Below are 144,179 nucleotides of genomic sequence, written 5' to 3' on the forward strand. Positions count from 1 at the left end.
TTTTTTTTTTTAACATCTTTATTGGGGTATAATTGCTTTACAATGGTGTGTTAGTTTCTGATTTATAACAAAGTGAATCAGCTATACATATACATGTGCTCCCATGTGTCTTCCCTCTTGCGTCTCCCTCCCTCCCACTCTCCCCCTCCCACCCCTCCAGGCTGTCCCAAAGCCCCGAGCTTATATCCCTGTGCCTTGCGGCTGCTTCCCCCTAGCTATCTACCTTACTACGTTTGTTAGTGTGTATATGTCCATGACTCTCTCTCGCCCTGTCAAAACTCACCCTTCCCCCTCCCCATATCCTCAAGTCCATTCTCCAGTAGGTTTGCGCCTCTATTCCTGTCTTATCCCTAGGTTCTTCATGACATTTTTCCCCCTTAAATTCCATATATATGTGTTAGCATACGGTATTTGTCTTTGTCTTTCTGACTTACTTCACTCTGTATGACAGACTCTAGGTCTATCCATCTCATTACAAATATCTCAATTTCATTTCTTTTTAAGGCTGAGTAATATTCCATTGTGTATATGTGCCACATCTTCTTTATCCATTCGTCCGATGATGGGCGCTTAGGTTCTTTCCATCTCCAGGCTATTGTAAATAGAGCTGCAATGAACATTTTGGTACATGACTCTTTTTGAATTTTGGTTTTCTCAGGGTATATGCCCAGTAGTGGGATTGCTGGGTCATATGGTAATTCTATTTGTAGTTTTTTAAGGAACCTCCATACTGTTCTCCATAGTGGCTGAACCAATTCACATTCCCACCAGCAGTGCAAGAGTGTCCCCTTTTCTCCACACCCTCTCCAGCATTTATTGTTTCTAGATTTTTTGATGATGGCCATTCTGACTGGTGTGAGATGATATCTCATTGTAGTTTTGATTTGCATTTCTCTAATGATTAATGATGTTGAGCATTCTTTCATGTGTTTGTTGGCATTCTGTATATCTTCTTTGGAGAAATGTCTGTTTAGGTTTTCTGCCCATTTTTGGATGGGGTTGTTTGTTTTTTTGTTATTGAGCTGCATGAGCTGCTTGTAAATTTTGGAGATTAATCCTTTGTCAGTTGCTTCATTTGCAAATGTTTTCTCCCATTCTGAGGGTTGTCTTTTGGTCTTGATTATGGTTTCCTTTGCTGTGCAAAAGCTTTGAAGTTTCATTAGGTCCCATTTGTTTATTTTTGTTTTTATTTCCATTACTCTAGGAGGTGGGTCAGAAAGGATCTTGCTGTGATTTATGTCATAGAGTGTTCTTCCTATGTTTTCTTCTAAGAGTTTGATAGTTTCTGGCCTTACATTTAGGTCTTTAATCCATTTTGAGCTTATTTTTGTGTATGGTGTTAGGGAGTGATCTAATCTCATACTTTTACATGTACCTGTCCAGTGGGAAAATGGTTATTATCTCCACAAGACAGTAGCAAGCTGACCCCAAAAGGGACGTGTGAGAACTTGTGTTGTGCATTCTTACACAGCTGTGCCAAGGGCAGCGATATCTGACAGTTTCTTCAAGTCCACATGACAATATTTTCTTATCATGTTTTAATTTTTTGGGTTCGTTTTCTGGTTTTTCTTTTACAAATAGCCTCTCACCAGAACGGGTGGAGGTGGGGGCTATGTGAGATGGCCTAGAATGGTGGGAACCTCTGAGAAGGGTGCTCTCCGCATCTGTCAGGGGTTCAGGAACCCAGAGCCCAGTTTTGAAATGATCCTTTGGATATTTTGTGTATTTTCTTGATGTGGATTTTTCTCGAGCTTCGTCTCTTTCATTTAGTACTTCCTGTTATGGAACATCTCGCTCTGATGCTCGGCCATCTGCTTATCATCACTGGCTCTTCTAGAAAACACTGTGGATGATGAAGCTGCCTCTAGAGACCTGACCGCCTGCCTCACCCACTGGCCACACAGCTGCCACATGCCTTACTTTTGGTCACCTGAGCCCTGCACCTGTTACATTTCCACGCCCCTGTGTGGTGGCCTGTGCAAGTTGTATGCACCACACAGGGTTAGTGGCTTTCAAGGGCCTTAGAAGAAGGACGGAAACTGAAGATTCCTTCCATTTTGAGGCCAGTGACCTCATGAATGTGGCTCCCAGTCCCTCTGTGGATTGAGAGGCTACAGAGTGTCTGGTGGTCCCACCAGCCCTCCTGTAGGAATCCCAGACCACTCTGGACCCAATTCCTTCCCTCCCACAGGGCCCAGGGCCTAACTTTTCTTTCTTTCCCTTTGAAGTGTTCACCAGCCATTTTAAATGAGCTTTTCTCTTCCCTTGACCCTGAATTTGGACCCAGCTCCCTTGTGCCTGCCTGTTCCTGGGCCTCTTTGTTTTCGGGATTTTACTGGTCTTTATTCAGGGGATATAGGCTAGGGACACAAAAGTAGGCAAGGTATAAAGTTCAAGAACCCCTACAGGTGTAACCTGAGGCTTAATAGCTACTGAGAGTTTTTGTGAAAACCTCATGGGCTGCAAGCCCTGGGGTAGCTGCCAACATAAGAAAGGGGAGACCGGTGGGGGTCATGGCCAAAAGTCTCCGGTGTATTTTTTCACCCTTAGTGGGAGCTGGAGATGGGGCAGAGCTTGTCTGCAAGGTGGAAGACAGTAATTACCAAATCACTACAAAGTGATTAGCAAATTACAAAATCACTACATTGGGTTTAGGTTTTAATTTTTAAAAATTCAGAAATTACTTAAAATTTTTTTTGTCGCTGTTGGAAAAGAACAGTGAAATTGTTCCCTTGACACCACAATTATCTTTTCAGCATTAAAAATAAGTCGTTGAATACCATGCACTTTAAAGTTTTGATAACTTTACTGCTGAATTGTTTGTTTCAACCTGTGAACATTTCCAAATCACCTTTTGTTTTTACCCTAATTATTTTTTGTGACTTAAATAACTTATCTAAAAACATTTCCGCACAAACTCATCTAAATGTTAGTAAAGCTCCCCCTGGTGGCGAGTCTGAGTACTGAAGTCCCGCGGTCTATCTTCCGTCACGGGCACCAGCAGTCTACGACCTAAGCTGCCTGAAGAGCAGTCTGTGCCGACTTTTGATGCTGAAGCTCTTATTTGCCACTGATAGGTGTGTGTGTGTGTGTGTGTGTGCGCGCGTGTGTGTGTGTTAGGGGGTGTCTGGGTGCGTGAGCGGAATGTGCATAGAGGCTAAGGATGGACAGAAAGACCATGGGTTGTATTTAGGCGGGAGTTGGGAGCGAACAATCAGATCTACTTGTCCCTCTGCATCCCTGTTCCCCTATCAGCAGCGCTGAATTCGTTGGCCCAGAAAGGACCCTCACCACACAGGGGAGTTGTGTGCTCCCCACTCTCCAACCTGAGGCTGCCCATGTCTGAGGCACCACTGGCTGTGCACAGAATGCCAGCTCCTACTGCTGGCAAAGCCACTGACCTCCAGCTGCTGCCTTCCTCTGTTCTCCTTCCCTATCCAGGCCCCGAGGAGACAGGAGGCAGCTCCCCCAGGTTGTTACGGGGGACTCTGCTCCCAGACCTGGCACCAGCCAGGAAACCAGTGATAACTAGTGGTCACTGGTTGGAACTACAGCTTTACTTTGAATTTTCAGTGTGCCGTAATAACCTCCATACTAAATAGACATATTCATGTGTAAAGAATACATGCTCGTGTTTAAAACTCAAACAATAGATAAAGGCATTCAATTAAAAAAACTAAAGTTTCTCTTCCTTATTGTTCCACATTTACTACTGCAATGAACAATTTCTGAGTCATCTGGTTAATAGCACACAAATGTAAATAACATGGCAATATATGTAAATTCTTGATTTACCAACTTTAGGTAGTATCTATTAACTACCTTGCAGGAAAGGTAAAGAATTTAGGGCATTATATGGGCTTCCTTTCTTCCTGCCCCCTCTCCTTCCTGGTTTCGATCTGTAATGTTACTAGGTTTTCCAGTGGTTAGATATACGATTTAAGAGTGTACTTAAATCTCTATTTCTTGATGTATCATCTTTAGACAAAATCTACTGATTTTCCACTACGCAAAACAAGGAAATCAGTGCATGTAGATGTCCCTCTGCTCTCCTCCTCCAGATTTCTGTCAGCCATACTATCATTTTTATATTGAGCATGTTTATAGCAGTTAAAGGCTAAAGTAACCATAATTAAGTGTTCTATGCTTTGGGTTGGTTCTGAAAACTGAAACCCCTTAAATAGTATTTACGGCATTATGATTATGTAAACACTGCAGAACTAAGTGTTGTGATTAGGCCCACAGAAAAGGAAAGAAAGTAACATGTAATTAAACCTTGGCCACCCAAAGGAGAATATTCTATGAATGAAGTCCTATATCCTTCCACTCTGTTGTTTACTCACAATTATCCCACAGTTTAGTTTGCACCAAATTTCAACAATGACTTTCTTAGACTGGGTTTTTCCCAAGGTTTCTAACTGTCATTTTACTTGTTGTTATTGGAGAATCACATATCTTCATCTTATTGTTTAGAATTAACTACGACCTGCTTAGGATATTTATTTTGAGCTCTTATTCATATAATTTGCATAGTAGAAGTGGCTTGCTTTCTGAACACAATCTTCACAGAGCCCTCTGTCTTTGGACCGGTTACTTTCTAGGGATGCTATGCTGTTGTCAGCTTAGGAGGTTTTCACTGCACACCTGAGTCCCACGTTTTCTTGGATGTGGGTTATTTTCTCTTTTGGATTTATTGTTATTGCTAACGTACAGATTTGCTAGAGCACATACTCCCATATAACATAGCCATTAAGAGTTGGCCTCCTGAGTTTGAAACCTGGCTTCATCGTTTATCATTCCGTGGTCTTGAACAACTGTGTGTGCAGGGTCTTGGTGTCCTCCTCTATAAAATGGGCATAATACAGCTCCCTCACTGGTTATTTTGGGATGGGCTAAGATAATACATGTGGAACTGTTAGGTCAGTCACCAATAAATGATAAAAATTAATATTTGGTGGATTTGGAGAGGGAGAGGAGTATATTACTGTGCTCATTGACCATTCAACCATCCTGAAACATGGCAGCCAAAGCATGTTTCTGAAGCGGTCATGAAGGACCCGCAGGACCCTCTGCCACTGGGCACTCCCTTGATGATGTAGTGCTGTCTTTTATGCCAGGGACTCCCATGTGCGTGTCTCCAGACCTCTCTTCTAAGCCCAGACTTCCATCCCTGACTGTCTACTTGACATCCCCGTTTGCATGTCCAATACACATCTCAAATGCAACTTGTTCAAAACTAAACTCCTCATCTTCTCTCCCAAACTTGTTGCACTCCCACCATTCTCCAGCTCAGGATGGAGTTGCCATCCTTCTACTTGCTCAGGTCAACCATTTCAGAGTCACAATGATTTCTTTTTCTTGTATTCCGCATCTAAGCCATCAGGAAATCCTGTGTACTCTATGTCCAAAATATCCCCAGTATCCTACCCCTTCTGACCACAACCACCGTCTCCATGCTTGTGGGAGCCGTCATCATCTCTCACCTGGACCGTGCACAGCCTCCTAACTGGTCTCTCCGCCTCCACCATTGTTCCCTGCTATCTATCCTCAGACTTGTCAGGTATGATCCTGCCTTGCAGCCTATGCCCTCTTCCCAGGACTCTCCTCCTTCAGAGACCCATTGTCCGTCTGATGAACCTATCATGCCTCTGCTCAGACGTCACCTTCCCAATGAGGACTTCCATGATCACCCTACTTAAAACTGCAGCCTGCCCTGGCCACTCCTGATTCTCCTTACTTTGCTCTACTTCTTCTTCTTCCTCCATGGCACATACCACCCTCTAAATTACTACACATGTTACTTATTTTTCATGTTTATTGTTTAGTATCTTTTCCTCTGCTAGATTGTCAGCTTCTTGAAGGCAGAGTCTTGATCTGTTGTATTCATTGATGTATTCCAAGTGCCTAGCGTAGTGCCTGACTCAGTTGCAGGCACAAAGTAAAATTTGGTGAATGAATGAATGGCAATGAGGAGAGTTGGGGTTCTCCCACACTGGCATACTCCGCTGGCCCAGCTCTTTGAAGGTGACACCAGGAGGAGGCAATATGGTTAATAAGTCCAGGGAGCAGGATCTCCTTAAAGTTAAGAGTTACAGGGCGGTGACTTCCAGAGTGCAAGGCTATCAGGCAGCATGAGGATTTCCCACCCCAGCATTCACTGGACCTGCTGGTCTCAAGGCTTCTTTCCAGCTCCAACCTTCTGTAATTTCAGACCATATGAGGTGCTGAGTTCCCTGGAGGTATTCCAGCATAGGCTGGATGATGGCTCAGGAAGGATAGTGCAAAGGGACCCAAGCATGAGAAAAGCATTAATAGTGGATGACCTTCAAGTTCTCCTCTAATAATAAGATTTGATAATTAGATGACTGACCTCCCCCGATCTCTCCCATCCCTCAAAGCCTGAGTCACAGCCCTAGAATCCCTGGTCCTGCTGGGTCCCTCTGAGCCATTCCCTGACCCTCCCTATACCCCTATTACTCCATAGTTATGGTCACAGCACCTCTTTCCCCTCCCCTACAGAATGTATTCTATTTTTGCCAAGGCAATGTAGTGTCCTCGACTGAGAGAGAGCAGCCTGGACAAATGGAAGGAGGGTAAGTGAGGGACACCTTCCTCTCAACCTTACTCTTTCATCTCTTCTTCTAATTTCCGCCCCTTCTCACTGACATGGCCACATGGCCAGCTCTGGACCAGACTTATCCATCAGGTTTGCACTGTGGTTCTCCACTTGGAGACGCAGGTGGACATGTGAGTTCAGAGGTGTGGAACAAGCACAGGAGAGATCTGGATGAGAATGGCGATGGTCAGGCAGGAAGGGAGGCTGAGGGCTGGAGCCTGGAGAAACAGCCCTGAAGTACCCATCAGCCTAAGCACTCTTATTTTCTCTCTTTCATCCCCACCCCCCGCCCCAGCCCTTGATCTCTTCAGCAGCCTGGTACCAGAAAACCTAGAGCTACAGGATGTGCTGAGCTCTGGCCCAAGGAATTAGAATTTATTCAAAGCCCTCTTGTGAGCAAACGACATGATCTTTTGTCAACAAGAGACCTGGGAGAGTATGTATATCTAGCAAAATCACCCCTTTGCTTTTATTTCTCTGCTAAATGACCAGATAGAACCCAAATTACATACACAGGTCATTCCCTGAAATGCTAATATATGTATTCTCCCACCTCCCACCTAATCATCCCATTCCTTTCACATTAAAAAGGTTAGCAAGTTATTTTCCACTATTTTCTTCTGGAGTATCTTTTTGGCAGTTCAGGAGCTGCTTCACTGTAATGATGGAGCGGGGACCAATAAAGGCAGAGACAGCAGCGCAAACCTGGCAGTGAATGCGGGTACCTCGCCACCTGCTCTGAGGACACCTGCACAGGGTTTATACCAACATTATCTCTTTCAATGAGTACTCCAGGCAAGCAGCTGATATTATTTTCCTGTTTTACAGGTGAGGTGAGCAGAGCTTGGAGAGGCTGGATAGTGGGTGGTAGGGCCATACAGGAGCCAGGCCTCCGGCTTCAGCTCTCATCTGCTCTCTGCTTCTTCACAGATGTCTCTCTCCAAACAGGACTAGTGACCCATGAAACCCCGCAAGGACATTGGGTGAAGAGGCTAAGAGCATGGACTTTGACGCTAGCTCCAACTTACTAATGTGTGCTCTTTTCTTGTTATGGCTAAAATTTATTATTTAAAAAAATTTAAATTGAAGTGTATTTGATTTACAGAGTTGTGTTAGTTTCAGGTGTACAGCAAAGTGATTCAGTTATATGTACATTATATAATATATATACTCAGTTATACATATATATTCTTTTTCAGATTGTTTTCCCTTATAGTTTATTACAAAGTATTGAGTATAGTTTCCTGTGATATACAATAAGTCCTTGTTGGTCATCTATGTTATATATAGTTACATGTATATGTTAATCACAAACTCCTAGTTTATCCCTCTCCCCCTTTCCCCTTTGGTAACCATAAGTTTCTTTTCTATGTCTGTGCATCTGTTTCTATTTTGTAAACAAGTTCATTTGTATCACTATTTAGATTCCACATATAAGTGATATCACATGATATTTGTCTTTGTCTGACTTTCTTCACTTAGTATGACAATCTCTAGGTCCATTCATGTTGCTGTAAAATGGCATTATTTCATTCTTTTTTTATGGCTGACTAGTATTCCATTGTGTATATGTACCACATCTTCTTTCTCCATTCATCTGTTGATGGACATCTAGGTTGCTTCCATATCTAGCATAATGCCTGGCATGCTGCCTTATATTTATTAATTCTTCAATAAATAGTAGCTTTTCTTATGAGTTAGGTCTCTGATGAGGGGGCTGTATTGATCAGAGGAGATTGGACGAGGGGAAAGACAGCAAGGTTGGCTAGTTGACGTCAAAAGAGTTAAATCTGGAGATTTTGTGCAGGCCAGCCAGAGGTCAAAGAGAAAGATGGACCTTGAGGAGGAACAAAGGACAAAACAGAAAGAGAAAACAGGTGTGCCCTTGAAAGGTTTGACATTCATTTAACTACCAAAGTGAGGGAGGCCAGACAGGTACCTCTCCTCTTTGAGGACACCCCCCAAATAACACCACTCTTCCCTGTCAGAGTTCTGAACCAACTGAGAAACAAACCAAAAGATATATTGGAGCCAGTTGACCACCTTATGATTGTGATGATAGATTTTATACGTCAACTTGATTGGGCCATAGGGTGCCCAGACATTTGTACAAACATTAGTCTGGGTATATCTGTGGGGGTGTTTTTGGATGAGATTAACATTTGAATTGATAGACTGAGTAAAGCAGATTGCCTTCCTTTAATGTAGGTGGGCCTCATCCAATCAGTTGAAGGCCTGGTCAAAAAACAAAAGGCTGACCCTCTTCCAAGTGAGAGACAATTTCTCCTGCTTGACTAGCTTCAAGCAAGGACATCGGTTTTCTTCCCTTCTTGGACTCAAATTGAAATCTTGGCTCTTCCTAGGTCTCTAACCTGCTGGCATTTGGACTGGAATTACACCATCAGCTCTTCTGGGTCCGCAGTTTTCCAAATGCAAATCTGGGGACTTGTCAGCCTCCATAATCACATGAGCCAATTCCTTATAATAAATCAATCTTTCTTATAGATAGATAGATAGGTCATCTCTTGGTTCTGTTTATCTGGAGAATCCTAATGTAATTATTAATAAAGCTGAGGTATGAGAACCAAATGGGCTGGCTAACTACCCCTCTCCAGGCTGGAACTTGAGACAACCCACCTGAGGGAAAGTTTCAGTCTTCAGAGAAGACACGTTTATCTAGATTGCAGACTTATACTGGTCCAGAGTAAAGAGGAAGGAGAAAGGGAACAAATCCCCATGTCTCTAACTTGGATAGAATAGATTCACCAGTGAAGATGTGAACAAACATTGTCCATTGTCCACTAAATGGGGAAGAATAAGAGGTGTTTAGGGAAAATTCTAATGTTCCCTAGATTTTTGTGCAGCTCACTGTGCTTATCCCTTAAGCCTGTGGTCGATCACGGGTGTGGGCAGCAGAAAGAATATCTACTGATCCCATCTGTGTGAGGCTGCGTCCCCAAGCCAAATATTCCTCCTCTGTGCAGTCTTCTGGGAACAGAGCTGAGCCGCTCAGGTTTTGTAGAGAGCTCTGAAATGGGTCAGAACAGTGGACTAACTAGAGTCCACTCCAGCTCACAGTGTACTTGAAGCTGAGAGTTTCCTCTCTGTTCTGTTACCCGCCCCTAGTTATTTCATCCGTATTTCCTAACCGTCTATTAGAGGTTCTGCGTTGAGGTCTGATGACATCATTTACTTCTCCAATCATAACACGCCAACACAAAGATACTCTGATGTTGAGAACAAACTCCATTCCATTAGGAAATCCCCAGGGAAGAATGACAGCTCAAAAATTAAATTCCCAAGGAAATTAAAGTAAAATATTTTAAGTTAAAAACCCCAGTCATCATCCTCAATGTCCTGTGTGGCTCTGTCCTTGGCCAGGGTGTCTCAGTGCCTGAGCCAAGCAGGATTCTCGTGACACATGTAGTGGAGAGGGTGGCTCACAGGGCTGGGTGAAGTTCTATCAGCATCTCAGGGCACCTATCAATTCAATGCCAAGTGTCTGAGGTGCTTCTCCCCTACCTGATGCTTTATTTTAAAAGTTTTCAAATCTCAGAAAAGTTGGAAAAGAGAATAGTACAATGAACACTGCCATGCCCTTCCTTGCATTCACCATTTTTTTGCCAAATTTGTTCTCTTTCTCTCTCTCTCTCTCTCTCTCTCTTTCACACACACACACACACACACACACACACACACACAGAATTTTAAAAATATTTACTGAATCAACTGAAAGTATTTTCAAAAATATTTATATAGTAATATCAGCTTATTGATTCAATATTATAATAATATATAGTCCATATGAAATTTTCCCTAATTTCTCCTATGGCTTTTTTTTTTTTTTTGATCAAGAATCCAATCAAGGTTCCTATTAGGTGTGTCTTTTCAGTCTCCCTTTGTCACACTGTCCTTTTGTTTTCATCTTTTGTGACATTGACAGTTTTGGGGAATCTCTCTCAGAATGGCCCACATTCTGAATTTGTCTCCTCATGTAGGTTCTGGGTTAACTTCTTTGATAAGAGCACTCTGAAGGTGAGACTGGACTTCCCACTGCACCACATTAAAGATCACGGAGGGTCAGTGTCCCCCACTACTAGTGATGCCACATTTGATCACTTACTGAAGACTAGCACTGCCAGATCTCTCCGTTATAAAGGTACATTTCCCCTTTTGTACTGTGGGTGGTGATGCACTGACACCCTGTGGATCTCTTGTTGCCTAGCAACCTCTTACCAGTAATTTTAACATCCATGAGCGATCCTTGCCTGAATCAATTGTTACCATGGGATTGCAAAGTGGTGATTTCCTAATGTCAACATTCCTTCTACATTTATTATTTGTTGTCTTCTGTAAATAAGAAATTTTGACTGCTCTTTTTTTTCCTTTGAGAATAATTATCTCATAAATTCTTTTAATGTGTTATCATTTATTACTAGTAATATTATTTTTCATGCTCAAATTATCCCAAGGCAAACTCATAGATGATGTACCTTACTATTTGCTATATACTGAATGTTTGTGTCCCCTCCAAATTCATATGTTGAAACCTAATCCCCAGTGTGATGGTATTAGGAGGTGAGGGTCTTTGGGAGGTGATTAGGTTATGAGGGCAGAAGACGGCTGAGGCCGCAGCTTTTGTTTTGTTTTGTTTTTAGTAAACATACTTTTTATTCATTTTAATTAGATTTTAAGCTGCTTTTGTCTTTGGAGGCTTAAAAAGGAAAGAAAACTGAATTAGGTTCACTTCAATGTCCACTGATTTTCTTTTATGAAACTTGTATGATGCTCGCAGGCCATATCATAGCTCTGCAATAATATCTATCTTGATTTTCCACTCTGCAGCTTTCTTTTGAATATGTTCTCTAGTTGAGGATTTGTGTAAAGAATATACTGCTGTTCTTGCCATTTACAAAGCAGTCTTCAGAAAGGCCATATCTATCCCTTTATTATTTTTGGTCCCAAAGGGAGGATTCATAATTACTGTATCAAATGACTTAGACATTCTGTTAGATAATGAGCACACATCACACTGAACCATGTCAACATTTGTTAACACAAACTCTTCTACATTCCTATTAAATATTTCCAATGCATCTTCATCTATGTCAAATCCAACACACAATCCCTCATAGGGGATTTTGCCCTTATAAAAGAGACCCCAGGGAGCTCCTTTGCCTCTTCTGCCATGTGGGGACATGTCTAAGAACCAGGAAGCAGGCCCTCACCTGACACTAAATTTGCTGGTGCCTTGATTGTGGATGTCCCAGCTTCCAGAACTGTAAGAAGTAAATTTCTGTTGTTTTTAAGCCACTCTGTCTATGGTATTTTTGTTATAGCAGCCTGAGCAGACTAAGACACTATTTAAAAGAATCCAGAGAGTTAATAGGACATGTCAGAGTATCATAGCACGGGCCCTAGACTTACTGCCTTTAGAAAAGAAGCCAATCTCAGGGTCCTAAAACATTTATCCTAACAAAATTATGTCCCCGGAGACCAGCATTTAGCATTGCCAAAGAAACTGGTGTCTGAATCACAGAGGGTAAATGGAAAAGATCTTTTTACCATAATGAAATTGTTATAAAGTCTAGAGTCTGTAATTTTAACTAAAGTGGAAGAAATCTTAAGTTTTGTTTTGCTACTATGAATTCACCATACTGGGAAAGGGGTAGAATTCACCTAAGTGGTACCTTTCTTTTCCACTGAAGAATTTTAAAATTTTCCTTTTCTTTTTGAGCCTGGTGCTACCACCACCTTCTCAGAGCGGCATTGGGTATGAGCTTTGTTGGGTAATGTGGCCTCCATCACAGATGGTGAGCAGATCTTTTCCTTTAGTCCTGAGCTGCTCTCGCTGTTGTCATCTGTGGATTTGCAGTTAGGCCTAAAAACCCCCCTCCTAGGGAATGTGTTCCCCTTGTCTTTATGTTAGTTGCAGTTCTGTAGTGGAGACAAATGTCTCTCCTCTTGCTCTATGAGGCAGCACGGGGCTACAGCTCAGGCTCATATCTCTGGCGTCCTTGTTAAAAGGTTCAGCTGAGGTTGGGTCAGCAGACCCAGCCCTTCCTACCTTGGCAAGGCCCTAACACCTAACAGCTTGCAAAGCTCTGTGACACACATGGAAGTTAGCTGCCTTGCATTGAAAGCAGAAAATATTGCCCTGGCTCCCAATATATCAAAGGCCTTGAATGAAAAGGTTCTGTTTTATGGCTGAAGCTTGGTCACAGCCACAGCTGTTCAAGAAAGCCAATCTGTTGAAGGACAGTGGTCCCTTTTTCAAGGTTGCTGGCTTTGCTGGGGCCCTTGACTCTCACCTAGAAGATAGCCTGAAGTAGAAGCTCATGTGCTAACATACTGTGGGTGAGTATAATCCCAGGGAAGTAGAAGGGAGAGGGAATAGGAGGGAGGCTGGGAAAGAAGAACACATTTAAGAATGTGTAGACCCAACTTGGCCACAGTTTTGCAATAGGTTGATTGCCTGGTCACTCAAGGAGTCCTCGGAGAGGTCATATAAATAAAGCTTTTACATCTCTGAATGGTGCATTTAGGGAGGGGGCTGTGGAGAGGACAAAAGGAGCAACATTTATCCATTGCCTTCAATATCCCAAAGTTAACTTCCCTGCACATTTGCACTTCAGCCCAATAGGGGAGCCTCGGAGTGGAGGTGGAAGTTTCATGGAATGTGTGTGAGGGAGGTGTTGTCAAGTCATGCCCCCAAGTGCCATAAGGAACTGGAACCCTTGACTGGCAGAAGCAACTTCCTGAATACACAGCCATGGGAATAGTGTAGGTGGTGTCCAGGGCCACTGCACCCAGAAGAGCCCAGTGCACTTGCTCCCCATTGCTTAATGGTCAGTGTGTGTATCCCCAGCCCTACAGCCTTCGGTCAAAACCTCGTCTAAGTTCTAGTGCCCTGCCACAAAACACCACAGCCTAAGACTTAAAGCTTCTGTCTCAAGTTCAGCAGCCAAAAGTCAACTCCAATACACTGTCATAAAAAAAACACAGTAAAAAACCCATATGATCTCTGCCTGGTAAGCACCACCAAAGCATAGAGCCATCAGCCCTGCTTCGAGCAGAAGCCTCCATCTCTTGCTATGCATTTTGCTCCTCTGAATTCTCTATTTTTGTTTCTCAGGGTTTGAAGCCTCCTATGCTAAACCTTGAGGTTGGGGTTGTGAAACTGTAAGTATCCCTCTGTAGAGGCAGGTCTTTTAAAACTTAGGACAGAGGGGAACACATGGTCCTGTGGGCTGCTCTTGGCTATGAGAAAAGAAGACAGAGGGGCTAGACCACTAGAGGCCAGGAGTGTGGTGTTAATGGAACTCCCTTCCCATGAGAGGAGTGGGGAATAGTGTGCTCTCTAACACCCCCAAACCCCAGGGCACTTGTGTTAAGATTTCTTAAAAGCTCTCTCACCGGGCTCTGCTCTCTACCTGAGGCTCAACAGTTCCCCTTGAGTGGTGAGATGAGGGGCTGTCTTCCCTTCTTTAAGCCATTATCTAGGAGTCCTGCCTTCCCCTGGCTGGAGTTGGGAGGGAAAGTAAAACACCCAGTGCCCCTCACCAGACCACCGATCTCCTCCATCACCCCTTTCAATGAACTCTGATCTCAGCTGATAGAGGAGGTGTGAGGAACCAGGGAAATACCCAAGGGTCATGTGGCCACTTCTGAGTCAATCCTGTGGGATGTGTCCAGAAGCTCCTCTTCAGAACATGTGAGTTACTATCGACTGTTGAGCTCAGCTTTGGGGCTTAAGCGTTTTTCTGAGGGAAACAGGAAAAGTCCATTCAACACTGTTGCACATTCATTTATTCACTATGAATTGAGCATCTGTGATTCACCAGGCCCTGTGTTGTGTGTGGGGCATGATGCGAGGATGAGGGGAGGGTTATAAAATAGAACTAACCATAACACTCAACCCTAGAGAGGCTTTAAGTAGTCCAGGGAGAGAAGCACGTGGGTGCATGCACTCACACGTGCACACACACACACACACACACTTTTGTAAGGACTACAAGAAACATAGATGCCAAAGGTTATAGAAACCTGTAGAGAGAAATGAGGCCTCACTGAGTATTGACATTTGAACTAAGTGTTGCAGGATGAGTGAGTTTGACCAAACAAAAAGGGGAAAGTTACTAGGAAGAAAGCCATGGCTGCTTGAAAGAAGGTGGTGTGTATAGGAAATGAAAAGAAGTTCGTGTGACAGGAGCACATGGTGTGTGTTCTTGTCTGTTAAAGGGGATATTGGGAGGTGGAGCTGAAAATGTAAGTTGGAACTAAATCCTGAAGACCCTTGTGTCCACTGATAGAGCCTGAAATCTGGATAATTGAAGGATTTCAAGCAGAGGAATAAATAGAGCTGGTTTTTAGAAAGGTCATATTAGCAACTCTGTTGGGAGGTCTAACTGGCAAATCTGTTGGGGATGGTTATGCAAAGAGAGAATCTAGAAGTTGGGAAACCAGTTTCGAGGCTATTATGTAGTGCTGGTGGTAGGTGATAAGGGCCTGTACTAAGGAAGTGGCAGTAGGAACTAAAAGGAGGATGTGATTTGAGAGATATCTCAAAAATAAAGCTGACGGGGAATTCCCTGGTGGTCCAGTGGTTAGGACTACAAGCTTCCACTGCAGGGGGCCCGTGTTTGATCCCTGGTGGTTGGGGAACTAGGATCCCGCATGCTGTGTGGTACAGCTGAAAGAAAGAAAGAAAGAAAGAAAGAAAGAAAGAAAGAAAGAAAGAAAAGAAAGTTGACTGGATTGGCTTGGGTGACCAATTCAATGTAGAGACTCACAGACGGCTATGCATCTTCTGTCTTGGGTGAGTGGGTAGAGTGCTATCTTCAAGTAGAAAAAGAAGAAGAAGAAGGAAAAGAGAGGGAGGGAGGGAGAGAGAGAGAGAGAAAAGAGGAAGAAGGAGAAGAAGGGGGAGGGGAGAGAAGGAAGGAAGGAAGAAAGAGAACACAGTAAGGAGAGCAAGTTTTGTGGGGACAACTGATTGGGTTTTATGTGGTGTTTTAGATACCTGCAGTTCATGCAAGTATCTTGTTCTTGTTTTGAACAATACACAGCATTCATCTCAAACTGACAGGTGGACCTTGTAGCAATGATTTTATTGGGATTATTAAAAACTCTAAGATTGAAGGACATGTGTTGCACTTCTTTGGGTTAAGAGAGAGCAGGTAATGATATAGACAAATTTGTAGAGGTGATGTTTATTCATCAGGGGGATTTAATGGACATCCAATTCGACAACAGTTCATTGAGCACCAATTGAATGCCAGGTACCATGCTGGCTGCTTGGGCTTTGCTTTTAAGGAACTCTCAGTCTTGTTGGAGAAACACAAAAATGCACACGTCTCTGTAGCAGAGGAGCCGTGTAAAGGAAAGAGCACTGTCCTGGGTACCAGGAGTCCTGGGTTTAATTTAGTATGTGCTTTGCCACTAGCTCGTTATTTAATTTTCAGCTAGTTGCTCTTCCTCTTTCGTTCTCAATTTACAACCACAAAATTAAAGAAGTGGCTTAGATAAACTCTAAGTTCCCTCCAAACATCAGCCATTAGTGATTCCATGTCTCACGGTATACAAGTGCTATGGGAGTCCAAAGACAGATCATTTCCGGTAGGGGCTGACATTTGACTTGGGGCTCAATGAATAAGCAGGATTCTAGCATATGCAAATGATGGAAAAGGCTAAGAGGAGGAAGTGCAGAGTGGCTACGTTAGAAAATGGGGAAGATCACCTGGTGATTGAGTGTAGGGTGTGGAGGACAATGACCACGGAAAAAGCTGGAGAGGGAAGTAGGTGGTACTATGTGGAGAAGGGCCCTGAATGCCCCGTCAAGGATTTTATTAATCCAGGCAATGTGGCTTGGAAAAGATTCCCCCTGTACAATCCACCGGAGGGTGGAGATCAAGATGAGGTGTGATGGACATCATAAAAATGGATCAAAACATCCCATGGCTCAGAGGCGAGATAGATCAACTTTGAATGGAGAAGGCTAAGAGGTATATTTATTCACAGTATATTCATTTCCTCTATGGGAAAGTGCGAGGCCTGAGGTGGGGAAACGAAGATGATGGCAGCTGCTTTTTACTGACCTAGGGAGGCTGATGAAACCCAGCATGTTGCTGAGAAGTTCTCTTAGCAGCAGGATCTGATGGTGTTCTAGTGGAAGGATGGTGCAGGGAGTGTGTGATCTACGTGAGTGGCCCCCATGGAGTTGGGCAGTGGGCAGCCAGAGCCCACGCTACTTCTTCATGGGCCTGGGTACTCAGTATGCTCCTAGGATCAGTAGCATCAGCATCACGTGGGAGCTTATTATAGATGCAGGATCTTAGCCTCCACCCAGACTCAATGAATAAGAGTCTGCCTTTTAACAAGATCTCCAGGTGACCCATAAGCACTTTATTTTATTATTTTTTTAACATCTTCATTGGAGTATAATTGCTTTACAATATTGTGTTCGTTTCCGCCGTATAACAAAGTGAATCAGCTACATGTATACATATATCCTCATATCCCCTCCCTCTTGTGTCTCCCTCCCACCCTCCTTACATAAGCACTTTAAAGTTTGAGAAGGCTTCCTGCTTTCTGAACATAGCTTTCCTCACTCAAACTCCTTCTCTTAGTTTATTTCCTACTCAGGGAAGAGAAAAGAGTACTTCTTGGATTTACTAGGGAGCACACTGGATCAGATGCCAGTTTGAGGGTAGGAATACACCATAATGACCCATAATATCTTCCTCATTTATTCATTCATTCAATCAATCAAATAGTAATAGAGCACCTCCTATATTTCAATATGTATTCTATCTGCATCTCTGGTCCTCCTGGCCTTGACTGTCCTGGGTTACTTCTGGCAGGGTGGGAAGGATCTAGGACCTAGGGTGTGAAATCCACTTACTTGGGCAGGTAGATATTGGCACATGGGCAGGAGAGGAGTTATCCTGGTGTCAGATTCTGAGCTTAGAGTTTCAGACAGGGGGAGTGTGGAATGCAGTCCCATCATGGGGAGGTCCATGACGAGCCCAGTGTCCATGTCTCCACGGGTGTGTGCTGTCCCATTTGGCAGAGCCCACTGTAGCCTTACCAGACTGACTGCAACTGAGAAAAGCACCACTGAAAGCAGGTTATCCGTGGCAGATTTTAGGGGCAGTCCTCATGGAGGAATGGTGGGGATGTGTATGGGAGTAGGACTTGGAATAGTGACCAAAGCTGAAGTTCATGAAGGAAGCCAGGCAACATCATGGGCCCTGGGTTGGGAGCACATGGCATTAAGAAAAAGACCACTGGGCCAAGGCTGTCACTTTGGAAATAGGTGGGAATCCTGCGGGGCCCTGTGTTCTGTTCACACTAGGGTGTGGGCACTTGATGCACAGGTTGCTGGGTGTGGCCTTGGGTCTAGGACCCAAGGTTTAAATCTTCCCACTTTGATGTCCCTTCTCCCCCAAGGGTGGCTTTGGGTGCAGAGGCTGAGACAGCAGTCGGGAGCTTCGTGGACTCATCTGTGAGGAGTGGATGCAGCCAAGAGCTGGGGCTTAGGGGCTGCGGTGTAAGCCCCCTTCACCTGGGAGTAGATGACGCAGGAATCCTGGGGGAAGGAGCACATAGGTGACAGCCAGAGGCCAGCAGGCCCTAGGTGGGAGAGTACACAGGTCACGGGACTCACCGTGTTCTTGAGAAGCTCTGGGTCAGAGGCTGCTGTGGAAAGAAAGGAAGCATTCATCTGTGAACTCAGAACTCTCTCCTTGCATCTGTGCCATCAGCCCAGTCACAGCCATCTCCATGTGGCTGCACTGAACCTTTCCTAAGAAATTCAACCTCACAGCTTCGACCAACTCTCTCCTCAGCATCACTCCACTCTTTGTTCCTCATGCTGAGCTCCCCAGGGACTCTCAAAAGAAAGAAATCTACTTTTTATCTTGTTCATGCTTTGATCATAGATTCATAGTGTATATTATGGAGAAGCAGCCTGGCCTGGAGCAGAGGCAGTGCAGTGGTTCAGAGCAGACTTCTGATCCAGACCACCCCAGACTGAGCCCCAGGTCAGCCGTGCCACCTCTGTGGCCTTGGGCAAGTCACTCAGTATCTCCTGCCTCAGGTGTCTCATCTGTATGTTGGGAATAATAATACCTACCTATAGGGTTATGTGTGGGTGTGTGTTTGATTTCTAACATCTGTTATGTGCTGAGCAGTTCCAATGTGCAGGTACACTTCTGAGGGCTATAAACAAACAAACTTTAAATATATGTGTGTACATATTTATGGCATATATATATATATATATTTTTAATGTATTTATTTACAGTACTCAGAACTGTACCAGTCACATAGGAACTGCTCAATACATGTTGAAATGATAATAGAATTTGTTATTATTATTATATTGTCTTAAAGCTGTAATGAAATATGGCATTCATCAAGCAAGGCTTTCTCTTTTTGGCTTGGAATGAGCCTCAAGGCTCCCTGGAACTGCCCTGAGAAGCAGAGCTTGGCCTAAGGCTTGGACTCTAGAGACAGACTCTTCTGTCATTGGTTAGCTCTGTGACTTCAGGCTGGTCATTTAAGGTCTCTCTGCCTCTGTTTTCTCATCTGTGAAATGGGGTAACAACAATACACATCAAAGGAGATTGTAAGTGTGAATGAGTTCATATGTTTTAGAGGTGGGCCACTGAACCAAGAATGGAACAAAATAGAGTTCTTTAAATTTTATACAAGAAGAATCAAAAAACCAGAGAAGGAAGAAGAATGGCTAAAAATCACATCGCACTTTTTACAGAACAAAGTTAGAATAGCCCCAAAGACTTTCCCTTTCCTGCTCTGAGCAGGACAAAACCAGGCTGGGATTCTTCATGGCTGACCATCTACCATGAGTGAGGACTACTGACACAGACAGACAACCTGCATATACTCATTATAAAAGCTGCTTAAACTCTGCTGCTGTAATAGCATCTCCACATCTACTTCCTCGTTTGATCCTCACAATAACCCTATGAGAGAGTGTGATAAGCAGAATAATGTCTCCCACAAAAATGTCTATGTCCTGATACCTGGAACCTGTGAATATGTGACCTAAGATGGAGAAAGGGATTTTGCAGATGTGATTAAGATTAAGGACCTTCAAATGGTGAGATTATTTTAGATTATCCAGGTGGAATTTTTTTTTTTTTTTTTTTTTTTTTTTTTTTTTTTTTTTTTTTTTATGCGTTACGCGGGCCTCTCACTGCTGTGGCCTCTCCCGTTGCGGAGGACAGGCTCCGGACGCGCAGGCTCAGCGGCCATGGCTCACGGGCCCAGCCGCTCCGCGGCACGTGGGATCCTCCCAGACCGGGGCACGAACCCGTGTCCCCCGCATCGGCAGGCGGACCCCCAACCACTGCGCCACCAGGGAAGCCCTATCCAGGTGGAATTTTAAGGAGAACTTTAAAATCTGAGAACTTTTTCTAGTTGTGGTCAAAGGGAGCACTGACTATGGAAGAAATGGTTAGAGAGGTGCCACTTGCTGGTTTTGAAGATGGAGGGATGGGACCATGAGCCCCAGAAAGGAAAAGAGTGTCCTTTAGAAGCTGGAAAAGGCAAGGGAATGCATTCTCCCCTGGAGCTTCCAGAAAGGACCTCTGCAGACACTGATTTTAGCCCAGCGCGACCTGTGTTAGATTTCTGACCTACAGCACAGTAAGATAATAAACGTGTTGTTTAAGCCCTCATGTCATTTGCCACAGCAGCAGTAGAAAACAGGTACAGGTAGGTAGGGAATGATAGACAGTCCTGTCTCATTCCACAGATGGGACACTGAAGCTCTGAGGGGCTGACTGCCCAGGGTGATGACTTTGTTACTCAAGTGATGCTGAGGCCATCCATGGAGAATGGAGAAAGCAGCTCTGCACAGTGAGCTTGGGTTAATCGCAGCAGAGTAGGTGAGCACAAAGTAAGAAGCCCAGTGACCCAGCCTGAGGGGCAGTTCTGTGTCTGGTTGGCCCAGACCCACTGAAGGGGTGGAGACTGAGCCACACATAGCAATAGACCACCAAAATCAAGGGTCCTTGGGTCTTACCTGCCTGTTTGTTCTCCACCTTCACGGTCCGGACGTCCGAGTACACCACGTCTCCTCTGTTAGGATTTACTTGGAGAGAAGTTGAAGTTTGAGAGGACTCTAAGGTTCTTGCCCCTTGTCTTGCTACTTCCTCCTCCCCCAGATAGAGTTTGTTCTCTGGAGGTGGCAGAGCCCTCCAGGCCTCTGTACTGTCCCTTCCTCATTTCTTGTCCCACCACTTCCTGGACCAACCCTGGGGTCCCTGCCCAAATGGAGGGTCCTCTGTCCTCACCATTGCTGTACACTGGTTGCAGTTCTATCCAGCTTGGTACATTGTGGTAGGTGGGCTCTTGCGGGTCTGAAGCTGACGGGTTCCTGTAAAATAGAAGCATTGTTGTTTCCCAGAAATCCTGACGAAGTAGCTATAAGGATCATTCCCTGTTAGTGAGTCTTTACCACAGGATAGTTGCCAAACCTGGAAACATAGATGAGCATATAAAAAATGGTCTATTGTTATGGACTATTATATTATAAATCATAATATTAATCCAGACTTTATGATCACCTGTATGTCACTGTGCTAGTGCCTATAACAATATTAAGTTGATTCTATTATTATCTCTATTTTTTAGATGGAAAAAATGGAGGTTCTGAGAAGTAAAATGACTTGTTCAAGACTATGTAACTAGAAAGGGAAAGAGCCAAGATTCAAACCTGGCTCCAAGGTCTACACTCCCAGGGAGATCAGTATCTGAGTGAAATCCATAATTAGAAAGGCTCAAGTGGGAATTCCCTGGTGGTTCAGAGGTTAGGACTTGGTGCTTTCACTAAGAAGGGCTCGGGTTCAATCCCTGGTGGGGGAACTAAGATCCTGCAACTGTGCAGCATGGCCAAAAAAACAAACAAACAAAAAGGCTCAGAGGAACTCAGGATGGTTTGGATGCTGCTACCATAAGCTTGCCCAGGGATAGTTTGTGAGCTGTGGTGTGACTCCTAAAGTCAGCCTTTGGAATCCAAGATGGCAGCCCTTTCTTCACAGGCACCACCTCCTGTTAGCAGAGAGGTCTCTCGGGGTGGCCAAGTTGCATGACTCCATCTTCTTGGCTGTCATCACAACGATGTTGGTTAGGTTGGGTTGGCCATGAGCAGAGCTTACCAGGCTGATTAAGCTAAGACCATCTTAGGAAACGGATGGATTCAGTGGTCATAGTGTCACTCAAACACTCAAACAACCAAGGCAACATTGGACCAAGGATGTAAGTTAATAAATAAAAAGCAATTAACACTTGCTGCAAGAAAAAGGCCTATTTAGCTAAGCTGATGGGTAAGAAGGTCCTGGGAATTGAGATATCCCAAGGGAGGTGGCAACATGAAATTGGCACAACCCATCTCAGTGACATGAAGCAGTGACCGTGCTCTCAGCAGTAACCAGATTTAATTCCATTTTCATACTTGGTGGGTATTTCATTAACCATACAGCAATATAGGCAGGTCTTACCTGGAGGAATCAAATGTAGGTTTTCTTCCTGCAAAGGAAAGCAGAGAGACATTGAGTCCAGGAGAAGGAAGACTTCACAAGGAGCACAGCTCATAGGAGGCTCACCTAGAACCTTCCAGGAGTCACTGTCTCTAAGATGTGAACCCTCCTTTGCTATGTCCAAGGGAGGTGGCAGATTGGGCAAAAACTACTGATCCTGGATTCCAGAGGGGTATAGTTATAATACAAAAGGGTAGCTCACAATCCATAATCTTTTTTTTTTTTTTTTTTTTTTTTTGTGGTACGTGAGCCTCTCACTGCTGTGGCCTCTCCCATTGCGGAGCACAGGCTCCAGACGCGCAGGCCCAGCGGTCGTGGCTCACGGGCCCAGCCGCTCCGCGGCATGTGGGATCCTCCCGGACCGGGGCACGAACCCGTGTCCCCTGCATCGGCAGGCGGACTCTCAACCACTGCGCCACCAGGGAAGCCCCAATCCATAATCTTTTAACTTCGAGTTTGTAAAGAACAATGGTCAATAGCTGAATGTGGGAAAATAGACTTGATCGGCTACGAAAGTACGATACATTTACAAAATCAGTACGTTATCAAATTACATTTGGTTTCTGTTCTCACTCCTATTTCTCAGAGTTTTTCTTCTCCTCTTCCGTTCCTTGGGGGTCTTGTAAAGGTAGAGAGGGAAAGACACTGTAATTTTTCATGTCAGATAAACTACATCTTGTGAAGACATCTTACACCCAATAGGGCTGTTCTGGAAACTTTGCATTTGATGAAGACAAATCTGGAGGATCTAGAGAGGAAGGTAGGAGCTGTGGAATTGTGCAGAAAGGAGGTTTTGAGAGCTTGGGGTTGGTTCCAAAGGCAACATGGGCCCGAGGGAATGGAGGTGGGAAGGACAGGGACTCAAGCAAAGGTTAACCAGAGAGTTACTCACCTGCTTTTCTCGGGAGCCAGCAGTAGAACAACAGTGCTATGGCAGCGAGACCCATCATGCTGAGCAGCCCCCCGGTGACACTGGTGGCAACAGGGCCACTTCTGCTCCCTGTCAGCCCTGAGGGGGAGACCCCAGGCATGAGCCAGATGGAGAGGCTTGTGGTCTTGAACTGCCCTGATCCCTGAAGCTGATGCCTGGGAGAGAGGATGAACTGAGGGGACCAGGACTCCTGAGGCTAATGAGGTGCAAGTGTGGCACAGGAGATGGAACTTCTCTTGGTGGGGAAGCTCATGTCTGTGGCTGATGCAAGGGTTGAGGGTCAGGATGGATGATGCTAGCTGAAGAGTATTAAATTCGGTGGTCTTCTTTAGCCTCCTTTCCCACCCAAATGACAAGCCTTCAGAAACACTTAATGAAAATAACAGTTTGGAGAACACCTAGTTTTGTGTACCTGTCCCTGAGAAACACTGTCCTGGTCAGGCATTACAAGGATTATCAGAGTATCCTAGGAGGAAATCTTTTGGCCACATCTGTGGCCTGAGAATAGGAAACTTACCTGTGATGGAAAGTGTCACTGCCTCACTACACTGGGGACCCAGGCCATTGTCGGCCTCACAGGAGTAGGTTCCAGAATGATTTGCAGTCAGTGAGAGGTTGAGGGACACTCCTTGTCCAGAGTGGGACATGCTGCTCTCTAGGGTGACATTCTTGTGATAAAACTGGTACAGGATCGGGGGAGAGCCTCTCTGGGCCTCACAGTGAAGCTCCACCACATCCCCCACCACAGCCTGGGCCCTGGGGGCCCTGAGGGTGAGGATAGGGCGAGACACTGGAACTGAGGAAAAAATAAAAAGTCAATAGAAGTTCCTACTTCTAACATATTCAGAAAGGAACAAAAAATAATATAAACAAATAATAAAAGTCATATCTCAATCAAGGAAAATATATTGAAACACATATGACAGGCAAAGTTAGTGACCTGAATCCACAAATAACTTTCAATGCACAAAAATATCCAACAGAATAGTGTGAAAAAGGTATGGATCACTAAAAACTTCAAATAGCCAAAAAATATATAAAGATATTATCTTTGTTACTAATTAAGTATATACAAATAAAAACACCCATCAGACTGGCAAAGCTTAAAAAGGCAGATAATACTGATGGGGTTGTGGATTAAGAGGCACCCTGATATTCTTTCAGTGGGAATGCAAATTTGAGACACTTCCTTGAATGGTGATTTGGAAAAATATATCTAATTTAAAATGCACATAAACTTTGACCCAGCAAATCTACTTCTAAGACTATTTTCTTTAGGGCTGCTAACATAAGTTATGTAAAAAATGGCCAACAGACATGTGAAAAGATGCTCAATATGGCTAATTATTAGAGAAATGCAAATCAAAACTACGGTGAGGTATCACCTCACACCAGTCAGAATGGCCATCATTAAAAAGTCAACAGGTTTGGTACTGTGATGTGTTTACTTATTATATACAGTTCACACTTCATAGAAACTGTTATTTTATTGCTTTTGAATAAATTTTATATTTTGAATAAAAAAAAAGTCAACAGGACTGAGACCTTCAAGATGGCAGAGGAGTAAGACATGGAGATCACTTTCTTCCCCACAAATACATCAGAAAAACAACTACATGTGGAACAACTGCTAGAGAACACCTACTGAAAGCTGGCAGAAGACCTCAGACTTCCCAAAATTGTGGCTCACAGGGTTTTGGTGCTCCATCCAGGTGTCAGGTCCTATGCTCTGAGGTGGGAGAACGGAGTTCACAACATTGGTCCACCAGAGACTTCCCAGCTCCACGTAATAACAAATGGCAAATGTTCTCCCAGAGAACACCATCTCAATGTTAAGACCCAGCTCCACTCAATGACCAGCAAGCTACAGTGCTGGACACCCTATGCCAAACAACTCGCAAGACAGGAACACAACCCCACCCATTAGCAGAGAGGCTGCCTAAAATCAAAATAAGGTCACAGACACCCGAAAAAAACCACCAGACACGGTCTTACCCACCAGAAAGACAAGATTCAGCCTCTCTGATGAAAACACAGGCACCAGTCCCCTCCACCAGGAAACCTACACAACCCACTGAACCAACCTTAGCCACTGGGGGCAGACACCAAAAACAACGGGAAATACGAACCTGCAGCCTGTGAAAAGGAGACCCCAAACACAGTAAGTGAAGCAAAATGAGATGACAGAGAAACAAAAATCAGATGAAGGAGCAAGGTAAAAATGACCAGACCAAACAAATGAAGAAGAAATAGGCAGTCTACCTGAAAAAGAATTCAGAGTAATGAGTGTAAAGATGATCCAAAATCTTGGAAATAGAATGGAGAAAATAGAAGAAACATTTAAGAAGGATCTAGAAGAACTAAAGAGCAAACAAACATGATGACCAACAAAATAAATGAAATTAAAAATTCTCTTGAAGGAATCAATAGCAGAATAACTGAGGCAGAAGAACAGATAGGTAACCTGGAAGATAAAAGGGTAGAAATAACTACCACAGAGCAGAATAAAGAAAAAAGAAAGAAAAGAATTGAGGACAGTCTCAGAGACCACTGGGCAAACATTAAACACACCAACATTCAAATTATAGGGGTCCCAGAGAAGAAGAGAAAAAAAAAAGGAACTGAGAAAATATTTGAAGAGATTATAGTTGAAAACTTCCCTAATATGGGAAAGGAAATAGTCAATCAAATCCAGGAAGGGCAGAGAGTCCCATACAGGATAAACCCAAGGAGAAACAGGCCAAGACACATATTAATCAAACTATCAAAAATTAAATACAGAGAAAAAATATTAAAGGCAGCAAGGGAAAAGCAACAAATAACATACAAGGGCATCCCCATAAGGTTACCAGCTGATCTTTCAGCAGAAACTCTGCAAGCCAGAAGGGAGGGGCAGGACATATTTAAAGTGTTGAAAGAGAAAAACCTACAACCAAGATTACTCTACCCAGCAAGGATCTTATTCAGATTCGACAGAGAAATTAAAACCTTTACAGACAAGCAAAAGCTAAGAGAATTCAGCATTATGAAACCAGATTTACAACAAATGCTAAAGGAACTTCTCTAGACAGGAAACAGAAGACAAGGAAAAGACCTACAAAACAAACCCAAAATAATTAAGAAAATGGTAATAGGAACATACATATTGATAACTACCTTAAATGTAAATGGATTAAATACTCCCACCAAAATACATAGACTGGCTGAATGGATACAAAAACAAGACCCACATATATGCTGTCTACAAGAGACCCACTTTAGACCTAGGGACACATACAGACCGAAAGTGAGGAGATGGAAAAAGATATTCTATGCAAATGGAAGTCAAAAGAAAGCTGGTTAGCAATTCTCATATCAGACAAAATAGACTTTCAAATAAGGACTATTACAAGAGACAAAGAAGGACACTCATAATGATCAATGGATCAATCCAAGAAGAAGATATAACAATTGTAAATATTTATGCACTCAATCAACAGAGGAGCACCTCAATACATTAGGCAAATGCTAACAGCCATAAAAGGAGAAAATGACAGTAACACAATCGTAGTAGGGGACTTTAACACCCCACTTTCACCAATGGACAGATCATCCAAAATGAAAATAAATAATGAAACACAAGCTTTAAATGATACATTAAACAAGATGGACTTAATTAATATTTATAGGACATTCCACCCAAAAACAACAGAATACCCTTTCTTCTCAAGTGCTCATGGAACACTCTCCATGATAGAGCATATCCTGGGTCACAAATCAAGCTTTGGTAAATTTAAGGTAATTGAAATTGCATCAACTAACTTTTCCGACCACAACGCTGAGTCTAGATATTAATTACAGGTAAAAATCTGTAAAAAAACACAAACACATGGAGGATAAACAATACACTACTAAATAACCAAGAGATCACTGAAGAAATCCAAGAGGAAATGAAAAAATACCTAGAAACAAATGACAATGAAAACATGACGACCCAAAATCTATGGGATGCAGCAAAAGCAGTTCTAAGATGTAAGTTTACAGCAGTACAATCCTACCTCAAGAAACAAGAAACATCTCAAATAAACAACCTAACCTTACACCTAAAGCAATTAGAGATAGCAGAAGAACAACAACAAAAACCCCTCACAAAGTTAGCAGAGAGAGAGAAATCATAAATATCAGATCAGAAATAAATGAAAAAGAAATGAAGGAAACAATAGCAAAGATCAATAAATCTTAAAGTTGGTTCTTTGAGAAGATAAACAAAATTGATAAACCATTAGCCAGACTCATCAAGAAAAAAAAGGAGAAGACTCAAATCAATAGAATTAGAAATGAAAAAGGAAAAGTAACAACTGACACTTCAGGAATACAAAGGATCATGAGAGATTACTACAAGCAACTATATGCCAAAAAAATGGACAACCTGAAAGAAATGAACAAATTCTTAGAGAAGCACAACCTTCCAAGGCTGAACCAGGAAGAAATAGAAAATATAAACAGACCAATCATGAGAACTGAAATTGAGACTGTGATTAAAAATCTTCCTAAAAACAAAAGCCCAGGGTCAGATGGTTTCACAGGCAAATTCTATCAAATACTTAGAGAAGAGCTAATACCTATCCTTCTCAAACTCTTCCACAATATAGCAGAGGGAGGAACACTCCCAAACTCATTCTACGAGGCCACCATCACCCTGATACCAAAACCAGACAAAGATGTCACAAAGAAAGAAAAGTACAGGCCAATATCACTGATGAACATAGATGCAAAAATCCTCAACAAAATACTAGCAAACAGAATCCAACTGCACATTAAAAGAATCATACAATATGCTCACGTGGGTTTTATCCCAGGAATGCAAGGATTCCTCAGTATATACAAATCAATCAATGTGATACACCATATTAACAAAGTGAAAGAGAAAAACCATATGATCGTCTCAATAGATGCAGAAAGAGCTTTTGACAAACTCAACACCTATTTATGATAAAACCCTCCAGAAAGTAGGCATAGAGGGAACTTACCTCAACATAATAAAGGCCATATATGACAAACCCACAGCCAACCTCATTCTCAATGGTGAAAAACTGAAACCATTTCCACTAAGATCAGGAATAAGAGAAGGTGGTCCTCTCTCACCATTTTTTTCAACATAGTTTTGGAAGTTTTAGCCACAGCAATCAGAGAAGAAAAAGAAATAAAAGGAATCCATACCAGAAAAGAAGAAGTAAAGCTGTCACTGTTTGCAGATGACATGATACTACACACAGAGAATCCTAAAGATGCTACCCAAAAACTACTAGAGCTAATCAATGAATTTGGTAAAGTAGCAGGATACAAAATTAATGCACAGAAAACTCTTGCATTCTTGAGAGGGCAGACAGCAGAAGCAAGAAGAACTACAATCCTGCAGCCTGTGGAACAGAAACCACATTCACAGAAAGATAGACAAGATGAAAAAGCAGAGGGCTATGTACCAGATGAAGGAACAAGCTAAAGCCCCAGAAAAACAACTAAATGAAGTGGAGATAGGCAACCTTCCAGAAAAAGAATTCAGAATTATGATAGTGAAGATGATTCAGGGCCTCGGAAAAACAATGGAGGCAAAGACGGAGAAGATGCAAGACATGTTTTAAAAAGACCTAGAAGAATTAAAGAACAAACAAACAGAGATGAACAGTACAATAATTGAAATGAAAACTACACTAGAAGGAATCAAGAGCAGGATAACTGAGGCAGAAAAACGGATAAGTGACCTGAAAGACACAATGGAGGAATTCACTGCTGCGGAACAGAATAAAGAAAAAAGAATGAAAAGAAATGAAGACAGCCTACGAGACCTCTGGGACAAGATTAAATGTAACAACATTTGCATTATAGCAGTCCCAGAAGGAGAAGAGAGAGAGGAAGGACCAGAGAAAATATTTGAGGAGATTATACTCGAAGACTTCCCTAACATGGGAAAGGAAATAGCCACCCAAGTCCAGGAAGCGTGGCGAGTCCATACAGGATAAACCCAAGGAGAAACACGCCAAGACACACAGTAATCAAATTGGCAAAAATTAAAGACAAAGAAAAATTATTGAAAGCAGCAAGGGAAAAATGACAAATAACATACAAGGGAACTCCCAAAAGGTTAACAGCTGATTTCTCAGCAGAAACTCTACAAGCCAGAAGGGAGTGGCATGATGTACTTAAAGTGATGAAAGGGAAGAACGTGCCACCAAGATTACTCTACCCAGCAAGGATCTCATTCAGATTTGATGGAGAAATCAAAAGCTTTACAGACAAGCAAAAGCTAAGAGAATTCAACACCACCAAACCATCTCTAAAACAAACGCTAAAGGAACTTCTCTAAGTGGGAAACACAAGAGAAGAAAAGGACCTACAAAAACAAACCCAAAACAATTAAGAAAATGGTCATAGGAACATACATATCAATAATTACCTGAAACGTGAATGGAGTAAATGCTCCAACCAAAAGACACAGGCTCACTGAGTGGATACAAAAACAAGACCCATATATATGCTGTCTATAAGAGACTCACTTCAGACCTAGGCACACATACAGACTGAAAGTGAGGGGATGGAAAAATATATTCCATGCAATTGGAAATCAAAAGAAAGCTGGAGTAGCAATAGTCATATTGGATAAAATACACTTTAAATAAAGAATGTTACAAGAGATAAGGAAAGACACTACATAATGAGCAAGGGATCAATTGAAGAGGAAGATATAACAATTATAAATATATATGCATCCAACATAGGAGCACCTCAATACATAAGGCAATGGCTAACAGTTCTAAAATAGGAAATCGACAGTAACACAATAATAGTGGGGGACTTTAACACCCCACTTACACCAATGGACAGATTATCCAAAATGAAAATAAATAAGGAAACAGAAGCATTAAATGACACAATAGACTAGATAGAGTTAATTGATATTTATAGGACATTCCATCCCCAAACAGCCGATTACACTTTATTCTCACGTGTGCATGGAACATTCTCCAGGATAGATCACATCTTGGGTCACAAATCAAGCCTCAGTAAATTTAAGAGAATTGAAATCATATCAGGCATCTTTTCTGACCACAATGCTATGAGATTAGAAATGAATTGCAGGTAAAAAAAACATTAAAAAACACAAACACACACACATAAAAAAACCAAAAAAAACAAAAAGAAAACCACACAAACACATGGAGGCTAAACAATACATTACTAAATAACGAAGAGATCACTGAAGAAATCCAAGAGGAAATAAAAAAATACCTAGAGACAAATGGGAATGAATACACGATGATCCAAAACCTATGGGATGCAGCAAAAGCAGTTCTAAGAGGGAAGTTTATAGTTATACAAGGCTACCTCAAGAAACAAGAAAAATCTCAAATAAACAATCTAACCTTACACCTAAAGGAACTGGAGAAAGAACAAACAAAACCCAAAGTTAGCAGAAGGAAAGAAACCATAAAGATCAGAGCAGAAATAAATGAAATAGAAACAAAGGAAACAATTGCAAAGATCAATAAAACTAAAAGCTGGTTCTTTGAGAAGGTAAATAAAATTGATAAACCATTAGGCTCACCAAGAAAAAGAGGGAGAGGACTCAAATCAATAAAATTAGAAGTGAAAAAGGAGAGATTACAACAGACACCACAGAAATACAAAGCATCCTAAGAGATTACTACAAGCAACTCTATGCCGATAAAATGAACAACCTGGAAGAAATGGACATTCTTAGAAAGGTATAAACTTCCAAGACTGAACCAGGAGGAAATAGAAAATATGAACAAGCTAGTCACAAGTAATGAAATTGAAACTGTGATTAAAAATCTTCCGACAAACAAAAGTCAAGGACCAGATGGCTTCACAGGTGAATTCTATCAAACATTTAGAGAAGAGCTAACACCCATCCTTCTCAAACGCTTCCAAAATATTGCAGAGGAAGGAACACTCCCAAACTCATTCTATGAGGCCACCATCACCTGACACCAAAACCAGACAAAGATAGTACAAAAAAAGAAAAATACAGAGAAATACCACTGATGCATATAGATGCAAAAATCCTTAACAAAATACTAGCAAACAGAATGAAACAACACATTAAAAGGATCATACACCATGATCAAGTGGGATTTATCCCAGGAATGCAAGGAGTCTTCAATATATGTAAATCAATCAATGTGATACACCATATTAACAACTTGAAGAATTAAAACCATATGACCATCTCAATAGATGCAGAAAAAGCTTTTGACAAAATTCAACACCAATTTATGATAAAAACTCTCCGGAAAGTAGGCACAGAGGGAACGTACCTCAACATAATAAAGGCCATATATGACAAACCCACAGCAAACATCATTCTTTTTTTTTTTTTTTTTTTTTTGCGGTATATGGGCCTCTCACTGTTGTGGCCTCTCCTGTTGCGGAGCACAGGCTCCAGACACGCAGGCTCAGCGGCCATGGCTCACGGGCCCAGCCACTCCAGCGGCATGTGGGATCTTCCCGGATCGGGATACGAACCCGCGTCCCCTGCATCGGCAGGCGGACTCTCAACCACTGCGCCACCAGGGAAGCCCAACATCATTCTTAATGGTGATAAACTGAAAGCATTTCCTCTAAGATCAGGAACAAGACAAGGATGTCCACTCTTACCACTATTATTCAACATAGTTTTGAAAGTCCTAGCCATAGCAATCAGAGAAGAAAAAGAAATAAAAGGAATTCAAATTGGAAAAGAAGAAGTAAAACTGTCACTGTTTGCAGATGACATGATACTATACATAGAGAATGTTAAACATGCCACCAGAAAGCTACTAGAGCTAATCAATGAATTTGGTAAAGTTGCAAGATACAAAATTAATGCACAGAAATCTCTTGCATTCCTATACAATAATGATGAAACATCTGAAAGAGAAATTAAGAAAACACTCCCATTTACCATTACAACAAAAAGAATAAAATACCTAGGAATAAACCTACATAGGGAGACAAAAGGCCTGTATGCAGAAAACTATAAGACACTGATGAAAGAAATTAAAGATGATACCAAAAGATGGAGAGATATACCATGTTCTTGGATTGGTCGAATCAATATTGTGAAAACGACTATACTACCCAAAGCAATCTACAGATTTAATGCAATCCCTATCAAATTACCAATGACATTTTTTATAGAACTAGAACAAAAAATATTAAAATTTGTATGGAGACAAAAAAGACCCTGAATAGCCAAAGCAGTCTTGAGGAAAAAAAAACAGAGCTGGCAGAATCAGACTCCATAACTTCAGACTATACTACAAAGCTACAGTAATCAAGAAAAGATGGTACTGGCACAAAAACAGAAACATAGATCAATGGAACAACATAGAAAGTCCAGAGGCAAACCCACGCACCTATGGTCCACTAATCTATGCCAAAGGAGGCAAGGATATACAATAGAGAAAAGACAGTCTCTTCAATAAGTGGTGCTGAGGAAACTGGACAGCTACATGTAAAAGAATGAAATTAGAACACTCCTTAACACCATACACAAAAATAAAGTCAAAATGGATTCGAGACCTAATGTAAGACCGGACACTATAAAACTCTTAGAGGAAAACATAGGAAGAACACTCTTTGACATAAATCACAGCAAGATCTTTTTTGGTCCACCTCTTAGAGTAATGGAAATAAAAACAAAAATAAACAAATGGGACCTAGTGAAACTTAAAAGCTTTTGCACAGCAAAGGAAACCATAAACAAGATGAAAAGACTACCCTCAGAATGGGGGAAAATATTTGCAAATGAAGCAACTGACAAAGGATTAATCCCCCAAATTTACAAACAGCTCATGCAACTCAATATCAGAAAAAACAAACAAAGCCCAATCCAAAAATGGGCAGAAGACCTAAATAGGCATTTCTCCAAAGAAGATATACAGATTGCCAACAAAGACATGAAAGGATGCTCTAATCATTAGAGTAAAACAAATCAAAACTGCAATGAGGTATCACCTCACACCAGTCAGAATGGCCATCATCAAAACATCTACAAACAATTAATGCTGGAGAGGGTGTGGAGGAATGGTAACCCTCTTCCACTGTTGGTGGGAATGTAAATTGGTACAGCCACTATGGAGAACAGTATGGAGGTTCCTTAAAAAACTAAAAATGGAACTACTATACGGCCCAGCATCCCACTACTGGGCGTATACCCTGAGAAAACCTTAATTCAAAAAGAGTGATGTACCACAATGTTCATTGCAGCTCTATTTATAATAGCCAGGACATGGAAGCAACCTAAGTGTCCATCGACAGATGAAGAGATAAAGAAGATGTGGCACATATATACAATGGAATATTTCTCAGCCATAAAAAGAAACAAAACTGAGTTATTTGTAGTGAGGTGGATGGGCCTAGAGTCTGTCATACGGAGTGAAGTAAGTCAGAAAGAAAAAGCAAATACCGTATGCTAACACATATATATGGAACCTAAAAAAAATAAAAAGGCTATGAAGAACCTAGGAGCAGGACAGGAATAAAGATGCAGATGTAGAGAATGCACTTGAGGACACGGGGGTGGGGAAGGGTAAGCTGGGATGAAGTGAGAGACTGGCATGGACTTATATGTACTACCAAACGTAAAATAGCTAGTGGAAAACAGCTGCATAGCACAAGGAGATCACCTCGGTGCTTTGTGACCACCTAGAGGGGTGGGATAGGGATGGTTGGAGGGAGACACAAGAGGAAGGAGATAGGGAGATATATGTATATGTATAGCTGAGTCACTTTGTTATAAAGCAGAAACTAACACACCATTGTAAAGCAATTACAGTCCACTAAAGATGTTAAAAAACAAAAGTCAAGAAACATTGCTGGAGAGGCTGTGGAAAAAAGGGAGTCCTCCTACACTGTTGGTGGGAATGTAAATTGGTGCAGCCACTATGGAGAATAGTATGGAAATTCCTCAAAAAAGTAAAAATAGAGTTACCATATGATCCTGCAATTCCACTCTTGGGCAAATGCTAGTTCAAAAAGATATATGCACCCCAATGTTTATAGCAGCAATATTTACAATAGCCAAGACATGGCAGCAACCTAAATGTCATCATCAGATGAATGGATAAAGAACATGTGGTACATATACATACGATGGACTATCACTCAGCCATAAAAAAGAATGAAATAATGCCATTGCAGCAACATGGATGGACCTAGAGATTGCCATACTGAGTGAAGTCAGACAGAGAAAGACAAATATCATATGATATCACTTATCACTAAAAAAATGATGCAAATGAACTTATTTATAAAACAGAAATAGACTCACAGACATAGAAAAGAAAATTATGGTTACCAAGGGGGCTAGCGGGCAGCGATGAGATAAATTTGGAGTTTGGGATTAACATGTATACCCTACTATATATAAAATAGATAACCAGCAAGGGCCTACTGTATAGCACAGGGAACTATACTCAATATCTTGTAATAACCTACAATGGAAAGAATCTGATAATGAATATATATATATATATATATATATATACGTATATGAAACGGAATCACTTTGCTGTACACATTGTAACTATACTATTGTAACTATACTTCTATTTAGAAAAGTATTTGCAAATATAGTTGCACAAAGATTTCTATTGTAGAATTTTTATAATAGCTAAAAACTGGAGACAGCCTAGTTGACTTGCTAATAAAACACGAAAGATATCCAAGATATATCAAGTAAAAAATGCAAGTTGCATAGCTATATGTGTAATATGATTGTACTTGTAAAAAATTCTATGCCTTTATGTTTATAATATATTTTAATATTTCTAGAAAAATATACCTGAAAGTACCCTTTTGTTCCATTTGACTTTTTATCGTGAAAGTTTATGTATTCTTCCAGAATAATAAATTATTAAAAAGTTGTGTTAAACCTGGCCACAAAGGATGAGAGATATTATAGTGTAGATTTACATTGAGTTGGATAGGCTCATTTTTCAACCTGGCTTTACTTTTGCTAGCTGTGTCTCTAAGCTGGTTACTTCACCTCTCTAAGCTTCAGTTTCCTCTCCTGCAAACTGAGGATAAAAATGATCTCATTTTTAACCTCAGTGGTTTATTTTAAAGATTAAATGAGATATTGCATGTCAAGTACTAAGCACAAGGCCTGGCACATACAAGGGCTCAGTAAGTATTTATGATGGTGATGATGATGATGGTAGTGACAATGATAATAAGTATTCCTTTTTCTTGTAGTTCTCCATGATGTGTCCTAGTTCTAGGACTCAGACACAATCATCCAGCAAGAAGTCCTTTAGGTGTGATAGCACCAGCATAAATAATAGGCATTTGCACCAGGGATCATAGAAACAAAGGAATGAGGATGTGTATAAAATCACGAATACAGAGTGTGAGGGATATGATGTGCTAGTCCACTGTGTTGTGAAGAGGGAGGGAGTGGCACTTGGTCAGAAGTACATGCCTGTGAGGTGGATCTAAAAGGTGAGTGTATAAACCATGCGGTAAGAGTCCCTGTGAACCTTAGAGGAAAATTGGCTGAGGCAGGTGCTGCCTACCACTGGGGGAAGAAGAATGGACTAGTTGAATGGAAAAAAATCAAATCTGCAATCAGGTAGCCTGCTAGATGCCAAAGAGATGGCTGCCCCAGCCACCTTGATGGGATGATGGCTCCTGGGCTGGTATGCCTAAATCAACCTGCTCATGTGATTTTGTCTGTATTTCTTATGATACTCAGGGACCCAGCCAAAGGAGACTAAGAGTATCAGCCTGTATTTTGCTTTATGTACTTCAGAAAGCATTTGCATGTTATTTCATGGTCTCGTGTTTCTCTGGGTTGTATCCCAGGAGCAGTGACTCCCAGCTCCTCCTTTAGCATGTCTCCTTCCAGGAACCCTTGAGTTTGACATACACCATATTCCCTGTGCACCAAAATAATAGGATTCTAGGGTTGGGGATGACCCTGATATTCATCTAGTTCCATTTTCTCACTTTGTGAATGAGGAAATTGAGGTCAATATAGGGAAATATGCTTGGCCAAGTTCATAGAGCTAGTATCTTCAGAACCAGCACTAGAACATTCATCTCAACACCCCTTAGCATACTTTTGCTCTACCATAAGATTGGCCTGTAGGGGATCATCACAAAGCATATTCAGAGATGACAAGAAGCAGTTTTCCTTTGGTTTTTATACCTAATGGCAAGATGTCAGACAGCTTAGAGAATGAAAGAATTTGATTAATGGGTGACCATTTTCATTCCATGTCATCCTGCTTTCACCTCTGTGTCCCCACTGCTTTAAGAATCACTTTGTAAACTAACTTGGATTGGTTGTGATTGTATACCCTTAAAAGCTATGTACCTAGCTAATATTAATATAGAATTTTTAATATGGAAATATGAGGCATGTTTATATCCCTGGTAGTGAAAGAAGATCAAGAGTAGAAGTTTGTAGGAAGTTTGTTGGAAGTCAAAGACAGAAAAACCACGACCTTTTTTGGGGCAACGAAACCTATACCTAGAATTCGTTATTTTCCCTTTTGTATCATAATTGCAGATCAAAATACAGTCTTGGTTCTAAAAACCCTCTTTGCATTGTTAGTGCGGAGTTTTGATCGCATTCAAGAAGACTTCTTGAACTGTGCTGCTGGGAAGGTCCAGGTTCCTGAAAGCACAGCCACAGGAAGGATCCCAGACTTTCAACTGGAAATTCTATGTGCAGGAAATATGCTGGGTGGTCACACCAGCAAACAGGAGTGCTGGAGCTCCATTTCTGCTGCCGGGGAGAGAAAGCGGTCAGTCCCTGGTTGTGCTGTCTGTGGGCAGGAACAACTCACCTATGACACTGAGTAGCATCATCTCACTCTGCTGGACCCCCAGGCCATTGTCGGCCTTACAGGAGTAGTTTCCAGAATGTTTCGTGGTCAGAGAGAGGTTGAAGGATGCTCCTCCTCCCAAGGGAGCGGAGCGGTTTCCCACGGCGACATCCTTGTGATAAAACTGGTACAGGATCGGGGGAGAGCCTCCCTGGGCCTCACAGTGAAGCTCTACCATGTCCCCCACCACAGCCTGGGCCCTTGGAGCCCTGAGGGTGAGGACAGGCTGAGACACTGGAACTGAAGGAAGAAAGATAGTTAACCATCAGTTCATGCTGTTTAAATATGTTCTTCCATAGAAAAGACATTTCAAACTGGAGAATGTTTTTCTGTTTTTAATGACCTTGTGACATCACTCAGAACTCAGCTATAATTTCTTCATATCTGAAGAAACAAATCATTTGTGTAGTGTTATATATAGTCTGGAATACTTCGATATACAATCGCAAAAGTGTTTGGGGAATCTGAAAACAGAGATTAAATTGAAACCCAAGTATCTGAGAAGTCAGAAGACAATTGGAGAAAAGGAGAAATCAGTTCAATAGAAAATGAGAAACAGGGGAGACTGCTGCTTACATAGCCAGAGATGTAACCGAGCCTTGGCCGCATCAGAAATAAGACCCAAAAGAGAATAAATATTGATCAAGTTATTGGCTCATTTTTATATTTATTCATTCATCAAAAATTAATTGAGCAGTTTAAAAGTCTCAGGAACTACACAATATGCTGGGGATTCAATAGTGAGAAAGACACAGTTCCTGCCCTCATGAAGCCTGCAATCTAGTTGAGATGATAGAGAGCAATTAAATAGAAATACAAATACATAATTAAAACATTTATAATTGATACAAAGTAAAGAATAGGATGCTGTGAAATGTATAATAATGGGGCCTGATCTAGTATGGGTTAGTCAGGTAATGCTTCCTCAGAAAGTGACATCTGAATTAACCAGGTGAGGAAGGGAGTGAAGACTGCACAGGCAGGCAAACAGTGTGCGCAAAGGCCCTGAGCTGGGAAGAAGGTTGGAGCTTTTGAGCTGTTGAAACGAGGTGACAGCAGCAGTAAGAGAAGGGTTTGAAGAGTGCCATGAAATAGGAGGCTGGAGAGCTAGGCAGAGCTTCGCAAGCCATGGTACGGATTTTGATCCTTCTTCACAGAGCAATGGGAAACCTGTAAGTGTCTCTATACAGGGGCATGAGATGATCAAACCTGTCTTTTTTAAAGACAATTTTGATCTCAGTGTGCAAAATGGATTGTAATGGGACAGAAATGGAATGGAGAGGTTATTAGGGGTGGAGTGGTGGCGTTGCAGTAATTGAAATGGTGGTAGCTTTGACTATGATAGTGGCAGTAAAGATAGAAAGAAAAGATCCAAGGACTATTTTGGAAATAAAATCAATAGGAGTCGATGTTTAACTGGCTATGGAGACCAAGGGAGAGAAATGGCAAGGAAGACTCCTGGGATTTTGCCTTGTATATATGGGTGAATGGATGTGTCTTTCACAGAGCTAGGGACACTTGGAGGAGGACCAGATATGGGGGGAGTTCCATGAGTTCAGTTTTAGAGATGTTCAAATTCATGAGCCTTTAAGAGATATGGCATAGGCAGGTGCTCAGGTAGGAGGTCTCTTCTGGAGATAAAAGTTTAAGAATCATTTATAGGTGACACCCCCAGGATTATCCAGAGAAAGAACATATATAAGAGAAGAGGGTACATGCAGGACAAAGCTCTGGGACACACCAATGCTTTTAAAGTTTGTCTATAAAAGGAGGAGCTAGTAAAGGGAACTGCGAAGGAGTGGCAGAGAAAGGAGATCCAGGAGAAGGTGAAGTCATTGAAGCCAAGGAAGGGAGGGTTTCAAGAAGAAAGAAATACTATTTCTGAGAGACCAAGTAAGGTGAGGATTGGAAAATGGCCATTGCATCTAAAGCCATGGGGGTCGTTTGTGACCTTTGTGAGAATCATTTTTTATATAAAGGTCGGAAGAAACCAAGTGTTAAATCCAAGAAGGTAAGGAGGAAATGGAGACAATCTGTGCAAGTGACTCTTTTTTGGAAGTTTAGCCGTAATAGAGCCGTGGCTGGAGACATAAGTGGGACCAAGTTAGGGTTTTTTCTTAGACATGGGAGAGACATAGCACGTTAAATGTCAATGGGAAGGATCCTATAAAGCAGGAGAGAAAGTTGTTCAAAGTGTCTGAGAATGCAAGGAAAGATGGACTCTAGAGGTGAGATGGAGATGTCCACCTTTCATAGGAAGCAGTCTTCTATACCTTAGGAAGGGGAGGGATGAGTTACTGGATGGACACAGAGACAAACATTCAAATGGTGGTGGGAGTCGAGGGTGTGATTGTCTGGGAGGAAGTAAAGGTGTTAATGAACTGGGGGTTCTGTTGAGGTCTGAGAAAAATAATGATTGGAGGATTTTATTTTTTTTAATTCCTGTATTCTTTTATTTTTTTTAAACATCTTTATTGGAGTATAATTGCTTTACAACGGTGCGTTAGTTTCTGCTTTATAACAAAGCGAATCAGCTGTGCATATACATATATCTCCGTATCTCCTCCCTCTTGCGTCTCCCTCTCTCCCTCCCTATCCCACCCCTCTAGGTGGCCACAAAGTACCGAGCTGATCTCCCTGTGCTATGTGACTGCTTCCCACTAGCTATCTATTTTACATTTGGTAGTGTATATATGTCCATACCACCCTCTCATTTCATCCCAGCTTACCCTTCCCAATCCCCGTGTCCTCAAGTCCATTCTCTACATCTGCGTCTTTATTCCTGTCCTGCCCCTAGTGATTGGAGGATTTGAAGAAACAAGTAGAGGGATAGGAGGTTGTGATCCGATGATTGGAATAGTGTACGTACGTGTCAGTGGGTGGCGGAAAGAATGACAAGCCATGGTGTCAAGTGGGTCATCCATGTGGACGAGTTATGGAATGATGACAGAGTGTAGGGTAGAGAGGAAGACTATGAGTGAGGTGTCAAGCCTGCACTGAAAGTGGGCATGACTAGGAGGTCAGCCCATGAGAGGCCAGGTAGGAGAGAGAGTACTATAGCTGAATGAGAGGTAAGATGTCAGGAGAATGATGTTGAAAGGTCCTTTAGCAGGAGTTCTGGCTGGAGGTCTGAGTTGCTCTGGGACAGGGTCAGGGGAAGCTAGAGAGAAATTCGTGAGCCAGTGAAAGGATGAGTTGGCCTTTTTATTGATTGACTGACAAAGGAAACTCCAACTAAATCTCTTCTGAGGTGAGACATGTTGAACTTTATAATTTCCTTTCTTGCTGATCATTGTTGGCCAGGATGCAATTTGTGTTTTAAAAGCCTTTATTCGTACGTTAGGAAACTTTTAGTCACAATGCCTTGTACTGCTGCTACCAAGAGAGGCAAAGCAAGCAAAGGGAAGGTGCAAGTTCCTGAAAATGTAGAATACAGAACTCTCAGTTGGAGGCTGTGTAGCAATGATGTCACACAGCAAATGGCCCTGGGGTACCTCCAATCGTGGCTACAGGTGAAGGTGGGGGAGATGGTCTGTCTCTGGCTGTGCTGTAGTTGGTTCCACTTACCTCTGACAGTGAGTAACACTGTGTTACTGCGCTGGGCCCCCTGGCCATTGTCGGCCTCACAGAAATAGTTCCCAGAATGCTCTGCTGTCAGAAGGAGGTTGCAGGAAGCTCCCATTCCAGAGGGGCTTGAGCAGCTCTCCAGGCTGACATCCTCATGATAAAACCGGTACAAGATCGGGGGAGAGCCTCTCCATGCCTCACAGTGAAGCTCCATCATGTCCCCCACCACAGCCTGGGCCCTTGGAGCACTGAGTGTGAGGACAGGCTGAGACACTGGAACTGAAGGAAGAAAGATAGTTAACCATCAGTTCATGTTTAAATATGTTCTTCCATAGAAAAGACATTTCAAGCTGGAGAATGTTTTTCTGTTTTTAATGACCTTGTGACATCACTCAGAACTCAGCTATAATTTCTTCATATCTGAAGAAACAAATCATTTGTGTAGTGTTATATATAGTCTGGAATACTTCGATATACAATCGCAAAAGTGTTTGGGGAATCTGAAAACAGAGATTAAATTGAAACCCAAGTATCTGAGAAGTCAGAAGACAATTGGAGAAAAGGAGAAATCAGTTCAATAGAAAATGAGAAACAGGGGAGACTGCTGCTTACATAGCCAGAGATGTAACCGAGCCTTGGCCGCATCAGAAATAAGACCCAAAAGAGAATAAATATTGATCAAGTTATTGGCTCATTTTTATATTTATTCATTCATCAAAAATTAATTGAGCAGTTTAAAAGTCTCAGGAACTACACAATATGCTGGGGATTCAATAGTGAGAAAGACACAGTTCCTGCCCTCATGAAGCCTGCAATCTAGTTGAGATGATAGAGAGCAATTAAATAGAAATACAAATACATAATTAAAACATTTATAATTGATACAAAGTAAAGAATAGGATGCTGTGAAATGTATAATAATGGGGCCTGATCTAGTATGGGTTAGTCAGGTAATGCTTCCTCAGAAAGTGACATCTGAATTAACCAGGTGAGGAAGGGAGTGAAGACTGCACAGGCAGGCAAACAGTGTGCGCAAAGGCCCTGAGCTGGGAAGAAGGTTGGAGCTTTTGAGCTGTTGAAACGAGGTGACAGCAGCAGTAAGAGAAGGGTTTGAAGAGTGCCATGAAATAGGAGGCTGGAGAGCTAGGCAGAGCTTCGCAAGCCATGGTACGGATTTTGATCCTTCTTCACAGAGCAATGGGAAACCTGTAAGTGTCTCTATACAGGGGCATGAGATGATCAAACCTGTCTTTTTTAAAGACAATTTTGATCTCAGTGTGCAAAATGGATTGTAATGGGACAGAAATGGAATGGAGAGGTTATTAGGGGTGGAGTGGTGGCGTTGCAGTAATTGAAATGGTGGTAGCTTTGACTATGATAGTGGCAGTAAAGATAGAAAGAAAAGATCCAAGGACTATTTTGGAAATAAAATCAATAGGAGTCGATGTTTAACTGGCTATGGAGACCAAGGGAGAGAAATGGCAAGGAAGACTCCTGGGATTTTGCCTTGTATATATGGGTGAATGGATGTGTCTTTCACAGAGCTAGGGACACTTGGAGGAGGACCAGATATGGGGGGAGTTCCATGAGTTCAGTTTTAGAGATGTTCAAATTCATGAGCCTTTAAGAGATATGGCATAGGCAGGTGCTCAGGTAGGAGGTCTCTTCTGGAGATAAAAGTTTAAGAATCATTTATAGGTGACACCCCCAGGATTATCCAGAGAAAGAACATATATAAGAGAAGAGGGTACATGCAGGACAAAGCTCTGGGACACACCAATGCTTTTAAAGTTTGTCTATAAAAGGAGGAGCTAGTAAAGGGAACTGCGAAGGAGTGGCAGAGAAAGGAGATCCAGGAGAAGGTGAAGTCATTGAAGCCAAGGAAGGGAGGGTTTCAAGAAGAAAGAAATACTATTTCTGAGAGACCAAGTAAGGTGAGGATTGGAAAATGGCCATTGCATCTAAAGCCATGGGGGTCGTTTGTGACCTTTGTGAGAATCATTTTTTATATAAAGGTCGGAAGAAACCAAGTGTTAAATCCAAGAAGGTAAAGAGGAAATGGAGACAATCTGTGCAAGTGACTCTTTTTTGGAAGTTTAGCCGTAATAGAGCCGTGGCTGGAGACATAAGTGGGACCAAGTTAGGGTTTTTTCTTAGACATGGGAGAGACATAGCACGTTAAATGTCAATGGGAAGGATCCTATAAAGCAGGAGAGAAAGTTGTTCAAAGTGTCTGAGAATGCAAGGAAGGATGGACTCTAGAGGTGAGATGGAGATGTTCACCTTTCATAGGAAGCAGTCTTCTATACCTTAGGAAGAGGAGGGATGAGTTACTGGATGGATACAGAGACAAACACTCAAATGGTGGTGGGAGTTGAGGGTGTGATTGTCTGGGAGGAAGTAAAGGTGTTAATGAACTGGGGGTTCTGTTGAGGTCTGAGAAAAATAATGATTGGAGGATTTTATTTTTTTTAATTCCTGTATTCTTTTATTTTTTTTAAACATCTTTATTGGAGTATAATTGCTTTACAATGGTGCGTTAGTTTCTGCTTTATAATAAAGCGAATCAGCTGTGCATATACATATATCTCCGTATCTCCTCCCTCTTGCGTCTCCCTCTCTCCCTCCCTATCCCACCCCTCTAGGTGGTCACAAAGTACTGAGCTGATCTCCCTGTGCTATGTAGCTGCTTCCCACTAGCTATCTATTTTACATTTGGTAGTGTATATATGTCCATGCCACCCTCTCACTTCATCCCAGCTTACCCTTCCCAATCCCCGTGTCCTCAAGTCCATTCTCTACATCTGCGTCTTTATCCTGTCCTGCCCCTAGTGATTGGAGGATTTGAAGAAACAAGTAGAGGGATAGGAGGTTGTGCTCCGGTGATTGGCGCAGTGTACGTACGTGTCAGTGGGTGGCGGAAAGAATGACAAGCCATGGTGTCGAGTGGGTCATCCATGTGGACGAGTTATGAAATGATGACAGAATGTAGGGTAGAGAGGAAGACTATGAGTGAGGTGTCAAGCCTGCACTGAAAGTGGGCATGACTAGGAGGTCAGCCCATGAGAGGCCAGGTAGGAGAGAGAGTACTATAGCTGAATGAGAGGTAAGATGTCAGGAGAATGATGTTGAAAGGTCTTTTAGCAGGAGTTCTGGCTGGAGGTCTGAGTTGCTCTGGGACAGGGTCAGGAGAAGCTAGAGAGAAATTCGTGAGCCAGTGAAAGGATGAGTTGGCCTTTTTATTGATTGACTGACAAAGGAAACTCCAACTAAATCTCTTCTGAGGTGAGACATGTTGAACTTTATAATTTCCTTTCTTGCTGATCATTGTTGGCCAGAATGCAATTTGTGTTTTAAAAGCCTTTATTCGTACGTTAGGAAACTTTTAGTCACAATGCCTTGCACTGCTGCTACCAAGAGAGGCAAAGCAAGCAAAGGGAAGGTGTGAGTTTCTGAAAATGTAGAATACAGAACTCTCAGTAGGAGGCTGTGTAGCAATGATGTCACACAGCAAATGGCCCTGGGGTACCTCCAATCGTGGCTACAGGTGAAGGTGTGGGAAATAGTCTGTCCCTGGCTGTGCTGTAGTTGGGTCCACTTACCTCTGACAGTGAGTGACACTGTGTTACTGCGCTGGGCCCCCTGGCCATTGTTGGCCTCACAGAAATAGTTCCCAGAATGCTCTGCTGTCAGAAGGAGGTTGCAGGAACCTCCCATTCCAGAGGGGCTTGAGCAGCTCTCCAGGCTGATATCCTCATGATAAAACCGGTACAAGATCGGGGGAGAGCCTCTCCATGCCTCACAGTGAAGCTCCATCATGTCCCCCACCACAGCCTGGGCCCTTGGAGCACTGAGTGTGAGGACAGGCTGAGACACTGGAACTGAAGGAAGAAAGATAGTTAACCATCAGTTCATGTTTAAATATGTTCTTCCATAGAAAAGACATTTCAAGCTGGAGAATGTTTTTCTGTTTTTAATGACCTTGTGACATCACTCAGAACTCAGCTATAATTTCTTCATATCTGAAGAAACAAATCATTTGTGTAGTGTTATATATAGTCTGGAATACTTCGATATACAATCGCAAAAGAGGGGAATCTGAAACCAGAGATTAAATTGAAACCCAAGTATCTGAGAAGTCAGAAGACAATTGGAGAAAAGGAGAAATCAGTTCAATAGAAAATGAGAAACAGGGGAGACTGCTGCTTACATAGCCAGAGATGTAACCGAGCCTTGGCCGCATCAGAAATAAGACCCAAAAGAGAATAAATATTGATCAAGTTATTGGCTCATTTTTATATTTATTCATTCATCAAAAATTAATTGAGCAGTTTAAAAGTCTCAGGAACTACACAATATGCTGGGGATTCAATAGTGAGAAAGACACAGTTCCTGCCCTCATGAAGCCTGCAATCTAGTTGAGGTGATAGAGAGCAATTAAATAGAAATACAAATACATAATTAAAACATTTATAATTGATACAAAGTAAAGAATAGGATGCTGTGAAATGTATAATAATGGGGCCTGATCTAGTATGGGTTAGTCAGGTAATGCTTCCTCAGAAAGTGACATCTGAATTAACCAGGTGAGGAAGGGAGTGAAGACTGCACAGGCAGGCAAACAGTGTGCGCAAAGGCCCTGAGCTGGGAAGAAGGTTGGAGCTTTTGAGCTGTTGAAACGAGGTGACAGCAGCAGTAAGAGAAGGGTTTGAAGAGTGCCATGAAATAGGAGGCTGGAGAGCTAGGCAGAGCTTCGCAAGCCATGGTACGGATTTTGATCCTTCTTCACAGAGCAATGGGAAACCTGTAAGTGTCTCTATACAGGGGCATGAGATGATCAAACCTGTCTTTTTTAAAGACAATTTTGATCTCAGTGTGCAAAATGGATTGTAATGGGACAGAAATGGAATGGAGAGGTTATTAGGGGTGGAGTGGTGGCGTTGCAGTAATTGAAATGGTGGTAGATTTGACTATGATAGTGGCAGTAAAGATAGAAAGAAAAGATCCAAGGACTATTTTGGAAATAAAATCAATAGGAGTCGATGTTTAACTGGCTATGGAGACCAAGGGAGAGAAATGGCAAGGAAGACTCCTGGGATTTTGCCTTGTATATATGGGTGAATGGATGTGTCTTTCACAGAGCTAGGGACACTTGGAGGAGGACCAGATATGGGGGGAGTTCCATGAGTTCAGTTTTAGAGATGTTCAAATTCATGAGCCTTTAAGAGATATGGCATAGGCAGGTGCTCAGGTAGGAGGTCTCTTCTGGAGATAAAAGTTTAAGAATCATTTATAGGTGACACCCCCAGGATTATCCAGAGAAAGAACATATATAAGAGAAGAGGGTACATGCAGGACAAAGCTCTGGGACACACCAATGCTTTTAAAGTTTGTCTATAAAAGGAGGAGCTAGTAAAGGGAACTGCGAAGGAGTGGCAGAGAAAGGAGATCCAGGAGAAGGTGAAGTCATTGAAGCCAAGGAAGGGAGGGTTTCAAGAAGAAAGAAATACTATTTCTGAGAGACCAAGTAAGGTGAGGATTGGAAAATGGCCATTGCATCTAAAGCCATGGGGGTCATTTGTGACCTTTGTGAGAATCATTTTTTATATAAAGGTCGGAAGAAACCAAGTGTTAAATCCAAGAAGGTAAGGAGGAAATGGAGACAATCTGTGCAAGTAACTCTTTTTTGGAAGTTTAGCCGTAATAGAGCCATGGCTGGAGACATAAGTGGGACCAAGTTAGGGTTTTTTCTTAGACATGGGAGAGACATAGCACGTTAAATGTCAATGGGAAGGATCCTATAAAGCAGGAGAGAAAGTTGTTCAAAGTGTCTGAGAATGCAAGGAAGGATGGACTCTAGAGGTGAGATGGAGATGTTCACCTTTCATAGGAAGCAGTCTTCTATACCTTAGGAAGAGGAGGGATGAGTTACTGGATGGATACAGAGACAAACACTCAAATGGTGGTGGGAGTCGAGGGTGTGATTGTCTGGGAGGAAGTAAAGGTGTTAATGAACTGGGGGTTCTGTTGAGGTCTGAGAAAAATAATGATTGGAGGATTTTATTTTTTTTAATTCCTGTATTCTTTTATTTTTTTTAAACATCTTTATTGGAGTATAATTGCTTTACAACGGTGCGTTAGTTTCTGCTTTATAACAAAGCGAATCAGCTGTGCATATACATATATCTCCGTATCTCCTCCCTCTTGCGTCTCCCTCTCTCCCTCCCTACCCCACCCCTCTAGGTGGCTACAAAGTACCGAGCTGATCTCCCTGTGCTATGTGACTGCTTCCCACTAGCTATCTATTTTACATTTGGTAGTGTATATATGTCCATGCCACCCTCTCACTTCATCCCAGCTTACCCTTCCCAATCCCCGTGTCCTCAAGTCCATTCTCTACATCTGCGTCTTTATTCCTGTCCTGCCCCTAGTGATTGGAGGATTTGAAGAAACAAGTAGAGGGATAAGAGGTTGTGATCCGATGATTGGAATAGTGTACGTACGTGTCAGTGGGTGGCGGAAAGAATGACAAGCCATGGTGTCGAGTGGGTCATCCATGTGGACGAGTTATGGAAAGATGACAGAGTGTAGGGTAGAGAGGAAGACTATGAGTGAGGTGCCAAGCCTGCACTGAAAGTGGACATGACTAGGAGGTCAGCCCATGAGAGGCCAGGTAGGAAAGAGAGTGCTATAGCTGAATGAGAGGTAAGATGTCAGGAGAATGATGTTGAAAGGTCTTTTAGCAGGAGTTCTGGCTGGAGGTCTGAGTTGCTCTGGGACAGGGTCAGGAGAAGCTAGAGAGAAATTCATGAGCCAGTGAAAGGATGAGTTGGCCTTTTTATTGATTGACTGACAAAGGAAACTCCAACTAAATCTCTTCTGAGGTGAGACATGTTGAACTTTATAATTTCCTTTCTTGCTGATCATTGTTGGCCAGGATGCAATTTGTGTTTTAAAAGCCTTTATTCGTACGTTAGGAAACTTTTAGTCACAATGCCTTGCACTGCTGCTACCAAGAGAGGCAAAGCAAGCAAAGAGAAGGTGCGAGTTCCTGAAAATGTAGAATACAGAACTCTCAGTAGGAGGCTGTATAGCAATGATGTCACACAGCAAATGGCCCTGGGGTACCTCCAATCGTGGCTACAGGTGAAGGTGGGGGAGATGGTCTGTTCCTGGCTGTGCTGTAGTTGGGTCCACTTACCTCTGACAGTGAGTGACACTGTGTTACTGCGCTGGAACCCCTGGCCATTGTCGGCCTCACAGAAATAGTTCCCAGAATGCTCTGCTGTCAGAAGGAGGTTGCAGGAACCTCCCCTTTCAGAGGGGCTTGAGCAGCTCTCCAGGCTGACATCCTCATGATAAAACCGGTACAAGATCGGGGGAGAGCCTCTCCATGCCTCACAGTGAAGCTCCATCACGTCCCCCACCACAGCCTGGGCCCTGGGAGCCCTGAGGGTGAGGACGGGGTGAGATACTGGAACTGAGAGCAAAAATGAGTTAGTTGATACCAGGATCTTTTCCCATTGACTCTATTTTTATTTTTCAGAAGTTACCTCTGATGATTATTTGGTGACACTTTCTAGATCTTTTCTATGTGTAAGAACTCTTATTCTTATCAACACATAAACAAATGCATAAAAAACCCACATACATGCATGGGATCACAGTATACATACTGGTCTATGACCTGATTTTTCCCCTTAGCAAAATATCATGAGCATCATTCTGTGTTATTACCTAAAGATCTATCTCAGTCACTTAAAAAATCAGCTTTATTGAGGTATAATTTACATGCATAAAATGCAACTCCTCTAAATTTAAAATTTGATAATTTAGGGTAAATATTGCTTGATTATTTTTAACAACAGCAAAGCATTCAATGGTATGAATTTACTGTAATACACTGAAGCAATTCCTCATTATGGAACTTTAGGTTGTTATTGTTTTCTAATTTTGAATAAGGCTGCATTACACACTTCTGTATATATATCATTGTATTTTGTCAATGCATTTCTTAGGATAAATTCTTCGAAGTGGGATTTCTGGGATTGGGATATGGGCATTTCAAATAATGATACATAATGCTAAATTTTTCTTCAAAAAGTTTCAACCAATTTACACTTGCACTAATAGTATGTAAGAGTTTCCTTTCCCCACTCTCTGATCAATTATAGTCATATAAATGCACAGGCTTATTTTTCTTATCATTTCTCTTTTCCTAGTTTTAAACTCTACAGTTGTTCCATCTGAAGAATTGACTTATTCTATCCTATGGGACCTTACAGTTTATTATTTGAATTTTTATGGACTGCTAGTGAACTATAATACATTAATGATGAGTTGTTCTCTATAAAGTATCCAGAAATTATTTACAAAATGAAAACTTTGAAATCTGTCATTAATTTTTCTAAATTATCAAGTCAATTTTTGTTCTCCATTATGAAATAATAATAATCATGAGAACATTGGTTTTTTAATTTCCTCTTCTCCCTCTGACTGATTTTCCTTTGTTACATATATTCTTTACATTTTCAGCATTTATAATAGTTGCTTTCTCTTCTGTAACCATAACTCTCATGTTGCTTAGCCTTTGTGTTTATGTCTGAATCAGTGATTTTCAACCATATCTGTATAATATTTTCAACTGAAGATGCGTTAAAAAATATGGATTCTGAGACCCCATCTGAGAGATTCTGAATTTAATTGGTCTGGAGAGAGCTTAGTAAAAAGTCTTTTTTTCAAAATTCCTAGGTGATTCTAATATGCAGCCAAGGCTGAGAACTACTGATCTGAATAGATTCTTCACTTTTCATATCATAGTTTCCTCATTTGGAGCCTTTTATATTGATTCATACCTTGGCTGGCTAGAGTTTTTCATCAAGTAATTTTTCAAGAAGCGTTAATTGGTACTAAGTTCCCTGAATTCTTGCACGTTTGAAAATGTTTTTTTGATTTGATATAAAATTCTCAGTTCTCATTTCTCCTCTGAAAGTCCAAGTCTGAATACCATTCCTCTCTCTTTTAGCATTGACTTCTGTGTAAAGACTAAGACCAACTGCATATTTTTTCTTTTTGAGATGACTGCTATTTTTTCTTTTTTTTTGCTGTTATCACACACACATGGGCACGTGCACACACACACACATGTATATTTTTAGCCTTGAAAGTCAATAACCTCATCAGGATATGTCTTTTGATATACATATTCAAGTTTTCTTCACTTCAGGAAACTTTTTTATTATGTCTTTGAGTTTTGTTTCTCTCTTTAGACACTTAATTATCCACACTTGTGGGCTTCGTTGTCTGATCTCCATATTTTACTTTCTTTTTGCCTTTTTCTGTGTCTTTCTACCTTGTGTTCTGTATTATTTTCTCAAACCAATTCTCCATTCCAGTAACAGATTTTGGAAGTATGCATTCTCTTCTTACTGCTTCAAATTTGGATTTTATTTTTTTTTTTTTTTTTTTTTTTTTTTTTTTGCGGTACGCGGGCCTCTCACCGTTGTGGCCTCTCCCGTTGCAGAACACAGGCTCCGGACGCGCAGGCTCAGCGGCCATGGCTCACGGGCCCAGCCACTCCGTGGCATGTGGGATCTTCCCGGACCGGGGCACGAACCCGTGTCCCCTGCGTCGGCAGGCAGACTCTCAACCACTGCGCCACCAGGGAAGCCCTGGATTTTATTTTTAACATAGGTTTGGTTTTTCTCCTGAGCTCTGTTATATATATATTTTTTTCTTTTCTGTTATAATCTCTCTTTTTTTCTTACCATCTTTATTGGAGTATAATTGCTTTACAATGGTGTGTTAGTAGCTGCTTTATAACAAAGTGAATCAGCTATACATATAAGATTCTCATATTGGACTTGTTTTCTTTATGGCTTTTACGTCAATGAATAAAATTATATTCTGAGTTTTGTATTTGCTTGAGAAAGCTGTGTGTGTGTATGGGGGGCGTGTAGTGATTTAGTGACCCAGGGATGTTGATAGATTCAAAATGGGTATATCTTATTAGCTCACATTCCCAAGAAATTTCTGTGTCTTCTCTTTGGGGTATATTCCCTTGGGGAAAAAAAACAACCCAGATTATTCTGCCAGAAAGTCTGCATGGCTCACAGTGAAGCTTCTCAACTTGTTTGCTAATTTAGGGCTCATTTACTTCTGTTCCATTGATATAAACAGTTGCAAAGATCAATGTTTTCTCCCTGCTCTTTTTTTCCTCATCTCATCTCAAAGCCTTTTTGTTCATGGAGTTACAAATGCTGACTGAGGACCTACTCTATGCCAGACACCAAGTAGGCACAGGGATGAGGTGCAGACCAAAACTGATAAGGTTCCATTCTCATGAAGCTTATACTCTGGTATTGAGGAAGACAGACACGAAATGGGAAATAAAGGGGTTTCAGATATTGCTAAATTTGAGAAGAAAATACAGCATCATAATGAGAAAGAGGATGTCTTAGGGCTTGGGACTTTCCTAGGTAGATTGGCTTCAGGCTTTGGAGTCTGGGCCTCAGATCATTTACAATTTTAAAATAATCTCTTTACTCAACAATTTATATTGGGATAATGTCTTCCTCTGGCCATGTTTTATTTCTATGATCTGAAACAGCTATCGAGGAGCAAGAGGTCCTTCAGATCCATATGTTCCAAGATAGGACCATAGTAATAAGAACTCCAAGTGGACTCATGGGTTCCTAAGACCACAGACTATAACAGAAACTTGCCTAATTTACAAATTCTGACCAAACCACACTTGCAGTTACAATCACACTCTGACCAATTCCTGCTCCCAAAGCCCTAAAAGTGCCTCACCTAACTCCCTGCTGTGAGAGATGATGAGACTCTGTGAAACTGATGCTCTCCCTTGCTTTGCCAGGTAAACAAGCCCAGCTCTGGGGCACCCACAGATTTCCCTGGTTGTCTTGTCTGGGGCTTTGACGAGTGCCGCTCAGCCTCTCCCTCACTCTGTTTCTTCCAGAGCTTCATGAATTCATGGCCTCTGGGTTCCTATTCCAACTCAAATCACAGAATTCTGGGGTTCTAAGGGACGCTAATTACTGTTTTATCTAACTTTCAATAGAAGGTGAAAACAGCAAGACAAAGAAAATTTAAAAGTTTTGCCCAAATTATGAGCTATTTTCATATTCAGGGCTAGAATTCAGATTTTCTGACCCACGCTGACATCAGACAACCCGAGCAAGGTGTTTTTCATGTACACTGGCTCTTTCTAGGAAACCTCAGAGGTCCTGCTGTGCATATCGTTCCTAGAAAAAGTATTTTCTTAAACGTAGTTCATTACATGTCATGTTGTCCCAAGTGACCCTGCTCTCTTGGCCATCATTTGTTGAATTAGAGGTGAGCAGTTGGTTTAAGAACATTCTACGTATAGACTTGCCAGTGACCTATGAGGTGTCTTAGAGCTGGGCTGCTTGACTAGTTAGACTAGTTGGAAGCACCGCTTTGGCTGTTGGGGCAGACGCTGAAATACAGAGCAGGACATCATACCTAGAAGTCCAAGGCAGTCAATGCTGAAATTAACAGGAGTTTTGAGTAAAGATAAGTTATAAGATAGAGTCATAAGAATGAGGGTGGAAAGCACTTAGGAGCAGTAAGAACAATGGGTCAGAAGGACATAGAAAGGAAATAGCTGATGGGCCTAGGAGTAGAGAATAATGAAAGCTTCTAGATCCTCAGACATCAGTATAATCTGTTTTTGAGAAATAAGTTGAATTCTGAGAGATCTCCCAGTTCTTATTCCATGAATCTGAATATAATGTCTTTCCTGTTTTTTGTTTTGTTGTTGTTGATTTTTTTTTTTAATCTCTGGATATCCTTAAGAAACCCTCACCCACGGGAGACATCAGGGTTTTTTTCTTCTGACCTAAAATGATCTGATATACCAGATTCAAGATTTTTTTATTTATATTTCTCTTCTCTGAAAAGAAAACTGAACTTTCACTCTCTACTAAACAAAGATTCCAAGTGAAAACAGAAGCAATTTTGCTCCTAAAATGACACTTTTTCATGGTTCCATGGGAAACCATGATCTGTACAACTATGGTTCATATACCTTTATAAATGTATGTCATACTGCAACAAAAAATTTAAAAACATAATACAATGAAATGACACTTATTTTACTGGGTTAAGTCAAAGGATCACGGAAACCCCAGAAAACAAATGAGCTGGTTTCCAGGAAACAATTTCCTCCCTTCCCTTCACCTTCAGCCCTCTTTAAACCTATCGGAAGAGCTTGAACTGCTTGAGAACACTTTGGAGAAAGTAATGTCTTGCCTGCTATATGCCCGTATGACTGTGCTTGTAGCTAAATTAATATGTAAGTGTTATTGGGGAAACATGAGATGCTTCTGTGCATGGAGTTAAGAGAAATTGGCTTGGAGATTGAACATACAGGGCCTGAGAAGATAATTTGAGAAAACAAATTCATTTGGTAAAAGCTGGGGGAGGTGCTGAGCTATCATAGGGGTCTGGCTGAGCCAGGGATGGGTGAGGATTAAGGCCCACAGATAGCTGGTTCTATAAGAAGGGAACCAAGACAGGCATGAGGTTGACTGGGGTAGGAAACTGGAAGATCCATGCAGACCTCTGAAAAGGTTGGTGTGAGAGGGTCAGGGATGGGTCACTGACAGGAATCCAGAGCTTACTGGTGACAGAGAGTCTCAAGGTCTCACTGCTCTGGAGGCCAAGGCCATTGTCAGCTGTGCAGTAGTAGTTCCCAGAATGCTCTTCAGTCAGAGAGAATCTATAGGACATTGTTCTCCATAAAGTAGCTTCTATCTTCATGAGCAGCACACCTTCATGAAAAAAGTGATACCAGATGGGCAGAGAACCTCTCTGAGCTTCACAGTCAAAGCTCACCTCATCTCCCACAAAAGTCCAGGTCCCAGGAGGGCTGAGGGTGAGGACAGGTTGAGACTGAGGGAAAGAAACAGTCAACAAGTGCATCTGACACTTCTTGGAGCTTTCAATCAGTGGCTAGTGAGATGTCCAGTCTGAAGTCCACTGGCCCTCAGGGCAGCCCAGTGCCTCCCAGGCTTTTCTCCCCAGCTCTCTCCTGTTTTCCATGCTGGTCTTCTCCTTTCCCATCAGACCTGGCCCTTCTCTTCTCCTGTCTCCCTTTGTTAGGTGACCCTCATTCTTGTTTTCCAGAGGAAATGATGTTCTCTGGGAAGAAGTCCCTTATTTTGCTTCCACCAGACTGAGAGATTTACCTTGTCCCTTCCTTTTGCCATATGACCATGGAAGATCTGTTCCCTCACCTGCCACGCCTCTCTGAGTCTCCTTATCAGTCCCTGCTCTACACTTCTCCCTTGGCTGGGATTGGCCTCAGGCCTCTGCCCTTGGCCCATTTCTGTTCCAGATTCACATACTCTTCCAGGACGCTCTCCTCTGTTCCTACACTCTCCCTGCATCCAGCCTGACCCTCTCTATTTACAGGTGAGAAAACTGAGTCAGGAAAAGGTTAGGAGATCCACCTGTAGTCCCTCAGCAGGCTGTTTTCAGGGCCAGATAGGACCTGAGTCTGTCTCCTTACTCATGGTCTAATGCTGAATCATATCATCTCCTTGAAAGTGGAACTGCAGTTTGCCACCAATGATGGAAACAGCATAGGGCTCTACAGAAGCTATTTTCCTCTCACTACCACAACTACCTTAATAGCTTTCAGCATAAGATGGCATCAGATACTGGTAAAGTAGGTGGTGTAGTTTGGGGTGGTGTAGTAACCATAGTTACATGGTTGGAGTAACTGTGATGTTGCTACATGGATTTGCACATTGGTTATTGCCAATAATTAATTGTTGATTGGAACAACAGATATCTCCACAACTCTGGGATAGAGAAATGATTTGAGAACTATTAAGATTGATTGGAAATTCAAGCATCTGGGGATTTGAAGGATAAAGAAAGAAAAGAGAAAAACAGTGAATTCTGTAGATGCCAGGGACCAAGGAGGGGGAGAGAGACAGATGCTACAGACTTATTAAGGGGTGTGATGGTATCTGAACTTGTTGAAAGATGAGGCCACAAGATAGAGACAGTTGTTCAAAGGCCTGGGAACCAATGGGGATATTAGAATGGTGTTATGGACTGAACTGTGTCCCTTCCAAATACATATGTTGAAGTCCTAATCTCCAATATGACTGTATTTGGAGATAGGGCCTTTAAGGAAATAAATGTCAAATGAGGTCATAAGGGTGGGGCCCTAATCAGATGGGACTGGTGTCCTCATAGAAGAGGAAGAGAGAGGCCTCTCTCTCTCCCAGGGCACAGAGGAAAGGTCATGTTAGGACACAGAGATGAAGTGGCCTACCACAAACCAGAAAGAGAGCCCTGATTAAATACCAATCTTACTGGCACCTGATCTTGGACTTTTAACATCCAGAACTGTGAGGAAATAAATTTCTGTTGTTAAACCACCCAGTCTGTGGTATTATGTTATGGCAGCCTGAGCAAACTAATATAGATAAATTGGGGAAGAAGCAGGAAGTAGGTAAGGGAGTAGAGATTTGTTGGGATTCAGTAAGAGGAAGATTAGACCCAGGAATCGCTGGACTATTTTTTTTTTTTGATTGACAGAAAAATCAAAGACTGCGTATCATCTAAACCAAATAATGGTGAACTCTGACAGCATCTGGACCCTGAAAAGTTTTCACAGCTATGTTAGGAGAGTTTTGGTCAGACTGTGTATTTTACTGTTGATGATTCACTGTAAGGAATTCCTGAGAGTGTGGTCACAGGAAGGAGCTCAGATCTGCCAAGCAGAGGCAATGAACCTGCCGTGGTGCCATGTGAACCAAAAGCCTGTGAATTTCTGAAGCTGCAGTCTTTAGATTGTGGGGTAACAAACAACCTGATCCTGTGACTTCTGGTGGTCAGACTTAACTCACTTCTGATGGAGAGTGGCCTCTCCTCACTGCCTGGGTCCCCAGGTCATTGTCTGAGTACAGGAGTCATTCCCAGAATGTTCTGTGGGCAGAGAGATTTAGGGAAGTTCCTCTACTATAGGGGTCTGGGGTCCTCAGGATTTCAGCCTCATGATAAAACTGATACAGAATTGAAAGAGAGGCTCCCTTGGTTTCACAGGAGAGATCTGGAACTCTATCTCATTCTTCCCAATATCCTGTGCCCTAGGAGCCCTGAGGGTGGTGAAAGGATGTGTCATTTGGAACTAAAAGAGACAACGAGGTAGTGGGAGGGAGGGAATCCCTGCACATCCTTAAATCAATGAGGCTTATGAAGACACATGGTCTCAGATTGTTCCAGTTCTAAAATTCTGTTTGTTCTGGCTTTATCCCAGGAGCCACTGCATTTAAGCTAAAAGTAATTTGTAAATATGAAGAGTCAGACATATGCCAATCACTGAGTACTTTCTCTGACCTCCCTTTCTAGGAGTTTCCAAAAAGCTCCCATAACTCCTTCTATCCCTAAATCCCACTCCTGTTAGTCTCTAACTTCTGGTAGATTATTCAGAGTAGTAAATTATTGGCAACTATCAACATTAACTCCACCCAACCACCTTGTGGTTTTCACGAAGTTTGAAAAAGCCATCCCCTCAGACAATATCTGGCAGACACACCTTTCACATTGATGGTTCACTGGGTCACTGCGGAAGAAGGAGCGACTATTGCTGGCAACACAATAATACTCTCCATCATGGCTGTTTTGCACCACAGGGATCTTGAATTCTGTTTTTTGAGGAAGGATGAAGCTTTCTTTTGTCTGTCTTCAGCTTGAATTTTCTGTACCAAGAAACTGTTGATGGGGCCTGGAACTCCATTTACTGAGCAGATGAGCACCAGCTCCTGCCCTTCAAACACCAACTTTGGGCGAGGGTATATACGGATGTCAGGAACAACTTCTAAATGAATAAAATGACATGTGGGATTCTTGGTATTGGGATGTGCACAGAATGAGTCATAGAAGAAGAGTCTCAGAATGGGGAAGGGCTAAGTCAGCTGACCCGATGGGAAGTTGGCCTGGAGTAGAATTGGGCTTGTTCCTTGGGACAAGGGAGAAAGTGGTGGAGCGACTGTGGTCCATCCATAGTTGGGAGAACAACTCCCTAATGAAATGGTGGAGCATCTGGCACAAGAAAAAGAGGCAACCCTGCCCACCCTCCCCTCATGCCCTACCTGTTAGAACATGGACTAATCATTCTAGAAATTACACCCGGTGCCAACAGTGGTGTTGCTTGGGGGGGAAGTGGTGGATGGTGAAGGGACAGGAAGACCTGCCATCAGAGGTGCTTGTTCTGAAGCTGTGACAACTGCAATGGCTAGTTGGAAATCAATCATTGGCATATACAGAAAGCTTGCCCTGGAATAAGCACTTCTTAACGCCTCTGCCAGTCAGTTAGATGGTCAGAGGAGGTGGACACATAACAGTCCTCCTAAACTGGGAAAATCTGTGATGAAAGCGTTCTATACTCCAGGTGGTTGTGGTTTTACACTAGGATGTTGGCTTAGGGCAGTGCCTTTCTGAGTCATCCTGGGGGCTTAAAGAACAAGGGAAGATACCTGGGAACAGAGAGGGAGTAGGGTTTGAGACTGGGGTTCCATCAATTATGCTAGGGGAGATCCTATGCTAGAAATTACTATTTTGCAACTGTTGGGTAACACCCTCTCCATTTCCTCTGAATTTTCCAGTCCAAACCAGGGACCTAAGAAAAACCTGTTGCCTGTGACTGGAGAACAAAGATTAATAAATTCTGGACAGTTTAGAAGAAACATAGAACCTTCTTTTTTGCTTAGGAATGGGAGTGAATTTATGGAGAATGCTACCGCTTTCACCCCTTCCTCATTCGGGAAAGCATGCACCCCAGATCTGCATCTTTCCTAATGCTCAAACACGTCTCCTATGAGATGGGTCAAATTTAATCGGAAGAGGCATTTGACAATTGGTTAGCAGTAATGCATGAGGACCTACACAGTTTCAGAGACGTAGGGAAAAGTAATCGTGGGTAAAACACCATTCTTAAAGACAGCAAGTTGAAACTATTTACTCCCCAATCTCTTGTCCTTTGTTTTTTTATTCTTAAGTGCTCTGCTCCAGGGATCTAGCATTCTAGAAATCTGTCCATCTGGCTGAGCAGAGTCCATCCAGCCCAGTCAGAGGGCTCTGCCATATCCCATGGCTTATGCCTATAGGTCTACCAGGAAAATAAAAATGGTGTCAAGGAAGAGAAACTTCAGAAGAAAAAGAAAGAGTTGTATCTCATGGGATTGAAAGAAAAAAATAAACAACTGTTGTGCCACTCTGCCCGGCTCTTCCCAGCCCCAGCCTTAGCAAGTCTTACCTCACTAACACTTACTTTTCACCTGTATCTGTAATCTCTGGCTCTGTTTCTGGACAGAGGGATTCATGCTCTGTGCCTGGCACCAGTAAGACCCTGAGTTTTCTCTCCATATGGTGTGGATCCAGAATTCTGGGGAGCTTCTCCAGCCTGACCCCAGGGACCGTCTGTCTCTGAAGAAGTGAAACTGGAGCTGGACATCTGGCCTCTGTGGAGAGAGCTGGGTCTCACAGGTCAGAGTCACTGCTCCTCCTTCAGTGGGCTGGGTGGAGCTGGCTCTCAGCACAGGACGTGGAAACAGCTCTAGAGAGAAGAATCAAAACAGTCCCTGGAGCAGTAAGGCTTGTAGCTGCTCTGGAGAAAAACACAGTTCATCCTCAGCACGAGCAAGCAGAGCATACAAAAGCAGGCAGAAGAGATGCCACCTTTGATTACTAATATCCTTCAGCCCAAAGCACAATAGTACTTTTCTGTTCCTTGTAGGACTGTGCCCTGAGGTTCAATGGTATTACAGTCCACCCTCTTTATCCTCTACAATCTCAGGGGTCCTCCTTTAGACTAACCTATTTCACAAAATAATGAAGGCTTTACCTTGGACTTCGATTTTGACCGAGTTTGAAGAAACCAACTCATTATCTTCCTTAACTCCAGTACAGTGATATTTGCCATTGTCCTTCAGACTTGCCTGATGAATATGGAAGTCAGTCAACATTCCCACTGGTATCTCCACAGTGTGATCTTCCAGGACTTTTCCATTCTTGTACAGCTTTATAGTTTTCAGTACTGTGTTTGCCTTTGCTCGGCATCTCAGAATAACAGATTCTTTTTCAAACACATCAAGTGGAGACTGCAGGATCAGGTTGGCTGTAGGAAACACATGGGCAGTTATTTGTTTCATCTGATTGTTTCTCCCTTCTTTTCATTATTATTCCAATAGATTTTATAAGAGAGGGACTAGGAAAAAGGATTCTTAAAATAATTATCATTTCTTTTTTTCTGGTCTTATCGACCTATCTATCTATTTCGTATTTTATTTTTTGGCCATGATGCGCAGCTTGCGGGATCTTAGTTCCCCAGCCAGAGATAAAACCCGTGCCCCTGAAATGGAAGTGCAGAGTCCAAACCACTGGACCACCTGGGAATCCCTCTTTTTTTCTGGTTTTAAAAGGAACACATACGTTTGAGAAAATTTTGTAAACGGAAATGTAAATTAATCTTATCATCTCACCACCCAGATTTTTTCAAGTTCTTTTTTCTATGTGCACGTATATGAGAGTCTGTGTGTATTTCTTTTCTTTTTATGAAATTAAAATATTTATCTACTTGATAACTTGCTTTTCACTTACTTTGCTATGAACACTTTCCTATGTCATAAATATCATTCCCTAATCTGGTTTTCAATGACCACAAAGTTTTCCTACAATGGCAGTAAGGTAATTTATTTAATGAGTTTTCTTTTCTTGACCATTTAATGTTCTTCAATTTTGGTTGTATATATCTATGATTATTTCAGTAGGTAAATTCTTAAGAGGGGAATTGTCAGGTCAAAGAAGGTCTTAGCTCTTTGCTACTATACTGCTTCCTTGTTCACTAAATTAAAGAGCATTATAACTAGAAAGATACTGCTTCAACTCAAAACAGGTGGCTTTAGGACAGAAATGGAAATTTCTATCTATCTATCTATCTATCTATCTATCTGTCAAATATTAACAAATCCTCATGTAGATTATTATTCCTAATAAATTTTATAAGCCTCAAACTATACATAGTTTCAGAAACCATTCAGATAAATTGCTTCTCAAATTTCCTTTTTCCTGAGCAGCTTGTAAAATATATAAATTCCTGGGCCCTATTTCTATAGCTTTTGAATTAGTAAATCTAGCTGAGTTCTGGGTAATTTTATTATTTCTAAACTTTGTTCTTTCATTTCTTTCCCACCTGGAGAAAAGAGCAAGCCCACACGATTACTCAGGGGTGAGTCCTGGGCCTGGCATCTGTAATCTCCAGATTCATGGACCTCATGGGTGTTTCCTGAGGTTTCACTTTGTGTTTTTTCCAGAAGATACCAACGATACCATTTTATTTTCTCTGATGCATCCAAGTGAAATGCTTTGCAAGTCAGTGTCACATTCTCTCCTTGGAAGACAGTGGTCCATGGAGAATGGAGGAAAATTACAGATTTTGGTTCAGTTGCTGTGGATGAAAGAGAAAGAATCTGAGGTAGAGTGGCCTGCACTCCCCATCACAGTGGTTTGTGAGGCCCAGACTGGAGGTCCTGGCTTTGGAGAATCCCTAAGAAATCCCCCTGGGAAGGTCACTGATTGCTCAAGTCTGTGTTTCAACCAAAGCACTCACCCAGCAGAAAGTGATTGCTGAGGGGATGACAATGAGCAAAATGATTTCAAGAGGGTGACACCAGGCAAGGTTCACTGCCAAATGTCAATGGGAAAAAAATGGTAGGTTAGTCTGTTATGGAATTTGATCCTGGGAAATGTCATCCCCTGCCCCTGCCACTTCATCATGTTCATAAACTCATAAGAACTTCCCAGGGAGTTGTTAAAATCACAGTTTTGTACTTTTCAAAAAAGGATAAATCATATTAAGATTTTGGCACTGGAAAAAGCTTGAGAGATTAACTTGTCTAACACCTTCATCTTATAGATCATGTCCAGGAAATGCCCAGAAAAATCCCATCATAGCTAATTGTGGTAGAGCAAGGAATGGACAAGTTGTTAGTTAGAATCCAGAGGTGATCTAATTAAGGATGAAACACTGGGCAGCTGATTTTGGACAGGAGAGAGGTGGTAGTGAATTCTTGCTATTTATGAGTCCTCAAATAGCCAAAATACTCTGACCCAGAAGATTGGCAATTAAGTGTTAGAACTTAAAAAAAATGTGGGATACAGACAATTTGTCTTCTCCCTCAATCTCCTCTTTTTGTGTATTTCTTCCTTTTAAGGGACCATTTGTTGGATGTTCTTATGCTCCCCACACATTTCCTGGAGGATTTTACTCCTAAAACTTCAGAGAAGGCAACATTCCCACTGGTATCTCCACAGTGTGATGTTTTCAGAGAAGTTTTGCAGGCTTGCTGATTGGAGAACGTCTTATCCCAAGTCCTGCACATTTGATATGGAATTAAGATGTCCTGCCTTGTTATCTGGGGTCCATTTGCAATAGGAGTAAGTGCAGGACCTAGTGAAGGCCAGGAGTTGCTTGTACATTTGCTGCTGCTTCCAGGGAGGGTCAGAGGATGACCACATGGCTATCCTGGCTCTTAGGCAATGCCAATAGACCAGGTGACACTTTCACATCTTTGCCGACCTCAGCAAGAGAAACAGGAGATATTAGAGATCCTCAGGCAATCATCACAAATATTTCATATTTATTAGGGAGACACTCTTATCCAGGGACACTGAAGTACATAAGAAAGGAGAACTCACCAAATTGTCCACTGACAGGAGCTGTAAAAATATAAAGAGCCAGAGATGAGCACAGAGCAAGGAATCTTTGGCTTTTCAAAGGGAATGCTTGTTTTTTTTTCATTCATTTATTATTTCTTTCATTAAAATTTATTTTTTGATATAATAGTCATTTGTCAAATGTCTATTTATACTGGTCATTGGACTAAAGCGTGAATAAAAAAGATGAATAAAAAATGGTATCTGATAAAAGAAGTTGATTGGTGGGATAAACAGAAACCCTAAGCAAAATAATATAATTATAATACAGGGTATAAGTGCAGTAACAGAAATACACATGGGCATCTTGAAGGCAGAAGGGTCACCCATCCCAGTATGTAGGGTCTGTGTATGTGAGTCAGTGTGTGGCAAAGAGGGTGGGTGGGCGATGAAAGATACCTGAAGGAAGTGATGCTTGAGAAGACTGAATGAGAACATAGGAGTCAGCCAGGCAAAGGTGTTTGTGTGTGGCAAGAGCTGATGGGGGGTGTAATTAAGACAGAAAAGGCACAGATGTGAAGAAATAGCACTGGTGTTTAGAAGTTGAATGCAGCAGTGGTTCTGGAAGGTAGAGAGTTTAGGGGAAATCAAATTAGACAGATAGGCAGGGCCTAAGTTATGGATAGTATGTAGCTATGGTTTCATCATAAAAGTAACAGGGAGCCATGGCAACGTTTCAAGTAGGAAAGTGACAAGATTAAAAGTTGTAACTTATTGGAGCACTCTGGCAGATATAAAGCAGAAGGACTGGAGGGAAGGCAGAGCAACAGATGATGATATTTAATTTTCTTCAGAATGTTTATCTGAAATTATCTTATTTGCTTGTTTACTTGGTTTGTTTACTTTCCCTTCTCTAGAATAGAAGCTATGAGAAAGCAGGGACTTCTCATGTTCACCAAATATCATGCAGAATTTATAACAGTGCCTGGCTTATAAGAGACATTTCATAAACATTTATTGAGTAATGAATTAATTAAAGTACTAAGTTAGTAAGTATCTCTACTTGGGAGAATACAGGTTTGAGAAAGGGGTATTGGAGAGGCAGAGGAGGCAAAATTGACTAGTTTGTAAACTGATTACACATTCCAGATGAGGGACAGATGTGATTCATTCATTCAACAGAAATTTGTGGAATGCCAACTGTATCTAGGAACTGGACAAGACAATGGAAATCCAGCAGTGAGCAAAAGGGATATTATCCCTGTCCACATGGGGATGATGAGAAATAATCCAAACCTAAGTGTTATAATCAGAGCAATGGATTATTTGCCATTTTCTAAATATCTTGGCACCATGGATTTGTATTGTTTTATAAGTAGCTAATATTTTTCTGAGTGTATTCTCTGTGGTAGATATTCACATACATTATTTCATGTAATCTTCCTAACTATCCCTATGAGGAAAGTTCTATGATTATCCCCATTTTACAGACCAGAAACTGTTTAAGTAGCTGTTAAGGGCAGAATTGAGTTTTTAACCCATTTATTTGAACCCATCCTGTTTGACCCCAAAGCACATGTTCCTGGCCTTTACCCTATCCTGCTCCTTTGTTTTGGTGCCACACTAGGATGTGCTTCCTATTTCTGGAGTATTCCATGCAGCTTCCAACTATGGGGTCTTTTTTTCTCACATTGTGCTGCACCTCATCCCTGTCCCCTTCATCTCCTACTGTCTATCTGTTTCATGAAGTCATTACCAGCTACTTGGCATATAGTTTGTTAACCACTTATACGATCATTGGTAATTTTGCTTGGACAATTGTTTAACTGAGATCTTGTTACATAGATATTTCTTGTACATTGGCCTTGTTGAAGGTCCTTCTATATTATGAGCTTCCTAAGCACAGAAATGCTGCCTCCTGTGTCTTCCCATCATTCTCAGCACCTAGCATAGTGCTGTGTATTAATGTTACTAAATAATTTGTTGAACAAATGAATAAATATGTTTTATTCTAATATTTTCAACTTTGGTAAAAAACAAACCAGGTGATATGTGTGAATTGATAGACTTATACACACCCACAGGCACAAAGAGAATGTCACATGTTGGGAGTGACATGAACAAGATGGTAGAAGAGGAGGTCTCTAGTCTTTGTCTCCACCCTCTACAGAAACAAAGTTTTGGCAGCCATCTACAAACAAAAACTTAGAGCTTTGAGATCTAGAGATTGTGAAACCCCATTGGAGCCTGAGACCAAGGAGGGCCACTTTGAGAAGACAAACACATGCACTGGTAGAAGACTCACTGACTATGATCCCAGCTACAGACTGAAAGCTGCCTTATTCTCCTGTAAACTCAACTCTAGCTCCACTTGTCCATGGTCCTGCCACAGCCTTTTCTGCCGAGGAATCCATGCTCATCCATGCCCTTGGTACCACTCTACTGAAGTTCAGGGAAGTCCTGACTTCCCAGGGACCAGCCAAACAACCCAATGAGAGAATGCTCAGGGACCTAGCAGAAATCACACCCATCCATGCCCTTGGTAACAGGCTTGCCAACTTCAGACCCAAATGCAGACCCAGCAATAACCATGAGATCCAGCTCCAGCCAAGCTCAACCATGATCCTGGAGGCAGTCCTATAAGTTCATGGAAGAAGCAAGAGTATTTAACAGTTCAAACAAGTAAATACCAGAAAGAGTGTCTGCTTTTCTAAATTCACAGACACCAATGCAGAGCTACACAGATCATATTTGTCAGGCAAATATGACAACATCAAAGGAAACTAATAAAGCTCCAGTAACTCCTCTAATGATCCATGAACTGCTTGACTAACATTTCAAAATAATAGTCTTAAAGAAGCTCGATGAACTATAAGAAAAAGCAGACAAGTAAATTAATCCACAAACAATAGATAAACAAAATGAGAAGTTTAACAAAGAAATAGAAAACATAAAAAAGAACCAAAACAGAAATCTTGGAGCTAAAGAATACAATGACTAAGCTGAAAAATTCAATAGACACCTTCAATAGCAGAAGTGATCATGCAGGAGAAAGAATCAGTAAATTCAAAGACAAGCCATTTCATATTACCCAGTTAGAGGAACAAAAAGAAAGAAGACCAAAAAAGAGTGAAGACGACCTAGGTGGTTTATGGGATAACATTAAACCAATCAATATATGCATTTTTGAAGTCCCAGAAGGGGCAGAGAATAAGAGCGAAAGATTGTTTAAAGAAATAATTAAAAACTTCCCAAATCTGGGGAGGGAATTGAACATCTAGATCCATGATTCCCAAAGGTTCCCAAATAAGCTAGACATCAAAAGTCCAAGACATATTATAATCAAACTCTCAAAAGTCAAAGACAAAGAGAAAGTTTTGAAATCAGCAGAAGAAAAGCAACTCATCACACACAAGGGAACCCTAATAAACGTACAGTGGATTTATCAGTAGAAAAATTTCAGATCATGAGAGAGTGGGATAATTAAAATATTGAAAGAAAAAAACCCTGCCAACCCAAAGTACGATACATGGCAAATCTGTCCTTTGAAAATGAAGGCGAGATAAAGACTTCCCAAGATAAACAAAAGCTGGGAAAGTTAACTACCATAAAACCTGTTGTAAAGAAAAGCTAAAGGAAGTTCGTTAAGTTGAAATTAAAGGACACTAACTAGCAACATGAAAACACATGAAATTATAAAATTCACTGTTAAAGGTGAGTATATATATGGTTCGACTTATGATTTTTCAGCTTTGTGATGGTGCAAAAGCAATACACATTTGGTAGAAACCATACTTTGAACTTTGATATTTTCTTGGGCCAGCAATTTGTGGTATGATACTCTCTTGTGATGCTGGGCAGCAGCAGTGTGCCAGAGCTCCCAGTCAGCCACACAGTCAAAAGGGTAAACTTACAACAATTCTGTATCTATACAGTCATTCTGTTTTTCACTTTCAGTACAGTGTTCAATAAATTACATGAACTATTCAATACTTTACTATAAAATAGGATTTGTGTTAGATGATTTTGCCCAACTGTAGGCTAATGTAATTGTTCTGAGCATGCTTAAAGCAGTTTAGGTTAGGCTATGATATTCAGTAGGCTGAGTGTATTAAATGCATTTTAGATTTATGGTATTTTCTACTTATAATGAGTCTATCAAGACATAACCTCATCATGAATTGAGGAAGATCAGTATAGTTATATTCAAACTACTCTGAATACTGGATCTTATTCTATTCAGTCTGCTATGAAAAAAATGCCATACTGGGTAGCTTATAAACAGCAGTAATTTATTTCTCAAAGCTCTGGAGCCTGGAAAGTCCGATATCAAAGCACTGGCAGACTCATCTCCAGTACAGTGCACTTCATCATAGACAGCTATATTTTCACTATAATCTCTTATGGAAGAAAGCATAAGAGGGCTCTCTTTGGCCTCTTTTACAAGGGCACTAATCTCTTTCATGGTGGTTCTGCCCTCATGACATAATCATCTCCCAAACGTCCCACCATCTCCTAATACTATCACCTTCGGTGTCAAATTTTTAACATATAAAGTTTGAGGGGAAACAAACATTCAGACCATAGCATCCTATATAGTGGTATATAAATCACTTTTAATTCTAGTGAAAAGAGTTTAAAAAGACAAAAGTATTAAAAATAACTATAGCTAAAACAATTTGTTAATATATATACAATATAAAATATGTAAATTGTGATATCCATAACAAAATAGGGGGAGAACTAAAAGTGTAGAGTTTTAATATGTGATTGAAATACATTTCTTAACTTAAATTGTCTGTTATATTTTATAAGGTCCCATAGTAATCACAAAGAAAAAAACTGAAATAGGTACACAAAGACCCCCAAAAGCTAAAACTATCTTGAACCAGAAGAACAAAACTGGAGGCATTATACTCCCTGACTTCAAATTTTATTACAAAGCTATGGTAATCAAAGCTAGCATAAAAATAGACATATAGATCAATGGATCAAGAACAGAGAGCCCAGAAATAAGTCCACACTTTTACAGTCAACTGATCTTCAAAAGGGGTGCCAAAAACACACAAGGGGGAAAGAATAGTTCTTCCTGTAAATCATTCTGCAAACACTGAATATCCACGTGAAAAAAAAAATTGGATCTTTATATATCACCATGTACAAAAATCAATTCAAAGTAGATTAATGACTTAAATATATGACCTGAAACTGTAAAACTACTAAAAGAGAACATAGGGAGAAAGCTTCTTGGCATTGATCTGGGACATGAGTTTTGGATATAACCCCAAAAGCATAGGCAACAAAAGTAATAACTAAAACAAATGGGATTGCATCAAAAGTAAAAGCTTTTGCACAACAAAGGAAACAATAATATAAAGAGTAACCTATGAAATGGGAGAAAATATATGCAAACCATATATCCAATAAGGAGTTAATATATAAAATGTCTAAGGAACTCTAACAAATCAACAGCAAAATACAAACAACCTGATTAAAAAACAGTTAAGGACATGAATAGATATTAATAGAAGACATAAAAGTGTCCAAAAGTATATAAAAAGATGCTCAACATTAATAATCATCAGAGAAGTGCAAATCAAAACCAGGAGATAACACCTCACACCAGTTAGAATGGCTATTACCAAATAGACAAAAGATAACAAGTGTTGATGAAGAAACCTTGTACACTGTTGGTAAGAATATAAATTCACACAGTCATTATGCAGAAACAGTATGGAAGTTTCTAAAAAAAATAAAAGTAAAACTATCATATGATCTAGCAATCCCACTTCTGGGTATGTATCTGAAGGAAATAAAATAAGTATCTTGATGAGATTCCTGCATTCCCATATTCATTGCAGCATTATTCACAGTAGCTAAAATATTGAAACAATCTAAGTGTCTGTCAACTGAATAATGGATGAAGAAAATGTGGTGTATAATAATATTCCGTTGCATATATATATATATATATATGTGCAATGGAATGTTATTCAGCTTTAAGAAAAAGAAAATCCTGTCATTGTGAAAACATAGATAAACCTACAGGACATTATGCTAAATGAAATAAGCCAGAAAAAGACTAATACTGCATGATCTCACTTACATGTAGAATCTGAAAAAGTTGAGCTCACAAAAGCAGAGAATAAAATGGTGTTTGCCAGGCAGTGAGTAAGATGTAGGGGAACTGGGGAGATGTTGGTCAGAGGAAATGAACTTTCAGTTGTAAGACGAAGCAGTACTGGATATCTAATGTAGAGTATGGTGACTAATAATGTTTTGTTGAAATTTGCTGAGAGTTCATCCTGAGTGTTCTTACCATACACACACACACACACACACACACACACACACACACACACACACGGTAATTATGTGAAGTGAGAGAAATGTTAACTAGCTGATTGTGGTTATTACTGCATAATATATGTATATCAAAACATCTCGTACATCTTAAATATATACAATTTTTATTTGTCAACTATACTTCAATAAACCTGGAGGGAAAAAGAAAGAATGTCATGAATTTTAGGTTTTTCCCTTGCCTTGCCCACTTCTCCTTATGAGTCTCGGTCTTTGTCTCCCCCTCCCTGTGTTCTTTATCTGACAATCACAGCTGTGGTTTGCATTTGTGTGCAAAAGAAGGAGACATCTTTTGTATTAGAAAACTTTCCCTCCCATGTCCAGCACCATGTTCTGGCATTGTCATACAAGGGATAAACACTCTTCCTCTGCAGAGAGAAAACTAAGGTCTTCTCTGAATGAGACAATATGAACAAGCAAACATAATACATTTTCTGGACTTTATCAAGTAACATTTGTTGTAGAAAAAAATGAATAAACCCTTAAGTGTTGTGGTCACTGTGGTTTCCTTCTTTGTAAAGTTGAAGCTCTGACCACGCTTTCAGCCTCAAGGGAGAAATCTCTGAGCTATACAGTGAAGCCAGAGAATATAATCTCCCCAGGCAGAAAAGAATCTCTGAGCAGGGGCTGAGCCCCAAGAAAAGGCCAGGTCCATGGTAGAGAGGTGCTGTCCCAAACCCACCCAGGGCCCACGTTGAGCTGTTCTACTTACCCAGGACCAGCAGTGATACCCACAGCAGCATGAAGACTTGGCCTGCCCAGGGCTGAGAACAAAAGAGAGGTTTTCTCAGGAATACCAGGTTTGGCCTTGATCTTACAGTTGTACACTGTCACAGTAGCCCCAAGGAAGACATCTGAGAAACAGCTTTTTCAAAGAGCAGGATGCATTAGTAAATTAGAAAAAAGGAAGTGGAAGTACCCATCCTCAACTACTAATCAAAGTTTCCTGCCCAGTGATCAAAGTGAAAAAATAAATGTTAGGGTTTTTAAAAAGCTCATATCCTTGACCCCACATTTCTATTGCTTGGAAAATACCTTAAGGAAAGTATGGAAAATAGCTCTAAAATAATGTTTTTGTGACATTATTTATAATAGCCAAAACACTTGAAGCAACATAATAGGACAGCTTAAGAATATTCTGATACATCTAAACAATGACATAAAATGCAGACATTAAGAATGAGATAAAGTTGCACATATAAGAAGGCAAGACAAACTTGATTAATGTGAAGAGAAAAAAGTGAGGAGTAGATTGGTATTTGTAGTATTAACACATTGGGGTAGATGTAAAAAATAGAGTACATGTGTATATAAACTGACAAAGTATCCTTTTTTATTTCCTGGAAAGTATACCTAAAATAGTGGTTATATTTGAAGAACTGCGGATGGAAAGGAGACATTTTATTTTATGTCTTTCTATACTGTTTAACTTTTTAAAAATTACTATGTTTGTGAATTGATTTTATAACTTTTTAAAACTCAAGTTTCCATCCTGGTATACTGACAGCAAAGATCACTAAGACATTAGCTGCCATGAGAAATGCCAGTTCCTTATTTTCAAATAGTTTTCCCCACCCTTTCTTTCTGAGTCTATACCTTGGTCTTCTTAAGGGGACATTTAATCTCATATCTGCAAATGCATATCACCTTACATATATTATGTTATATCCTACCTACTTCATTCTGAGACAAGAAAAGCATATAAGGGTAAATAGAGATTATTCCATCTCAGTACAGCAGGAGGACCTCCAGGGAACAAAGAGCTTTTACTTGCTTTTGAAGCTAATACAAATAGCTCTGCTACATATATTCTTGTATAGGTCTCTTGGTGCATGTGGGCACGCATATCTGTTGAATATATACCTGGGAGTAGAATTCCTGGCTCTTAAAATTATTTTAGAAGGCTCAGTTTAGAAGGTACTGCTAAATTATTTTGGAGAGTGGTTGTGCTAATTCCTACCTTATCAACCAGTGTGTGAGAGTTCTTGTTGCTGTAAAATATTTACTGATATTGGTATTATAATCTTGTAAACTTTAGCCACTGTGCTAGGATTATCTTAATGCAGTTTTAATTTTCATGTCCCTGGTGAATTATGCAATTGAGCATCTTTTCATATTCTAATTGGTGAATTGGATATTCTTTTAATCTCACTGGTCATTTTTTCTTTTCTTGCCTTAAAATACAAATTTTATTTCATCTGGCTTGCAATTTTTCTTTTGTGATACCATTGTCTGGTTTTGGTAGTGTGATGTTGGTCTCATAAAATGACTTCAGAAGTGTTCTTTCCTCTGCAATTTTTTGGAATAGTTTGAGAAGGATAGGTGTTAATTCTTCTCTAAATGTTTGGTAGAATTCACCTGTGAAGCCATCTGGTCCTGGACTTTTGTTTTTTGGGAAATTTTAAATTACTGATTCAACTTTCTTACTGGTAATTGGTCTGTTCATATTTTCTATTTCTTCCTGGTTCAGTCTTGGGAGATTTTATCTTTCTAAGAATTTGTTCATTTCTTCTAGGTTGTCTATTTTATTGGCATATAGTTTTTTGCAGATGAAATGATACTACAGATAGAAAATCCTAAAGATGCCACCAGAAAACTACTAGAGCTCATTAATGAATTCAGTAAAGTTGCAGGATACAAAATTAATATACAGAAGTCTGTTGCATTTCTATATACTAACAACAGACTATCAGAAGAAAAATTAAGGAAACAATCCCATTTACCATCAAATCAAAAAGAATAAAATACCTAGGAATAAACCTACCTAAAGAGGTAAAAAGCCTGTATACAGAAAATTATAAAACACTGATGAAACAAATTGAAGATGACACAAATGGATGGAAAGCTATACCATGTTCCTGGATTGGAAGAATTAATATTGTTAAAATGACCATACTAGCCCAAGGCAATCTACAGATTTAATGCAATTCCTATCAAAATACCAATGGCATTTTTTTCCCAGACCACAACAAACAATTTTAAAATTTGTATGGAAAGACAGTAAACCTTGAAGAGGCAAAACAATTTTAAGAAAAAAGAACAGAATTTCCAAACAGCTTGAAACTAGGTATTGAGATACTCCTCTTAGGAACTCTGAGAGTTTTTGGCATATCCTCAAATACTGGGAGCATTTAAAAATATAATAGTCTGTTTGAAGAAGCACAAAGATTTGAGAGATGACAAAGAGCTGGAGCAGGGTTGAATAATAAGTTTTATCTCCTACATGAGGCCACTCTTCAATATTGGAAGAAGCCTTCATTTCATCTACTGTATACAAACCATAAGAGAGTCAAGCAAAATAAAGAAACAGAGGAATATATTCCAACTAAAAGAACAAGATAAAACCTAGAAAGAAAAAAAACCTTAATGAAATAGAGATAAGTAATTTACCTGATAAAATGTTCAAAGTAATGGTCATAATGATGCTCACTGACCTGGGGAGAAGAATGGATGGACACAGGAAAACTTCAATAAAAAGAGGGAAAATATGAGAAAGTACCAAATAGAAATCACTGCTGAAGAATACAATAATTGAACTGAAAAATACACTAGACACATTCAACAGCAGACTAGATGAAGCATAAAAGAGGATGAGTCAACTTTAAGACAAGGCCGTAGAACTCACCCAATCAGAGCAGCAAAAAATAAATTGAGTAATTTTTTTTTAAAGTAAAGATAGCTTAAGGAGCTTATGAGGCAAAACCCAATGGACATACATTCAACTTATAGGTGTCCCAGAAGGAGAGGAGAGAGAGAAAATAGCAGAAATCTTGAAGAAATAATGGATGAAAACTTCCCTAACCTGGATAAAGAAATAAACATCCAGATCCACGAAGTTCCGAGTTTAAATAAGATGAATCCAAAGAAACCTACACCAAGACACATTATAATTAAAATGTCAAAGTTAAAGACAGAGAGAGAATATTAAAGAGCAGCAAGAGTGAAATATTTTGTTATATATAAAGGAACACTCATAAGACTAACAGTAGATTTTTCAGCAGAAGCTTTGCAGGCCAGAAAGGAGTGGAATGATATATTCAAAGTATTGAAACAAAAAATAAAAAATCCAACAAATAATACTCTACCCAGAAAAGTTATCTGGTAGAATTTAAGGAGAGAGAAGGAGTTTTCCATACAAGCAAATGCTAAAGGAGTTTTCACCACTAAACTGGCCTAACAAGAAGTGTTAGGAGGACTTATTTAAAATGAAAAAAAAGTTTAATTTCTAACAAGAAAACATATGAGAGAAAATATTTCACTGGAAAGGTAAATATATAGTAAATTTAGTGGTTTAATCACATAAAGCTAGTATAAAGATTAAAAGACAAAAGCAGTAAAAACAACTATTACAATCATTAGTTAAGGGATATACAAGACATAAAGATATAAACTGTGAGGTGGAAAGTAAAAATTTTGAGATATAGGGATCAAACTTATGTTGTTATCAATTTAAAATAGAATGTTATGTTATTAAACAAAAGCCTCCTGGTAACCACAAAACAATCCTTTAGTAAATACCGAGAGAGAGAGAGAGAGAGAGAGAGAGAGAGAGAGCTATATAAGCATAACAGTAAAAAAAAAATTCATCAAACTACAAAGGAAGAGAACAAGATTCAATAAGTGGTGCTGGGAAACTGGAGAGCTACATGTAAAAGGATGAAATTAGTACATTTTCTCACACCATATACAAAAATAGACTCAAGATAGATTAAAGACTTAAATGTAGTACGTGAAAAAGCTCTTAGGAGAGAACAGAGGCAAAACACTCTTTGACATCAATTGCAGCAATATTTTTATGGATCAGTCTCCTAAGGGAAAAGAACCAATAGCAAAAATAAACAATGGGACCTAATTAAATTTAAAAGTTTTTGCAAAGCAAAGGAAACCATCAACAAAATGAAAAGATAACCTACTGAATGGGAGAAAATATTTGCAATAAGCTCATACAACTCAACATCAAAAACAAACAAACCAACAAAAAACAGAATTAAAAATGCACAGAAGAATTCAATACACATTTTTCCAAAGAGTAAATGCAGATGATCAACAGACACACCACTAATCATCAGGAAAATTAAAATCAAAACTACAATGAGATATCACCTCACACATGTCAGAATGGCTATCATCAAAAAGAAGACAAATAACAAATGTTGGCGAGGATATGGAGAAAAGGGAACACTTGTACACAGTTGGTAGAAATGTAAATTGGTGCAGCCACTGTAGAAAACAGTATGGAGGTTCCTCAGAAAATTAAAAATTGAACTACCATGTGATCCAGTAATTCCACTCCTGGGTATACATCTAAAAAAACCAAAAACACTAATTCAAAAAGATACATGTACCCCAATGTTCATAGCAGCATTATTTACAATAGGCAAGATATGGAAGCAAACTATGAATAAATAAAGATGTGGTATATATATTGAAAATATATATATATATATATATATATATATATATAATGGAATATTACTCAACCAAAAAAAAGGATGAAATTCTGCCTTTGCAGCAACATGGATGAACCTAGAGGGTACTATGCTTAGTGAAATAAGTCAAACAGAGAAAGATAAATACTGTATGTCATCACTTATATGTGGAATCTAAAAACAAAACAAGTGAATATAACAAAACAGAAAAAGACTCACAGCTATAGAGAACAAAGTAGTGACTACCAGTGAGGAGAGGGAAGGGGGAGGGGCAAGATAGGGGTAGGGAATTAAGAGATACAAACTACTATGTATAAAATAAATAATTATATTCTACAGCATAGGAAATGTAGCCATTATTTTGTAATAACTGTAAATGGAGTATAATCTATAACAATATTGAATAAGTATGTTGTATACCAGAAACCAATATAATATTGTAAGTCAACTATGCTTCAATTAAAAATAATTATAATTTAAACTGGTACACTCTTACAGAGACACCAGGGTGATTTTAAAATTTATCTGAAAGATAACATTTAAATTTCTAAAACATTATGAAGATTGTTTAGGATGAAAAACTAACACTTGTAAATTTGGTGTGATAAATTCAAAAGAACAAACATGTTTGGAAACACATCACTGATTGTAATTTAATTTTGTTGAACATATAATTTCACTTGCTTGTATATTTAAATATTTTGTAGCTAAAATAATTATTCACTTAATGAATAAAAATAATATAAAATTTGGAAAGCTATTAAAAAAAGAAGAGTGCAAGAGAAGAAAAAAAGGAACACAGAAGAACTACAAACACAAGTAGAAAAGAATTAACAAAGTGGCAATATGTACATACCTATCAATAGTTACTTTAAATGTAAATGGACTGAATCCTCCAACCAAAATACACAGAGTGACTGACTGATAAGAAAACAAGACCCATATATATATACTGTCTACAAGAGAGTAAGAACACACACAGACTCAAAGTGAAAGGATGAAATAAGACAGTCTATGCAAACGGAACCAAAAGAAAGCTGGAGTAGCTATATTTATATCAGAAAAAAATAGGCTTTAAAACAAAGATGGTAGTAAGAGACAAAGAAGGGCATTACATAATGATAAAGGAGTCAATCCAACAAGAGAATACATTTATAAATATTTGTGCATCCAACATAGGAGCATCTAAATATATAAAGCAAATTTTAACAGACCTAAAGGGAGAAATAGACAGTAATAGTTGTAGGGGATTTTAATGCCCCACTTACATAAATGAATAGATCAACCAGAAAGAAAATTAATAAGGAAACATCTGCCTTAAAGGATGTGTTAGCCAGATGGACTTAACAGATATATACAGAACGTTACACTCAAAAATAACAAAATGCACATTCTTCTCTAGGGCTCATGGAATATTTTCCAGGATAGATCATATGTTAGGCTACAAAACAAGTTTTAATAAATTTATGATAATTAAAATCATATCAAGTGTCTTTCTGAACACAATATTAAACTAGAAATTAATTACATGAAGATAACAAAAATTTACATATGTTGGAGATTAAACAACATACTACTGTGCTTGCTTCGGCAGCACATATACTAAAATTGGAATGGTACAGAGAAGATTAGCATGACCCCTGTGCAAGGATGACATGCAAATTCGTGAAGCATTCCATATTTTTAAAACAAAAAAAAAACAATCCAAAAATGGGCAGAAGACCTAAATAGACATTTCTCCAAAGAAGATATACAGATTGCCAACAAACACATGAAGGGATGCTCAACATCACTAATCATTAGAGAAATGCAAATCAAAACTACAAGGAGGTATCAACTCACACCATTTAGAATGGCCATCATCAAAACATCTACAAACAATAAATGCTGGAGAGGGTGTGGAGAAAAGAGAACCCTCTTGCACTGTTAGTGGGAATGTAAATTGATACCACCATTATGGAGAACAGTACGGTGGTTCCTTAGAAAACTAAAAATAGAACTACCATACGAGCCAGCACTCCTACTACTGTGCATATACCCTGAGAAAACCATAATTCAAAAAGAGTCATGTACCACAATGTTCACTGCAGCTCTATTTACAATAGCCAGGCCATGGAAGCAATCTAAGTGTCCATCGACTGATGAATGTATAAAGAAGATGTGGCACATATATATAATGGAATATTACTGAGCCATAAAAAGAAACAAAATTGAGTTATCTGTAATGAGGTGGATGGACCTAGAGTCTGTCATACAGAGTAAAGTAAGTCAGAAAGAGAAAAACAAATATTGTATGCTAACACATATATATGGAAACTAAAAAAAGAGAAAAAAAGATTCTGAAGAACCTAAGGGCAGGACAGGAATAAAGACACAGATGTAGGGAATGGATTTGAGGACAAGGGGAGGGGGAAGGGTAAGCTGAGACAAAGTGAGAGAGTGGCAAGTACATATATACACTACTAAATGTAAAATAGATAGCTAGTGGGAAGCAGCTGCATAGCACAGGGAGATCAGCTCTGTGCTTGTGGTCACCTAGAGGGGTGGGATAGGGAGGATGGGAGGGAGATGCAAGAAGGAGGAGATATGGGGATATATGTATATGTATAGCCGATTCATTTTGTTATAAAGCAGAAACTAACACACCATTGTAAAGCAGTTATACTCTAATAAAGATGTTAAAAACAACAACAACAAAACAACAAAACCCACAACTTACTACTGAGCAATCAATGGCTCAGAGGGAAGTCAAAAGAGAAATAAAAAACTCTGAAATGAACAAAAATTGAAATGTACCAAAATTTGTGGGATACAGCTGTTCCAAGTTCTACATCCACAATTCAGTCATGTGATATACCACATTAACAAAATGAAGGTTAATAATCTCAATAAATGAAGAAAAAGCTTTTGAAATAATTCAACATTCATTTATGATAAAAACTGTCAACAAAGTTGGCATGGAAACAGTACCTCAACATAATCAAGGTCATATATGACAAGCCCACAGCTAACATCATACTCAACACTGAAAAGCTGAAAGCCTTCCTCTATGATCAGGAGCTAGATAAGTACGTCCACTCTCTCCACTTTTATTCAACATGGTATTGGAAGTCCTAGCCAGAACAAACAGGCAATAAAAAGAAATAAAATGCGTCCAAACTGGAAAGAAAGAAGTAAATCTTTTACTATTTGCAGATGACACGATATTATGTATAGAAAATCCTAAAGACTTAATAAAAAAAACTGTTAGAAATAATAAATGAATTCAGTAAAGTTTCAGGATACAAAATCAATATACAAAAATCTGCTGCATTTCTATACCCTAATAAACTAAACTATCAGAAAGAGAAATAAAGAAAACAGTCCTGGGGCTTCCCTGGTGGCACAGTGGTTGAGAGTCCGCCTGCCGATTCAGGGGACACGGGTTCGTGCCCTGGTCTGGGAAGATCCCACATGCCGCAGACAGGCTGGGCCCGTGAGCCATGGCCCCTGAGCCTGCGCGTCCAGAGCCTGTGCTCCACAACGGGAGAGCCCACAACAGTGAGAGGCCCGCATACCGCAAAAAAAAAAGAAAAGAAAGAAAACAATCCCATTTACAACTGCATCAAAAATAAAATACTCAGGAATAAATTTAACCAATTAGGTGAAAGACCTGTATATTTAAAAGTTCAAGTACTAATGAAGGAAATTGAAAATGAAACAAACATATGGAAATATATACCATATTCATGTACTGGCAGAATCAGTATTTTTATTTTATTTTAAATTTGTATTGGAGTATAGTTGATTTACAATGCTGTGTTAGTTTCACCTGTACAGCAAAGTGAATCAGTTTTATATATATATATATATATATATATATATATATATATATATATACGATACTTGTCTTTCTGTGTCTGACATACTTCATTCAATATGACAATCTCTAGGTCCATCCATGTTGCTGCTAATGGCATTATTTTGTCCTTTTTCATGGCTGAGTAATATTCCATTGTGTGTGTGTGTATACACACACACACACACTATATATATATATATATATATATATATATATATATATATATATATCACATCTTCTTTATCCATTCATATGTTGATGGATATCTAGGTTACTTCCATGTCCTGGCTATTGTAAATAGTGATGCAATGAATATTGGGGTGCATGTATCTTTTCAAATTATGGTTTTCTCTGGGTATATGCTTAGGAGTGGGATTGCTGGGTCATATGGTAGTTCTATTTTTAGTTTTTAAGGAACCTCCATACTGTTGTCCATAGTGGCTATACAAATTTACATTCCCACTAAACAAAGTAGGAAAGATCGCTTTTTTCCACACTCTCTCCAGCATTTGTTGTTTGTAGAGTTTCTGATGATGCCCATTCTAACTGGTGTAAGGTGATACCTCATTGTAGTTTTGATTTGCATTTCTCTAATTTTTAGTGATGTTGAGCAGCTTTTCATGTGCCTCTGGCAATCTCTATGCCTTCTTTGGAGAAATGTCTATTTAGGTTTTCTGCCCATTTTTTGATTGGGTTGTTGTTTTTTTGATATTGAGCTGTATGACCTGTTTGTATATTTTGGAGATCAATCCTTTGTCTGTTGATTCATTTGCAAATATTTTCTCCCATTCTGAGGGTTGTCTTTTTGTTTTGCTTATGGTTTCCTTTGCTGTGGAAAAGCTTTTAAGTTTAATTAGATCCCATTTGTTTATTTTTGTTTTTATTTTCATTACTCTAGGAGGTGGATCAAAAAAGATCCTGCTGTGATTTATGTCAAAGAATGTTCTGCCAGTATTTTTAAAATGTTCATACCACCCAAAGCAATCTATAGATTCAATGCAATCCCCATCAAAATTCCAATGGCATTTTCATAGAAATTGAACAGATAATCCCAAAATTTGTATGGAACCATCAAAAACCCTGAATAGCCAAAGCAACCTTGAGAAAGAAGAACAAAACTAGAGGTATTACACTCCCTGATATCAGATTATATTGTGGAGCTACAGTAATTAAAACAGTATGGTTTTGAAGTGGGACTTCATCATAATGAAAGGTTTCTGTGCAGCAAAGGAAACCATCAACAAAACGGGAAAGTAATCTACAGAGTGGGAGACAATATTTTCAAATCATATATCTGATAAGGAGCTAATATCCAAAATGTATAAAGAATTCATACAACTTAACAGCAAAAAATAAACAATCCAATTTAAAAATGGGCAGAAGATCAGAATAGACATTTTTCCAAAGAAGACACACAAATGGCCAATAGGTATCTGAAAAAGTGCTGAACATCACTGATCATCAGGGAAACATAAATAAAAACAACAATGAGATATCACCTCACACCTATCAGGATAGGTATTATCAAAAAGACAAGAAAAAACATGTTGGTGAGGATGTGGAGAAAAGGGTAGAACTACCATATGATTCAGCAATTACACTTCTGGGCATTTATTTGAAGGAAATAGAAACACTACCTCAAAAATATATGCACCCGTATGTTCACTGCAGTATTATTTACAATAGCCAAGATATGAAAACAACCTAAGTGTCCATCGATGGATAAAAAGACAAAGAACTTGTGGTACATATGTACAGTGGAATATTATTCAGCCACAAAAAAGGCGAAATCTTGCCATTTGTGACAACATGTGTAGACCTCAAGGGCATTATACTAAGTGATATAAGTCAGACAGGGAAAGACAAACACCATGTGACCTCTCTTAGGTGCGGAATCTGAAAGAGGCAGGGGGTTTGGGGTGGTAGAAATAAGGGAATGAAAAGAAAAAAGGAAAATAATGTACAAGTCTTTTTGTAAGCAGCCTTTGGCAGGAAAGAGCTCTTCGCAGGAGGCCCCTTTTGTCTTGTCACAAAACTTAAACCAGGCACCCCTATGCTGTACTCATCTCTAGCCCTAGCACAACTTTCAAATCTTTTGATCACACAATACCTTGTTTAACCTGTTGGTTTTTTCTGTAGATCAAAGAAGTAGAAATGAAGAATAAGTAATTAACAGATGACCAGATCTCTTCCTTAGCATCCTTTTCAGTAATCTCACGAACAAACTGTGTGAACAAGACAATATCAAAAGAAAGATCACAAGAATTTGACAAGCCTGCACACAAACCTGCATGCAGGGGGGGATGGCAACGACTCTGACCCCCTATCTCAATGATTAACTGAGATAACTTCCCCTTTTCCCTTTAAAACTTTCAAGGCTGAGCAGAATCTTGGGAGGCGGTTTTTGGGGAACACTGAGTCCACCATCTCCCCAGACTGCCGGCATTCTGATTAAAAGCAACTTTCCTTTCTACCAACATTTGCCTCTCTTGAGTATTGATTTTTGAGTGATGAGCAGCTGGACCTGATTTGGTAATACTTTAAGAAAATTGTAAAATTTATTGACATGAAAAAGCTGGATAAATGGAGAGTTATATCATATTTGTGGATAGCAACACAATAACATAATGACCTTAAATCTTACCACATTAATCAACAAATTCAAGATAAAAAAAAGGAAGAAGAGAAGTAAAAGAAGTTTAAGGAGGGTGGAAGGAAGTGACCTGGACACCCAATAACACTTCTCTAGTAACATCCTGATGAGTTAAGTATAAATGAATCAGAAAGAAATGGATTTTTTTTCCTTGAAATACACATGAGTTTAAATACCAAGGAAAAATATGCTTGGAAAAAATGTTTTGTTAAAACTCCTCCTCCCCCAAAAAGTTTCATTGAAGATGGAGTTTTGTTTTTCACTCTTTTAGTCATTTGTGGTTTGTCTCAGAAAGTAAAATGTGGTAGATATGCTTTTATTCTGAACTGAAAGTGATGTTTATCCTGATAGCTTACCATATATTGGATGCTTACTGTAATACAACATCACATCAGGTACTATGTATATATTATTTTATTTAATCTTTGCTTCAACACTAAAACAGTTAAACAGTGAAATAACACAGGCAATGTTCTGTCAGGTGGGTATTATTGTCCTCATTTTACAGATGAGGAAAACTGAAGCTCAAAGAAATTAAGTACCTTAATTTCAAGTACCTTGTAAGTCCAAAGACTCAAAGACAGTAAGTAGTAGAGCCAGGTCTGGAACCCAGATCTGTCTGAGAATGAGCATAACCAATTCAATACAGAGATTCCACAGTCGTTAACATTTGAATAGGAATCTAGGTAAAGCACTGTTCTAAAGCCATCTGTAGCAGCAACAGTTTCCATGGTTAAATGGTTATCTCAAGGGCAATATTAAGGACCTATTCTGGGTTCCTGATGGCAGGAAATGGAAACTTGGTATTCTGAAGTTTATAAGTAAGCATGGTACTATCTATAACAGTACAAATTAGAATGAAAGGCTTTTGGAGGACAAAGGGAGAGACATATTTAAAGTAGGACGTGAGGAATTAACCACGGTAGTCTCATGATCACTGGATAAACTTTTCAGTTCAAGGGCTCTGTCAATCAATATGGAAAAGGGTTGGAACCTCTCAGGTGCTCTGGCTATAGGCAGCTGGAGGAAAAACTGTCAGATACAGTGATGAGAGAGGATTGACAGAGATGAAGAGGGAGTGTTGACAGCATAAACAAATCGGGACAAAGGGAGAATTTAAATATTACCATCCGGTCATTTTCCTGAAGGAAAATATAACCGGCAATGTTCTGTCATGACAGAGAGGTAAAGGAGCACAGGCTCTGTTACCAGAGAGACTCCAAGCTCTGCCACTTACCAGAGGGATGACCATGAGCAAATTATCAAACTTGATCCCAAGTTTCTTCGTCTTTATAGACAACACCACCCATCTTATTAGGTTGGTGCCAGCCTATTCAAAACCCAGACCTGCATGAAACCAAAATCTGCTGTTCTTTCAAACTTCTATTCACTTTCTACACTACAGCCTTTTTACCAAATTGCCTTTATTTGTGATAATTAATGCTTATTAAAAATCACTGGGTGAATGCATATATATTTAATAACTCTGTTGAAGTATAATTTTCAATGATAAAATCCATTTGTTTTATCACCACAGTCTGATTTTTTTTAAATTTCCACTACCCCAAATAGAAACTTGGCACCCATTTGTACTCTCCATTCCCACCCACAGCCCCAGGCAACAGATTACTAATTTACTTTCTTTCTCTATAGATTTGCCTATTCTGAGCATAGAAATTGATTCAGACAATATGTGGTCACTTAGTATGCTTCCAAGGCTCATCAGTGTTTTAGCATTCATCAGTACTTTGTGAATGTATGCTTTGTTTTTTGAACCTTCTTGGCTAGGATAACAAGGTTTGTTAAGAATCTCCTTGAATATTTCAGTTTCCTTGAAGGTACTGTCTACATCAACCTGAGTTTGATAAACAAGAGCACCAGCCAGAGATAATAAGGAAAGAACATGTCTGATATCCCCCGTTAAACTTTCTAGGGTTCTGAGGTGAGATACCCATGCCTGTGGGTCACTTTGCATACTTGCTACCATTTTCCCGACCATGTCCAGAAGGGATATTAGGTCAGATTAGGCTGCTCTTGACTTCTGTCTTTGAATGCTGGACATTCTTTTTGTGTGCTGTGGCTTTGCTACCTTGAACAGGTAGCAAAGAACAAAAGCTCCCCAGCTTTCCAACTTTTTGCTAGTTCTCCAATCTATGTCCATTCCTCCACCTAATTCAACTTCTGAATACCCTCTATTCATTACTTCATATTGATTTTTATTTCTTATTAATTTATCTACCTGGTTACATTTAGAAAAAGTAATCAAAACAAAACAGGCACCCATCATTGGGTTTGTCAAGCAAATCTCTCCCCATCTTAAGATACATGCTGGACCTGCCAAGGTGACTCTCTACACAAAGACCCTTCTCCTTTCGTGGTTATTTCCAACTTGGACATCCCAATACACCAACTGCCTTGTGTATTCAGACTCTGATCATTGGCCAGGGAGGAAGTTTGTTGTATGGGAAGAACATTGGTATTCGAATTGGATAGACATGAAACTGAATCTTAGCTCTGTCAGTTACCCTCTGGGGAACTTTGGGCAAACAATGCAAGATTTTGAGTCCCAGTTTTCTCATTTATAAAGCAGGTATAAATTATACTTTCCTTCTAGTTGTTGTCAGCATTAAATGTTTGCAAAGTATATGTCACAAGAACACAGTAGACGCTGCATAAATGGCAGTTATGAAGTTTATTAGCCTGCCACCCTGAACTCAGCTCTTTTTTCCATTCACGTAACTGAGCAGCACCCTATGGGGCTTTCCCATGACAGACCCCTCCCCCATATCCTCGGCTTTAACTCCTCTCCACAGTACCCAGATAATAGTATCTCATGCATATTTCCTGAGTTTTTCAGATGCTAAAAACCACCACCAAATGGAAGAAATTAACTACTTGGTGATCATGAGCACATAGCACACAGACCTACTGGCGCCCAAGGGCTGGTAAAGTTAACCGCCCTGTTACTTCAACATCAACCAATCAGAGAATTTTGCACGAGCTGATCACATACCCTGTTACCACCCCCATCCCCCAACCTGGACTTTAAAAATGCTTTGCTGAAGCCCTTTGCGGAGTTCAGGTTTTGGGGTGGGGCATGAGCCACCCGTCTCCTTGCGTGGCCCTGCAATAAACATTTCACTGCTCCAAACTCTGACGTTTCAGTTTGTTTGGCCTCACTGTGTGTTGGGCACATGAACTTGTGTTAGGTAACATTCTCCAAGGCTGCCCTCAGCCCGGGGCTTTCAGATCCAATTGCCTTCTAATCCCAGCACTAGCACAAACACAAATTCCAATGCCAGGTTCAAATATTTAGTTAGAAAGCATTTAGAAAAAGAGAGAACTTGTTTTGGGCCTGTTTGATTCTGGAAGATCCATTGGAGAAGACCTCTGACTAGCCACTTACTTACGACTTGCTGGAAGCATCACAACTACATCTGGTTTCATGAACATATGACCTGTACAGTCACACAGGACCCTACATTTATTTATAAAGGCCCTGAGCTTGGTCTAACACTCTGCTGTTGCCGTCTTGAAATTTCTAATAATTTTATCTTTAAATTGTGTTTTGTAAATGAAGTCTGACGGAACAATGGAGTCAGCACATGAGCAGAGAAGGTACTTGCTATAGGTGTGTCCACTTTCCTTGCTGCCCAAATGCAAATAGCATTCAAATACCCCAGGAACACAGAATTCCTGTTGGATCCACAGTATGTGTGAGTCTGCAAGACTCAAAGGGAGTACAGAGTAAACATATTACATCAATGACTAACAGCCCTGAGAAGCCATGCTTTCCATTTGAACCAGAACTGGCTTTAAACATAGTAAGAAGGCAATCGTGTTCTAAGAAACTTCAACAACCAAGGAACCCTAATATAAGGTACTTCCCTATATTAGCTAATCAAGTTAGCTGAAAATAACATAAAAGGAAAAGGAAAGATAAGACAATCTCTATATTTCAATCTTTCCTTACTTGTCAGTAATCTAAAGATAGAAAGTGTTGGCATAACGTGCTCATATTAAGAAATGAAATTTTAAAAGTTGAGAGGTTTTTTTTTTGCAGAATTTCCACTGGTCTCAAAAGAACAAAATACATATGATGAGTGAACTATGAAATACAAATTGTCTAATTTCTGTGGTTCTACATATGAGTGAAATACTCTCACATTTGCAGTTAAAGCTGGCATTGCAAAATATAAAGGTGAAACATAAAATTCATGCTAATGATTTAAAATTTTGTTTTTTCTTTTCTTATAATGACCTTAAATAGCAAATAAAAAGCACCATGACAAGAAGAGGTAGAGACCATGGAAAAAAGAAAAAAAAAAAAGCTTTATATTTTAGTACATTTAGCATCACTTTTATTCTCTTGGTTTTTGAACAGAGGGTCTTGCATTTTCACTGGGCCACAAAATTTATGTAACATCCTGCATCTAACTCTGCTCTCTTCTTGGTGGTCCTGAATAACTTCCTGGGGAGAACTTGGGCTACTTGTGCTCTAAGGGAAGGAGACCCTATGTAAATGAACTGACTTCTTTTCATAATGAAAATTCTCATTTTTTTAGTCAGAAAAGAGTAGAAGCCAACTGGTTTGAGGCTTTACCCCTCCAGCTTATGTAAATTTCTGAGGTGTTATTTTTCCATGCCTCTGGGAAGTCCGAAGACACAACACATTTTTGCATAAACATAAATGATATATTTATCTTGGGGTTCCTCTTTCTGATACTCTTGAACTGACGTTTGGGTGGGGGCTGTTTTCACATCTTATCTCAAGGTCATGCTTAGCTTTAGAGATTTTATTAAATATAATAAGCAAGAAACTGGGATGGAGCTAATGAAAACTGAAGGCTGATGGTGTGCACAGCAGAATCACCAAATATACAAGATTGAAGTATTGTAGAGATTATCTAGGTAAACATTTTACTGACTCAAGAGTGAAGGCAGGGAATTTCAAATTGTTTAAAAAAAAAAAAATGTCTAGGCCACAAAGTGATTGGCCAGGAGGAGAGAAATCTAAATGTGAATCTCAAATTTTCTTCAAGTTTTTTTGGTAAATAAAATCTTGGCACGTAAAATGCAACACTGAGAGGAGCTGGGTGAGACTGCACTTATGCCAAGGAGTTTTTGTTTGTTTGTTTGTGGTATACGGGCCTCTCACTGTTGTGGCCTCTCCCGTTGCAGAGCACGGGCTCCGGACGCGCAGACCCAGTGGCCATGGCTCACGGGCCTAGCCGCTCCGCGGCATGTGGGATCTTCCCGGACCGGGGCACGAACCGTGTCCCCTGCATCGGCAGGTGGACTCTCAACCACTGTGCCACCAGGGAAGCCCCCAAGGGGTTTTTGAACGATACTTCAGTCTGTCTTCATCTATGGCATCGTCATTCACTTGGTTGCCTAAGCCAAATTCCTGGGACTTGTCCTAGATGCCTTCCTTCACCTCTAATCAATAACTGCTTTTACTGAGTTTCCTACAAAACAAGGTGTGTGCCCCTCCCCTCTACTACATCTGTGGCTCTGCCCTGTTCATCTAACCTTGATGACAGTAACAGTACCTAACCACTCTCCCTGTCACCAGGCTCTCCGACCATGAAGCTGTCTTTGACACAGCCACTAGAAAGATCTCTCTGGAGGACAAATCTGAGACACATGGTTTGACTAAAACATCTGTGGTTCCCTGCGGTTACAAGATAAAGCTCTTTATGGCACCAAGGCTACTGGGGGCTCTCCCTTTCCAGACTGACCCAATTTTCCAGTAAACAGAGTTTTATTTTGCAAATGTACTAAACTGCTTGTAAGTTCCTAAACACATTTTTCTGTTTTATGCCTGTGCACATTTTCTATGTCTGCTTAAGTCCTTTTCTTCATTCCCTAGCCCATCCTTTCTGTGTCTAGTTTTCCAACTCAGTTCCCTTTTCCTCTTCTTCTTTCTATTCTTCCTTCCTCCTCCTCCGACAGCTAACATTGATTAAATGTTTACTATGTCTAGGCACTATGCTTAAGACTCCACACTTTTAATCCTCACAGCAAGTTTATGAACTAGATTCTACAGTTATTCCCATTTTTAATCTCTAAGGAGTTATTTGAGTAACTTAACTAAGGTTACATAGCTATGAACTGTGACCTGGGTCTGAACTCAGATCTGGTTGGCTCCCACATGTTAATACTCTCTTAATCACTGTGTACTATCTCTTCCAGAAAAATTTCCCTTGGTTGAGTCGGGCAGTGGCTGGCTGGGATGTTCAACAGATCTGTGTCTTCTGCTTCCCAGGCCACAGCTGGATTGCTTTTCCCACCCCTAAGTTAGGCAAGGAAACTGTGGCTAAGTTCTGGTCAATGGGCTATGGGAGGAATGAGTGCATGCCACTTTCAGGGCTGGCCCCTAAAGTTTCTCTGGTGACCTTCCACACTCTCTCTCTTTTTGCAAAGAAATTGGAAGCCCAGAAGATGACAGTATCATGAGATGTAAGCAGCCTAGTTTCCTAAATGACTGGATGGAGCACAGCTTTGCCCTTCATCCTGGGAGCAAGTGATGCTTTATTTGGAAAGCTCCTAAGACTTCTAGGGTCATCAGTTACAACTGTTTTTTGTTTTTATTTATTTATTTATTTTTGCTGCATTGGGTCTTTGTTACTGTGTGCCACAACTCTAGTTGTGGTGAGCAGGGTTACTCTTCATTGTGGTGCACAGGCTTCTCATTGCGGTGGCTTCTCTTGTTGCGGAGCACAGGCTCTAGGCTGTGGGCTCAGTAGTTGCAGCATGTGGGCTCAGTACTTGCAGCTCATGGGCTCTAGGCCGTGAGGGCTTCAGTAGTCATGTGCATGGGCTCAGTAGTTGTGGCTTGCAGGCTCTAGAGTGCAGGCTCTGTTGTTGTGATACATGGGCTTAGTTGCTCTGAGGCATGTGGGATCTTCCTGGACCAGGGATTGAACCTGTGTCCCTTGCATTGGCGGGCAGATTCTTAACCACTCCACCACCAGGGAAGTGCTGTTAACACTGTTAATGTTACTTTCCCTAGCACATGGGCTAAGTGCTCCATCTAATGTTACTTTCATATTATATGGGAATTATCTCTTTATGTATCTATCTCTTCCAATAAGATGTTTGGAAACATCTTAAGGGGAAACACTTTTTCTGATCAATCTTTATGTTTGGTACATTAAGTACACAATAAATATTTGTTGACCTAGAAAATATATCAATGGCTTACTAAATACTAATATTGATAATATGTTTTGAATGCTTATATGCAAAAGGCACATTATCAAGCACATATTCATTGCTTTATATAATTCTAATAATTCACAAATGTTAATTAAGTGGTTACCATGTATTGTGTATTGGGCTCTGAAAGAGGCCCTGGGGATACATTAGTAAACAAAACAAAGTCCCTGTTTGCATAGAGCATAAATTATACTTTGTGTAGTCAGATAATAAACAAATAAGAAAAAACTCTTAGAATGTCAGATGGCAAAAGTGCTTTGGAGAAATATGAAGTAGCATAAGAAGAAGAGGAATTAATGGGGGTTAGGAGATGTGGCTATCTTAAATGGGTGATAAGGGAAGACCTTGTGGGGATTATAACATTTGAGTAAGGTTGAGAGGAAACAAGTAGTGGTTATCAGGAGGAAATCATTACAAACAGAGGGAACTGCAAGGACAAAAGCCTTAAGTAGGAATGTGCTCACAATGGCCGTACAAGGTAGCTACATAGTATCTTCATTTTGCATAGAAAGAAACTGAACCCAGAAAATTTAAGTAACTTATCAAAGAACTTATAAGTGGCACATTCGAGGCTTGAACTGAAATCTTTTGGATTTAAAAGCCCATATTCATTCTGATACACTCTCCAGCCTGTGACTTTTACTTTTAGTTACACTAAAAGTACACACACACACCAACCTAAAAGAACTGTCATGGGAGGTCATGATGAATGGCTTTCTTAATACCAATGCTTTCTATGTGACTTCTTACTCAATAGAGACTAGAAGGGTGAAGCTAGGGTTTCTGCATGTAGCCTCTCCTTCACTAAACAGATCACCTGCCAGACTTAGAAATGGACTTTGGTGTAATGAAATTGCAGCTGTGAGCTCTTCTGGAAGCTGCATGGTAGAGCTGGATGTTTTGATTTTTCTGAGCTGAAGAAGGAGAGGCTTTTGTGTTGAATGGAAGTTATAGCAGCTTCTCAGTTTTGAAACTTTGCCAGTAGCAGCTGAGACCCTGTGGATCTTGCAGTGGCTGCTCTCTTGCCAGGCCAGATTGGCAGTTTTATTCTGGGAGTTGCCCTTGGAGGCTCAGCCTAGAGCCTCATTCTCCAGCCTGTCCCTTAATACCCTATATTAAATCCCTTTCAGGCGTCCAGTTTGTTTTACATATGTACAAGTTGTACATATGTAAGGTACATATGTACATACATTTTATATATGTACAAGTTGTACATATATAGCTTGCTCATCTATTTTGGTACCACGATTCAAAGTCCTTTTCAGCCATAGTATTCTAATTACCATTCTGACCTTGCCTCCTATTATAGTAGACACGCCTTCCTTGGACTCTGCTACACTGAACTCCATCACTATCAGGGAGCTTATTTCAGAAGTGGTATCTTCACCTTTGCCTATTTCTATTATGCTTCACAAAGATGCTTGAGCTTTTATCACTCATGTATTTTTCACTGCTATGTGTGGAAAGGGGTGTCCTCCAGGCCCTTTTGGGAGATATAGTCAGAGTGTATGCGAGTGGGTCATATGTGATAAATCCACTTCAGCAATCTCATTTATATTAATCTTTGAATCTTTCCACTACATTATACCAATAAATAGTTGCTATCTCAACCTCATTTAACCCAGGCCACTGCTGAGTATAATTTTTGATCCTCCAAGAGAGCAACTATTTAGGACCACTCCTAGCTGCTTGTGTTCATACACTGAATCCAGGATCTCTACCAATTGAAACTATATCAATTAATTTAGCCCCAAAGAAAATTACCTTCCTCCATCCCTAGTCTATTATCCTCAGCAAAATATCCAGGTTTTTGCTATTATAAATTCATAAATGTAAAAAATTCTCTTAATATGTTATCCTTCTTTTTCTGGGTTTTGCAGTATTATTGGCCCTCTACAACATATTGAGATAGTCCTCTCAAAATAAGATTAGTTATTACTGCATTCTGCTAAGAAAGAAGCCCAACCCAGACCTCTGGATATTGGAAGCAACATATATCACACTGGTTGCCCTGTTCTGACTCAATAACTGAACTGCCCATAAAGCTGTTACCTTTGAGAGAGTCCCTGAGGAAGGAAGAGTTCTTCAGCTGGTCTAGGCTAGAGTACAATCAGTTCTGTCCTTGGTTTTTATGACCTAGTATACCCAAGGGGTCCAAAAGTGCTGAGGCTGATTAGATGTTTTGTGGATGCTGTAGCAAGCCTAGACAGGAGAATCACAGTCAATGACCCTAGGGTTTTGGAGCAAACCTATGCCCTCTTCAGGTAACTACCATCTTTTTGCAAGGGCTCTTGGGTAGCCTTGCTCAGGTAGTCACTGAACACTTGAACATGACACACCAGAGACCTGAGCTGTTCATCATTAGCCGGAAGATGTCTGATCCACTAATCAAGAACTCATACCATCACCAAATGGAAGTGATTACAGAAGATCTGACACCTGAAGATATGAGTAAGTTGAATAAATAATAACTGGCTCATATTCGTCTCTCCAACTTCTCTCTCAACTAACAACTATGGCCTGGTGGTGAGTTCCCTATGACCAGTTGACAGAGGAGGAAAAAGTCTATCTTGGCTTAAATATGCCAGTGTCAGCTGGAGGTGACTGTTGTAACACTGTAGCCCCATCTGGGGAGTACTTGAAGGACTGTGAAGAAGAGTTTTGCCAGTGACAGAACTTTTAGTGGCACATATAGAGATCCACTTTGACTGGAAGATAAGATATCCAGAGATGGATGTCTACTCTGATTCATGAGCAGGGGCCATATGGTCTGGGGGTTGGAAATAAAAAAGTTAGGAGATTAGGAAAAAGTTACATGGGTGGACCTCTCTGATTGGACCCAGAGCATGAGAGTATTTGTGTCTCATATGAATGCTCACCAAAGGCCTTGCTGCAGAAGAGGATCTCAATAATCTGAGGGACATGATAACTTGCTCTAGGTGAACGTCAGTCAGCTCTTTACCCGGCTTCTCTGCTGCTTACTCTAAGGGTTCATGTAAAAAGTGGCATCGGTGGAAGATGCAGAGGTTAAGTGTGTACTCAGTTATATAAGCATGTGCTCACCATGGCCAGTCTGGCCACTCTTAAGTGCCCAGCCTGACAGATACAGAGGCCAGATGGAGTTTGATAAAGTGCCAGATCCATGGGGGAGCCAGCTTGTTACATGGTAGTAGAGTGTTTACATTAGATCTCTTCCATTCTGGAGAGGGTGGTTATTCTCCTCAATGAAATAGGTAATTCATTCATTCAAAAGTATTTATTAAGCACCTACAGTGTACCAGGCACTGTTCTAGGTGCTTGGGATATATCAGTGAACAAAAGAGACAAAGGTTGTTGCCCTGAACTTACTTTCTAGAGGGCTGACATACAATAAGCATAATAAATAAGAAAATTGTATAGTATATTTTAAAGTGATAAGTGCTGTGGAGAAAAAAAGTAAAGCAGAGTAAGGGAGATTGGGAGTGCTTAACTTTTTATCATGGAAATTTGAAACATACAAAAGCAGAGACCAGTATAAACCCTCCTTCCTCCTGTAATGTACCTACCACCCAGCTTCAGAAGCGGTGCTCACATGACCAAACTTGTTTCATCTATACCCTTATCCACTTCTTGCCCACCCTCTCATTACTGGATTATTTCAAACAAAAGCATATCATTTAATCTACAAATACTTCAGTATGAAGTAAAAAATGAATATTTTTTAATAAAAACATAGCCACAATACTATCATTTATATCCAAAACACATAAATTCTTCAAACACATAAATTATCCAAACATAATTTCTTTATATTAATGTAAAAATTTCATTTAGTATTCCATAAGTAATTCCTTTTTAACTTAATTTGTTTGAGTCCAACCTCACTTATTCTTTTTGACTGACATGTCTCAAGTCTCATTTAATTTATAGGTCTTCCCTCTTTCCTTCCTTCCTTCTTTCCTTCAGTCATTTGTTTGTTGAAGAAACCAGGTCATTTGTCCTGTAGGATTTTTCCATAGTTTAGATTTTTCTGATTGCAATCCCATGGTGCTATTTAACATAGTCCTTTGTCCCATTTATTTCCTGTAAACTGGGTAGTTAGACCTAGCGACTTGAGTGGATTCAGTTTCGATATTTCAGGCATAAATACTTTGTAGGCGGTATTGGATACTTCCATCAGGAGGCACATAATATTAGGCTGGTTTTTGTATGTCAACTTGATCAGTAGCATGAAACGTTCACACAAAATAGTCGTTTTCTGTTTCTTTCAGTCTTTCTTCATCCATTGGAAGAATTATTCTAACATCACCTTTTTGATAACTCAAAGATACAGCTCCTACAAGAAAGGCAGCTCTGTATCCTTTGAGTAGGGAATAGTATTTAGAGACTACAACATGTGCAATGGGTGCTCATTGTTATTGAGTTGTTAATTATTTCTAGACATTTCCAGTGGACAGAACTAGGAAATAAATAATTTTTTTAAAAGGCAGGGTTTGAAAAAAAAAAGACAGGGTTTGTCATCAGTTTGTACTAACATTTCCAATTCAAATTTAGGTTTTGGGGGTTACTTAAAGTTACCTACTTAACTTTTTAATTTTATATTTCTTGTCTCCAATGTTAAAAATCTTTGTCCCTAATAACATTAACGTAATTAGCTTTTGCTTTTGGAAACTCAGTCTAGAGCCTGCTTCTTCAGGTCTTCTAATGATTTTTCAAAGTAGTTAATATAAACTTAAATTCCTTTATCAGTAAACCACTTGGAATGGATTCTTCTGCCTGCAACTGAATCTTGACAGTGTAAACAGTGTAAGCAGGAGGGATGGGGTTATGCATTACCTGTAAAGTACACATGCAGCCACTCATAGTGAAACTAATTGATGCAGCTGATTCCCCAGTGGGAGAATTGTTGAAGATGTATTAAACAGAGACCTGAGTCACTTGGTCCTTTCTGTCTAGATGCAAATCCCAGTTCTCCAAAATTTATGCTTCTGTTTTTCAGCAGCAGTCCTTCTCCCCCCTTATTCCTTTCCCCTAAATCACACCCTAGGGAACACATTAGGTTAGGCTCAGAGCAGGTACACAGGCTCTTTTTTTAACCATGGACCCTGGTCATTTCAGTGACGTCTTTGAGGGGCTTTCCCATCACGGCATCAGAGTGGGTGAATCAGAAGTCCTGGGAGTGAATGCACATGGGCAAGAAGAACCGGAAAGTTGGAACTAGTTGGTCACTCTAGAGACCTCAAGGACTGCACTCAGCTGGGTCTTGGGATCATGGACAAGTCACATGAGTAGGACATCCTTGTAATTTTCCACGATATCTTCATCTTTAGAGCCGACCTTTACAGCTGAATCATCTCGGAGCTGTGTCTTCACCTCAGAGTAGACAATTGAGGCATGCTGGGGTGGAAAAAAGGTAGAAGAAGAACTGGAAGGAGAAGGAGTATGGGGTTATAAGCAGTAGTGAGAGAGAAAACAGTCAGGAAATGAAACTCACCTGGTCCTCTAGAGATGTTCTGAAGGTATTTCCTGTGGAAGAAAAGGAAACCACTGAACTATGAGTATTGGATCCACTCAGTACTCAGTCTTATAGCTTATTTCCCAGAATCTGGGAGTCACTAGGCCTTTTGCATTGATCGTCATGTTTTCTCCTCCCCGACCCCCAACATGTCCGACAACACGTGTGACTTTGTTTTACCATTTCTTTTTTTTTTTTTTTGCGGTACGCGGGCCTCTCACTGTTGTGGCCTCTCCCGTTGCGGAGCACAGGCTCCGGACATGCAGGCCCAGCGGCCATGGCTCAAGGGCCCAGCCGCTCTGCAGCATGTGGGATCTTCCCGGACCGGGGCACGAACCCGTGTCCCCTGCATCGGCAGGTGGACTCTCAACCCCTGCGCCACCAGGGAAGCCCTGTTTTACCATTTCTTAACCCAGCCCTCTGCATGTCCTTTTCAGGCTCCCTTAATACCACAGAAAGAAATCTCACTCCCTTCCTTTACCAGATGTTAAGAGATAATTTCTCTCTTAGCTACAATTCTTGCCTCTCTTAACTTCCATCTTAACAACCTTGAAGTCCAACCCCTGCTTGTTCTGCAAGTTCCCACTAGACCTCTTCAAATGTCTGCCCTGTGAGAAAAATTCTCTTGCATTAGCATGTTCTGGTTATTGATTTTATTGCCAAAGTTTCTTAGAGATGGAGCCATAGTGAGAGAAGAGTTTAGCAGGTATGATTTGTCATATCCTGCATATTAGAAATTAAGAATCTCAGAGAAGGTAGAATCATGAGAGCTATATATAGTAATTTTATGGAGAGATAGAGCTTGGGAAAAAAGATACATCCTGGAACTCTTTTGTTTTCATTATATTTTTACCATAGACCTTCTGGATTTACAGATCTTTTTAATGACCTGATAGAAGCTATGTACTCCCTCCCCAGAACAATAGACATATGCATGGAAATTTGCATAAAATTTCAGGGGCTTCATGCAAACACTGAGGCACTGGTGAAGAAATCTTGCTACAGATCATCAACACATAAAGTGCCTAAAATATAACTCGTCCACCAACAGAGTGCTCAGCTTCAGTGGTGTTTTGACAAATATGTCAAGGACAGAGTGTGAAGAGCAGCAACTGATCAAGGTGACGCTATAAGATGTACCCAATTAACCCAATCAAATTGGTGGCAGTTCTATCATTCAAAAGGTCCTGATTAGTGGGGATGGCTGAGAAACCAAAGCAACAGACAAAGCAGGTGTTCAGGTGACGCATGTTAGTCAAATAGAGCAATAGGCACTATATGAAGCAAATATTATAGCAAAACAGAAGACTTAGTCTTTTACTGGCTTGTGACCTTGTAAAAGTCCTTAACCTCATTTGTAAACCATGTTCAGGATCACGTTACAACTGAAATTTCTACTAGGCACAAAAATACTGGAGAGGTGCTACAGGTAGAAAAGGCAGCTTACAAAATGGAAGAAAATACTTGCAAACCATATATCAGATAAGGGATTCATATGCAAAATATATAAGGAATTCGTAGGACTCAATAGCTAAAATAACAACAATAACAATAACCCAGTTTTATAATGGGCAAAGGTTCTGAATAGATGTTTCTCTAAAGAAGACATACAAATGGCCAACAGTTATTGAAGAGGTTCTCAACATCAAAAATCACACAAATGAAAACCACAGTGAGATATCACCTCACACCTGTTAGGATGGCTATCATCAAAAAGACAAAAGATAACGAGTGTTGGCAAGGATGTGGAGAAAAAAATTCTGGTACACTGTTGGTGGGAGTGCAGATTGGTACTGCTACTATGGAAAACTGTATGGAGGTTTCTTAAAAATTTAAAAATAAAACTCTCATATGATTCAGCAATCCCACTTCTGAGTACATATCCAAGGGAACTGAAATCAGGATCTTGAAGAGATCATAGCACTATTCACGGTAACCAAGATATGGAAACAACTTAACTGTTTATTGACGGATGAATGCATAAAGGAAGTATGACACACACACAGACACACACAGACACACACACAATGGAATATTGTTCCACCTTAAAAAAGAAGGAAATCCTGTCTTTTGTGACAACACAGATGGACCTGGAGGACATTATTCTAAGAAAAATAAGCCAAATACAGAAAGACACAAATACTGTATGTTCTCAAACTCATAGAAGCAGAGAGTAGAACGGTGGTTCCAAGGGGCTGGGGGAAAGGAGACTAGAGGTATTGCTCAAAAGGTACAAAGTTTGAGTTACGAAGGATGAATAAATTCTGGAGATCTACTATACAGCATAGTGCCTACAGCTAACTATATTCTATTGTATACTTAAAGTTCGCTAAGGTAAATCTTATGTTAAGTGTTCTTACCACACATCATCATCATCATCAAGTGTGTGGAAGGAAACTTTGGAAGATGATGTATATATCTATGGCCTTAATGGTGGTGATGGTTTCCTTGGTGTTAATTTATCTCCAGACTCATGAGTTGTATACATTAAATGTGCAGGGCTTTTTACATGACAAAAAAAAATAGTGAACTACTTATAATATGCTAGAATATGGATGGATTGCAAAACATTATGTTAAGTGAAAGAATCCAGACCTAAAGATTCCATTACATAAGATTCCATTTATATGAAATTATAGAAAAGCAAAACTATAGGACAGAAGGCAGATCCGTGGGTGGCAGGGGTGGAGCTGGGGGGGAGATTAACTGCAAAGGGGCATGAAAGGATTTTCTGGGCTGTTGGAAATGTTCGACATCGTGATTGTGGTGGTGGTTCTGTGAATGGATGCATTTACTAAAATAATTTGAACTGTGCGTTTAAACGTAGAGAATTATATTGTATGTCGATTATACCTCAATAAAGCTGATTAAAACAATCAATGAGTAGATTAGGAAACAGAGTGCATCACACTAAGTACTGTCTCCTAAAACTTTAGTTCAGTTATGTGTGTGTTTGTGTGTGTGAGTGCACATTCACACTGCTTAACAGTACAATTTGCACTTCTTACTGCAGATAACAATAAAAAATATTTCAACACCGTTATCTAGAGCGTTGAGAGTTCTGACTCATGACTGGTGGTGGGATTGGAAGAAAGCTGTGGGTCAGCAAGGACCTGAAATTCCCAGGTGTCCCCAAGGACAGATGTGGTCCACGTGGGAGACAGAACAAGCAGGAGTATGGTCACCTTGGGTCCTGTTCAATAGGGACTCCAGGTACCAAGGGAATCCAGCAGCAGGAAGCTGGATGTGATTGACTGGAGGTGAGGCCAATGAAGGAGTCACAAACAACTCCTGGAATTAGAAATGTACCAGCTGTGCCAAAGGAATTTTAGGAAGGAGGGGTCCAGCAGGAAACCTCAAGAGACCACACGTGTACCTTATACAGGGGAGTGCCTGCTTAACCATCTGCCATCCCAGAGAGGCAGAAGCCAGCTTCCAAAATACCAGCTGAAGTAACTCCTTTCCCACTTCTTTCTCCAGGCTAATTAGGGGAAGCCAACCAAAGAAACAGAGAGGCCAAATCTGCCTCGTCCTCCCCCTCATCCCTACCACTGCCAGCTTCCATTCTGAAATTTCCCTGAACTAGGAGAGGGGAAAGTTTTGCTTAACATCTTCAAACTAGGTGTTCTAGTTACTTAATAGAGACTATGACATAAAGTGTCCACCTACTGTCTATTGTCTAAGATAATGTTTTGTAAAGACTTTGGCTGCCAGAATTTTCATCCAGAGTGCCCGAGAAGATCTCTCACAGAAGAAAGTTTAAACAGACAGTGGGAGACGGAAGATTTTTGTAATTAAGTCATGAGTCTTGCTTGTTCAGTATACTGGTTACACAGGGTTGTTATATGGATTAACTAAACATATACATACATATGTATATTTTTATATATTATAATGCATATATATCCTTATCACATAATAGGTGCGTTGCAATCATTCATTCATTACTTAAGGGAAATCTTTGTACATACACCTTCATGATTATAATATCTGTTAGAAGGATGTTTAATTTTTGTTCTGATCATCAGCAAAGATATGTTATGTAGTTTTCTGTGTTTGCCTTCCCTCTTCAGAATCTAAGCATCACACCGTAGGGATTTTTATCTGCCTTGTTCACTGATTTACTCCCTTTACTTAAAGCGGTACCCATCACATAGGAGGTGCTCAGTAAATATGTGTCAAATGAATGAATATAGTTTGCAGCAAGAATCTCTCCCCAGTGACTTACCTTCTCCTTGTTCCCCAGGCTGGATAATCTGGATCTGAGAATATACCAGGTCTCTTTCTTTGGGGTGCACTGAGAACAGAAAAAGCAACACTTTCTAAGTTGTCCCAGTCAGTGGGGAGTGCTGCAGGTGCTTCTTCCTAAGCAATTATTTATTGTGAATGTCTGGGTTTGGGATTCTTAGGGAGACCAGGGGCCTTTGCCAGGCCTCAGAACAAAGTACCTCCCCCTGGCTCAGGCTGGGAGCAGTTTCCTACCAGGAAATCTTTACCATTGCCATACAACTGCTGCAGCTCCACTGGGGCAGGGCACATGGGATGGAAGGACACTCCTGGGCCTAGGGTCAGGGGTCTCCTGCGAGGCACAGAAACACAGGATCATCCTTGGAACATTATAATATGCACAAGAGTGGGATAGACAGAGACAAAAAGGAATGGGGAGAAGTCAGCAGAACAAGGCCAGAAGAGTCTCTAACATCATAGGAATGTTGATCTCATAGATAGAATGGTCACTCTCAGTTGGTTAAAAAAACCCAGCCTCATCACCTGGAGGAAGTGTCCTCAAAGCATTCTATCTGGACAATTCAAGAAGAAATTAGACGTAATCCATGCTCCAAGTCCCTGACTATAAGACTGAGGCACTGACACAGACAGAAGAAGACCATATTTTCCAAACCAAACTTAAACACACAATATCTGATGAGTATATGAGCACATGTGGGACAAAAAGAAGATTCCTAGAAGCTGAGGTTCCTCTAGAAAGTCTAGAATTAACAGTCATTTTATACGTAGTTATAGTAACACGTTGCCTAACTATAGGACTATTTGCACCAGAAATATTCTGCGGCAACCTAGAAAATCTATAACCTTTGGTATCATCCATTCAGATAAATTTCAAATAAGAAACTGATCTAAATACATGCAAAATCCATTATACAAACTATTAGAAGGATTCTAGGAAGCTGTGATTGTGGCCATTTTAAGGAATGTGAAAACGGGAGTATCTAGACACAGGGACACAGAGAAATCACTTAGCCTAAACTTGCAGCCCCACAGTTCTGCACATTTTATTCTTCGGAAACCAGAAGGCTGAGGCCTCACCTGGTTGTGTCTCCCAGAGAGCCATCTCCTGCAAAATAAAACGAAGGCAGATTGTGTCAGCAGAGGGAGCTCATTCTCAAATATTTCACACACATGCACTGCCTAAGAGAGGTCATCAGAAAGTTATTTCAAACATGGGCCCAGTCCCATATTCTCATGAAAACCATGTGAAAAAGAACTGAACAAAGCATATAACTTGCCGGGGACAGGGCTACACATTTCTATGTTGAATATGCAATTATTTGAGACTTATTAAGGTTCAAGGCTGTGTTGATCTACCTCAGGAAATACTAAATATAGCCAAATTTGTCTTTCTTGCAGAGTAGTAAGGGGCTGTAGATGGCTTTCCAGGAACATCTGTGGTTATGCCCAGAGGAACCTCAGTCTCAAGTTCGTTAAGGAGACTCATGGTCAAAGGTCCAAAGCTCCCTAAATTCAGCCCAGTGCAGGGCACATAGCAGGTGCTCAGAAAGATCTGGTGAGTTGAGTTGAATTGAATTAAATTAAAAGACAGGGATGAAGGATGGGTAATTATACTAGAGCTGAAAAAGTTTCTGTGCCTGTCTTCTGCACCAGGTTTCCTGGCATCTGAAACTACCCTGACCTGGGTTAAAGCAAAAAGCCTTTGGAAGCACATGGCAGATAACACCAGGGAGAAACTCTCTCCACCAAGTAGAGGGGGAGGCAGCGGACTGACCTGTGGAGAGCAGAGCCATTGGAGCACAAGGTGCTCGTTTCAGGCTTTGACTGTGGCAAGTCTCTGAGGAAGAAGAAGGATAAAGATTAGCCAGCTCCCATTCTCAGTCATTTCTTCATAGGGGCTTCCAGTTTATTTTGATTGTCCACTTCTAGGGGATGTAGGGTGGGCTGAAGCATCTAGTTGACCAGTCTGTTTGGACCAAAGAAACTACCCAAGGAAACCATTTAAAGTTTTTGAAACTTCACATTAAAATGTTTATTTCCTCCCTACCTTTCCACTTGAGGCTTTGTAAATTAGACTAGATACCTATTAAGGAAACTGCCATTTCAAGGAAGAGTATGAGTGTGTCTATGAGCGCTGGGGTGGTGAGGTAGAGAACGGTGGCGTGGCTGTTACTGAGGTTGGGATGAGCTGGGGTGTCTGAGGCAGGGACAGGGCATGGGCTCTAGCAAAAGGTAAGAGAGAACACAAACCTAGTTTCCTCTGGTACCAGCAGTAAAACAGCAGGGCCACAGCCAGGAGAACGCTGAATGTCCCCCCAGTGGTTCCCGCGGCAACAAGGCCTCTTCTTTTCCCTGGGGTGCCTGGAGGGGAAAAGCCTGTATGAGCCTCCGCGGGAGGGGTCTAGGGCCTGGAGCCCTGGAACCTTTCCTCAGCTTGGCTGGGGCCTCGAGCCCTGGTAGAGGGAAGAATCTAAAAGATGAGGACTCATGGGGGCCTTTGAGGACTAGGCTAGGACTGGTGTGACACAGGAAGCAGGTTTCTACTTGTGGGCAGCACAGCCCTGAGCCTGCATGTGACAGGAAGTGACTCACTGTGAAGGGGTAGAAGACAAGAGCCTGGGTGGATTGTGGCAAAGGGGAGAAAGGTAGACAGCTCCCTCCACTGACCCCCAGACATCATTTCAGAAATTAATATTTGGGGGAAAATCTACATCTGCCTCTCTATCTCTCTATCTATTCTGTACTTTGGCCTTTTGGAAATTTCCCCTAGACATCTGGAAAGATGTTATGCAACAGCGGCTTGGCAGCACCTAACTTTGGAACAGCAGCCTGCCTGAGAAAGAAAGCAAATATCACCACTGATTAGGGCACTAGCTGAACCAGCAGTAACTCTGAGATTGCTCTCCATTAAAAAAATATATTGGGACACCACAATGAAATGCCACCAGTTTCCTTCCTCATAGAAGCCTGAGTCTTTGAAGGGGAGGTGGGAAAGAAACTGATGGAAGGAATAAACTAAATTGTTGGGGAATTCTGATTTTTCCATTGGATCCATTCTCCAAGGCAAGGGTGTCCTCTCTCACCACTCCTATTCAACATAGTTCTAGAAGTCCTAACCAGAGGAATCAGGCAAGAAAAAAATAATAGAAGACCTCCAAATTGGAAAGGAAGAAGAAAAATTGTCTCTGTTTGCAGGTGGCATGATCTTATATAAAGAAAATCCTAAAGACTCCACAAAAAATCTGTTAGAGCTAATAAACAAATTCACTACAGTTGCAGGATACCAAATCAACATACAAAAATCAGCTGTGTTTCTATCCATGTAACAATGAATTACCCAAAGAAGAAATAAAGAAAACAATCCCATTTTCAATAACATCAAAAATAATACAATACTTACTAGTAAATTTGACCAAGGAGGTGAAAGACCTGTATATTGAAAACTATAAGATATTGTTGAAAAAAATTGAAGAAGACACAAATATGGAAAGATATCCCATGTTTGTGAATTGGAAGAATTAATATTGTTAAAATGTCCATACTATATAAGTCATCTACAGATTCACTGCAATCCCTATCAAGATTCCAATGGCATTTTTTACAGAAATTAAAAAAATATATTGTATGGAACCACAAAAGACACCAAATAGCCAAAGTAATCCTGCAACAAAAGAACAAAGTTGGAGGCTTCACACTTCCTGATTTCAAACTATATAACAAAACTAGAGTAACCAAAACAAATTGGTGTTAGCATAAAAACAGATACATAAATAAGTGGAACAGAATCAAGAGGCCAGTCATAAACCCATGCATATACTGTCAACTAATATTGGATAAGAGAGCCAAGAATACTCAGTGGAGAAGATAATCTCTTAATAAATGGTGCTGGGGAAACTTGATATTCACATGCAAAAGAATGAAACTGGACCTCCATCTTATACAACTCATAAAAATTAACTTGAAATGTATTAAAGACTTAAATGTAAGACCTGAAACCATAAAACTCCTAGAAGAAAACATAGGGAAAAATCTCCTTGACATTAGCCTTGGCAATGACTTTTTGGATAGGATACGGTAAGCACAAGCGACAAAAGTGAAAATACACAAATAGTACTACAACAAATTAAAAAGCTTCTGCACAGAAAAAGAAATAATCAGCAGAATGAAAAAGCAATCTATAGGATGGGAGAAAATACATGGAAATCATGTATCTGTTAAGAGGTTAATATATAATAATATAAGGAAGTCATAAAACTCCATAGCAAAAAAACCCTCAATCCAATTTGAAAATGGACAAAGGATTTGAATAGACATTTTTACAAAGAAGACATGCAAAACTAACAAGTTCATGAAAAGGTGTTCAACATCATTAATTGGGGAAATGCAAATCAAAACCACAGTGAGGTAGCACCTCACACCTGTTACAATGGCTTTTTTTATAAAGTTTGTTTAGAATCATAGCATAAGCAAAAACAGTCAAATTGGGCTTCCCTGGTGCCGCAGTGGTTGAGAGTCCACCTGACGATGCAGGGGACGTGGGTTCATGCCCCAGTCCGGGAAGATCCCACATGCTGCAGAGCGGCTAGGCCCATGAGCCATGGCCGCTGAGCCTGCGCGTCCGGAGCCTGAAAATGTGTCACACTTACACTAAATTGAGGACGTTGAATTATGTTACTAACGTATGCAACTTTAATTTTGTTTAACACTCTCTGCCAAAATAAACTTTATTCCCTATAACTTAAAAAAAAAAAAGAAGACTAGAAATAACAAGTGTTGGTAAGGATGTGGAGAGAAGAAAATCCTTGTACACTGTTGGTGAGAATGTAAACCTGTGCAACCACAATGGAAACAGTATGTAGGATCCTCAAAAATTTTTTTTAAATAGAACTACTATATGATCTAACAATCCCACTTCTACGTATATATCCAAAGGAAATGGAATTACTGTCTTGAAGAGATATCTGCATCCCCATGTTTATTGCAGCATTATTTACAATAACCAAGACATGTGCAACCTACGTGTTCATCGATGTATGAATGGACAAAGAAAATCTGGTACATATATATATATATATATATATATATATAATATTCCATCATGATGGAAGGTGAATATGATGGAATATTATACAGCCATAAGAAGGAAAATTCTGCCATCTGCAACAACATGAATGAAGCTTGAGGGCATTATGCTAAGTATGACAAGTCAGACAGAGGGAAAGATCTCTGTCTCTCTGAGCTTAAAGATTGTGTCAAGGTTCAAATCTGGGCTGCCAGATATAAGCTTTGTGACCATAGGCAAATTACCAAACCTTTCTGAGTTTCACACTCCTTTTCTGTAGAATGGAGATGATAATATATTTTCTAGGATTATGACTACGATAAGCAAAAATGATATGTGCAAAACTTATTCATTCAGCAAATATTTATTGAATGCCTAATATGAGCTAAGCAGTGGAATAGGCACTTGGGATAAAATATGGTCAAAATAGAGATTTACCTTTATGAGGCTGCTATGGGAGGTGTGGAAAGAGACAGAAAAAGACTGCATGGCATGGCAGTTGGTGACACATGCTGTGAGGAAGAATTAAGCAAGACTTGGAGAGGGAGGGCCTTGGTGAAGAGCTGCTATGTTACATAGGGTGGCTGGGAAGGTCTCATTGAGAAAGTGAGTAAGGTCCTGGAGGAAGTGAGGGGATGAGCATGACGATATTGGGGAAGAGCAGTGCAAAGGCCCTGAGGTTGGAGTGTGACTGGAAGTTTCGAAGAAGAGACAGGGGGCCATGGTGGCTAGAGTGGAGAAGGTGAGGAGACAGTGGTCGGCCATCAGCTCAGAACAGCAGGATAGCCAGATCATCAGGATCTGGTGGGACATTGAGAGGACATTGGCTCTCCCTCTGAAGGAGATGGGAAGCCATGGGAGGATATTGAGCAGAAGAATAACATGATCTGATTCATGATTTAGAGAGTTCCTTCTGATACTGTGTTGAGAACAGGTTGTGTGGAGCCACAGGTGAAGCAGAAAATCAGAGTGTTATTGCAATCATCCAGGTGGCTTGGATCAGGTGGTAGCAGTGGAAGTGGTGGGAATTAGTCATATTTTGGTGATACTTTGAAGGTAGAGCTATCTGGACTTGCAGGTGTATTAGAGTTGGAGGATCTAGAGAATCCGCCTGCCAATGTAAGGGACACGGGTTCGAGCCCTGGTCCGGGAAGATCCCACGTGCCACAGAGCAATCAAGCCCGTGCACCACAACTACTGAGCCTGTGCTCTAGAGCCCGCGAGCCACAACTACTGAGCCCGCGTGCCACAACTACTGAAGCCCTCACGCCTAGATCCCGTGCTCTGTAACAAGAGAAGCCACTGCAATGAGGAGCCCACACACCGCAACAAAGAGTAGCCCCTGCTCACCACAACTAGAGAAAGCCCACACGCAGCAACAAAGACCCAACGCAGCCAAAAATAAAATAAATAAAGTTATTTTTTTTAAATGTGATGGGGATCCAGTAAAAAGAAAAAAAAAAACCTTAAAAGGGGTATCTGATGAATAGGTATAGAAGTACCATTGGAGTGAGGCAAGTCTCAAGGTGATGGGTTTGAGAGAAAACAGAAGTAAAGAGAATGAGTAGAGACAACTCTTTTAAGGGGCTTTACTGTAAAGGAAAGCAGGGAAATCTAGCTTTCCAGTAGTTCCTCCATAAAACTAGCTTTATTGGATAGCCTGGGATGCAACTGAACCTGAGATAGAGGATGAGTTGAAGCCCCATAGAAACCATTTCTCTAGTCCCAGGGGAGCTGAGTGGGCACCTGGCTTGACCTAGTATGACTCCTTGGAGACAGAGGAAGGTAAAGATATAAGCTACGACTGTGCTATCCCAAAGGAAGGCTTATCTCCTCTGTGGACATAATGGGGCTCTGTAATCGCTCCTGGTAATTGTAAGTTTCCCGACCTGCATACAAGTTGGTATTGACACACTCTTAGACCTACAGTAATGGAGTAAAGGGATGTTTTATGTCTTTGGCCCTGTGGAGGATTACCAAAAGGAGAGTATAGTTGACGCTTAGGGTGAAGGAGCTATACCCTACCCTAAAACACTGCTAATGACAGAAGACTGCTGTTTGAGAGCAACACACAATGGATCAGCGTACAGGCACACAGAATCATCCCCGAGAGATGAAATGGCCCCTGGCCAGCATTCCCTCACTGTAGTACCTCCTTATAACCCGAATTATTGATATTTAATGGAAAAAAGTGAATATCACAGTGGAAAATGGCAAAATGGAAATAGAAAAATTAGAGTCACAAAGATAGTGTTGGCTATGCCCACCCCTAATTTGAGAAATCTGAGAATAAATAAGGTCAATGGGGATTAAGACTTACTTCTCACAGAGACGTTCACCGCCTCGCTCTGGATGAGGCCGTAGCCATTGTCAGCTGTGCAGTAGTAGCCCCCTGCGTGGCTCTCCCTGATAACAGCGATCTCCAGCTCTGCTCTCTGGGAGCGCTGACTTTTCTGCCCCAGACTCTCCCTGGTGTCCTCTCTGTGCCAGGAGAACGTGGTGTTCCCCGTGCCCTCAGCCACAGAGCAGACAAGGACAAGTATCTCCCCTTCCACCACCGGGTCCCCCTGGGGCTGGGTCTCCAGGAACACTCCAGACACGGGGATTCCTGTATGAACACAGACAACAGGTGAGGGCATGGTGAGAGGAGGACAGGGTTGGGATGTTGGACAGGGTCACTTTTTATGGGACTTCAAGATATACTCTTCTGCAGGTGTTAGCACTCTAGCTCATAGACTGTGGATTTGGGACCTAGAGTATCATTAAATGTAGTAACCTTTCCATCCTGATGCACAGACTCCAGGAGAGAAAAATTGGATCTCCCTGAAAAATCATTTGGGTTTTATGTCCTTTCCTAGTTGTCAGTGTGAATTATTTTGACCTGGGAGAAGTAATAACAATAGTGGCTATCCTCACACTGACCTAGACCACATCCGTTTCCAGAAGTCCTGCTTTGGTACCTAAGACAAGCTGATATTTATTGTATTTATCTTTGTGTGTATGTATGTCCTTCTCTTCTGTTTTACACATCACACTGTTTGTTGTTACTGGTTAGGGTCCACCTCTGTGGATATGTGTCTTCTAAATAGTTTGCCCCAAGATCTGACATCCTAGAATCTGTCGATTCAGTAGCAGAGAATTTTGTTTCTTGTTTTCATTTTGTTTTGCCCAACTCTTGTATCTGCCTCCATGAATCACCTCTGTCATTTCAAGGTGCTAGAATTTCAAAGAAAGACTAAGTTTTTAGAGAAATAGAGGTGGAAATGAAATCTTGTATTTCTTTTATTATCTACCTCACTTCTCAGTCTAAGCCTGGTGCCTCTGTCAGGATGAAAAAATCCATCTGTACTGGGCAGTCCCTACCCTCACTGGGCCAGAAGGAGCAGTCAGGGGAGACACCACTGCCCGGCTCTCCAGCACTCACTCTGCACGTCAATCTGAAGTGGAAGGCTGCGTTTGTGGATGCCGCTGGTCATGGCCCCACACCAGTATGATCCTGAGTCTTCTCTCCAGATGGCTGTGACCTGGAGTTCTGGGGACGCACTCCAGTTTGAGAGGATGACCCCATGGTCTCTGAAGAAGACAAAGCGAAGCCGAGTGTCCGACCGCTCTAGAGGAAGCTGTGTTTTACAGCTCAGGTTTACAGAATTCCCCTCTGTAGGCTGGGAGTCTGTGACTTTCAGCTTTGGACGTGGAAATAGCTCTAGAGAGAAGAGGTGAATCAAGTTCTCAGTATGAGGCAGGCTTGGATTCGCGGTTCTGGAAAACTTCAGACACCCAGCAAGACAAACTTATTGACCCCTCTATCACATTTTTCTTTCCCAGAATTATTTAAGTCAAATTGTTCCACTTTCTCTGCCTCTTAGAGGACGTGGTCTCAAATATTTCCAGAGTTTGTTATGATATCAACTTATATAGGGAATTCCCTGGAGGTCCAGTGGTTAGGACACTGTGCTTTCACTGCCGAGGACCCTGGTTCAGTCCTGGTCAGGGAACTAAGCAGATCCCACAAGCTGAGCGTCACAGCCAAAAAAACCAAAAACCAAAAAAACACCACTTACATAGATCCCCGCGGATGTGCCCAATTTACCCTGCCCTGACATTGCTAAGCAAATTTGTATGAAATGAAGTGTTTACCTTGAATTCGAATATTTGTGAGACTTGTTCTCAATACACGATTGTTTTCCAAGGATCCAGTGCATTGGTAACAGCCACTGTTGTTTAAACTTGCACGTGATATCAGAAGATCCAAGATTTTATTAGAATCAGAAATAACTTTTCTATTCCAAAAGTACCTCAGAGTAGTCAGTTTCTCTCTCCCCCTATTCCGGCATCTCAGAATCAACTCGTCACCTTCAAACACAGAATGTGGGGCCTGGAGGATGAAGGAGGCTGGAAACCACACACAGATAAGACGTTGTCATTGAGGCACTCCTTCCTCTGTGCATCCTGAATTACAGAGGTTTTTTTTTTCTTCCTTTTTTCTCCCCCAGGATTTAGTCTCCTGACTCAAGCTCACTCATTTCCTTCCAAATCAGTTGACCTGCTTCAGATACAATTCCTAAATAAATCCCAAACACGTCTCTTTAACCATTCAGGGACAGATTCAGAAATATAAGGATTCTAATGTGGAGAGGAAAAGCTGAGAGGAGGTGTGACCGGATCTCTGACGTCATTGATTACGGAGAAGATCAACACCGACTTGCTCACCAAATAACAGAACGGGAGTCGTCAAAGACGTAATTCTTGGAGAAATACACTGGGAATTGTGACAGTGCATTGGAGTGCGCTACGCAGAGGGCTTATGGTCACAGATACAAATTCAGAGTCAAGGGACCGTGAATGCGGTCCACTCATGAAGCTCTCATGCTCTTCAGATTCTGATTACAGGCTAGTTCTATCCTTTCTCTCTGAGACGATGCAGTGAATGCCTGCTCCTATAGACCAATGCCTGAGGAGTGATCTAAATTTTCTGAAATAGAGAAAGGACATATCCTAAGACAGGTGAAGACACAAGCCCTGAGGCTGGAGATTTCCCACCTCTGAATTCTTATTTTATGGCACTTTTCACTTTCTATTTTGTGCTTAGTACATTCATGTATACGTAAGTTCTCCCCAAGGAGGCTGTAGAGCCCTTGAAGGCAGGACCTAAGACAGCTTCACTTTTGAATCCCCTAAAACTAAAACTTCCTTCTTTAATTGTGTGTGTAAGAATGTCTGTTGATTAATATCAGACATTTAAACTCTAATGTCAATAGTAGTTTGAAAAACACTTATAGACAGTGAGGGAGGACATGAACCTGAAAGATCAAAGTTAGAGTAGAATGAAGGGCCTCAGTTCTTGGAAAATCCAGGGAGCTAAGATGTACTGCAACCACTTCCAATGTTTTAACTAATTCACCTTCTTTCTCACCTGTAGAAAAGAGCAAGTGCACAGGGTTACTCGGGAGTGAGCCTGGGGCCTGGCAAATGTACTGTCCAGAATCACGAACCTCGAGGGTGTTTCCTTGGGTTTCACTTGGACGTTGTCTTCCAGAGTACAAACGGTACCATTTTATTTTCTCTGGTGCATAGAAGTGAAATCCATTGCAAGTCAGATTCACTCTCTCTCCACGGAAGACAGTGGTCCACGGAGGCTGGAGGGAAATCATGGATTTGGGTACAGTAGCTGGGGAGAAGAGAAATGAGTCTGAGGTGGAGGTGTCTGCAGTCCCCACTGCAGTGGCTTGTGTGGAGTGGACTGAAGCACCCAGCTTTGGTGAGTCTCTGAAAGGCCCCCTGGCGGGGCTGCTGTTTCCCCAGGTTTCAAGTTTTCCAGCTGTGTTCACCTTACCCAGGAGTGCAGCAACTGCTCTGTGGTCTACAGAAACAGACTAACCTTTCAGAGGGCAACCCCAGCAGGACCTACTCACCACAGAAGATCAGTGATGGGAGGCTCACAAACCCCCTTACCTTTTCCAACAGGCCAGGTCCTCAAGTAGATTCCTCCTGAACTCCCTCCCACCTGGGCTCTTCATGTTACACACACCTCTCTTAGATGAGCATTTGTGTGGCGTGGCCATATGGTGGGGTGAGGGATTGTAGAGGGAGGGAGTATAGGAATTGGGGTCAATTACGCAGTTATGGAAAAGGGTCCATAGTATGTTTTTCCAACAAGAAGTAGGTAGGGGAGGGGTGAGCAGGCTGTTGTCTGAAGTGAAAATTATATTGAAATAGCTACAAAGAGTATGAGTGCTGGGAACTAGGTGCTTCTAACTCCCCACACCCCAAAGATACTCTTTCATGAAAATAAAATGTGGGCCCTGCATAAAATCAGGCCTTAAGATCGTTGAATAATTAATGGACAGAAGCTGGAGAATGTAAGGGTAAATATCAATACAAATTAAAGATAAGAGGTTTAATTCTCCCTGTTGAAAATAAGGGAAACAACTTCTCCCTCTGTTTTTTTCTTTCAGAATTTCTTTCAAATGTATGTGAATCTTTATAATGGCTAAAAAGCCTCTTGCCAGTCTCATAACTCAGGAACATTTTTCTCAAGAAGGAGCCAACTTTTTTTTTTTTTTTTGCGGTACACGGGCCTCTCACTGTTGTGGCCTCTCGCGCTGCGGAGCACAGGCTCTGGACGCGCAGGCTCAGCGGCCATGGCTCACGGGCCCAGCCGCTCCGCGGCATGTGGGATCTTCCCAGACTGGGGCACGAACCCGTGTCCCCTGCATCGGCAGGCGGACTCTCAACCACTGCGCCACCAGGGAAGCCCCAGGAGCCATCTTTTTGAAATGCAGATGTCTAGGGGGATAGCTCCCCTGGATCCTGTCTCCCCATTCCTGTGGCAGGGTAAGCATTTACCTTTGGTAGGTACCTTGTTGCAGTATGCAAGACTACCTCCAGTCCTAAAGATATGAGATGTTTATTCCTCCTCTGGAAAAAAGCCAATAACCATGATAAATTTAGGATAAACTATGTGTGACAAAAGGTGCTGTCAAGTCCTCCTGCTTGAGAACTAGTTACTGTTTAATCTTGAAAACATGTATGTAATGGGCTGAATCCCCTTGGCAATATAAGAGTGAGAGATCCTTTTCTGTCTTTGCAATCTCTTGGTGGATTGTCTGTGATGAGCATGTTTATTATTAAGCGTATGGTTTAATGCTTCTTCAATGCTAAAAGTGTTTGCTTTCTTTATTACCTTTGTGGAGAGGATTTCTGGGTTGGGAGATTTTGTTTTTAACTTTATTTCCTGCAGCCATTACTGTGGCTCTTTCTTATCTGAGTTTATTTCCTAAGTTTTGTAGCTTCAAGGTGTGAGAGTTAGTAACTGGAGGATGAATCTACCACTGTGGCATAAAAATTATTTTGAGCTGAAGGCATTTGAGAATAGATTTTATTTTATTTTTATTCTGAATTCTCTTATCTGCCTAAAAGCAAAGCCTGTGAAGAGTTCAATTGTCATAAATCACCTCCCCGGGAGCAAATAAATGATCAGCTCTTATCACCAGACACTGGAAGTTGGCACCACACCTAAAGCAGAACTTGTCACAAAACTAGCATAGCTCCCATCTATTCTCTTAAGGGCCCATTTATCTTTCCTAAAAATCATTTGTTTTCCAGTAAGTAGCCTTCTCACCTGCCCCTTTCCCTATCCAGATGTTATATAAGTCCCAAATTCTAACTGCCTCCTTAGTTTATATTTTTCTGTGTATTCCCATAAGTTTTTAATTAAAAAATTTGTCTTTTCTCTTGCTAGTCTGCCTTTTGTCAGTTTAATTTGCAGGCCCTCATTATGAAAACCTAAGAGGATAGAAAAAAAAAAGGTTTTCTTCCTTGACATAATAAAAATAATCACAGACCAAATTATTCACTATTGGAAACACCCACTCAAACATTCTTACCCCTTTAACACTACTATTTTCTAGCCTGCACAAAGATCAATGTTTTGATAGGCTAATCCTTCATTGTGTATACAATGAAAATTTATTGTAAAGTGATACTTCAGATTCTGCCAAAGATGCAGTAATTCATGAAGGTGGTAAAAGTGTTGTGGGACCACGGCTCTGTTGGCTCCCAAAGCCACTGGCAAGTGTAGTAAAGCAAGATTTGTTAACAGTTGAAGAGGAGCAAACAATGATAGGGAAAATATTTGTTTGGCTTCTGAAAGTTAGTCCCAATGTCCTTCTGTTGAGCCTGTTGCCCACCAGCGGGTTTGAAAAACAGAAGCTCTAACTTGCCCAGCCACATGACACAGTTCTGAGTAAGGAGATGTCAGAGGAATAAAGCTAGGAGTGAACTAAGGGGTGAGGATTCTGAGGGAAGATTTTTCCTTTATGATGAAAGGAGAGAAGCATAGCAGGGGAGCTCTTTTGCAGTTTTAGTTTCCTACAGCTATCACATACAAAACAAAACAAAACAAAACAAAAAAACCCACACAAAAACCAATATTTGATTCATGCTTTGTTCTACAAATTGCCTTGGTAATCTAAATTCTGTGATGTAGAAAATAAAACACATTATTTCCATTTGTATTGTCTTTTTTCCAAAAATAAAATCTCATTGTTGGGGATATGCAATTTACCATAAAATCATAAGTGGAATCAATTAAGTGTGTTTTTATCTTAGTACTTTTTATACTCAGGTAAGGAGGACTGTCTGTATTCAAGGGCGTACAAGCAATTGTTTTTTTAAAGCTTGAGATTTTAAATATTCTTACCTTTTTCTGTAAGAACTGCCCCAAATATGCCTTAGAATTGTACCCAAATGTAATGGAAATACTCTGTCTGGGGGCAAAAACTGTAGAATAACCTGAACGTTTGTTTTAAATAAAGAAATTAAATGTTCTGTTCGATTATAGAAACATTCATGTGTCTCTGCAGACTTTTTTTCCTTTCTCTTTCTCTAGAGGTTTATACAGATATACTACGCCCCAGTGAGTACGGGGTTGTGTTTCTCTTAAAGAGAATGGAAATCTGCACTGTTTATGTTCCTGGGAAGCATCCGGGGTTAGGGAAATGGAGACTGGGCAGTAGGTCTTATATTGGAGGGAAGGGAGAACTTCTTTGGTGTATGCAGCTTTATTCCTCGCTGGTCCAAGTAAGTTGCCCCTGTCATGTACAGGTGGCCCAGTGGTCAGGGGGAGACACATCTTGTCAGCATCTTTAAGAGGTTGGGACTGAGTCAATGGGTTCTGAGATTAGCTATATCTACTAGCTGACACTCTCTGTATTTTATTTCTCCATCCTAGAATGTTTAACAAAACTTAGTCCAGTTAAGATCTCCTCCCAGTTAGGCAGAGATTTGTGGGAGATGGGTTGTAGCCACAGCACTGAGGGGGAGAATCACAGGCCCAGAAGCTGCAGGGGATGGTGTGCATCAAGGGGCAGTGGCTCCCACTGGCTGGAGCTGGCTGACCATAAGAAGCTCCCTGGATGGGGGGCGGGGGTGGGCTGGACAAATCAGCAGGGATTGCCAAAACTCGTGGAGACAGCTCCCAACAGAAGGCTGAACTTTCTGCTGACCAGTAGGATGGGGGCTCAAAGTTATCATGATCTGAGCTTATTAATAGAGAAATGTCTACACAGAATGCTGAAGTTCGGGATGAGTTGGTTGCCCATGGCTCTGTCAAGCTTGGGGGGACATGGGGAAGCCGGAAAGTTGGTTGCACCTCAGCTTCCCCCAATGAGGTAATGGCTTATTTCTGTCCTTCCCCTCTTAGGATTCTATGCATTCTGTCAAGTTGGCTAGAATCCCACATCAGGTGGGGACACCCCATTTCCCTGAATTCTGTGACATGTATCCCAGCCCTGTCTCCAAGATCATCCAGCACGATGTCAGGTTTCAACCAGGAGTGTGACTTCCAAACTCTTAGGGTCAGAGTCGTAAGACATGTTTTCACCTGCCCGTAGTCCTCAAGAAAATGATGCGGGCACAACAAGGCCTCTTTTTACAAGTATTTGAGATACAGGATAGCTATTAAGATATCCAGAAACAACCAGACAAGGATGTCACAAAGAAAGAAAACTACAGGCCAATATCACTGATGAACATAGATGCAAAAATCCTCAACAAAATACTAGCAAACAGAATCCAACAGCACATTAAAAGGATCATACACCATGATTAAGTGGGGTTTATTCCAGGAATGCAAGGATTCTTCAATATATGCAAATCAATCAATGTGATAAACCATATTAACAAATTGAAGGAGAAAAACCATATGATCATCTCAATAGATGCAGAGAAAGCTTTTGACAAAATTCAACACTGATTTATGATAAAAACCCTCCAGAAAGTAGGCATAGAGAGAACTTTCTTCAACATAATAAAAACCATATGTGACAAACCCACAGCCAACATCATCCTCAATGGTGAAAAACTGAAACCATTTCCACTAAGATCAGGAACAAGACAAGGGTACCCACTCTCACCGCTCTTATTCAACATAGTTTTGGAAGTTTTAGCCACAACAATCAGAAAAGAAAAGGAAATAAAAAGAATCCAAATCGGAAACGAAAAAGTAAAGCTGTCACTGTTTGCAGATGACATGATACTATACATAGAGAATCCTAAAGATGCTACCAGAAAACTACTAGAGCTAATCAATGAATTTGGTAAAGTAGCAGGATACAAAATTAATACACAGAAATCTCTGGTATTCCTATAGACTAATGATGAAAAATCTGAAAGTGAAATCAAGAAAACACTCCCATTTACTATTGCAACAAAAAGAATAAAATATCTAGGAATAAACCTACTTAAGGAGACAAAAGACCTGTATGCAGAAAATTATAAGACACTGTTGAAAGAAATTAAAGATGATACAAATAGATGGAGAGATATACCATGTTCTTGGATTGGAAGAATGAACATTGTGAAAATGACTCTACTACCCAAAGCAATCTCCAGATTCAATGCAATCCCTATCAAACTACCACTGGCATTTTTCACAGAACTAGAACAAAAAATTTCACAATTTGTATGGAAACACAAAAGACTCCGAATAGCCAAAGCAATCTTGAGAACAAAAAATGGAGCTGGAGGAATCAGGCTCTCTGACTTCAGACTATACTACAAAGCTACAGTAATAAAGACAGTATGATACTGGCACAAAAACAGAAATATAGCTCAATGGAACAGGATAGAAAGCCCAGAGATAAACCCACGAACATATGGTCACCTTATCTTTGATAAAGGAGGCAGGAATGTACAGTGGAGAAAGGACAGCCTCTTCAATAAGTGGTGCTGGGAAAACTGGACAGGTGCATGTAAAAGTATGAGATTAGATCACTCCCTAACACCATACACAAAAATAAGCTCAAAATGGATTAAAGACCTAAATGTAAGGCCAGAAACTATCAAACTCTTAGAGGAAAACATAGGCAGAACACTCTATGACATAAATCACAGCAAGATCCTTTTTGACCCACCTCCTAGAGAAATGGAAATAAAAACAAAAATAAACAAATGGGACCTAATGAAACTTCAAAACTTTTGCACAGCAAAGGAGACCATAAACAAGACCAAAAGACGACCCTCAGAATGGGAGAAAATATTTGCAAATGAAGCAACTGACAAAGGATTAATTTCCAAAATTTATAAGCAGGTCATGCAGCTCAATAACAAAAAAACAAACAACCCAATCCAAAAATGGGCAGAAGACCTAAATAGACATTTCTCCAAAGAACATATACAGACTGCCAACAAACACATGAAAGAATACTCAACATCATTAATCATTAGAGAAATGTAAATCAAAACTACAATGAGATATCATCTCACACCAGTCAGAATGGTCATCATCAAAAAATCTAGAAACAATAAATGCTGGAGAGGGTGTGGAGAAAAGGGAACACTCTTGCACTGCTGGTGGGAATGTGAATTGATTCAGCCACTATGGAGAACAGTATGGAGGTTCCTTAGAAAACTACAAATAGAACTACCATACGACCCAGCAATCCCACTACTGGGCATATACCCTGAGAAAACCATAATTCAAAAAGAGTCATGTACCAAAATGTTCATTGCAGCTCTATTTACAATGGTCCGGAGATGGAAACAACCTAAGTGTCCATCATCGGATGAATGGATAAAGAAGATGTGGCACATATATACAATGGAATATTACTCAGCCTTAAAAAGAAATGAAATTGAGCTATTTGTAATGAGGTAGATGGACCTAGAGTCTGTCATACAGAGTGAAGTAAGTCAGAAAGAGAAAGACAAATACCGTATCTTAACACATATATATGGAATTTAAGAAAAAAAATGTCATGAAGAACCTAGGGGTAAGACAGGAATAAAGATACAGACCTACTAGAGAATGGGCTTGAGGATATGGGGAGGGGGAAGGGTGAGCTGTGACAAAGCGCGAGAGAGGCATGGACATATATACACTACCAAACGTAAGGTAGATAGCTAGTGGGAAGCAGTCGCATAGCACAGGGAGATCAGCTCAGTGCTTTGTGACCGCCTGGAGTGGTGGGATAGAGAGGGTAGGAGGGAGGGAGACACAAGAGGGAAGAGATATGGGAGCATATGTATATGTATAACTGATTCACTTTGTTATAAAGCAGAAACTAACACACCATTGTAAAGCAATTATACCCCAATAAGGATGTTAAAAAAAAAGAAAACAACACCCTTATAAAAAAAATAAAAAGTAAATAAAAGATATCCAGAAACATAAAAGAGAAAGGGAAAGAAAAGATGGACTTACCAAGTGGTCCACTGACTGGAGCTGCTGCAAGAGAGTCAAGAGCAAGGCATCAGCACAAGGCAACGAGTCCCAAACCATTCTACCGTGAGAGTTCACCTGCCCATTTTCGACTTCCAGCCAAACGGAGGAGAAGCATGCCCAGTTCCACCCACCCTGGAGGAACAAGATAACGTCATGGCCAAAAGCTCAGGCTGCAGACTCAGGAAGAAACAGGTTTGAATTTTAGCTGTGTGGCCCTGGGCAAACTACACAAAACCTCCAAGGCTCAGTTTTCTCCTCTGTAAGATGGGGGCCATCAAACTGACCTCATGGCCGTATTTTAATGAGTTAAATTAGTAAGTCGTCAATTAAGGTTGCTGTAATTGTTTTTTTTGACATGACTGTGGCTGCTGCTGAGGCTTGGCTTCACTATCTTCTTGCCTGGAGTGTTATTCTCCTCCTCCATTATGAAGCAAAAGCAAGTTACACTCACACATCAAAGCCCAGATAAAATCCCACCTCCTCCATAAAGCCCTCTGAGATGCCTGTAGGCTGCAGCACCCTCACTTTTCTATTGATTTAGAACCCCTCCCATTCCCACTCAGCTGAAACTCATAACTGGACATACAGTATGAGGCAGTGGTTAAAAGCACAGCTCCAGTATCAGATTATGGGTTTGAATCCTGACTCTGCCACTTTACTACTTCATGAAACTTAAGGCAAGAGACCGTCTCTATGCCTTAGATTCCTTATCTGTAAAACAGGATTTATAGAAGTTCCAGCTCATCGATTGTTAGAGGATTGGATACATTAATACAATGGGATATTCTTAGACGACTGTCTGACATAGGGCTCAGCAAGAATTAATTATTATCAGCAAGAATTAATTATCATTACCCTATGATCCATTGTGTAATAATTTTCTTGTATTGCCAAGTCAAATGCTCTTTTATTTGTCCTTTGATTTCTTTATCAGAATGTCAGTTTTTGAGGGCAGAGGCCACGTCCTCCGTGTCCCTGCATACTCTGCATTGCCCTGCACCATGCTATGCCCCATATAGCCATTCATTCACTATTTACTGAGTTCCCATAATGTGCCAGTCACACTAATAACTCTTCCTTTGTTTTTTTTTTTTTGCGGTACGCGGGCCTCTCACTGCTGTGGCCTCTCCCGTTGCGGAGCACAGGCTCTGGACGCACAAGCTCAGTGGCCACGGCTCACGGGCCTAGCCGCTCCGCGGCACGTGGGATCTTCCCGGACCAGGGCACGAACTCATGTCCCCTGCATCGGCAGGCGGACTCTCAACCACTGTGCCACCAGGGAAGCCCCGTACTCTTCCTTTCTTAATTGGAGTCTGGAGATATAGCTGAGAACAAGGCAAACACATTTAACAAAATTCAGTGTACAAATGACTGACTGGTCTTTATTTCCCTAAGCTTGAGCTACTAGAAAATCAGTGTCTCATTTGGACAAATATTGGCAAACAGGGAAGAAAAATCAGAGGGAAATTGTCTTATTTCTCCTCTTCTCATGCTCTTTGCGAACATCAGAGCAGGTTTGATCTTAGAATACAAGAAAGAAATAACTATTCTCAGCAGAAAATCATTCTACATCAGCTCACGGTCAGAACATGGTCCTTTCACAAGGGACTCAGTTCATCTTTCACTCTTGGTTTTCATGATCTGTAATTAGAAAGGTAACCAAATTTAACTGTAGTTTTCTGCACGGAAAGAAAAGCCCACTTTTGGGGAGGTAAGAGGAATTTTTCATAGGCAATTAAAAGCAAACAAGGAACACATTACTAGAAATAATTTTTCCCTCTCATTCCATTGTATCAATATCTTTCCCCTTTGTTCATTTTCTGCTGTTCTAAATGAGACTAAAATCCATTTTTTCAGCAGCACAGAGGAGAGGTCTTTTACCTGTGGAGAGGCTCCGTTTTCCCAGCAAACAGAGGCTTCCCCCACTACTTACCGAGGACCAGCAAGGATGCCCACAGTAGCATGGAAGTCTGCTCTGGGGTCCTGAGGAGCATCTCATAGGAGACAGGCCAGTTCCCAGCGCTGGAGAGTGAGTTCAGCAAGTTGTTCCTCTGAGTACAGCTGGTTGAGTTAATAAAGTGAAAGGAGGAAGTAGGGGAATCTTTCTTAAAATACCGAACAGTTATGTTACGAGGTGTAAGAAAATCTCAATGATGGAAGTCAACATATGATAAAAAAAATATTTAAGTACTGCTCTGATATATTGGTATGAATAGCCCCTCAAGGCTTTAGTTGTCTTATTTTCAGAAAGCTCCAGTCTCTGCCTTCCAAGGAAACTGCAACTTATTCTCTCTGCTACCAGACATCAGGTAAGACTGCAGTTCTGTTGAGATTCACATAATCCAAGGATGTGTCTAAATCACTCCTGAGCCGGAAAACTTCTCATTCAATACAGAAATGCCCTTCTCTGACCCCTGACAGACTCTGCTGGACCACCTCCAGATGACCATCTGTATATGATGAAATATCTGAATCATAAGACAACTTGCACCTTGTCTGACATATATGAAAATATCCTGACTCATTTGTCTCAGAGGAAGCCACAAACTTTGGTCTGAGCAGGCAGCAACGAATAAATTACAGCCCCATCACTTTCTTCCTGGAGAACGGACTGTGAAATTTTTAACTTAAGGTCCTAGAATCCAAAATTTGCTAAAGGAATGAATGTCTCAACAAATACATATTGATTATATAACTGTATGTTAGGCATGGTGCCAGGTGATGGGAGCACAGTGGTAAGCAAGACTCGATAAGCTTTCATTCTAGTGGGGAGACAGCAAAGCCAACAGGGAGTTAAATACAGAGTGAAAAGTGCTCCTAGAGTTCAGTGGGGGGGAAATCTGACCCAGTTCTGGGGAATCAGGAGAGGCTTCCCTGTGGAAGAGACACCCAAATTGACTGAGAGATGAGCAAGGACAAAGGTGAATGCAGTGGCGTCACTGTCTTCGTCATACTCATGATATCTGTGAACAAATGACCATTGGCCTTCCTAGGAGGCGAAAATAACAGACATAGGATGAATTATGTGGAACGGTCTGCATTCTTCTCTTACAGCAACATTTTTCTATAGATCTATAATAGTTTCTTTCTCTAATTAGGGGTTTGTATTGAACATCAATTCCAGGCAATGTCCATGAACTTAGAAGTAGCACAACATAAATAAAATGCATCTCCTTTAAAGACTTTGTAAAATGTGGTAAGGGCCAAAGTAGACATAGGCATGAGGCACAATGGGAACATAAAGAGTGTCAAGGTGGCACTTATGTCCTTTGTCACCTAGCCCTGGGACCTTTCTATCATCTTTCAGCTCCGGAGGGGTGAGACATGATGAACCTGGATTCATATCTTGGCCCCAACTTTTATTAGTTGTGTGACTTTGGTCAAGTACTTAGCCTCTTTAGGCCTCAACTTCAACACTGGTATAAAGAAGATTAAAATAATATCCACTTTAAGGTGATGTTGCTATTGATGTGTGTATGAATGCAGTAATGATGTAGAACTCGTGGCCCAGTGCCTGGCACCATGTAAACACTCAGTAAATCACTATTATTATTTTAGGACCATGAGCTGGAGAACACTTTATAATTGATGCAGTATTCTACAAAGAGTATTTTGGACTAAGCACTAATAATATTGATTGAGTAAAGGTTGAGGGGAAGTTGAAATTACATCTTCTGTTTTCTCGCTTCTGGCATCAATTTTATTGAATGAAGGATTTTCAATTAGCAAATAAAATTTTATATTTATGACATTATATAAGATGTCCAAACACAAAAATCATATTGGCAACCACTGTGTAAAATTTTAAATAGTTTAAGTCAGGTACTATTTTTGTTGTTGTGTTTAAGTCACTGATATAAATGCCTCAGTTATTGGTATCAAAACTGTAGTTTCATTTCAAAACACCAACATATACCACAATTTATTAGGCAATTGCCTAACTAATCAGGGACAACTTTTAGATTTTATATTAACGAGGGAAAGTAATACTTGTATTTAGTGACAGCATAAGAAACTGTGAAAAGTCTGATCTTTTTCATATATGAAAAAAGAAACATTTAAAACTCTGCATTTTAAAAATAAATTTTTAATTTTGGAATAATTTTAGATTTACAGAAAAGTTGCAAAGATAGTACAGAGGGTTCCTATGTATCCCTCACCCCATTTCAGTTTCCTGTAATGATATCGTCTCATGTTATGGTGGTATATTTGTCAACTACTAACTCCACGCTTTACTCAGATTTCACCAATTTTCCCTTTAATATCCTTTTTCTTTTATAGCATCCCATCTAAAATACCACATTACATTTAGATATTTCTGCTTAGTTTACCCTGGTCTGTGACAGCTTCTCAATCTTTCTTTGTTTTTCGTGACTGGCAACTTTAAGGATCACTGGCCAGATATTCTGTAATGCCCTTCAATTTGGGTTTGTCTGATGTTTTTCTCATGACTCAACTGGAGTTATGGGTTTGCAGAGGGAATGCCACAGAGGTGGAGTGCATTTCTCATCTCATCATATCAAGGGATACGTGATATCAACATGCCTTACTGCAAGTACTATTTATCTCAATCACTGGGTTATGGTAGTGTTTGTCAGCTTTCTTCAATGTAAAGCTATCTATCCCTCTCCATACTCTAGTGTCTGGAAGCAAGTCCCTAAGTCTAGCCCACACTCAGGAAGTAGGGCTGGGAGGAGATTAAGAAATGAAAATTTGTAATGAAGATTTGTCTTTTCTCCACCATTTATTTACTGTTTGTTTGTTTGTGTGTGTTCATTTATTCATTCATTCATTCAATCAATCTTTGTTTATATCCCTACGGACTCATGTGCATTTATTTTATACTTTAGGTAATAATCCAATGCTACTTCATTGCTTTAATTGTTTCAGCTTTGGGCATTGGGAGCTCTTTCAATTGAGCTTCTATTTCCCTTTGACATGGATTGTGCTGTGGAGTGGAGCTGGGTGTGGGGAGAGAAAGAGGAAGCTGCAGGCTTGGGACCTGCAACCAGAGCTTGCGTTTCTTATGGTTCTATGTTCCAGCATGGAATTCCAAAGACCCAAGAATTTTATATTTGAACCTAGACTACCAGGTCATTATAAAGGTATATTTGTCAAGGTGTAGGATAAAAATATTTTATTAGTTCACTAGATTGATTGATAACTTTTAAACCTCCAGATATATACAATGAAGGCCTCCATTTCTACTCTTGTCTTGGACCACACATGTTAGGTGGTCTCTAACATGTATTTGGAAGGGAAAGTGAGATACTGCTTTTCCAATGATTTTGGTTATATGTGGAAATTGATTTTCTTACTACTTCATTTCCATTGGCCAAAACATTTTGAAAAAGAATAAACAAAATAAAAATTTTAAAGCCATAACTTTTAGTTAGATTTTGTAATTTTCCAAGCCAGGCAATTCATTAGGAGGCTGTATATGAAAGAATTTAAAATTTAGATACCAAAGTAAAATCACCCATCACTGGTAAACAGCATTAAACTATGCATCTGGTTCTAAATTTTGTCTGTAACTACCCATTTTTAGCTGCAACTGCACATCACAAAAGCCTTGATAGAGAGAAGGCTGGTTTTTCAAGAGGCATGGTCTTAAAAAATTACATGGGAGGGTGCTCTCTACTTTATGGGAGTGGGGCAAGTTTACATTTTACCAATTTACTCTGTTTTAATTGCTTTTCATAGATCGGTGCCTCTGGCATGTTTTAATCTGACTCAGTCTATTTCAAGGGGTGTGTATTCAAAGCCTATGGGAGCCAAGCAGGCAGTGTAGAGTGTGAGAAAAATCAATTACCATAATGCAATAAAAGTTTAATTATTTTACCAAACTATTGGATATGTGTGTAACATAATACAAGCATGTGTGAAACTAGAGATTATATTTTAAATCCAAACTTGAAAACTACAAATTGGAATGCAGACTTAATTCATTATTTTTTCTCTTACGTTATTTATTATTTCTCTATTGAGAACTGGAAACTTGACATCTTTTCTTCTGCACCAAGAAATCAGTATCAGAATTTACATTTCACATTGTATATACAACATAAGATTCAGTTTTGTAAGCCTTGTAACCTTTAAATAGTATGGAGAGCCATTAAAAAAATTAAAAATAGAACTACCATATGATCCAGCAATTCTATTCCTGGATATTATCAGAAGAAAATGAAAATACTAATTCAAAAAACATATGCACCCCTATGGTCATTGCACTATTATTTTCAGTAGCTAAGATATGGATACTACCTAAGTGCCCATGAATAGATGAATGGATAAAGAAGATGTGATATATATATATATATATATATATATATATATATATATATACACACACACACACAATGAAATATTATGTATATATGTATATGTATACATATAAATACACAGTGAAATATTACTCAGCCATAAAGAAGAATGAAATCTTGCGATTTGTGACAGCATGGATGGACCCAGAGGGTATTATGCTAAGTGCAGCAAGTCAGACAAAGACCAATACTATATGATTCACTTATATATGGAATCTAAAAACAAAAGAAGTGAACAAACATAAGTAAACATAAATAGTCATAGATATACAGAACAAAAATGTGGTTGCCAGAGGGAAAGGGGGTGGGGGGAGGAGAGAAATAGATGAGGGAGATTAAGAGGTACAAACTTCCAGTTTCAAAATAAGTCAGTCTTGTTTCTAAGTCGGACCTAGGTCAACTCCAGTTGGTTTTGGGACCCAATTTGGAAAAACAAAATGCTCAGAGTCTGAAAGCTCATGAAGCAAAGCTGCTGAACGAGGACCAGATTCCGAGGGGATGTCCCCACACCTCCAGAGGCAGCAGGCAGGCAACAGCTCCAGGTGGCACGGCAGTTTAAATATTTCATCCATTCTCTTCATGCTTGTATGGTTTCTGAGGAGAAGTTGAACGTCATTCTTCTTTCTATTCTTCTATAGCTGTGCGGCTGACAGAGTCTTGGTGCTTTGGGTAGGTGTCAGGCATGAGCCTCTGAGGTAGAAGAGCCAAGTTAAGGACATTGGTCCACCAGAGACCTCCTGGCTCCACGTAATATCAAATGGCAAGAGCTCTTTCAGAGATCTCCATCTCAGCGGTAACACCCAGCTCCACTCAACGACCAGCAAGCTCCAGTGCTGGACACCCTATGCCAAACAATTAGCAAGACAGGAACACAACCCCACCCATTAGCAGAGAGGCTGCCTAAAATCATAATAAGTTCACAGACACTCCAAAACACACCACCGGATGCAGTCCTGCCCACCAGAAAGACAAGATCAAGCCTCAACCACCAAAACACAAGCACCAGTCCCCTCCACAAGGAAGCCGACACAACCCACTGAACGAACCTTACCCACCGGGGTCAGGTACCAAGAACAATGGGAACTATGAACCTGCAGCCTGTGAAAAGGAGACCCCAAACACAGTAAGTTAAGCAAAATGAGAAGACAGAGAAACACACAGCAGATGAAGGAGCAAGGTAAAAACTCACCAGATCAAACAAATGAAGAGGAAATAGGCAGTCGACCTGAAAAACAGTTCAGAGTAATGAGTGTAAACATGATCCAAAATCTTGGAAATAGAATGGAGAAAATACAAGAAATGTTTAACGAGCATTTAGAAGAACTAAAGGGCAAACAGTGATGAACAACACAATAAATGAAATTTAAAATTCTCTAGAAGGAATCAATAGCAAATAACTGAGGCAGAAGAATGGATAAGTGACCCGAAAGATAAAATAGTGGAAATAACTACCACAGAGCAGAATAAAGAGAATGAAAAGAGCTGAGGACAGTCTCAGAGACCTCTGGGCCAATATTAAATGCACCAACATTCGAATTATAGGGGTCCCAGAAGAAGAAGAGAAAAAAAAAAGGAACTGAGAAAATATTTGAAGAGATTATAGTTGAAAACTTCCCTAATATGGAAAAGGAAATAGTTAATCAAGTCCAGGAAGCACAGAGTCCCATACAGGATAAATCCAAGGAGAAACATGTCAAGACACATATTAATCAAACTATCAAAAATTAAATACAAAGAAAACATATTAAAATCAGCAAGAGAAAAACAACAAATAACGTACAAAGGAATCTCCACAAGGTTAACACCTGATCTTTCAGCAGAAACTCTGCAAGCCAGAAGCGAGTAGCAGGACATATTTAAAGTGATGAAAGGGAAAAACCTACAACCAAGATTACTCTACCCAGTAAGGATCTCATTCAGATTCAACAGAGAAATTAAAAATTTTACAGACAAGCAAAAGCTAAGAGAATTCAGCAACACCAAACCAGCTTTACAACAAATGCTAAAGGAACTTCTCTAGGCAGGAAACACAAGAAAAGGAAAAGACCTACAATAACAAACCCAAAGCAATTAAGAAAATGGTAATAGGAAAATACATATCTATAACTACCTTAAATGTAAATGGATTAAATGCTCCAACCAAAAGACATAGACTGGCTGAATGGATATAAAAACAAACCTGTATATATGTTGTCTACAAGAGACCCACTTCAGACCTAGGGAAACATACAGAATGAAAGTGAGGAGATGGAAAAAGATATTGCATGCAAATGGAAATCAAAGGAAAGCTGGAGTAGCAATTCTCGTATCAGACAAAATAGGCTTTAAAATAAAGACTATTAAAAGAGACAAAGAAGGGCACCACATAATGATCAAGGAACCAATCCAAGAAGAAGTTATAACAATTGTAAATATTTATACCCCCAAGATAGGAGCACCTCAATACATAAGGCAATGGCTAACAGCCATAAAAGGTGAAATAGACAGTAACACAATCATAGTAGGGGACTTTAACATCCCACTTTCACCAATGGACAGATCATCCAAAATGAAAATAAATAAGGAAACACAAGCTTTAAATGATACATTAAACAAGATAGATTTAATTGATAGTTATAGGACATTCCATCCAAAAACAACTGCATACACTTTCTTCTCAAGTGCTCATGGAACATTCTCCAGGACTGATCATATCTTGGGTCACAAATCAGGCCTTGGTAAATTTAAGAAAATTGAAATCATATCAAGTACCTTTTCTAACCACAGCACTATGAGACTAGACATCAATTACAGGACAATAAATCTGTTAAAAATACAAACACATGGAGGCCAAAAAATACACTACTAAATAACCAAGAGATCACTGAAGAAATCCAAGAGGAAATAAAAAAATACCTAGAAACAAATGACAATGAAAACACAATGACCCAAAATTTATGGGATGCAGCAAAAGCAGTTCTAAGATGGAAGTTTACAGCAATACAATCATACCTCAAGAAACAAGAAACATAAATAAACAACCTAACCTTACACCTAAAGCAATTAGAGGAAGAAGAACAAAAAAAACCCAAAGTTAGCAGAAGGAAAGAAATCATAAAGATCAGATCAGAAATAAATGAAAAAGAAATGGAAGCGATAGCAAAGAAAAATAAAACTAAAAGTTGCTTCTTTGAGAAGATAAAAAAATTGATAAACATTAGCCAGACTCATGAAGAAAAAAAGGGTGAAGACTCAAATCAATAGAATTAGAAATGAAAATGGAGAAGTAACAACTGACACTTCAGAAATACAAAGGATCATGAGAGATTACTACAAGCAATTATATGCCAATAAAATGGACAACCTGGAAGAAATGGACAAATTCTTAGAAAACTACAACCTTCCAAGACTGGACCAGAAAAAAATGAAGTATGAACAGACCAATCAGAAGCACTGAAAAAGAAACTGTGATTAAAAATCTTCCTAAAAAAAAAAGCCCAGGACCAGATGGTTTCACAGGTGAATTCTATCAAACATTTAGAGAAGAGCTAACACCTATCCTTCTCAAATTCTTCCAAAATATAGCAGAGGGAGGAACACTCCCAAACTCATTCTATAGTGGTGATGAAGCCACCATCAGCCTGATACCAAAACCAGACAAAGATGTCACAAAAAAGGAAAACGACAGGCCAATATCACTGATGAATATAGATACAAAAATCCTCCACAAAATACTAGCAAACAGAATCCAAAAGCACATTAAAAGGATCATACAACATGATCAAGTGGGGTTTATCCCAAGAATGCAAGGATTCTTCAATATACACAAACCAATCAATATGATAAACCATATTAACAAAATTGAAGGAGAAAAACCATATGATCGTCTCAATAGATGCAGAAAAAGCTTTCAACAAAATTCAACACCCATTTATGATTAAAAAAAAAAACCTGCAGAAAGTAGGCATAGAGGGAACTTACCTCAACATAATAAGGCCATATATGACAAACCCATAGCCAACATCGTTCTCAATGATGAAAAACTGAAACCATTTCCACTAAGATCAGGAAAAAGACAAGGTTGCCCACTCTCACCACAATTATTCAACATAGTTTTGGAATTTTTAGCCACAGCAGTCAGAGAAGAAAAAGAAATAAAAGGAATCCAAACTGGAAAAGAAGTAGTAAAACTATCACTGTTTGCAGATGACATGATGCTATACATAGAGAATCCTAAAGATGCTACCAGAAAACTACAGAGCTAATCAATGAATTTGGTAAAGTAGCAGGATACAAAATTAACACACAGAAATCACTTGCATTCCTGTATACTATAGATGAATAATCTGAAAGAGAAATTAAGGAAACACTCCCATTTACCATTGCAACAAAAAGAATAAAATACCTAGGAATAAACCTACCTACAGAGACAAAAGACCTGTATGCAGAAAACTATAAGACACTGATGAAAGAAATTAAAGATGATACCAACAGATAGAGAGATATAAAATGTTCTTGGATTGGAAGAAACAACATTGTGAAAAAGGCTATACTACCCAAAGCAATCTCCAGATTCAATGCAATCCCTACCAAACTACAAATAGCATTTTTCACAGAACTATAAAAAAATTTTCACAGTTTGTATAGAAACACAAAAGACCCCAAATAACCAAAGCAATCTTGAGAAAGAAAAGCGGAGCTGGAGGAATCAGGCTCCTTAACTTCAGACTATACTACAAAGCTACAGTAATCAAGACATGATGGCACTGGCACAAAAACAGAAATCTAGATCAATGGAACAGGATAGAAAGCCCAGAGATAAACCCACATGCATATAGTCACCTTATCTTTGATAAAGGAGGCAAGAATATACAATGAAGAAAAGAAAGACTCTTCAATAAGTGGTGCTGGAAAAACTGGACAGCTACATGTAAAAGAATGAAATTAGAACACTTGTTAACACCATACACAAAAATAAACTCAAAATGGATTAAAGACCTAAATGTAAGGCCTGACACTATAAAACTCTTAGAGGAAAAGATAGGAAGAACACTCTATGACATAAATCACAGCAAGATCCTTTTTGACCCACCTTCTAGAGAAATGAAAATAAAAACAAAAATAAACAATTGGGACCTAATGAAACTTAAAAGCTTTTGTACAACAAAGGAAACTATAAATAAGATGAAAAGACAACCCTCAGAATGGGAGAAAGTATTCATAAACGAAGCAACTGACAAAGGATTAATCTCCAAAATATACAAGCAGCTCATGCAGCTCAATATTAAAGAAACAAACAACCCAATCCAAAAATGAGCAGAAGACCTAAACAGGCATTTCTCCAAAGAAGATATACAGATTGCCAACAAACACATGAAAGGATGCTCAACATCATTAATCATTAGAGAAACGCAAATCAAAACTACAATGAAGTATCACCTCACAGTGGTCAGAATGGCCATCATCAAAAAATCTACAAACAATAAATGCTGGAGAGGGTGTGGAGAAAAGGGAACACTCTTGCACTGCTGGTAGGAATGTGAATTGATTCAGCCACTATGGAGAACAGTATGGAGGTTCCTTTAAAAACTACAAATAGAGCTACCATATGACCTAGCAATCCCACTACTGGGCATATACCCTGAGAAAACCAAAATTCAAAAAGAGTCATGTACCAAAATGTTCATTGCAGCTCTATTTACAGTAGCCCAGAGATGGAAACAACCTAAGTGTCCATCATCGGATGAATGGATAAAGAAGATGTGGCACATATATACAATGGAATATTACTCAGCCATAAAAAGAAACGAAATTGAGCTATTTGTAATGAGGTGGATAGACCTAGAGTCTGTCATACAGAGTGAAATAAGTCAGAAAGAGAAAGACAAATACCGTATGCTAACACATATATATGGAATTTAAGAAAAAAAAATGTCATGAAGAACCTAGGGGTAAGATAGGAATAAAGACACAGACCTACTGGAGAACAGACTTGAGGATATGGTGAGGGGGAAGGGTGAGCTGTGACAGGGCGCGAGAGAGTCATGGACATATATACACTACCAAACGTAAGGTAGATAGCTAGTGGGAAGCAGCCGCATGGCACAGGGATATCGGCTCGGTGCTTTGTGACTGCCTGGAGGGGTGGGATAGGGAGGGTGGGAGGGAGGGAGACACAAGAGGGAAGAGATATGGGAACATATGTATATGTATAACTGATTCACTTTGTTATAAAGCAGAAACTAACACAACTTTGTAAAGCAATTATACCCAATAAAGATGTTAAAAAAAAAAACTACAATGAAGTATCACCTCACAGTGGTCAGAATGGCCATCATCAAAAAATCTACAAACAATAAATGCTGGAGAGGGTGTGGAGAAAATGGAACCCTCTTGCACTGTTGGTGGGAATGTAAATTGATACAGCTATTATGGAGAACAGTATGGAGGTTCCTTAAAAAACTAAAAATAGAACTACCATATGACCCAGCAATCCCACTACTGGGCATATACCCTGAGAAAACCATAATTCAAAAAGAGTCATGTACCACAATGTTCATTTCAGCTCTATTTACAATAGCCAGGACTTGGAAGTAACCTAAGTGTCCATCGAGAGATGAATGGGTAAAGAAGATGTGGCACACATATACAATGAAATATCACATATTTATATATTATATTATTATAAGCACCTCTGATCATGGGTAGAAACTTTGCATAGTGGTTTTTATATTTTATATTTAAAATATAAATATTTTATATTTAGAAGGACTAGTTCTTGGGTGTTTGGAATTCTGGTGTTCCTACATTGTCATATTTTTGTTCAGTTATATTGCTTTACTCTTCAATTATTTCTATTTGTAACTCTTGAACCCAGCTGTCACATTCATTGGAAAAGACCAATCTAATCATGCTGGCTTATTTTCACATTTTTTTCCAAATTTACTTTTCAGCTCCATAATTTGAGGTAGATAGCTCAATCTATCCCTTTTATTTCTAGAAACTGATTTCAGTGAATGGGATCATAATTTTGGGTAATTACTAATAAATGTCTCCCTGAGAAAATAGTGTTTAAATGAATTGTATCTTTCACTAAAAAGACCAAGTATTTGATCTAATCTTTGGTGGGGAGTCAAGGTCGATGACATGAACGAGTTGATTTCTTTCAATTCTCCTTGGTACCCTGTCACAAGTAAGTCACCTAAAATTCATGTATAAGTGACCACCATACTCTGCCTCTTATTCATCAAGTAAAGTGCTAATCTGTCTGTGTTCCTAAATCCTGGGAATTTATCTGGCTTATGATTTTAATGACTGAATTTGAGATGGGTTCTTTTTCAGCAGAGTGATTTATCATGAATGGTGTTATGATAGAATTTAGTTCTTTACATAACAAGTTCACCATTAACACTGGCCACTGTAGGAGCACATTTATATTTGTCTTACTAATTTTGACCAGACTATTTTCAACTGTTCAAGACTTGTGGTAGATGAAAAAATGGCCACAAACTCTTCCCCAACCTGCATCTGTGACCTTATAATGTGACTTGGTAGCTTCTCTCATAAAAGAGGGGGAAATCTGTTTCTTTCCCTCTTGAATACAGTCTGGCCTTGTGTCTTGCTTTGGCCAATAAAGAGTGGCAGAAGCAATGATATGAAAATCAGAAATGTCTCAAGATGTTTTGCATGCTTCTGCCTTCACTGCTGCATCATAAACCAGACAGCCCAAACCCAGCCATCAGCTGACGGCAGAAATGCATAAGTAAGTTCCGCCAATAACGGTCCAGCACCGCCCAGGCCAGAAGAGCTGTTGAGATAAATCCAGGCTGAGTTACCGTACTGCCAAATCATAAGATAAATAAATGTATGTTGATTTAAGCCATTAAGTTTTAGGGTGGTTCTTTTTACACAGAATTACTATCTGATATGACTTATCTCAATACCCTATAAGCATCACGACCAAAGTTTTTAGTTCCATCTTAATTCTTAATGATATTGAAATAAATATAGTTATTCCAGGTGGTAGTATTTATACTTTTATAAACTGCTGTAGAAAATGCCATGCATTGGTTAAAAATATCACACACTTAGCCTTTCAGCTCTTAAACCATATTTTCAACTTCCTGAACATCAGCCAACGCTTGATTCTCTTCAGGAAACATAATATTTTTGCCCTCAAGAGACATTCTTTTATAGATTTACCCTCTGTGAAAGTTTTTGTGCTTGGAAAACTTTTTGTTACTTACTGAGCACATAACTGCATTTTATAGTGGTAGTATTTCATTTACGAACACTAAAAAGAGGTCCTCTTTAAAGTTCAATTCTTTATATTTTTAGTTCATTAAGTTCTTCAATGTGCATCTTTCTCTAGCCTGTCATAATTCTTGCTATAATTTGTTTTATAATTGTACCTTTATTTGCATTTAATAAAAAAAAAGACACACTGGAAATTCCCTGGCGGTCTAGTGGTTAGGATTCGGCGCTTTCACTGCCGTGGCCCGGGTTCAGTCCCTGGTCAGGGAACTGAGATCCCACAAACCTCGGGTCGTGACCAAAAAAGAAAAAAAAAAGACACACTTTATTTGCATATATATGTAGGAATACTTTTTACTTTTATAAAGAAATGATCTCTTCTTCTTGAAACCACAAGTTCTCATTCTGTCTTCTGTTTTCCTACTTTTGGTAGAGACATGGGTAAAAAAGTCACTCTTTTCTTAAATCTACTGTAAGTAAACAGTTGGACATTTGAGAGAATAAATGGAAACTGCCACTTGGCTTAGATTCAATGAAACAAAGGGAATAGCAGATACTCTGGTCAATTGGAGAGCATGTGCTCCATTTGAAAGCAGAAGCTGATATTCAACTCTAGAATATTGTCACCAAATCTGAAAATCTGTTATCTGATTTTTCAAACTTCTTAAGAGAAGCTCCAAATACAGATTTTTATGTGAAACCTCCTGAGTTCTAAATTACAACTTATTTAAACCATAACTTCAAACACTGTGTGAGTCAAGGATGTGCACCAGATGAACATGAGCAGAGTGGGATTTTTACGTTTCTCCTCCCGGTCAGTATGTAGTATTAAGCAAAGTGGCTTAAACACAGACTAGATGAATGAATGTATAAATGAATGATAAGATAGTATAAAATAGGGACACAAAATAGGGAAGGACAAAACCTTTTCAGGGTTTTGCTCCAGGATTTGGTAAAGTAATTCAGGGAGGAAAAGGAAAAGACAAAAGTAGCAGGAGGGCCGGCTGAGGAGGCATTCTGAAGGAGACTTGATCTCAAGAAAGAAGAAAAATATCTCCCTCTCCCATAGCTTCCTCATGCTCTGCGTGATGAAACACTCTACCTCTTTGACAGAGATGCTTTTCTTTAATAGGATCTAAACTCTGAACTCCTTTTGAAGCAAGACCCCTTGCATCCTCTCCAGATTGTGGAAAGGGTTATGGTTGGAAAAAAAAAAAAGGTGGGATACCCAAAGAGATGAAGAACACTGAACCATCAATTTTCCAAGAAAGGGTTCTGCTTGGGGGAGTAGGTCAGAATCCAAGGAACACTTCTTCTCTCCCTTCCCCATTCATCCAGTTACTTCTGAATATAATGGTCTCTCAAGCCCAAGAAGACATTTCTTAAGTTCAGATAGTTGGAGGATTTCCTAAGCTTATCTCCCGGTCCAGTTCTTGGCAACTGGATGGAGTTCCTACCTTGAAGAACTCCAGAATTAAAAAAAAAAAATCTCAGCGTATGTGTGGTTGCCAGAGCTGGACTGAGGTTATTGTTGGTTTGTGGGAGTTAATGGTGGTATAAATTGAGAGCAAAGCAAGAAGAAATTGATCCTTCTATATCAGGGTAAGTCACACCAGCAAGGTATTTTTATAAGGATCACAAAGCACCTCTAATCATAAATCTTCCATTTCATAGTAGAAAGTAGAATCAAGAAAACACTCTGATTAATCAAATAAATCTGTGATTGGAGCATACAGAATCCAGAACTTCTGAGATGCAAGTTCTTTTAATGTCCTAGTTTTCCAGTCAGGAATGGAACTTGGTGAGTGTGGGTATGCGTGGTTGTAAAGGGTGAGGTGTGGGGTGCTAAAGCAGGCCATACACAACTAATTTTAGTTATCTGTGGAGCCGGGACCAGCAGAACTTGGCACTCTCATGAAGATGTCCAGGGGTAAATACTGGAATATAAATAGTACCACTGACTTGCAAACTCTAGATGCCCCAAAGCTGCTATGAGAGTTGTGGTTATTGAGGTTCTCATGAAGTTAGGATGAAAAACTTATAAGAAGTGGCTGTTCAAAGAATCATATCCCCATGGATATTCTCTGCAATTAAGGAGAAAAATAAGGGTATAGACCCAATTAGTCACATTCTAAGATGCCCAAGTTACTATCTTTAGTAGACTCTTGTTATTTACTTATTTATTTGATCTCTTGAGTACAACACACCCTTCTTATCATCACTTTGATTTCCTTTTAGGTGGACTAACCCAATGTATGGTCTTGGTGGGAAATAGGGCAGCCTCTCCTTTTAAAAGCCCAGTGAACAAGATTATTCCACTCCCTATTCCTGGGTTGTCAAGAGATGGATGCGTGACCTAGGCTCAGTCAGTCAGTCCTCTGGCCTGGGACTTTGCAGCTTGAGCTGATGGCGTTGGGATGCGGGGTTGCTGCGGTGGACAGGTCCATGTGTGGATCACAACATTTCTGTAGCATGACATTTGCTGTGGTCCCTACTGCTTGGGCTTCCCACTCTCTCTTGTTCCTATTCATTTCCTAAGCCCAGTCCTCCCATTTTCTGAGTCTCTGATATACTTTCAGTAAAGTATCCCCTTTTTGAAAAGAGAGCCAGAATTGATTTCTGTTGCTAGAACCAAGAACCCTGATTAAAATATTACCTGAAGACTGGAGAAGAGACATGAGCTTTCTGCAAAGTCTACTCCATTGATTAGAATACATAAGGGTATGTAGAATGCATGTAGGGTTCTAGGTATGTGCCTATGTTTGAAAAAAGGGGGTAGCAGCAACATGGGTAAAATTCACTAGAAACCTCTTGATAAATTGTTTTTGGAATGTCTATAAGAGACAATGTTTCCCATAATAATGATTATAACAATAATTCAAACATTAAAATTACCATTTATTACATGCCTTCTTTACAAAAGACATTTATTTCTTAGAAGGTCTCAATCTTTTAATAGCCCTATGAGATAAGAGCATTTACTCCCATTTTATAGGTAAGATAACTGAGGTTCAGAGAGGATAATAATTTCCCAAGGTTAGACAACTGGTAAAAAGTCAGTCAACATTCCCCTCCAGTCCAAATCTTGTTCTCTTTTTGTTCTACAAGGTCATCTCTCTTCCAAAAACAGAGAGCAGGGGGGGCTTCCCTGGTGGCGCAGTGGTTGAGAGTCCGCCTGCCGATGCAGGGGACACAGGTTCGTGCCCCAGTCCGGGAAGATCCCACATGCCGTGGAGTGGCCGCGCCCGTGAGCCATGGCCGCTGAGCCTGCGCGTCCGGAGCCTGTGCTCCACAATGGGAGAGGCCACAACAGTGAGAGGCCCGCGTACCGCAAAACAAACAAACAAACAAACAAAACCAGAGGGGGGAAGATTCTAGCCCAAAATATACCTTGTGAACCTCATATTGCTAAGTCTCTGCAGTTATCTTTTTTAACCACCGTGTCAACCAGACATTCTCAGACCCTCATTTTATTTTTAGATCTCACTGGTTTGTAACTTACTGACAGGAGCATGTCAGGATTGCTAGCTCCGGAGCATAGAGGCAAGTGCTGCTAGGTGGAGTATGGATGCTCTTATTCCAAACACACCATCCTCTTTTTTGTTGACCTAGATAGTCCTTTGCGCTTTGTATTTTTGTTAGGGCTCTCCAGAGGAACAGAACCAGTAGAATATATGTAGATATATCAAAAGACATTTATTATGAGGAATGGACTCACATGATTAAGAAGTCTCATGATCTACTGTCTGCAAGCTGGAGGCCCAGGAAAGCCAGTGGTGTAGTTCCAGTCCAAACCTGAAGGCCTGAGAGCCAGTGGAGCCAGTGGTGTAACCAGTCTGAGTCTGAAGGCCCAAGAACCACGGGTGCTGATGTCCGAAGGCAGGAGCAGATCAATGTCCCAACTCAAGCCCTTTCTCCACCTTCTTGTTCTAAACTGGCAGTCAACAGATTGGATGAAGCTCACCTGCATTGATGAGGCTGGGTCTTTTATACTCAGTCTACTGATTCAAATGCTAACCTCTTCCAGAAACACCTTCACAGATACATCCACAATTAATACTCTACCAGTGATCTGGGCAACCCTGAGCCCAGTCCTGTCGACAAATAAAATTAACCATCGCTCATCTCAACTTTACCGGAGGTAGTTGTCAGGTTTTCCTTTCTTCTTCTTCTTCTTTTTTTTTTTTCTCCTTCCTTTTGTCTATGACCTTTTTATTATTTCTGCAGTGACCAGGGGCTGTCTGACTCATCATTTCTCCTTTTTAGAATTTAGTTTCTTCCCTTTTGTTTCAGAAATATATGTCTTGTCTAATTTGCCTAAAGTTTCTGGAAACATTTCAAAGATTTAAATTTTTCATGCAATCCAGAGCAAAGAGGCTGAAGGTAGTGTATGGTAGGAAGTAAAGGTGGGGATAAGGAAGATAGGAGAGACAGTCTGTGGTATTTGGGGGACCATGGACTTTGAAAATTTTGGAATAAAAGGGACAGGTCTCTGCTTTCAGGGACAGTGCAATAAACTTTCTGTAAAGGCAGGTTTATATTGGTCTCAATTATTTTGTATTTCTTGGTATGAAAGCCTCAGTTCATAACTATTTGAAATCTCTAGGACTAGGGATTAAATGGATATGAAATTAAGGCTGATAGCATATAAAAAACAATTCTGGAAAGAATATTTACACTCAAATTGCCTAAGAAAGTCATTTCTTTTTCTTTTAAATTTATGTGAAGTTGAAAGTTAATCTAGAAGCAGTTTTAAGAATTAATTTGGGTTTTGGTGGGGGGGAATGGGAAGTAGAAGATGCAGAGTGAGGAGAGAAACCCTTTAGCTAGGAACTTAATGGTTTTGAGGTAGTTTTTCATATAATTAAGCTACATTAATGTAATATAATGTAGTCTGGCTACATTACTGTAGTAGAAGCAGATGAATATAAAAATATATTACCATTGATACAGGAAGTCATTGCAAGTGCTTGTTTTTCACAACTAGTTTTTTTATTCCAATTAGAATTACTTTGCTACATTATTATGTTTAATTTATTGATTTATTCTAGCCTCACGAAGCTAGAATATATATAAAAATATATATGACGATCAAGACTTAAATGTATGTTGAAAGATGAAAGCTGAAGAAATGGGGTAAACTAGTAAAACAAAGCCAGGAGTGGAATTAGAACATGACACGCATACCACAAGGTCTTGCCTGATGGTAAAAGTGCTTGAAAGTTCATGTCTTGGTTTCTTGTGACCAAAGCAAAGAGAGCAAGATCATGAGTTGACGTTGTTCAGGAATGTTGTTAAGAGAAATCAAATCTTGCTCTGGCACGAGGATTCACTGGACAGCAGAATCACAGTTTCTGACAGGGACACCAATTTTGCAGTGTGAGTGGCTGAGTCTACATCTCCTCCACCGCTTGCCAAGTTGAGAGCCCTCTCTCACAATTAAACTTAGGGATTCTCTCTTAGGGCCCTGCGACTTGCTAACACAGGCCCAAGTCTTCTGCTTACTGTGTGCAGGTGCTGACTGCAAAGCTGGCCCTCGGGGGATTTGTGGGCAGCTCCTACTCACAAGGGTCCCCTTGCCTTTGTGTCCTGTCTGTGATCTGGGTCTCTGGGCTGAGGGCCCCTGGGCTGCTCTGGCTCTACCTCAGAGTGGTATAGAGATAGTCCGGGTGAGGGCATGAAGAAAACTGGAAAGATGGCTCCAACAGCAATGCCTGGTCCCTGAAGGAAACACAGGGTGTGGGTCACAAGCAGGTCATGGGGACTGGATGTTCTCATAACCTTCTCTAGCAACCTCATGGCGTACTTCTTAGCCCTGAGTTTCCCTGCTCAATCCCTGGCAAATAATTCTTTTCCTTCCTGGGAGAGAAGTACACAGTTATCCTGGTGGGCACCTGAAGACCCCAGTGATCTGAGTCAAGGTCAAGACATGCCTGCAGGACCTGTCCTGACTCACTGCAGGTGCCTCTCAGGCTCCTTTCATGCTGAGTTGAGGCTTCTGGAGGCTGCCTTTTCCCCACCTTAGGACAGATAACAGAGGAATTGTGAGGGGAACAAGCTCATGAGAGAAAGGAAGTTACTGTTTTTGTTGAGGGCCCACTGTGTCTAATGCGTTGAACTACGTGCTTCGTTGAGGGGGAATAAGTCCTGGGAAGAGACAAGCCAGGAATGTGGACCCGCTTGCCTTCCAGACATGTTCCTAGGTGCTCTGCTGGGGAGGAAATTAGAAAATCATGAGCAGTGAAAAACAGCAAGCCTCTTACAGCCCAGTCCTTAAACCATCCCCCAGCGTTTCAGCCTCTCTCCCAAGACAGGAAAGAGACACAATAGCAGCAGGCTCTGGAAGATTCAGCCATCAGGAGAGACCCACATTGTCTTCTCATGTGCAGGGCGATGACTGCTATCAGTGCCAAGGGACAGACATTGCTGCTCTGGAAAGCTCTGCTGTGCCTAGCAGCCCACTTACCCCCTCAGCTCCAGTGAAGACAAAAGCATTGCCCCCAAAGCTCACTGCACCCTCCTGTCCCTGCTGGGTGCTCCAGACCTGGGAATAAACCATGCACGGACACACTGGATTCACTGAAAGAGGGGACAAGATTAGACAGGTGGTGGTGGTCAAGGACTCACACAGGCACTTTTCCTGACCACATGCTTCATACTTACCTTGACAATCCCAAATGAGTCTCAGCAGGACCTGGGATGTCAAGGACATCCCTACAAGCCTCACCTCATTGGCCCTTTCCCTACACCTTTCCTCACCTGGAGCCCTGACCTAACAGCAGTATTCACCATTGCTATACACGGGCTCCTGGTCCCTGGCTGGGGCAGGTGAGCTAGAGTAGAGGCATCCTGGGAGACCTGGGGTGAAAGTTTCTGAAAGCAAAGAAAAATGTGTTGGTCCTTGGGACAGTGAATTAGGAGAAGAAAGGCTGACCAGGGGGCTAAAGTGTAGACAGAGTTTCAGAGGATTTAGTACCCAGAAAGGCATGGAGTGTTGCAAGGTAGGGCTAGAAGCAGGGAGGGGTGCAGAATATGGCACGTTCAAATTTCTATTTTTGAGCCATTTTCCAAGTTCTCCATTTTGAGTGTTAAATAAGTTAGAAGGAGAGTTCCAGCATCCTTTGCACACAGTACATGCACACCTAGATGTTGAATAAATGAACCAACACATAAATGTGGACTAGACACAAAGGCCTCACCTGTGGGGGTCGGCACCAGAACCTGCTCCTGTGAGGCAGAGAAGAACTAGTGTTTGCCGAGGGGAAGCTCTCTCTAGGATGGATTTGGCATAAAAGGAGTCCAGTTATTTCACATATCAGTAGATGATGGTCTGGAAGGCCTCTTGCTGGGAAGTTTACAGTCAGAATAAGCATCCCACATTCTACGTGACCCCCTGCTCCTGGCATTGAATTAGTGCTTTATATATGTTAGTGGAATGAATGAAAAATGTGAAATGCCTGTCTTCCCAGGGGCAGACAGCAGGTGCTTTACACCTGGAACATTTAGAGATTTGGCTACTGGCTGTGTAACCTAAGTGAATCACTTAGCTTCTGTAGACCTTGGCGTGCTCTTTATGAGTATAGTGTAGTGCATTAAACATGAACTCTGGGGCCGCACTTCTTCAGCCACCCTGTAGTTGGGTCACTTTAGGGTTAGTCATCATTCCTGTACCTCTTGTTTCCGTATTTGTGAAATGGGAAAAACAGTAATAATAATAATACCTCTCAAATGAAGATTAAATTAGTCAATGCATGCTAAAGTGATGGTAACAGCATTTGACCCACGGTGAAGATATTTGCTGCTATTGTTTTTATTAATATTATTTTGTTAGTTTTACGAATTAGCCTAAACCTGGCTGTGCTTTTGAGTTACTCAGGGAATTAAATAAATACCATTTCTTTTTTTTTTTTTTTTTTTTTTTTTTGCGGTACGCGGGCCTCTCACTGTTGTGGCCTCTCCCGTTGTGGAGCACAGGCTCCGGAGGCGCAGGCTCAGCGGCCATGGCTCACGGGCCCAGCCGCTCCACGGCATGTGGGATCTTCCTGGACCGGGGCACGAACCTGTGTCCCCTGCATTGGCAGGCGGACTCTCAACCACTGCGCCACCAGGGAAGCCCTAAATACCATTTCTTGATCCTCATTTCCAAAAATTCAGATTCAGTAAGTCTGGGCTGGGATCAGATATTTGTTTATTCTATGGCTAATTCTGTTGTGCAGCCAGATTTATTGACTCCAGGGCTATGCTGCTTAACCCTATGGGATGCTGTCTCTGTAGACTACAATGTGAATGGCATCCCCTGGAGTTGTACTGCGTGGTGACTCTGACCTGGTTTCTTCCAGTCTTAAGAGGCTGTGATGCTGTTCTGTGTCCCACATAGGCACAGTTCAGGGTAATCCTATAGCATATATTCAGGACATACTTGATTTTGAAATTAAAGGACCCACAATTTTGAATTCTTGAGGATTTTAATTATTTGGCCATCACTGATTTGCTTTGCACAAGTAATATACAGTCTTGCCTGGAAGGTTTAAAAAGTGAATATCTAAATGAAATAAACATGAACTTTAACAGGTACCCTTAGCCGGCAGGGTAGTCTTCATCCTGCTGGAGTCTATATTCTTCCTTCCTCTGTCCTGAAAATAAGGCACTTTAAAACACTCTAAATACCCTTCAATGCCATGGAGATCTGCAACCACTTGTTTGGTGTGTGCCAGGCTCCCTTCTGTCCCTCTGGTTAGTATCTTCATGGGGACATTTCACTCTGAAGGTCTTCTGCAGTCTCTTGGCACAGGGCATTTTAATAGGCTCCTTTTGCGACTGGGGATATTGAGTGCCGGGGTCCTTTTCCTTCCCTGTGTTAGTTAGGATTTTCTCTACTTTTGACATTGTCTTTATGTGAGCTTGCTTGATATCTGGAGGGCTTCTAAGGATGGAAGTGCTGTCCTTGGCACCAATATGCTGGGCGTCCCTAATCCATCTAGTAAGTGCATTATGGCATAATATTACAAGAGCCTTTTTTTAAAAAGGTAAAAGTAGTGGAAAGACTCCCCAGAGAAAAACATCAAAAGTCTCTCCCAGAGGCTTCCCTGGTGGCGCAGTGGTTGAGGGTCCGCCTGCTGATGCAGGGGACACAGGTTCGTGCCCTGGTCCGGGAAGATCCCACATGCCGCAGAGTGGCTGGGCCCGTGAGCCATGGCCGCTGAGCCCGTGCGTCCAGAGCCTGTGCTCCGCAACGGGAGAGTCCACAACAGTGAGAGGCCCGCGTATCAAAAAAAAAAGCCTCTCTTGGGATTAACAGCTCTTCTTAGGGCATAAGAATTGAAAAAGGTGATGGAAGGGGGCTGAATTGGGAGAGGAAATGTGATTATTCTATTGTGGGTAAAGGACCTAGCCTATATTAATTTTGGAACAAGTGACTTCTTGGAGTCAAGGTAGTGATATCTGATTGTCTATTGTCAAGATTTTAGCTGGCTTTGTGTATCCAATAAAGTCTTCTTCGGGGGGGGCACCCCTCACCTATTAGATGACAATTGTGCTTGGTTCATGAGAGTTGGGTGAGGTTGCCTCCTCCTTCCTTACTCCTGTCAAGGGTGGGACATGTGCCATTCATGCTCCAGGCTGGCTCGCCCCAAGTTCTCCTTGAGACTTCTGCAGGAGCCATCTGGATCCTGAGCATTAAACAAGAGGCAGGCTTGGAGCAGCCAGCACCCTCCTGCTACCAAGAGGGCAGCCTAGGACCTGTGTCTGTGTGAGTACAAGCTGAGGTAAGCAAGCTGTGGCTGACTTCCATCTATTTATGTTTTCCACGGGCTTGATTCTCTCTTTGACATTCTTCTCTAATTGTCAATGTTTTTGTCACAAGCTTTCTCAAGTCCTTCATGGGATGAATTAGAGGTAGAACTAAATGAGTAAATGAAGTAAGACATTTTATATAAAATGATTCTGTACTTCATGTTATCCTCAGAATGCCTCTATGAGGGCAAGGAGAGGATGCATTAATATCCCCATTTTCAGAGAAAGAAAATGGTCAGAGAGATAAAACCATTGTCTTGGTAGGTTTTTAATATATCCCACCCAGCAAGTGGCAGAACTGTGGCTACAACTCATCTCTTTACTTCCAATCCAAGGCTCTTTCTATTATATTATACATTATCATATATAAGTATGCATAATACAGTATATTATAATATATTATAATTAATATGCCAGTTATACTGTACTTAATATACCCATTGTATTATATTCTATAGTACTTAGAATACTCAGATTATTTCTTTTCAAATCTAGTTCCCTGTTGTATTTCTCTTGTCTATGCATCTTCATGGAGATTGTTTCTAACCCCTAGCTATTTTGTCAGAGTTCTATTGAATAAACAAATGTAAATGGGCAATCAGTCTCACTTGAACTCACATATGTAAAGCACTTTCTTGGAGGGTTGAATTACTTTAACTGACAGCCTCACCCGCTGGGTGGTAGCTTCCAGACTACGTGCATGCCACCTGCTGCACCCAAGCAGTGTTTTTGGTGATAATCAGTGATAGAGCAACAAAGAGTAAAAGCAGAAGTTACAAACCTGACTTCCTCTGGAACCTTAGGTAAAAAACAGAGCAGCAGTTGTCAGGAAACCAAGCAGTGACTCCCCCCACCTCCCCACCATCACTGCAGCCAGAAGGTGGCTCTTGTCCTCTGCAGGTTCTGAGGAGAGAGGCCTGGGACTCAAGCTGGACATCTGCGGATACTGCGGGGGAGGGGGTGTGAGGTCAGGGATGGGGCAGGGTTCCCAGTGAGTTTTGCCTTAGTTTGAAATGGATAAGTGGATGTTCAGTTATTTGTCCAATGACCTGGAGTGTAATCCACTCTTCTCAGGCTAGTGTGAGACTGGCTGCTAACTTTCACAATTTCTAGTAGTCTCTATTTCCAGTATGAGTCACTGAGGAACCCCAATTTTTTTTCTTTTGGCTGTGGCACATGGCTTGTGGGATCTCAGTTGCCTGACCAGGGACTGAACCTGGGCCATGGCAGTGAAAGTGTGGAGGCCTAACCACTGGACCACCAGGGAATTCCTGAGGAACCCCAATCTTAACCAAATGCCCTTTCTCATCAACCGGCATGCTTACAGTCTTTCCTCTGGAAGAGAAGCGTGTAACCCAAGCTCAAGTAACACACAAATGACATTGAATAGCAGTGCCTCACTGCGCTGGGCCCCCAGGCCATTGACAGCCTCACATAGTAGTTTCCAGCATGTTCTGTGGTCAGAGAGAGAATGAAGGATGCTCCTCCTCCAAATGGGGCCAAGCTGGTCCCCAGGCTGACCTCCTCATGATAAAACCAGTACAGGATCGGGGAGAACCTCTCTGGGCCTCACAGAGAAGCTCCATCACGTTCCCCACCACAGCCTGGGCTCCGGGATCCCTGAGAGTGAGGACAGGGCAACACACAGGACCTGAGGGGGACCCCGGGCTGTCAGAGAGGGTCTCTTCCTCTTGACAGTTCACCATCTACCCCTGCCTCTGTTCCCACATTCCAGATTTAATCCTTAGATCAGGGCTGTCCAACAGAACGTCCTGCAATAGTGGGAATGCTCTATAGCCCTGCTGCTCAGTATGGCAGCCACTACACGCATATGGCTGTTGTGCACTTGAAATGTGACTAGTGTGAATAAAAGAGACAATTTTTAATTTTAATTAATTTAAATGTAAACAGCCAAATGTGACGAGCGGCCACTGTATTGAACAGCACAGCTGTAGAGGCATTTACCCCAGAGCTGTGAGGATGAATTCGAGGAAGCCTTTCTCCAGCTGGCTGACAGCAACAGTGTTCTTTCATCTCTTTCATCTTACTATCTTATTTTTTCTACCGAATTTGTAGTTCTCCTAAAGCAGCTATTTATTTTGGAAGGTCTGCCTCTATCAGAAAAGAATTAGCTCTTCATAGCTCTTGTCCCTATGATTACCTTAAAATGTTCTCACGACACAAAAGTTCCCTGAGCCCACTTTGGGTACCTCTGACTGAACTGTGGGTGGATGGAACTCACTTCTCACAGTGATATTTACTGCCTCACTCTGGATGAAACCATAGCTGTTGTCAGCTGTAGAGTAGTATCCCCCAGCTTGGCCCTCCGTGATAACAAGGATTTCCAGCTCTGCTCCCTGGAAATGCCAAGTTTTGGTCCCCAGACTCTCCTTCACGTCCCCTCTGTGTCAGGAAAAGGTGATGTCACCTGCGCCTTCAGACACAGAGCAGACAAGGACCAGTGTCTTCCTTTCAATCACCTTCCCTCTGCGGGCAGAGTTTCCACGGAGACACAAGACACAGGGCTCCCTGTGTGAACAGGAGACAGCAGGTGAGGCTTGACTCTTGGGAACATCAGGGCTGAAGTGGTTGGTATCACCCTAAAAGTGACAGCAGATGGAGTTGGAAATTTTGAGTAAGATCAGAAAACAGAGATCTTTGTAGAGTACGAATTGGGGATGCTGGGTGTCAACCCTGAGTATATTTCTGTGGGAGGCAAGATTCTCACTTCTCAGCCTTCGGTCACATGAGGTTCCTTATCTCATAATGTACTCACTTCAGGAGCTTATTTCCCCTAGGGGGCCAGGATGGGCAGCGCCAGGGGAAAATCTTTGGGCTTGTGCTTGGTGACAATAGGCAGAAGTCTTGTGTTGAGAGCTAGGAAGAATAATGGAAAATATTAGCCCTGCTTTAAAGGGACATCATGCAAGATGATAAACTGCTTCTATCCCTTCTTTTCAGACCTACCTCAAGACCCTCTGCTTCAATACTATCTTCTCTAATTGCTCCGATATAAAATGGGTCTCTCTGTTCTCTCAAATCCTATTGTGTTGGATTTGGTACTAGGCCACTCTCTAGCTGACTGTCAGCTCCCTGCAAAGCCTCTATAGCATAATAATAGGCACCCAGTATGTATCTGATTATATTACAATAAGAAAGGTGAAGTTAAAAGGACTGTGGAGGACATTCTGAAGTTTTATGACTTTTTTTTTTTTTTAGTCGTACGCGGGCCTCTCACTATCGTGGTCTCTCCCGTTGTGGAGCACAGGCTCCGGACGCGCAGGCTCAGCGGCCATGACTCACGGGCCCAGCCGCTCCGCGACATGTGGGATCTTACCGGACTGGGACACAAACCCGTGTCCCCTGCATCGGCAGGCGGACTCTCAACCACTGTGCCACCAGGGAAGCCCATGAAGTTTTATGATTCTTGAAGCCTCTCGGTAACCATTCCAGTCCTAAAGCATTGTTAGAAATGAGAGGAGCTCAGGATAGCCTCAGGATCTCTCTGGAACAGATCCCCATCCCCATCTTATGGGAAAAGAAGGAACTAAGGTCTGAATAACGCCCTGCCCTACCTCCCTTTTTCCAGCCCCAGTGGCCCTTCTCACCAAAACTCACTGTGCACATAAATTTGGAATCTCTGGCTCAGTTTCCAGACACAGGAAGTAACTTCCGTACCTTGTACCAGGAAGACCCTGAGTCTTCTCTCCACCTGTCAGCTGTCTGGAGCTTTGGGGAGTTGCCCCAGCATGACCCCAGGTCCTAGACATCTCTGAAGAGGTGAAATTGAAGTTGGGCATCTGACTCTGTGGAGAGAGCAGAGTCTCACAGGTTAGGGTTACTAGACTCTCCTTGGTGGGCCAGACGGTGTTAGCTGTCAGCACAGGAGGTGGAAACAGCTCTAAAGAGAAGAACAAACATAATCCCAGGGCAGCGAGGCTCAGAACACCTGGAGAGACTCATCTATGTTCTCAGCACTATCAAATAGGTCTTACAAAACCAAGCCAATAGAATCACCACCCAACTCCCTGGCACAACTGAAGTACCATAATTTCTACCCATGGCTTTCTAGGGAAGCTTGATGAGCACACCCTCCACCTACCCGCTCCTTGACGAGCCTGGTTTGCACCCAACCCTGCTATACCTGGAGTGTAGTCGTTACCTTGAATTTTGACCCTTACAAGGTTTGAAGTTCTTTGCCACAGAGATACATAATCTTTCTCAGAAAGCAGCGCAATTATATAAGCCATCGTATCTGGAGACCGCTTTTGGTATGTTGAAGCTTGAGTTCCTTGTAAAAGCAGCAAGTTTTTTCTTTTTTTTTTTTAACATCTTTATTGGTATAATTGCTTTACAATGGTGTGTTAGTTTCTGCTTTATAACAAACTGAATCAGCTATACATATATGTATACCCCCATATCTCCTCCCTCTTGAGCCCCCCTCCCACCCTCCCTATCCCACCCCTCTAGGTGGTCACAAAGCACTGAGCTGATCTCCCTGTGCTATGCGGCTGCTTCCCACTAGCTATCTATTTTACGTTTGGTAGTGTCTATATGTCCTTACCACTCTCTCACTTCGTCCCAGCTTACCCTTCCCCCTCCCCGCATCCTCAAGTCCATTCTCTACGTCAAGCAACAAGTTTTTTCCCATCCTTGTAGTAACTAATTTCATTCAATTCCCCTCCCTCCCTTCCCCAGCAGCTCAGAATCACTCTATCTCCTTCAAAGATAGAGTGTGGGACCTGGAGAATCAGCCAGTCTGCAATAGACAGTAGACACTCAATTCACTCCTTGATTTTCCATCCTCTGGGTGCCTGTTGATATCTTGCACTCACTTTCCCCACAAAACCTATCCATTCATAGTTTCTTCAATGACAGTTTTGCTTTTTCCTCATGAATTTTACCCTTCATTCAGGAGCAGATGATTTCTGAAGCCTGACCCTCCTCTCCCTCACCTGAAGAGACCACCAGGTACACAGGGTCACTGGGACTCAAGTTCAGGGTACAGCACTGGTGCTTTCCAGGATGTGTCTTAAATAGCATTTGAAATGAAACTTGTAGTCCATATTCTTTCATAGGCTCATCATGCTCTCTCTGTTCCTGGGTAGAGGGATGCTTTGCATGTCATTGTTACCACTGTGCCTTGGAAGATGGTGGTCCTTGGAGGATGGAAGAGAGCACAGCTTTTGGTTGGGCAGCAGATGGAACGAACCTGTCATGAATCAAGTTTCCACTGGGTGCGAGGCACCTAGTTATACTCTTTACATGAGGTAACTGAATCCTCACGAATACCCATGGGGTCATTATCATCATGTCTAATTTGTAAACATGTAAGTCAGTGGGGGATCAGGCCATTTTGCCCATGGTCACAGAGCTAGAGTGTAGCAAAGATAGGATTTGAACCTCATTCGCTGAATTTTGAGGCCATAGTCTTTCTACTAAACCATGCTCTCTGCTTGAAAAAGAAAGAGAAAGAGAAAGAAGAGACCCTAAGTTTGGATTGGTTGCCAAAACCCTCAACCCTT

General features: G+C 40.7%; 2 protein-coding genes and 1 non-coding gene across 6 annotated transcripts; 1 reads left to right on the plus strand and 2 right to left on the minus strand.

Moving 5' to 3' along the window:
- Positions 1-17,167: 17,167 nt before the first annotated feature.
- Positions 17,168-71,131, minus strand: FCRL5 (Fc receptor like 5). 3 transcript variants are annotated; one of them, XM_032609540.1, is made up of 17 exons: positions 71,070-71,121; positions 68,348-68,500; positions 61,315-61,335; positions 59,810-60,064; positions 58,463-58,735; positions 57,890-58,174; positions 47,759-48,037; positions 44,160-44,438; positions 40,558-40,836; positions 36,952-37,230; positions 23,634-23,912; positions 23,078-23,194; positions 22,147-22,174; positions 20,941-21,023; positions 20,670-20,738; positions 18,285-18,316; positions 17,168-18,206 (listed from the first exon to the last, which is right to left on the minus strand). In XM_032609540.1, the coding sequence occupies exons 2-17, from the start codon at positions 68,376-68,378 to the stop codon at positions 18,117-18,119; spliced, it is 2,679 nt and encodes an 892-aa protein (XP_032465431.1). In that variant the 5' UTR covers positions 68,379-68,500; positions 71,070-71,121; the 3' UTR covers positions 17,168-18,116. The 3 variants fall into 3 exon arrangements, with proteins under 3 accessions (XP_032465431.1, XP_032465448.1, XP_032465442.1); XM_032609557.1 differs by lacking the exon at positions 40,558-40,836 and having other exon boundaries at positions 71,070-71,131; XM_032609551.1 differs by lacking the exon at positions 23,078-23,194 and having other exon boundaries at positions 71,070-71,122.
- A 3,511-nt stretch (positions 71,132-74,642) lies between these two features.
- On the plus strand, positions 74,643-74,749 carry LOC116745735. Its single transcript, XR_004347540.1, has one exon. It is a non-coding gene; the product is annotated as a U6 spliceosomal RNA (small nuclear RNA).
- A 15,824-nt stretch (positions 74,750-90,573) lies between these two features.
- FCRL4 (Fc receptor like 4) lies at positions 90,574-116,362 on the minus strand. 2 transcript variants are annotated; one of them, XM_032609561.1, is made up of 12 exons: positions 116,241-116,362; positions 114,287-114,310; positions 106,997-107,251; positions 105,721-105,975; positions 105,008-105,286; positions 103,904-104,191; positions 98,772-98,882; positions 97,599-97,626; positions 96,770-96,852; positions 96,502-96,570; positions 92,253-92,284; positions 90,574-92,155 (listed from the first exon to the last, which is right to left on the minus strand). In XM_032609561.1, exons 1-12 carry the CDS (start codon positions 116,299-116,301, stop codon positions 92,039-92,041), a joined length of 1,602 nt encoding a protein of 533 aa, XP_032465452.1. In that variant the 5' UTR covers positions 116,302-116,362; the 3' UTR covers positions 90,574-92,038. The 2 variants fall into 2 exon arrangements, with proteins under 2 accessions (XP_032465452.1, XP_032465457.1); XM_032609566.1 differs by having other exon boundaries at positions 90,574-92,183.
- Between the last annotated feature and the right edge of the window lie 27,817 nt (positions 116,363-144,179).

This window comes from Phocoena sinus, chromosome 1 (assembly GCF_008692025.1).
Source record: "Phocoena sinus isolate mPhoSin1 chromosome 1, mPhoSin1.pri, whole genome shotgun sequence".
In the NCBI taxonomy this organism is placed as follows: domain Eukaryota; kingdom Metazoa; phylum Chordata; class Mammalia; order Artiodactyla; family Phocoenidae; genus Phocoena; species Phocoena sinus.

Bases quoted from the DNA above. Each gene is read 5' to 3' on its own strand.
- FCRL4 (XM_032609561.1), bottom strand. From the start codon at position 116,301: ATGCTCCTCAGGACCCCAGAGCAGACTTCCATGCTACTGTGGGCATCC. The intron at 104,192-105,007 runs GTGAGTGCTGGA...GTGTTCATACAG, and splicing joins ACTTCAGATTGACGTGCAGA to GAATCCCCGTGTCTGGAGTG. The intron at 97,627-98,771 runs GTTTGTGTTCTC...TTTATTTTGCAG, and splicing joins CTGGTACCAGAGGAAACTAG to GAGATGGCTCTCTGGGAGAC.
- FCRL5 (XM_032609540.1), bottom strand. From the start codon at position 68,378: ATGCTGCTGTGGGTATCACTGCTGGTCCTGG. The intron at 58,736-59,809 runs GTGGGAAAGAAA...TGTTTCCTACAG, and splicing joins GGGCTTGCTCTTTTCTCCAG to CCAACCTGATCCTGCAGTCT. The intron at 37,231-40,557 runs GTAAGTGGAACC...TTCTTCCTTCAG, and splicing joins AGTGTTACTCACTGTCAGAG to TTCCAGTGTCTCAGCCTGTC.